This window comes from Diospyros lotus, chromosome 9 (assembly GCF_014633365.1).
Source record: "Diospyros lotus cultivar Yz01 chromosome 9, ASM1463336v1, whole genome shotgun sequence".
Lineage (NCBI taxonomy): Eukaryota > Viridiplantae > Streptophyta > Magnoliopsida > Ericales > Ebenaceae > Diospyros > Diospyros lotus.
Genome location: NC_068346.1, coordinates 34,374,100 through 34,476,095, shown reverse-complemented (window position 1 = coordinate 34,476,095; position 101,996 = coordinate 34,374,100). Strand labels below are relative to the sequence as shown.

Below are 101,996 nucleotides of genomic sequence, written 5' to 3'. Positions count from 1 at the left end.
CGTAAAATATTTCTATGACAACAAAACATTTTCAGAAGAAGTGGAGAAAGAAAAAAGAAGAAGAGGAAGCACGCATGCATGTAGGGAAAGAGAGTGAGAAAAACAGAGGCCTTGCCTCTATTCTTTTAAACAAACCCTCTTCCCCATTTTTCTTCTTCCTTCCCAAAATCAAATCCCCCTTCAATATGTCACCCCTTTTTAATAATGCATGTAAGCACCCCCACCCGGATATCCCAGCCGCCCGGACTACCCGAACGGGAGCGCCTACGGAAGGAGAAAAGAATGAGACACCAGACAAAGATCACCCCGGCATGCATACACAAAAAATAAGAACAGCGGAAGCAAAGGTCAAGACATGCATGCACTATGGGTACCCCGCTAACACAGCGGTCACAACATAAGTAAAAGAATACAAACTCCTGTGCCGACATACACAAGACTCGAGAAAACACCCGGCACAGTACGAAATAATAGAGTAAATTCTACTTAGACATCAGAGTGGATAGGGATTGACGAGACTGCCTGTACACCACACCGACTCTGCCGCAAAAGCTGACTCCCTTGCTCGGACCTACGCTGGCACTGCCTGGAATGATGGAAAGCAAAGTGAGTCGAGAGACTCAGCAAGCATAAAGAAGAAAAGGCTGAAGGCTACACAAAACCAGAAATCTCACCCCAGAATAAACCCCCAGGTACACACAAGCCATGAGACGCTACAACACAACAGCTCAACAGCATAACAAAATAAAAGCACATACCGGTCCTTGGGGCCCACATAAGACACTTGGCACCCAAGTCCCATACCAACCTGCCGCTGCCCTGAAAGGCAACAAATGTCTCCACAAACCTGCGCGCGCTGTCCCAGGCCGGTACTCCCGTCACCTGTATCCGTCGGTACTCCCGACAACCGAGCCATAGGCTCCCTCGGAACGGTACTCCCGTCCGAGAACTAAATACTACTAGTATCCATGCAATGCACATAGAAATGCAATGGCGTAATGAGCATCAACGTGATACAAGGCGCCCATACATCCAGGCATCAGGCCATGCTCCGCCCACATAGTAAACCACACGCCATGCATATGCTCGCGGTGGATGCAACCTAACCAAACTAGAATGTTCGTGTCCAAGCATACTCAATAAATGAATATCCCAGCATGCATCCCGTACCCATGTGCATATCAAATCATGAACAGTAATACAAGATATCTAATCATGCAGTAAATCACATACCGGTAGAGCTAGTCAGCAGTGCCCGGCACCGGTCAACGGCCAGTGACTAGGGGTGTCCACCCGACGGTCCACATCAGGGTCGTACCATAGTCTACCCCAACGTCACCAACAACCGACCCCTGCCCCACTGCTCAATAGCTCTAACCGAACCATAAATAAATCTGAGAAAAACTATAAGTAAACCCGCACGACTAGGAACCTAGTTCCCCAACTGGGTTCAGCATCATTCCGAAAGGAATGGGGGCGGTACAAACCCCCTTAGGCTCACAACGAATAAAATTATAGAAACCTCAGATTTAATTTAAATTAAAACAAATGAATAATAGTTCAACCAATAAGGCAATGTGCCGAATTAAAGTAAGGGAAGTGATAAAATATAGGAAATCACGGGGTCTTCCACGGGAATTAAAGATCAGGAAGAGAGGGTTAAGAGCTTGCCTTTACACGGCCGTTTCTTCTCTTTCTTGCACTCCCGCTGCGAAGTAAAACGTTCGCTGGCAATAAATAAAATCGCAGCTTAATTAAATAAATCTACCGTGTAATATAAATAATTTAACCGTCTAAAATCCCTCGTAAGCGCACCACAATTAATATCTCAACGAGTCTCATATTTATTTTAAATTAAATCACGCTAATAAAGCCAGCTTAATAAATTAAATTTAAATCAAACGACTCCAAATTCCATAATTAATAAACGAGTCGAAACAGACGAAGGGAGGGTATAAAATACGAGAAATCACAGGGTTTCTCACGGGAATTAAAGAATACGAGGAAAGCATTAGGAACTTGCCTGAAATCAGCTGATTTCGACCTCACTCGAGCTCCCGATGCAAATTAAATCATTTCCTAGCAACTAACACAACCGGGACTCAAATTAATTAATTTTAATCGCGTAAAATTTATAATTAAAACATAACATGCTCCTATTAATTTTTACCCACGTACCTGGTCACTTTCCATGCCGACAAAATCCCAAAATCGCCCCATTTATATTATTTTCTTTTCTTTCCTTTTTCTTTTCTTTTCTCTTCTTCTTCTCCTCTTCTTCTTCTTCTTCTTCTTCTTCTTCTTCTTCTTCTTCTCCACGCCCACTGCTCCTGCAACTTCTTCTTCTCCTTTCCTTTCCTTCTTCTTCTTCTTTTCTTCTTCTTTTTCCTTTCTTCTTCTTCTTCTTTCTCTTCTTCCTTTCTTCTTCTCCCTTCCTTCTTCTTCTTCCGCGCTGCCTCCCCTGCACCTGCGCGCGTTGCAGCCATGGCCGACGCTGCCCCAGCCGCTGCCTCGGCCAGCTCCGCCCTCGTCGCTCGCCTCTGGCCGGACACCGGCTGCCACCGCGCCTGGCTTCCTCCACCGCGCCTGCTGCAACCGCCATAGCCGTCGCTGCTGGTTGCTCGGCTGCCATGACCGAGCGAAGCTTGGCCAGCTTCCATGGCCGCCGCTCCCTCTCTCCCTCTCGGCTGAGCTCTCTTTCTCACTCTCTCGGTCTTGATCTCTCCCCCTCAATCTCTCCCTCAGCCGAGCCCTCTCACTTCCTGCTCACTCTCTGCTCCCCCTAATCTCTATCTCTCACTCTCTGCTCCTCTGTTCTTCTCTGTTTTCATTTGACAGAAAAGTGGCCACTTTGCTTAACCCCTACGCACACGCGCACAGCCACAAAATTTTAACAAATTAATTAATTTTAATTAATTAATTAAATTTAATTTCAGTAAATTTAGTTTACACTTTTATTATTTTTATTATTTTTTTTGGGATATTACAATTCTCCCCTCCTTAATAGAATTTCGTCCTCGAAATTTGTGCTCAATCCATATCCTCAAGATACGCTCACATCTCTCGTGATATTACCTAACATCATTTCCAGGACATTTCATATCATCATTTTTCAATTCTCACAAGTCAAGGTCTACGACGTGTCCTACGGGACTTAACACGCTAGCACATCTTCACAATCCATCACCTCAATCGGGCCACGATATGATCACTAATATCTTAACCAGCTTAAAGAACATCATTGATCATATTACTCATAACCACAAGGTTCTCCTATTACCACACCATAACTCAACCGTTCCCCAAAGCTATCTCGACCACATATCAACCTAAAGGCAACTCAAAATTCAGCGATATTCAATCCTAATGATAAACTGACTCGCAGCACCAGGCTCAATGCAGACGCAACTAATTCCGGATACAACCGGTAGTGACAGGAGTAGAGCCACCTCTTTGTATGTCAAGAAGCTAATACTCGATAACGTGACCGGAACCTGCCACATACTTACAATCCATGGGAACATGGAAACGATACGACATACTCAATCAAGGATTCAGCAACAATATCCTTTAGTCTGACTTTTGCCAACTGATTCTTAACCAGATACACATCATTTTCTCGGCAGTACTTTCTCTCATAATTTGCCGCGAATGCTCGGGGTCTCGTTCATAAATACGGGTAGCCGTTTAGTCAGGACTATCAAGGAATAAACACTCTCCACTCAATACATCTCGGAATCTAAAACGTCACCAGATCTCCCCTCCTTATAGGAATCAAGATACCCAATTGCGGTTTATTCAATGACCACCAATCCTAAGTCTTGTCCTTGCTACTGATCTTAACTCCCAATAGCTAATTGGACCGTACCTCTTCTTGACCGTTAATTACGAATCCTGAGCTCCTCGAAGACTCAATAGGCTAGCTAGAACACGAGCTCTAGAACTGGTGTTATCAACTCCGTAGCCTACTCGACTGATAGCACATCACCGTGTCAACAACTGTTCTAATTCCTAAGGCATCTCATAAGTCGCCTCAAAAACGAAAAGCAACTTAAAGATGTGGTTAAGCGTTCATCTGACTGGCATAACAAGTCATCTCATGTTTCTGCCGATGTACCACTTGACCAGCACCCAAAGGAGTCTCATCTCCTCTCTCGGTCAATAATCCGACCCTAGGGCATGTGGTCCGTGATTAGCACCGCACGTACTCATAGCAACTACTATCCTTGCAGCAGAACCCAACAGTTACTTAGACCTGTATCCAATTTCGGCCTTGGCCATACACCTGGGTATCTCCCACAACAATAATCTTAGAGGGAATTTTCTTATTCCTAATTCACTTTATCACCAATGTTCTACGGCAGTGCAAAACGTCTATTACCACATTTGCTTAATCATATTTATTATAGAACCTCACAACCTTAGTCATTTGCCACGCCAATCGCGGCGTCACCTGAACTCCGCTCCACCTGTGAGAACTAAACACCTACACCCTAGCCAAGTAGTGATGCCAAATCTCCAAGCAGCATAACTGCTGTAAACTCCAAGTTCACAAGTCCATAATAATCCCTCAATAAATTCCCATCGCAGATCTCTCTTGGGACTTTGTATTAGTGTTCTGAGTTATCCATCCAGATTCGATTAAAACTTAGGGTTGATGCCCTAAACCTCCAAGAAAATGCAAACCCCTCAGAACCTCAATTTACCTCCATACCTCATCAAATAACACGTCTCTCGACCAAATATGTACAGACAATTTAACTGTTACACACGAGCTACCGCATTATCCAACCTTCAGTTTCTCATCTCAGTACACCCTATACACATCTCGGTACCTACGGATCTACCATTTACCATCAGACTCCTATAGCACATTTTCCACCATGTGGGACCTTCCCGTACCACCCCTAGCAAAATCCAATCATGGACCTCCATCTCACATTTTACCATGACCTCATCTCTCATGACATTGACGCTAGCCTTAATAGGACGTCGACAACACCTAGCGAGACCAAGGAACTCCAGACCTCTTTAGAAAACACCTCAGAGTTAGCCCGGCAAATCATCTGCCAAGTAAGCTAAGTCCAACAAGTCCCTCCGGTGGTTATGACGACACCCTCACAGTGGCTCAGACTGACTGAGTGTCAGGTAGTGTTCCAATCCTGGGCACACTCTGTATCAATCCCTAGTAAGGCTCCCATCATTCATCACTACTTTAGTCAGTCGCCTCCACATGTCCTTCATGTGCTCACGGGAAAACAGGACTTGTCTCTCTGACAGTCCCCAAAAAGATCTCGTGGATCATCTCTTGAGACAACTCGTCAAGCCGATACACATAACCCACTAGGTACTCCTCTTCGTCTTGCCCGCCTCCCCATCCAGAAGCAAACTCCTGTTGCCACTGACACCATAAACAATGCAATTCTGGGAAGGCATCCAAATTGGGTAGGGGTACATCGAGATCTGGGCCTCCGGGTCCTATTGGGAATACTCAAAATCTGCACATAACATCAAATATCGGAAATTTTATTAAAGCTATGCCAACCTCTTACCCTAAACACCTAGAGCAGGCGCAAGTCCTAAATAAATTCCATTCATACCTCCTCAGTGTCCCATCCTTGCACTTATCACTCCTGCACGAATACAAATTGGGACACAATCTCCTACACGAATTAACAAAACTCAACGCAGCTTGACCCTATTCGATTCACCTAGACATCCCTAACTCTACCCGACAACCTTGGTGTACAGGAACTTGTATCAGAAAATGGACTCAAATTACGCTCTGATACCAACATTGTAAGCACCCCCACCCGGATATCCCAGCCGCCCGGACTACCCGAACGGGAGCGCCTACGGAAGGAGAAAAGAATGAGACACCAGACAAAGACCACCCCGGCATGCATACACAAAAAATAAGAACAGCGGAAGCAAAGGTCAAGACATGCATGCACTATGGGTACCCCGCTAACACAGCGGTCACAACATAAGTAAAAGAATACAAACTCCTGTGCCGACATACACAAGACTCGAGAAAACACCCGGCACAGTACGAAATAATAGAGTAAATTCTACTTAGACATCAGAGTGGATAGGGATTGACGAGACTGCCTGTACACCACACCGACTCTGCCGCAAAAGCTGACTCCCTTGCTCGGACCTACGCTGGCACTGCCTGGAATGATGGAAAGCAAAGTGAGTCGAGAGACTCAGCAAGCATAAAGAAGAAAAGGCTGAAGGCTACACAAAACCAGAAATCTCACCCCAGAATAAACCCCCAGGTACACACAAGCCATGAGACGCTACAACACAACAGCTCAACAGCATAACAAAATAAAAGCACATACCGGTCCTTGGGGCCCACATAAGACACTTGGCACCCAAGTCCCATACCAACCTGCCGCTGCCCTGAAAGGCAACAAATGTCTCCACAAACCTGCGCGCGCTGTCCCAGGCCGGTACTCCCGTCACCTGTATCCGTCGGTACTCCCGACAACCGAGCCATAGGCTCCCTCGGAACGGTACTCCCGTCCGAGAACTAAATACTACTAGTATCCATGCAATGCACATAGAAATGCAATGGCGTAATGAGCATCAACGTGATACAAGGCGCCCATACATCCAGGCATCAGGCCATGCTCCGCCCACATAGTAAACCACACGCCATGCATATGCTCGCGGTGGATGCAACCTAACCAAACTAGAATGTTCGTGTCCAAGCATACTCAATAAATGAATATCCCAGCATGCATCCCGTACCCATGTGCATATCAAATCATGAACAGTAATACAAGATATCTAATCATGCAGTAAATCACATACCGGTAGAGCTAGTCAGCAGTGCCCGGCACCGGTCAACGGCCAGTGACTAGGGGTGTCCACCCGACGGTCCACATCAGGGTCGTACCATAGTCTACCCCAACGTCACCAACAACCGACCCCTGCCCCACTGCTCAATAGCTCTAACCGAACCATAAATAAATCTGAGAAAAACTATAAGTAAACCCGCACGACTAGGAACCTAGTTCCCCAACTGGGTTCAGCATCATTCCGAAAGGAATGGGGGCGGTACAAACCCCCTTAGGCTCACAACGAATAAAATTATAGAAACCTCAGATTTAATTTAAATTAAAACAAATGAATAATAGTTCAACCAATAAGGCAATGTGCCGAATTAAAGTAAGGGAAGTGATAAAATACAGGAAATCACGGGGTCTTCCACGGGAATTAAAGATCAGGAAGAGAGGGTTAAGAGCTTGCCTTTACACGGCCGTTTCTTCTCTTTCTTGCACTCCCGCTGCGAAGTAAAACGTTCGCTGGCAATAAATAAAATCGCAGCTTAATTAAATAAATCTACCGTGTAATATAAATAATTTAACCGTCTAAAATCCCTCGTAAGCGCACCACAATTAATATCTCAACGAGTCTCATATTTATTTTAAATTAAATCACGCTAATAAAGCCAGCTTAATAAATTAAATTTAAATCAAACGACTCCAAATTCCATAATTAATAAACGAGTCGAAACAGACGAAGGGAGGGTATAAAATACGAGAAATCACAGGGTTTCTCACGGGAATTAAAGAATACGAGGAAAGCATTAGGAACTTGCCTGAAATCAGCTGATTTCGACCTCACTCGAGCTCCCGATGCAAATTAAATCATTTCCTAGCAACTAACACAACCGGGACTCAAATTAATTAATTTTAATCGCGTAAAATTTATAATTAAAACATAACATGCTCCTATTAATTTTTACCCACGTACCTGGTCACTTTCCATGCCGACAAAATCCCAAAATCGCCCCATTTATATTATTTTCTTTTCTTTCCTTTTTCTTTTCTTTTCTCTTCTTCTTCTCCTCTTCTTCTTCTTCTTCTTCTTCTTCTTCTTCTTCTTCTCCACGCCCACTGCTCCTGCAACTTCTTCTTCTCCTTTCCTTTCCTTCTTCTTCTTCTTTTCTTCTTCTTTTTCCTTTCTTCTTCTTCTTCTTTCTCTTCTTCCTTTCTTCTTCTCCCTTCCTTCTTCTTCTTCCGCGCTGCCTCCCCTGCACCTGCGCGCGTTGCAGCCATGGCCGACGCTGCCCCAGCCGCTGCCTCGGCCAGCTCCGCCCTCGCCGCTCGCCTCTGGCCGGACATCGGCTGCCACCGCGCTTGGCTTCCTCCACCGCGCCTGCTGCAACCGCCATAGCCGTCGCTGCTGGTTGCTCGGCTGCCATGACCGAGCGAAGCTTGGCCAGCTTCCATGGCTGCCGCTCCCTCTCTCCCTCTCGGCTGAGCTCTCTTTCTCACTCTCTCGGTCTTGATCTCTCCCCCTCAATCTCTCCCTCAGCCGAGCCCTCTCACTTCCTGCTCACTCTCTGCTCCCCCTAATCTCTATCTCTCACTCTCTGCTCCTCTGTTCTTCTCTGTTTTCATTTGACAGAAAAGTGGCCACTTTGCTTAACCCCTACGCACACGCGCACAGCCACAAAATTTTAACAAATTAATTAATTTTAATTAATTAATTAAATTTAATTTCAGTAAATTTAGTTTACACTTTTATTATTTTTATTATTTTTTTTGGGATATTACAGTATTATTGGATTGCATAGATCTCATCAAATGCTCAGTGGAATTAATTTTAATTTTATAAGTATCACGTTTTTCAAAAATTATGGTTTACAAAATCAAAGGTTGGATGAAAGTATACCGCTTGATGAAATCCGATTTCACCGTTAACTTCCTTGCCATATAATCCTCCAAGTGTAGAATACTAAATTAGTCCACCAAATCACTTAGATCCAAGAGATTCAAGATAAGAAGTAGAAATTTCTCAAAATTTCTAACTCTTAAAGATTCACACACCTCTCAAGTGAGCAAGAGTCTTGTGAGAAAGGTTTATGGTGTTATTTATAGAGCACCCTAGAGAACCCTATGTGCTATTGGATTGAATAAGTCCAATTTAACTAGTGGGCTTAATAAGCCCAATTCAATTAGTGTTATTAGGCCAAGCTTAATATGCTAGCAAAAACCCCACTACAGTTATTAATAATTAAATAATTATATTCACAATATAATCATTCTTATTTATTTAATAAATAAATGCACTATAATTAATAATTTCAAAATTACTAATTTATTCTTCTTCTCTTTGAAATGATTTCTTTTGGGTGGAACTTTCTGAATTCACAAATAAATTAGCAATGAGAATAATCAACTATTAATTGTCATAAATCATGAGTGACATCTAGTAATATGTTATGATTACCCAATTTATTATAAAGTGAGTATTGTGAACCTTTTTACTATGATACCATGCAATATGGTCATTATATTATTCTATATCCCGACAAAATATGAGATTATAGTCAGCAGGTCGAATCTCTTAATCTCGTTATATGACCAAATATAAATTCAATCTTGACTAATTATTACATAACCTCCTCACAAGATATGAGATCATGGTCACATTCCATTGTCATATTATCTCAGCCAATGATTTATCGTCAAGTGATTATTGGATCACATACGATATCCTCCTCAGAAATCTCAAGATGATAGATTTCATGTCTGATACACACATACCTCATATATCATTAAATTAGACACATAGATACGTATGATTATTTCTGATTAGAACAATCATATAATATCATTGATATCTTAATCCACCAATACATAGATATCTATGTCATCTCAGATCTAAGGATTAGCTACATATTCGCAACTAACATTGAATCATTGACTCGTGAGATATAACCCATGTGATTTAATGTTAACAGTCTCGTTTAATAAACTCATTCCTGTAATGAGCACTCGCTCATTTTCTTTCTATATCTTATACAGAATAACACTAGATTCAACAACTTTATTTTTTAGTATCTCATACTGAACAAGGAGGAATATGATGTGTTGGACTTTGCGAGTTGCTACTATCCTGGTTAGGAACTCTATGGCCAAGAACATGTTTATAGTATAACAAATTGTGAATTATCCGAAAGTCGTATTCTTAACACTTAAGAATGATATTCACTTCTTATTATACTAATGGATATATGTTTTCAATTTAAATCATATTGTAATTTAAATATAAACATAAACTTGTCATTTAAATAATATTTAAAGAATTACAAGATAGAGCCACTTTGTGTTACTAGCATTGGTCTTCATGGCTCATATTTAACAAATATAGGTGGCAGTGAAGTCTCACTTCAAGTGAACCTATTATAGTTAATGATTACCATGTGTTATAATTCTTCTATCACTTAACGTCCTAACTGAGCGAGAGCCATGGAGTGACAAATTTACAAACTCAGTAATTATGTGTCAGACCGCATTAATGTGACTATATGACTAGATGACACCTCAGGAAACACCTTTCCTGATTTTCAATATACCCTGACCAGGAATTGTCCTGTCACATTAATAATAGATCGCATAAGACGTTAACTCCTTCAAATACCAACGAGGGTGACAAATCATATTCTCAACACCTGTCTCCATATACCAATAATACAAAACTACATAAATGAACGTTCCCACCTCCAAATCAGATGGTTCAGCTCATTAGCAAATTCCGGACACCAATACACAAAACAACCTTGCTGGTTCAAGTTTAAGGATCAACACACCATCATAACCTAATGACACAACCATTATCCACTAGGCCATGTGGTTAGTCATCGATGTCACATTCGATTAATCGTTCCTCAACGACCACCCACAAGTTTACTAGCTACATCTCATGTCATATAGCGCGTGAGACACTATCCTCCTATCAGTATCCATATATCGAACGAGGTAATAACCCCTGTGCTAGTCTATACTCGATTAATCGGAGTCCTCATCTAAAGAATCTAAGGATTATGAATAATTTAAGAAGTTCTGTTACTAGAAAATCCTGTCACACAATCTCAACACCTTGAGAATAAGATTCTCACACATAAAATCTAAGAACTCATTCATATAATTGATTGGAGAAAATATGAATGAATAAAACCTTACATTTTATAGATTTATCCAAAAATAAAATTAATGCATTAAAACAAGTTCGCTAGATGTCATCCAAATCTAGCATAAGGGCACATAATACTAACAATTTCCTACTTGCACTAATGCTAATTTACATCTAGTGTTACACCATTGACAGAAATCAGATACCCATCTTCTCAAGATGTTTATCTAGCTATGACTGAGTCATAGTCTTGGTGAGTAGGTCAGCTACATTATCTACTAAGTCTATTCTCTGTAGCTGCGCATCCCCACTTGCTATAATCTCTCGAATCAAATGAAACTAGCGTTCAATGTGTTTGGACTTCTGATGAGACTTGAGATTCTTCGCTTGATAACTCCAATGTTGTTATAATACAAAGGTACTAGTGATAGAATGGCTGAAACTATATCAACCTCCGAAAGAAACTTTCGGATCCAAATAGCTTCCTTAGCAGCATTAAATGCCATAACATACTTGGCTTCAGTGGTTGAATCCGCTATGATTACTTGTACGAAACTTTTCCAGTTCGCAACACTACCATTCAAGAGATATATAAAATCAGATGTCGATTTGTGATCATCAACATCCGATTGAAAATCCAAATTAGTGAATCCATCTACATGGAAATCACCTCCTCCATAAATTAGTATCATATCTTTAGTTATTCGTAAGTACTTCAAAATATGCTTCACTGCGATCCAGTGACTATCACCAGGATCAAATTGATATCAATTTACAACACTTACAACATATGTAATATTTGGCCTTGTACATATCATTGCATACATAAGGCTCCCAACCGTAGAAGTATAAGTTACCTTACTCATACAATCTCTCTCTTCAAAAGTATTAGGGGACATATTCTTAGAGAGATGAACTCCAACCTGGACAGGCAACTGCCCCCTTTTGGAATTCAACATGCTAAACCTCTTTAGCATCTTCTCTATGTACAAGCTCTAGGAGACACCTATCAATTTCCTAACTCTATATCTATAAAGTTTAATCTCCAAAATATAGATAGCATCTCTTAGATCCTTCATGGAGAATACTCTAGACAATCAAGCTTTTGTAGACATCATTATGTCCACATTGTTACTCATAATTAAAATATCATCTACATATAAGACTAAGAACACAATGTTGCTCCCACTAACCTTCTTATATACACATGGTGTAATGCCCCACTTTTCCTAAGCGTGCATTAACTCAAGATTTCGAGAATATTTTTTTTTCAACATCATACACACAACATAAGTCTCTCGATATACATACCCTCAACATAATAATTTCCCGAGAATCCCGATTATACCTTCTCAACATATCAAATTTAATAATTAATAGAGTAAGACATGTAATATCAATCACATCAACAAAAACAAGATTGAAACCTCAATGATATGTAACCGACAAATTCCTTTTACAATCAAATAACCAAATCGATGTTTCACATGAAAATATCAAAATATTACATAATCTCTGAACATCGAAATCATAGATAAAGACCTACGAAAACTAAACATAGCGGCTACATCTCGACGACATCTTTTCCCTTGCCGCCATTGCTTTCACCTGGAACGTTTGAATATTCTAGGGATATAGTCTAAATTAGATATTGAATCATCTAAGTGAGAGCTCAAAATATTTTCATGATATATGCAAGACCATGAACAAAATCGACATATCTCGACACACCCCATCCCAAGAGACTCTCATACAGCGCTTAACCTATACCATGGGGAAAGAGCAAATCTCTCTAGAGGCAACCAGATCACACAGACATATTGGCATAACACAACCTTAGCTTAAGAGGGGCTACATCAATGCATGAACTCGGGAATCACCCCGTCATCATTACGTTCCCACTCAAAGGCATTTCGGGTCTCATCAACACAAACCCTGGCAACCAAATGATCAACACTATTCCTGGGAGTCAACGTTCACCTTGGAAACAATGTTGTCGCTCAAAGGAACCTGAGTGGTGTCCACTCTTAGTCTCACCACTTGGAGCTGACCCGAGGTGGTGTACACTCTCAGCCCCACCACTTTTGACTCGCAAGAGTAGTGTCCACTCTCAGTCCCCGTCATAGGTGGGCATTAATTCTTGGCACATTTCCCTAGTGCTATCACTCAAGTGCCGTAACACAGGTTGACATCCCACATGAATAACACAAAAGATATGCCAATGCCATAACCACAACATATATCAATAAATTAGGAACAACAACATTTCAATGCACATACAAAAACATTTTGGATGAATCTTCCACATGAAATCAACCTATCACGGGTCAATCATCTGTATGTAACAAAATCGAGTATAGGGTCGTACCACCCATAATAAATCAAGAGTAATCAAAACTAACAAGAATATGCATAAGAATTGGATTGAATAACTCACCTTGGGCTAAATTCAATATTCCTCGAAATGTGAGCCCGACCTCGATTCTCCTGCTAGGCGCACTATAGCTCAACCTCGAGCCTCAACGATACCCTAGACATCATATGAATTCAAAGGATAATCAATATCTATTTTCTCATAATTTTTCTCTAATTTCTTCATATTTTTCTCTCGATAATTTCAAGTAAATACCTATTCAAGAATTTTTCCAAATTTTTTATCCACAAAAATTCATAAAACAATATTTATAAGTCTCTGGAATTTTCTGGAAATTTTTCTGATTTTTCTCCTATTTTCTCCAATTTCCATAATTACTTTTTCTTGAGAAAATTTATTTATCCTTGATTTCCTTCAAATTTCCTCCATGAAAATCAAAAAAATTCAAAAATAAATTCCTTATCCTTTTGGAATTTTCTCAGAATTTTCTAAAAGTTCCTCATATTTATTTTTCATTTACATTTCCTTTCAAAAATCCAAAATAATTATCTCCTCAAGAAATTTCCAAGATAAAAATTCATCAAAATAAAATATTCCTTTTTCTTGAATTTTTGGATATTTTTCAGAATTTTATTTCCTTTAATTCTATTTTTTCTCAATTTTTTTATATTTTTATTATTTAAAAAATACAGAAATTACCTCCGATCATCTTCTTCGGCGCCGGCACACCGAAAAATTAAACTGAAGACACCGAGCTACTCTTCTCCCTTAGTCAATCCCAATGGTACCCCTCTTGGTCAGAAAACAACACTGAAAACCCTCTAATTTGGCCGAAAATAGTATGCCTAAGCCACCTACCACTGAACTCCAGCGAACCAAATTGGCATCTGATTAACACGAAACTTTCCAGACTAGTTACCCATAGCCTCACGACCAAAAGCTACTTATTAGATCCTTTGATCGTTCATTCTACAAACCAATTTAAACCCTCACTCAATATGTGTATATAAATAGGTGTGCGAATATATAACTGCGAAAACACCCCCAATACCACTCCAAAAACTCTCAAAATCTCTAGAATTGCTTCTCACAACCTGGGGAACAAAATCCCCTTATCAAAATGCTCCAATTCCTTCCCAAACTCTTGATCTAAGCCTATTAACTTTGATGGAAACCCTCGACCAAAACTCAGCTATTTATAGCCAAATCTGAGCCTCTCTCAACCAATCACAAGGGGTAAAATGAGCTAATGACCACCCCCACGTCCATGCCAGGCTCGGCCATGCCCTGGTCTCTAATTTGACAGCGACAGTGGTAGGTGTGGCGGTCATGCCTCACGCTGCAATTCTGATTTTTTTTTTAACCTGATAAAACATAATATCTTTTATTAAAAACAACTATAACCTATACCAGACATTCTTGGGATGCTCATCAATAATATATCCTTTCTTTTAAACATTTAAGTTCCGAGGCGCTCCTTGCTGACAATTCAGTTTTTCAGTCTAAATCAAAGCTATATCGAAAACCAACTCCAATCTGATTTCTTTCGATACTAAACATCCTATCTCAGGATGTTTATCAACGACATATCATTTTCCTTTGAAATCTCAGCATTGGGACATTCCCTGCAGTCGATTCGGTGACTTATTTTTACCATCAAGTCATTTTTCGGTATTTTAAACTCATCTAAATTACATGACAACTTTATGAAGATATAAGGGTATTACACATGGTTCATTCATATTTCTCAAGTAACCAAACTCTTTGATCACATGATTAAAACAAATGTTTCAACTCCTCGATGCTTACTTTAGACCATATATTGATCTTTTTAGTAAACACACCTGACATGGATCGACAGACTCAAATCCACTCGGTTGTTCTATATAGATCTCTTTTTCAAGAAATCCATTCAAAAAAATCGTCTTAACTTCCATTTGTCGGATCTCATAGTCGTAGTAAGCAACTATAGCTAGCATTACCCTGATGGACTTAAGCATTGCGACAAGAAAGAAAATCTCGTCATAGTCAATACTTTGACGCTGACGGTAGCCCTTTGCGACCAACCGAGCTTTATACGTTGAAACCTATTTATTTGAACCGATCTTTATCTTAAATATCCATTTACACCCAACAAGAACAATTCCCTCAGGTGGATCTAGCAAAACCTAAACCTAGTTAGAGTACATAGACACCATCTCAGATTCCATATTTATTTTCCACTTCAAGGCATCGATATAAGATATTGCCTCCTCATAGGTGATAGGGTCAACCAATTTGTCATTGTCCCCATATAAGAACAATTCATGTATCTCTTTCATCGATAAACTATACCATCAATCCGAATGATAGGGTACTCTACCAGACCTATGGGAAATCTGTGGATGATCTCCCTGACTTGATTCGTCATGCTCAATAATCTGATAAGGTATTTATGGAACATAAGACTCATCTTCTGTTAGATCTATTTTCTTTCCCATACCACCTTTCCAGATGAACTCTTCTTCCAAAAAAATGACATGTCTAGTGATCACAACTCTTGGGTTAGTTGGAAAATAGATATAATACTTTAAACTATCTTTAAGGTATCCCATAAAATAATTTTTTTTCAGATCTAGGATCTAAGTTTTCTATTCTCAACCTCTTCGCAAAAATCGAGCAACCCCAAATCCTAACATGCTCAAGACTCAGAGGTTTCCCAACCCATATCTCATATGGTATGGTTGAAAAATATTTAGTTGTTACTGGATTTATCAAATAAATCGTAGTAAGAATAGCATAACCACACAGAGAAATAGGCAACTTCGTGTAGCTTAGCATAGAACAAATCTTGTCCGACAGGGTCAGATTCCTACATTCATCTACACCATTCAACTGTAATGTATAAGGAGGAGTCAATTGTGAAATTATACCACAACCTTTGAGATAATCAATAAACTTAGTACTCAAGTATTCACCTCCTCGATCTGATCAAAGAATCTTGATACTCTTTTTTGTTTGGTTTTCTACTTCAACCTTAAACTTTTTGAACTTTTCAAATACTTCAGACTTGTACTTCATTAAGTACACATAACCATACCATGACAAATCATTAGTAAAATTTACAAAGTAGATATAACCAAATTGGGCCATAACATTTATGAGCCCGCATACATCTGAATGTATCAATCCTAACAATTTAGTAGTCTTTTCCCCTAGTTCAACAAAAGGAGACTTCGTCATTTTTTTGAGAATACATTACTCAAAAGTTGGCCTGATTTCAGCACACAAATTGTAACATCCATCATCGAGCGATAGGAAGGACTGAAACAACTTACCCTAATGGGCCTACGCAAACTTCTCAGGGGGTTACCCATCCTTGAGCTTCCTCAACTCAAGCACGCTTAACCCCAGATTTCTTTGCCAACATTCAGCCCAAAAGGTATCCAGCTAGTGTTGTTTCCTTCTTTACTTATCCTCGATATATACTCTCTGGGCTCTTGGGGTATTACATTCTCTCCCCTTGAATACATGACGTCCTCGTCATGCGACCTTACAACTGGTTCCAGATCTTCTCCCATTTGGAGGTTGCCATCCTAGAAGTCTACCAGAAGCCGCTTCTTGTACAGCCTCTCGAGCCCCGGCGCCACTCCTAGCCCTCATCGGACCACCTTTTTTAAGTGTCGGCTCTAATACCACTTGTAACATCCCGCATCGAGCAATAGGAAGGACTGGAATAACTTATCCTGATGGGCCTACGCGAACTTCCCAGAGGGTCACCCACCCTTAAGCTTCCTCAGTTCAAACACGCTTAACCCTAGAGTTCTTTGCCAACATTTAGCCCAAAAGGTATCCAGCTGGTCTTGTTTCATTCCTTACTTATTCTCGATATATACTACCATTCTCTGGGCTCTTGGGGTATTACACAAATCATAAATAAGACCCTGACAAGGTAACTTCATAAATCTACTCTTGCCGATATGATCGAGCCTAAGATCCACAAGTATTTACGATTAATTTGATTACCCCGAGAACGCTTCTCTTTTAATGTGATATTAGATTTAGCAACTATTTGCTGATTATATTCACATACATGTATTTCCAAGAAATATAGACCATTTATCATCACAGCTTTGCTCACATACACGTTATCAAACATAATTAATCAAACATTCATTACATGTAAAAAAAAAAATATAACTGTGACTTACAAGCTATGGAATAGAAATAACATTCTGAATCACATTCGATAAAACCAATACATGCCCAGAAGATAAAGATATAGAAGTAGTCCTTATGGTTAATACAACAACGCTTGCCCTATTACCAACTCGCAAAATCACTTTGGGCTTCCCAAGCACCCTACTTTGATTGAGATTCTATGCAAACAAACAGATATAAGAGTAGCGTCAGAATCCATAATCCAAGAAGTAGGGTATTGACCAATCGATAGATCAGTCTCAATAACACACATAGAATAAAAAATACCTTGACCCTCTAGATGCTTTCCCTTAAAGCTTCTCAGGTAGTTTGAGCAGTTACTCTTCCAATGTCCTTTATGACCGTAAAATTAACAATTATTGTTGTGTTTGAGTGTATGTGTTAAGTGTGTGGGAATGTTTGTTGTCCCACATTGCTTGGTGAGGAGATTTAAAGTGGGTATAAATAGCCCAATTCATGATATTCGGTTTGGGCCCTAAAGGGAACCCAAATTTTGTGAGCGGACGAACCCATACCCATATGCGCGCGTTGGCATTCGTTCGGTCGATCGGTTCGGTTCAGATCGGATCAATAAGAATAAAATAATATATTTTTTAGTAAAAATTTATCTAATATATTATTTAAATCTTAATTATCCGGACTCCATTCCGAATTTCCAGTGCGCGTGGATGGCCCAACAGCTTCTAGATTTCTTTCCCAATTTTATGAAATGCATGTCGAAGTCCGAGGTGCCGTTTACGGATTTCCCTCCAACATATCATGGTCCCAACACTCATTTTCTAGATTTCATGCAAGGTTTTCCGGCTCTATATTTATAGATACGAGCCTCTAGTTCCATGAAGTGTTTTAAAGCTCTACTCTATCTTTTCTTCTAATACGGAAATTCTGAAAAATGTTCTCCCCATCCCACTGTTCACCAGTGAGTTTAAGTTCATTTCCAATCTTTTTTTTTTTTATCCAAAATAGAGAGAAAAATACCCCTTTGAGTTCTATTAGCTCCGGCAGTTCTTGGTTGTTGTTCTGTCGGTGAGATTATTTCATCCTGCTAAGACTATCGTTGTAGTCTGTTAGCTGCCGGTGCAGGGCAATTTTGTCTTCAAGACAGCACACTTGCACGACTTGATATGTATTAAATTTCTTTGCTCTTTGTAGTGTTGTCTACTTCGGCCATTAATTACAGCTTTCTTGTACCGATTTATATTAATATTGTTGTTTACCCCAACAATTATTACCCTTGCCCAGAACCTCCAGTCGTTACCGCAGGAGCGTAACCCCAGTGGTGACAACTATGAGTGAGATTATATATATATATGTATGACTATAACCAAATATATGAGATAGGACCTATGGTCCCCATGAGATTACATCTTCTCTGGTTGTGGGTATCAACTACAGGACGATATGTGTTATAATATATTTTATATTGTTATATGAGGCCACTGGTTAGTTATGTGTTTACCGGCTTTTGTGTGTGCTATGCATGGCATTATCATCTGGGTGGGTGTGTGGTCCAAATTTTATGATCTATCATCCACATATATATGCTTATCAGATACCACCTACTATACCTGTATCACATTATTATTTGTCACATTTTTCTTTCCTATTTCTTATACTTGTTGAGATTTGTAGCTTACTTTGTACTCTCCACAATTCCAGGTAAAGGTAAAGAAATAGCTAGCGAGGAGTCGAGCAGGAAAGATGGGTAGAAGTGTGCGTGCACGGGTCTACTCTCACGTCGGAGATCTTGGGAGATGTTGTTTGTGATTGTTTAGAATGTATTTTGTATTACATAGCTTGATTGGAACTGTGCTTGTAACCTTTAAGGCTTTTGGTTTTAGTATGAACTTTGTGGGGAATATAAGATGTATGTGTGCATGTGGCTGGTTATTGACCATTTCATGATCCATAGCGCTCCCTCTTCTAGGTTGTCCTTAAAGATAGGGTAGCTTGCGGGGAAAGGGTTTTACAGCTCGCCAAAGAAGTCCTTGAGCTACTGTGTCATGCTCGCAACACTCATGAAGTGCTCAAGCTGATGCTGCAAATCATTTGACATCGATGTGAGAATGTACTTATGAGCTCTCATGTCATGTCCTTTCAAAATCTCTCAAGTGATAATCTCTTCCACAATCGCAGTTAGAGGAATTTTAGTAGGTGGTATATAGGACAAATTGTAATCTATTTTTTCCATATTGAGCACTATTTTTAGACTTTGAAACCAATTAGAAAAATTTAGTCCAGTGAGCCTATTGGTTTATAGAATACGAGTTAATAGATTTATACTTGCCATTTTTATATGCAAAAAATAAATAGATATATTAGCATGTATCTTTGTAAAACTCTATTTAATTAAAAACTTTTGATTAAATGGATACTCCTATTAAATTTTTTGAATCCTGCATTTTCCAGCAGAAAACGTGATCCTTATACAGAATGCAATAGCAGGTGGTCGATTTATCTTTCATAAGAATACCTCTTACATTTATAGTTTTTTGAAATACTCTTATAATTTAGTAGATTTAACAATAGTTTTTTGAAATATTCTTAAACCGCCGCTAAGACATTTAATAATAGCGGCGGTTTAAGAAACCGTTGCTAAATTCAAAAGAACCGTCGCTAGTTGTAGCGGTTTAGAAATCGCCGCTAAAAATATCACTTAGCGGCGGTTATACCAGCGGTTGCTAAAAACAGCCACTAAATGCCGCACGAGGCTGTATTAACGGCAGTTTTAAAAACTGTCGCTAAATCACTTAGCGGCGGTTAAAAACCGTTGCTAAATGCCAAAAAAACCGCCGCTAAAAACCATTTTTTTTGTAGTGCCACCACATCATATGTGGAGCTCAATCTTTGGTTTTTAATCTGTCATAAACCTTAAATTTATAGTTTTTTTGCCTAATAGACTAGTTACAATCCACCCATTATCTGGCTAAGTGCAATGAGTTGAACATCACCATCCCTTACATTTTAGTTACTTAGTTAGGTGAAACCCATTAAACATTGCCCTATCTCATGGTTAATAGGAGAAATCAAACAATCTTTCATGAAATACACCCCGACATTTACAATTTTTTTGGATACACAATTAGACTGATGAACCCCTACGATAATGGAAAGCCACAATAAATTAAATTTACTGTTTAGATTTAATATTAATTTTATGGGAAGATTTTTATTCTTTTTATTTTAAGGTCTCATTAGATTCCATCATTCATTTCATCACACAACCATTGTATAATAAAATAAATAATAAATTAACTGAGATGACCATGGACTTGCACACAGAATAAACTTGCGCCTCCTGGTTTAAACCATGTCACACATCAACTCCTTGATGAACTGTTACTTCATTGCTTCTGTTGCGATCAACTCCGTGATGTTGTCTTCAATTTATAACATTTGTAAAATAAAGACTAAAAGAAGCTACATGAGACTTATATCTAAGTACATAACTAAATAAATTAATTATTACAAATTTGAATTAAATCAAAGGAAGCCTTATAACATTCACTCATTTATACATGCTAAGCTCATGTTCATCCTGAACACACATTCGCTTCTGCTGTTTCAAAACAATTTTGAAAACATTTATCTTGCATATGTCAAATAATACAATCCGACATCCAAACAAACATATCTAAATTCCGTATTAATGTCCAATGCGAATTACCACACAACTATAAAAACAAAACAATTATAACATGTTATCTGGCTACCGGAACCAGCACCTCGATTAAATGTAATATTTAACATATACATCCACATATATGCATTAAATACCAAACTGAGGCTCTGATACCATTAAATGGAATCACTAATACGACAGTATGGGTAAAAATAAAATTTTTACTGTGTATTAGATACACGCAACGGAATATAATATATATCATACATAGTTTGAGTATTTAAGCAACACGCATATTTAACAATTGAATATAATTAAATACATACATGCTGCCCAATATAAGGATGGAGTATAGAAACAATTTTTATACTGAGTCTGAATCCATCTCTAGATGTGGTGGTTCTAGTCGATCCACCTAGTATACTGAATAGTGTCGTTCTGGTCACCTCTTCCCATGCTAGACGACACAGAGGTTCCACGTTTCAAAATTATACACATAACAATTACACGTACAATATTTATTTCGCAACAGAATATTTTCAGAAGAAGTAGAGGAAAAAGAAAAAAGAAGAGGAAGCACGCATGTGCGTAGAGAGAAAAAATGAGAAAAGCAGAGGCCCTGCATATGTTCTTTTAAACAAACCCCTCATCCTTTTTCTTCTTCCTTCCCAAAATCAAATCCCCCTTAAATTCCATCATCTGCATTATACTATGCATTATTGGCAAGAGACTAATGTCAACTTTTGACTAACCATTTCTAGAGACATTTTGGGTACACGATTTCGATACCAAACACAACACTATATGGTGTGTAACTTTCTAGTTCCACTACCCACTAGTAATTAGATAACACTAAAACATTTTTCAATATTGATCAACCCCTTGACCTAACACTGGAACTTTTCCAAATTCTGACGACGTTTTGAGAATTCCTAAATAATGCCTAGCAGCGGTTCAAGACAGTATATGTGGTAGTGAAGTCTCACTTCAAGTGAACTTATTATAGTTAACGATTAGCGTGTGACATAATCCTTCCATCACCTAACGTCCCGACTGAGCGAGAGTCATGGAGTGACAAACTTACAAACTCAGTAACTATGTGTCAGACCTCATTAATGTGACTAAATGACATCTCAGGAAACACATTTCCTAACTTTCAATCTGCCCTGACCAATAATTGTCCCGTCACATTAATAATAGATAACATAGAATGTTCACCCTATCAAATACCAATGAGAATGATAGATCATATTCTCAACACCTGTCTCCATATACCAGTAACACAGAACCACATAGATGAATGTTCCTGTCTCCCAATCAGATGGTTCGGCTCATTAGCAAATCCCGAACACTAATACACCAAACAATTGTGATGGTTTAAGTCTAAGGATCAACACACCATTGCAACTTGATGACATGACTATTATCCACCAGGCCATGTGGACAGTCATCGGCGTCACATTCGGTTGATCGTTCCCCAACGACCACTCACAGGTCTACTAACGAGTAGCAACATCTCATGTCATATGGCGCGTGACACACTATCATCCTATTAGTATCCCTATATCGAACAAGATAGTAACTCTTGTGCTAATCCATACTCGATTAATTAGAATCCCCATCCAAAGAATATAAGGATTAGGAATAGTTTAAGAAATTCTATTACCAGAAAATCCTGTCACATAGTCTCGACACCTTGAGAATAAGATTCTCACATTGAAGATTTAAGAACTCATTTATATAATTGATTGGAGAAAATATGAATAAATAAAATCTTACCTTTTATAGATTTATACAAAAATACAATTAATGCATTAAAACAAACCCGCTAGATGTCATTTAAATCCAGGCCCAACCCTAAACAGAGACAGTCAACGCAATTGCCTTGAGCCCATTATTTAGGGGGGCCCAAAATGTTTTTAGTAAGTATTATATTATATTATTATAACTATTAATTAATTTAATATTTTGAAAAAAGAACCTTGTTCCCCTCTTCAAGAAGAAGAACACCCAACAATGCTGAGTGGACTTCAAATCTGCTGATCTAAGATTCTAAGTTGATCCTTGTGAACTTTCTGTGGAGAGGGATTTCTCAAAGGGGGTTTCTCAAATTCCAGGTTGTGTTGTTCTTTGTTTATTCTTTGAAGTATTAAAATTGCATTGGCTTTCCTTGTATTGTTTATGTTTTCAAGTAACAATCCTTAGTAAGAAACACTCATCTGGAAGTCAAAAAAGAAAAAGAAAAAGACAGAGAGAAGAATTAACTCAATCTCAAAAGAGAGCTCTGGATAAATTTTTTCAAAACAAAACAAATAGTTCACTTGATAATTCAACTGAAGATTTAGTCAATGAATCTGAGCAGCAAAATCATGTTGAAGAATTTGTAGGAATTGATAATGATTTAGTTAATGAATCTGAATAACAAAATCATGTAGAAGAATTGGTATGAACTGAGAATGATTTTAATGCACAGGTAGGTGACTTAGGTGAAGATGAATATGTTGAGAATGAAGATTTTGATCATTTTTATAATAATGAAGACACTGAACCTGAGGGTGTAGAACTAAGTTTTCTTTTAAACATTTTTTATCCTAGAATTTGGGATAATCAAAATGGAAAATGAGAGCTTTATTTGTGGAAAAAGGTCTTGCAAGAGATAATAATATCAAATTTCCCAAGGATGAAAACTTTAGATATTTTTGCTTGACTTATTACATGAGAAAGTTACCAAATGGAGAGACTCATGACAGAAAATGGCTAGTATACTCAAAGAAATTAGATAAGGTATTTTGTTTTTGCTGTAAATTGTTTAAAACAATGTGTTGTAGAAGCTAATTAGAAAATGAAGGACTTATAAATTGGAAATATCTTAGTGAGAGGCTTAAACAATATGAAAACAACATTGAACACATAACTAACATGAGTTCTTGGATTGAATTACATAACAGATTGAAAAAAAAATGAAACAATTGATAAAGGCATACAAGAACAAATTAGGAGAGAGAAGGAATATTGGAAACATGTTTTGATAAGCATAATTTATGTTGTCAAATGTCTTACTAAAAATAATATTGCATTCTGTGGAACAAAAGAGAGAATTTATGAAGAAAATAATGGTAATTTTTAGGTATATTGGAAATGGTTGCAGAATTTGATCCAATAATGCGAGAACATTTTCGACGAATTCAAAATGATGAGATTCACTATCACTATCTAAGCCATAAGATTCAAAATGAGCTGATAGCTTTGCTGGCATAAAAAGTCAAAAGTGTAATCATTGAAAAAATCAAATAAGCAAAATATTTTTAAGTGATACTTGATTGCACTCCAGATCCAAGTCACAAGGAACAAAGGACTTTGATAATATGGTGTGTGGATGTATCAAGGAGTCCAATGAAAATAGAAGAGTACTTTTTAGAGTTTTTAATTGTGAAAGATACATCAGGATTATGACTTTTTAATGAATTGCAATTTGTCTTAGAGTCCATTGGTCTTAAAATTGATGATGTTAGAGGACAGAGTTATGATAATGGCTCTAATATGAAAGGAAAACATCAAGGTGTACAAAGAAGATTACTTGAAATAAATCCTAGAGGCTTTGTTCATGCCTTGTGGTTGTCATTCTCTTAATTTAATACTATGTGATGTGGCAAACTGTTGTGTGAAAGCGAAATCCTTTTTTGGGGTGGTTCAACACATTTATTGTGTTTTTGCTAATTCTACAAAGCATTAGAAGATTTTACAAAATCATGTAGATGGTTTAACTCTCAAAACACTGTTAACTATACGTTGGGAAAGTCGTGTAGAAAGTGTTAAAGCAATAAGATCCCAACCTACTCAAATAAAAGAAACTTTATTTAAAGTAGTAGAAACTAGTGAAGATGCTAAAACAAAAAGTGAAGTTGAAAGTTTAGCAACACATGAACTGGAAAATTTTGAATTTTTATTAGGCATGGTTATTTGGCATGATATTTTCTTGAAAATTAACTTAGTCAGCAAAAAATTACAATCTAAAGATATGTGCATTGATGCTGCTTTAAAAAATTTAGAAAGGCTCATTTATTTTTTTGAGAATTATAGAGAAAATGGATTTGCATATGATATGATTGAAGTTAAAACTATTTCTTGTGATATGGGGATTGAACCTGAATTTCCAAAAAAAGGTCAAAGTCATAGAAAAAAACAATTTGATGAGAATGCCAATGATGAGACAGTACAAACAGTTGAAGAATCATTTGGAGTCAATTATTTCATCTGTGTAATGGATATGACTCTTTCTTCATTAAGGAGTAGATTTGAACAAATGCAAACATATGATGGTATTTTTGGGTTCTTATTTAATTCAAAGAAGTTAACTTCATTGGGTGAAAAGGAATTGAAAAATTATTGTGTGAAATGGTGAGTTTTCTGATATTGATGCAAGTGATTTGTTTTCAGAGTTACAAGTGCTGCAATATCTTTTACCATCAGCAATAAACACAACACTTGAAATTGTAGAGTTTGTAAAAAATATGGATTGTTTTCCAAATATTTTGATTGCCTATAGAATACTATTGATTGTACTTGTGACTGTAGCATATGCAGAAAGAAGCTTTTTTAAATTAAAATTATTGAAATCTTACTTGAGGTCTACCATGTCATAAGAAAGGCTAAATGGGTTGGCAATATTATCCATTGAAAATGAGATGTTAGAAAAGCTTGAATTTGAAAACATCATTGAGGATTTTGCTTCTCAAAATGCAAGAAGAAAATCATTTAAATAATACTTTTTTAGTTGTGATTTTGTTGTTTTTCACCTTATCTTGCAAATGGTGATGATATTTCGCCGATTGCTAAGGATGCAAAGGGATTTCAAGTAGGCTGCTATTGTTTGCTTTGGCTATTGAGGAAGAAAATACATTTTTGTTTTGTTGGTTGTTGAGGATGCAAAGAGATTCAAGTAGGCTGCTATAGTTTGCTTTGACTATTGAGGATGTAAAGACATTTTTGTTTTGTTGGTTGCTAATGCTAAGGATACAAAGAGATTTCAAATAGATTGATGTTATTTTTCTTTAGCTATTCAACATGTAGAGATTTTTTTTTTTTTTGGCTGGATGAAAAAAAAATTAATTTGCTAGATGAAAAAGATCTTATTGAATTGTTATAAGTATTTATCATATTTATATATTGTAGCCTTTTATTCTAAATTTTAATATATTGAAGTTTGAATCAATATAATTTATTTGGCTCGAATGTTAAATTTTTAGTTAATTTGGACAAGTTAGATCTTGATTGAAAAATAAGAGTGAGTTCATCACTAAGTTTAAATATATATATGAGGGCCTAATTTTTACTTTTGCCATGGATCCTAAAAAATTCAGAACCAGCGCTATTTAAATCTAGTATAAGAGCACACAACACTAACAATGTATTCCTGAATTTCCTAAAAAATAAGTGAGGTAAAGAAACTCAATCCAAATAAATGATAAACATTGAAATATTCTTCAAAACAATGTAAGGACTGACTTTACAAGCACAATACAGATAAAAAAAGATCTCGAAGGATCTATCCGTTAAACCCTTACTATAAAACAATTCCTATCCAATAAATTCATAACTTGAAACAATCCTTAAGATTTAAGGAACACAAAGGCTAAATGAAATGTCATGGGATTAGGAATTGCAAGTCTCCTTAAATGCTACGAGCTCTAAAATTTATAAACTTAGGTCAACACAACTCACACACTCAACCAACAATTTCAATATAACTCAATATTGGACCAATAATTTCTTGAGAAATTAACTAATATTTTGCAACTTGAATGGGACCGTTTTGTTTTCATCGCAATCCTCTTCATTAAGCTCAACCTAAAAGGTATAAAAAGAGATCGAAGAGTGAGCCAAAGATATGACATACAACACTATTTTTATCAACCTTCAAGTTCTCTTGAATCTTTGTTTAACTTAAGTATTATGTAAGTATTATTGTGATATTATCTCAAGTGAGCTGCTAGACCGTCATTTTTGTTTGGTGTATGCAGACATTATAACTCCAAATTAGTTTAGTGCATGGTCAATATCTCAAATCTTATAAATTTAGTTGATGATTGATACTATTGTATCATAGGCAAAAACCTATTAAAAGCTCAAAATAACTTTTTGAGATAAAAATGTGTAAATTTTTCTGTACGTGATGGGGTCTTGTATAACAAGCAAACTAGATAACTCCAACATTTGAAATTTTTTTGGGGAAGATAAGTGTCATCAATAAGAGATAGACATTATTCGAAAGAATTCTAATTCCAACAGAATTAAGACTAGTCAAGATAGACGTTATCTAATCATAACAAAGTTAAGAAAAGTCAAGATAGACATTATATGTAAGAATTCTAATCCTAATGGGTTTCAGAATGTCAAAATAGACATTATTTGTAAGAACCCTAATCTCAGTCATTCATTCCATAAAATATATGTCTCTAATACTAGTTTCAATATGGTTTTCAACATCTCCAATATTTGACTTAAATATCGGAATATTTGTGAAGGGATCTCCTTGCACCCTCTAATTGTTTTTTTGTAGATTCAAGCGGTTTGACAACAATATTTTTAATCAAATAAATTTATTATTGTATTTAGACAACAATATATTCATACATCATCAGTAATTAAACTATAACCAAGAATGGTAAAATATTTGATCAAAAGAAAAATTAAAAAAGTAAAGAAAGTTTAGGTCTAACATACTTTTTTTTAAATCAACAATAGAAAATATTTTTGGAAGCTACCTCCTGTCTCTAATCAAAGAAACAAAACAATAGTATCACTCTTAGATCTTTCATTTGTAGCCTTAAGATGGCCATTCAGGGATATATGTATGCACATAAGTAGTTAATTATTTTCAATTTAAACTGCAGGTATTTTTTGTAGATCAGTTTATAAAATATTTTAAATATTTCTAACAACTCTTTGTTCTTATATATTTTATTAAGATATATTTAAAATATTTAATAATTCAAATTACAAAAAAAAAAAAACAAATGCAATATAAATTCATTGGTTCCATGGTTTATGGCTTTATTGATTAATGCTGCCCCCTCCACCTAATATCATAGCTTATGTGTTAATTTTTGAAGTATACTATAATTAACTCATGTACATGAGGTAACCTTGGTCTTAATTTATCTTAGGGAGTGCATGGCCTGCAACCCCAACTTTTTTGTTTTTAATTTTTGTAACCTATTTACTTATAATTTTGTCTTTTTTCATCCTAAACATTTTCAGATAATTTCACAATTTTGAATTAAGAGTGAGCAAAATTTCACTTTAATTAAAATAACTGAGCCGAATTAACTGAAATTATTGATTTGATTTGGTTTAAGCTAATAGTCGATTTGGTTAGGTTTTTAAGTTTGTCAATTTCGATTATTTCAATTCGATTTGAAAGAAACCAAAATAACTAAACTGGCCAAATTTGTCAAATGATGTCATTTTTTATCAACGGTTCGGCAAAAAACAGAAGATGAACAAAAGTTGTTTTTGTTGATTTTTCAATTTTTTCTTGTCTTTTTAGTTTTTTTGCTACAATTTTCTCGATTTTTTTATATTTATTCTTCTTATTTTTATTTTCTCTAATTTTCGTATTTATTTGATCGATCGATTAAATTTTATTTTTATCATAATTTTAATTATTTTAATTTTAATATTTTGATCGAATCAAATGGAATACTCACTTCTACTTTGAATATTCTTTATTTTTACATAATAATAAATCTTGGAACAAATAAATTAATTAAGGATAATGCTGATTATAGTCTTAAATAATAGTTAAATAATAATAACAATTATATTTTGTGTTTTTATTATATCTTATTTTTTATATTTAAATAATTTTACTAACCGATGATGTAATTTCAAATAAAAAAAATTTGAACTGCAGGGGGGCGCTTGGTATTCTTTTCCATTTATTTATTTCTTGAAGTTTCCAAACACGGCCGAATCAACTCCACGTGGACGGCCAATATCAAATCATGGACCTTTCAGTTACGTACTTCATAATTTGCATCGCCCTCTTCAAAAGTTCAAATTTCGATCTTGCGGCGAAAAATAATATTCGAATTTCGAACTTTGAATAATTATATAAAGGCCTATCATGTCCTAGAACGAGAATCACGCCGAGAGTGAGCGAGCGAGCGGCCGCCACGATCTCCGGAGCGAGAAGAGAAGAGAACTACGGGCGACAATGTCCTTCTGGAGGTGGACGACGACGGCGCTTCGGCTGTTCGACGTCAATTTGTCTCCGCCGGCCACGATCCTCAGGTTGCCGAGTCTCCTCTCAGGAGTGTCCTTGCGTTGGGCGCCGAGGAACCTCCTGGATTGGTGGCCGGACCTCAACTTCTCGTTTGTCGACGACGTCGTCTGGTCGCTCGTCACCGCCGTTGAGTCCGTGGCCTTGGTCTCCATGCTCTGCTTTTTCTTCGTTTTCTGTGGCTGCACTGTCTGATTTCGATCTCGCCGTCGACAGATCTAGGGTTACAGAGCTTGTTCTCGCCGGATGCCTGCCATCGGTGTTCTCCGATCGGGCGGATTTCTCAAGTCTTGGCGGTAGATGACGACGATTTGGTAGTCGAGCACGTGGTCCTGGTCACTGATTCTTTAATTTTTTAGTTTCAAGTAGTTTATTGCTTTTCCATGTTTTGTTAGTTGCAGAATCATGCGAATGGGGGCTCGCCACGTCGCCGGTCAAGGGTTTTTTTTTTTTGGGCAATGGATCGTAATGATATTCGAGTTGTAGAATGTGCCATTGTCGTCGGGTTTAAATTCGCTTTTCATTTTAGCTGTAATGGCAACTAATGAGTTTTTAACGCGGCTTTCCTAATTGATTGATTTTGCACATTATTTGTCCGCTTGTTTTACTTTTGTTCTCCTTTTCCCTTTTCTTTACTTCTCTTTGGTTTACCACTTTTGATTTTAACTCTATACTTTTTACCATTAAAAGGTGAGTTTGCCCAAAAGCAAGGGTAAAAACAAGGGCTTTTAAAATAGGATTCGACTAGTTTTTGATTGGTCAATTCGTGACTTGGAAGGGAGTCTGGTTGAGTTCGAATAAATAAAAGTTAATTTCAAAAATCGGTCAGGTCATAGTTGAACCGTCTAGTTCGATTGATTTACTTTTCAAGAGATGGCGGCTATTCAAATAATTGTCATTGATTGGAGTATAAATAGTCTAAATTATTACCTTCTCTGTACACTTTATTCTATTCAATAGTAGGCAACTTTTATGTTGCCCATAATATAACAGTTGTTCGACAGAAAGAGGGGTGGGCCCATACATGTGGAGCATGGCATGAGGCCCACCCCTTCTCTCTCAGTCGGACAACTGTTATATTATTCTATGGTAGACAACATTGCAGTGCCCTTCAATAGTATAAATAGTCTGTTATATTGATAATTTCAAAAAACTAATCATACTAGAATTACATTATAATGGTAGTCGAGCATGTATTCTCTTATCGTTTACTGATTCAAAACATCTATCTTTCACAAAGGCCATGAGGATTGGACTTTCCTTCGTAACATTTATCTCGAGGATTGAACTTTCTTGAGAGTAGGATCCTGCACAAAAATAAAAGTTGATCATGGATTATCAATAAATTAAAACCGGATTCTTTGATGCCCAAGAACTTAATAAGATGAATTGTAAATTTGTTGACAACTTATCTACACTAATTCCAATTTAGCTCGACTTGCGAGGTCAAAAGGAAATATCCAAATACATGTTCTATTCCTTTCAATAATATGTACTTGTAGCAATGAAATGGTATTCTTCATCCTCTGAGTGATAAATGATTGATTACAAATACTTATGATATATCTTTATATAAAGGATTAAAAATACCTTGTCTACATATTATTGAGAAGCATGTTAATATATATACGATAGTTAGAAGAGGCCCATTGAAGAGAAGCAAATAAAAAGCTTTCGTAAAAATTCTTGTAAAATTGAAAATAAAATTTTCATTCTATACATGCTATATTATGAATTCTGGTTGTCGTTTCTCTTTTTTTTTTTTTCTCCCCTCTTTGATCTTTTAATATTCTTTTTCTTCTCCATTCATCCTTGGCCATCGATCATTTATCTTTAGTCGCTCACCTCTAAGTATATAATTATATAATATATTATAATTAATTATGCATTTTATGGATTTACTTATTTATTAAAAAATTAAAATAGTCTAACCCTATTTCGACCATTGAACCATGAATCACTCATTTTCTTATTCGATGTATGGTTAGATTTTGAAAACATTTGTAAAACTAAAAAAACAATTTTATAGACAAGCAAAGTAATTAAAAAATATATAATGGTTTGTGGCTTGATATTTGCATGTTATTGTTTTGTGGGGTTTAAAAATTATAATAAACTTATTAAACATGTGTAATAATTCATAAAATTGTGTGTTAAGTAATATGTAAAAATTGTGTTTGTAAATATAAATATTATCCCAACAATGTTTAATTTTTTGGGGAATGAGCCAACGAGGGATTATTACAATTGAGTTTTAGATTTATAAATGGTAATTAATGTTAGATTTCATATTAGTTTTAACACTCACATAATTAATAATAATTATTTTTTAATAAATTAATATATATTTTAAATTATTAACTACTTTTTTAAAATTATAAACATTTTTTGCTATGTGCATCAAATTTAACGCCTTCGCTTTCAATGATTTATTGGCTAAAAACTAGAAAGCCTAGAAAGATTGAGAGTTATGGTTCTTGTTTATAAAAAGACAAAGTATGTTAATATGGATACTAGTATGGCGACACAAACACGACATACACAAATACGAGAAATGATAAAAATTAAAAAAAAATTAAAACATTTTAATAAATATATACACACACAAAATTATGTTTTTGTTATTCCTATATACTTGTAAAAAGGTCTAATTTATAAATTCAAAATTTACATAATTAGATAAAAAAATTAAAATAGATACAAAAGAGTTCGATTCAAGGAAAAGTCTTGAGAGTCAGAAAGGGTGACCGACAGGCTTACCGAATTGAGGTAAAAAGATGAAATTATCTCCGCTCATTTTGTAAATTTTCAAATCACTGTCATGTTCTCTTATTTTTCCTCCTATGGCTGTCGCTGCCGTGCCTTGCTGCTTCGTCTCCATCGCATCGCTGCCATTGCCGCGAGGAAGAAGACGATGACCATGAGAAGGGAGATGAGAGAGCAGGGCACTCACTTGCAAATTTGCAAAGTGAGAAGGGGCAATTTCATATTTTTGCCCCCATTTGATGAGCTCGTCAATCACCTTTTTTTGACTCTGTAGAAGAATCATTTGACGTCCTTATTTATCGTGTTGGATACATATATGTATAATTTTTTTAATAAAATCACATGTCAACACACGAGTATTGTCTCTATAAATGCATTTTTTTAAGTGCCTATAGGTTTGATTAATTTATTGAAAGAGATAAGAATATATATATATATATATTTTATGAAAGGATTAAAAACGACTGTATGAATTTATTTTTGATTAATTTATTAAGAATATATACTTTCTTAGAATGTGTTCGTTGCACTGAAGGCGGGCAATGGCGTCGAAGGTCACATAGAAAATGTCGGATCAGAGATCGGTGACGGCCAGATGTTCCTCGTCTCGGCTCTGTTAAGCAGAAGAAATTCATCGCCCCCTGCAAATACGTAACAGTTTCCATCCTCTTCAATTGGATCTTCTTTGGCTTTCTTTTCTTTTTCTCATTCAATTCGACCTTATGGTGGTGTAGTGTAGTGCAATTTCCGCAGGATTTAGGTTGTCTAATTTTTGAGATAAATGCGCGTGTTAACCATTATGCGGACACTATGAATTGGTTTGCTCTTCATAGTACTCTGGTAGATTAGTTTCTAATTGGACTGTATCTAAAAGGAAATTGGATATTGGCATTCCATGAACCTGTGTCTAGACCTGGATTTGATGAGTCTGTCTGTTAGAATTTTGTTTCGTTTTACTTTTAAATTTTCTATTTGGCTAATGGTCTTCCAAGGCCTGCTGCACAGCTGTTTCGTTGCTCGGTAAATAATGGGCTTCATTATACAGACAGATTTCCAGCTTTTCTGCTATTCTCTTTCATGATAATGTTAACTATGAGCTTTAACTGGCTTGATTTTACAAAAACACTTTGATAAAACATTATAGTAACAGCAACAACAATCACAAGCCTTAATCCCGCTGGGTTGGTTTGATTTAATGAATTATATAGCCCCCCTTGCCATCTCAACCCGTTTTCATATCTTCTATAAGACTGTTATATCCCATGTAATGTCTATGAGTTTTACCTCGAGTTCTCTTTGTTATTCATTTACCTCTTTTGTTACAAATTTATTCCATTGCATCCACTTGTGTTACAGGTTATTTTTCACATGCTCATTAGCCTCATAATTTTGATAAGAAATAGGTTATGTGGCAACTTAGGGCCCAAAACCCTGTATTTTTTTTTTTTCTTTGGCTCCCATGGCTTACTTTTAGCATTTTTTCTTGCATTTCTTCCATTGCATGCCTACATGACATAGATATCATTCTGTTGGATAGGTTGAGTCATGTAATTTTCATTTTGTATATTTCTTTTAAGACAGACGTGGAACTTCTTCTTGATTAGGGGTGGAGCAGGCAATATAGTTTCTGTGTAACAAGCATGAGGTTCAGTCCAAGAGCATAATCCTAGAATCCTTCTTGTGTGTGTTGGTTCCTCCAATCACAGCATCCCTTCTCTTTATGTGATATTGGTAGTTCATAATAATGTCAAGTACATTGGCTAGGAGCACATGGTTTAGTTTTGGACCTTTGGTCTGGAGCTCTAGTTGTAGGCTTGTAGTTCCTTCAATATTACTCACAAAACTTCTGGGGTTATGCATGGTTAGCCATGGTAGAGATTAGTTGTTTCCTTAAGGAAATGAGTTGTGTAATGACTTGTTTATCTATGAATTAATGTAAATTTGTGTGTGAGGTATTAGGTAGAAGAAATTAAAATTAATGTATTTTTGATTGAGGGGGGGGGGGGGTATTAGCAAATATTTGAAAATTTTGGGGTTTAAGTGTAAATTCAGAAACTGGTGGCTATATCATCTTAAATATAAAATATGTGTACTATTAATTGAGGGATGTGGTAGAGTGGATGGCATGCGCATGTAGGAGGCTGAGGATGGTCACGGGATCGAGTCCAGGGGTAGGTGTTGGGAGAGAAAAAAATCAGCATTTTTCCAACTAATAAGGATGCCAAAACGGAAATGTTTTGGGGTGGGGGCCACACAGGGCGCTGCGTGGCCCTGCCGCGCCACGTGGCTTGAGGAGGTTTGAGGGAAATGTGAGAATCTTGGAAAGAAATTGGAAAAATTTTGGTGGCGTGGACAGGCTTAATTTTGTTAAGAAGATGTTTAATTTGTGACGTTGGTGACCTTGGTACGTTGCGAGGGTTAAGGGAAAATATCTAAGGCAAGTTCCTACTCCTTTACTTCCTTTTGCAAGTTCTTCTTCCTCTTTTCCATTTAAGAGGCAAGTTCTTACTTCGCCGTTATTTTTCAAATGCAAGTTATTCTCTTCCTGATTTGCAAGTTCTCTTCTCTTTCCCATTATTGAGTCAAGCTCTTCTAGAGGGTCTATCTCACTCTATTTTCTAAAATGGAATGATGCTTTATTGCTTAGGATCAGAAAATGCGGGGTTTTGTATCACCTTGCAGGAGAAATAATTATGAGTATATGAACGGTGTGGGTATAAAGCTACTGGCTGTCGACCGTTGAGTCGTGGCAATTGATCGTCGGATGTATGAGCACCAGCCATCGACCATTGTGACTAGCCATAGACGAGCCAGGGAAGCTGGTACTATAGGCCACCCGTTTTTAGCATTGTGCATGATGTACTTGAGCATACATGAAAAAGATTTTGAAAATGCATGAATGGTGTTGAAAGGCATGTGGTATATGATGCGTGTGGTGGATAGAGTCTGCGGGATATATCTGCAGAGAGAGCTTTGGCTCAGAGATGGACTTCGGTCCCATGGTTATGTTATAGACTTCGGTCCCATGGTTTAAAAGTTTGCATATGAGCATGAATGCATGTTTCATCTTGTTGTCATTTAAAGTAATATGAAGAGGTGTGGCATGAGTGCCCTAAATGTTATTCATGATTCTCATTGCTTCTCGATACCCATGATTCTCATGCTTACTTTCTTTTAGTTATACTTGCTGGGTCTCGTGGTTCATTCTTATTTTACATAATTCTAGGTAAAGGTAAGGCCAAAGAAGTGGGCAAGTCAAGTGAAATTTGAGCCGTGAGGTAGAAGTATGTACAGAGCTGTCTCAACCGAAAGGTCCTTGAAGGTGTTTTGAGATGTGACGTATTAGGTTACATTTTGTGTATGGCCTAGGTTGTACCTAGAGATGTCAAAAGGGCTGGGCGGCCCATGACCGAGCTGGGCCCGGCCCAAAGAATTTGGGCCCACGGCCCCACCAGACCCATCTAAGGCCCCAGCCCAGCCCATGGCCCACTGGGCCTGGCCCATTGGGACCTTATGGGCCTGGCTGGTTAGGTCCATTGGGCCCGGCCCGTTGGGACCTTATGTTATTCCCAATGCCCCTTGCTCATTTATTTTTTTAACTATATTATTCTTTATTAATTATTGATATTGGATGCTAAAAAGTTTATATTTCGCATTATATATAAATAATAACCATCAATATATTTAAAATTTTCAAATTAATTTTTTATATATTTAAATTATAAATAAACATTCTCCTTTTTATATGTGTATTATTTTTCATATCAATTCACAAGAAAATTTACAAAGCATATAGAATTTTGAATTATAAAATGATGAAATAATATTTAAAACTTAAGATATAAAATTGTTTAAAAAAGAAAAAAGAAAAAAAATTAATTTTTATATATGCATTATTTTGATATTTATATATGTATTATTTTTTAAAAAAAATTATTTAAAAAAAGAAAAAAAGGGCCAAGCTCGGTGGGCTTGGCTTACCAAGGTCTGTGGGCTAGGCCCACTGAGCCCAGCCCGCTAAGCCCTGTGGGCTAAGGCCCATGAGCCCACTAGGCCCACGGGCAGGTCCGGCTCGGCCTGGCCCCCCTACAGGGGGGCCGTGGGTCGGGCCCTACCCACGGCAAAAAGGGTCGGACTGGGCCGGCTCTTTTGACATTTCTAGTTGTACCTTGTTGGGATATGGTGGGTGAGTTGGCCCTAATGTATATATATTTATGAGTGATGATTTATGAATATGACTTCCATTGTTAATAGTAGGGAATATGTATGATTCTTCTATTTGAGTCTTGTGAATGTGCCATCCTTAACGATGCTCCCTCTTGGTTTCCTCGGTTGCGGGGTCTCCGAGGGTGGGATCGCTATAGTTGATATAAGAGTTAGTATGTATAAAAAAAAAAAAATTGAGAAAATTTAGGGGCGTTACAAGTTGACTGTTTAGCCTAAAGCACCATATTAAGCACTTCTGGTCATTCAGGCATGATAATATTAGTGAAATTCTGATAGCAAGAAAGACCTTTTTTTTTTTTCCAGTTGTGGAAGAGGTATTTCTTGTCTAAAAGGGGCGTTTAATGTGTGTAATCAACAATATGTCCTCCAGCTTACCCTTAATTATGACTGCAAAGGCATTTCCTTTGGAGAGGTGTTGATCACTAGTTCAAGTGTCATCTTGGCAGGTGGGGGGAACTTATTCCGTGTATATGTGTGTGTGCACGTGTGTTTCGAGTACTTCGTAAAAAGGAATAAATCGTGCATGGCCCTTGACGGAGGTGAATTGGGTACCAGAAGGTCAAAGTCGAACCACTATGGAAAATGATTGTGGAGTTTGGAATTGGTAACAATAGCTTTGTATTGTATGGTGGAAGAATATAGGGAAGTAGTGGAATAGGTGGTTGGTTGGACTGCTGGTGCCTTAGAGAACTGTATGGGCTGGGAATTTGGTTATGCCTTAGGAGGATGGTGACATTTTGCAAGCCTTTTCATTGATGGTAGGCAATGGTAGTAGATGAGATTTTGGTGATAGTTCATGTAGGTTTAGGTACATATAAGTGTGGGGGCAACAAGTGTTCTTTCTAGCCCCTTTTTATCTTTTTAGGTTTGTTGAAATGCTTATTGCTTGGAAATTCCCATTACTTTAGAATTTTTTTTAAATCATAAATGGACTGCTGAACATAGACATTACTGATTATTTAGTTGGAGGATCTTCTTGACAGTGCCAAGTAGAGCATTAATTACATTAATAGTTGTGCTGAAGCCTGATCAGGTGGAGGAGCTCTTGAAATTTAAAAAGCTCGTATGGTGATTATTTTTTGCCTCTCTATTTGTGCTTTCAGCAAGGAAATTATGTGAATCTGCATGCCTGTGGCCAGTAACAAGGTAACACCTCAGGCAGTTCTCCCCACCCTTTTTTGTTTCTTCTGGCAAAATTGTGTGCCCTCTGCAGTTCTGGAGAAATCTGAAGGTTAGAAGATTAATTCTGTGGTAGACCTATTTGGGATTTTGCATGATTGCAAGTTAGTGAAGGAGTGGAAGTAGTAGTTGTGGAGAACATCCAAAAGTTGATCTTTAATTGTCCACTTACTTTATGGCACTCAGTGCAAGCAGGAGGACAGTTATTTCCCATGAATGGAAATGCAGGATTTCATGCCGTTTCCCACCTGGTAGTCACAGTGAAATGTATGAGTAAGAGGGGTAGAAGATCATAACTATTATATTGGTAAGAATAGTATATTTTTCTTCAATTATTAGTGGTTAGAGAGGTTACACTTGATGTTGCTTTTGTTTTGATTAGAACAAGTTTTGCCAGCTTCAGTTGCAGCTCTGATGGTCTTTTGGGGTTAATAGTGTCATAAAACAAGAGTTTTATTCATGTAGAAACCCCTTCTAAGTTATTTTCATATCCAACTAAAAACCTCATACTTGTATTGCATATCCTAGTCCTAGCATTAAGTGTCCCAACACTGGACCATTTAACATGTCTAAAAATATAGGTTTTGGAGAATTTTTGTACTTATTGTTTAGGGTTGCAGCCCTTCTTGGACATTCTTTCTTCATTACAATTATTGAAAAGATAGTCAAATTTCTTAACAGCAATATTGGGTGCATATTACTTATGGTATACATCCTGAATTACATTCAAATGGTTTGCACGGCAATCCTTAACATTTCAATTTTATAATATTGAAAAAATTGTAATCGTGATTTCTAACCTAAATACATATTTATATCGAGCATTCTTTTTACATAAAGGCTCTACTCTGTGTATCTTTGCTAAACGGCCCTCTGCCTTTGTGTTACCTTCCTCATTTTCTAATTACCGGTGATTTGATTTTGATTTCCTTTGCATGGGTCTAGAACTCAAATCTAGACCACAATTAGTGGCACTTGGACATAAATCTATTTGAGGAATGCAGCTTAGGCCACAAAGCTCTCTTCTTTCCATCGACACCGAACTGTGAGAATCTTTTTGGTGTTCTCGAACATGTCTTGATCTGTCTCATTTGTAAAGACTTAAAGTTGGACATACGTTTTCTCACTATGCAGAGATGCCGAATCGCTGATACTGAAATATGCACACAAGAATAGGGTGGGACTTTGGAGTCCTTGAGCTGAGCCTGTGCAATCATAAGGCTCTCCACAAGATTGCTGTTGTGTCGAGGAACATTTTCACATGTATTCCTCTTGAAGAGCTTGGGACCGGTATCTGTAGAAAGCTCTTGTTCTCTTCCCAACTCTGTCAGGTAAGCTTTTAGCGGAATAGGCTGAAGCATCAGATGCATAAAGTCTTTGTTTTATTATGCAAACAACTGGTTTGGTGATCTAATGCTGGTGCCATCTTTCTGTATCTCCTGCTTATTTTAAGCATAAGCCGAACAGAGTGCTTGTGCAACTAAATGACAAGTTTGGTGCCCATAATTTCTTGTTTCTACTCTATAAGCAATTTTGGGCCTTGGGAAAGTTACTTTTTGGGCCCTGCGATTGGTAGGCTTTAGCCCAATTTTAATTGCTATCCATGGTTGAATCAATGCTATAACTCAAAATGAGAAAAATAGAGGCATTTTTTTTCTTTTAAAAGTTCTCATGATTTTTGATTCTGAAAATGATGTAAACGAACAAAAGGTATAAACATTGTAGGTAAATGGGTCTGTAAATTGATGTCAAGACTCAAGACTCCAGCTTCCCTACATTTCCTTTTTCCTTTCTTCACTGTCAGTTTTAGTTTGTTCTTTTATATTCACTCTCACTCACACTCCCACTTATGTACTTGGGTGTCCGAAACCAACATTATTGGCCCCACGGAAAATAAAACATAGGGTGGGAAAGAGAAGTGAATAATGCTCAAGAAAAAGAGAGGTCATTCTCTCAGCCACCAAACAGCCCTCGTGTGACAGCGGGGACTGTTGGGCCACCCCCACCAAACAAAATCCAAGCACAGATCTTTCAAACAACTTCTCTTTTCCTTTCAAGACCTCTCTCACAGCCAAAGCCAAATCACTCATTTTTGAAATGGCACTAACTGCCAAAACCCACTATATAATATTATTTATTAGTACAGTTGGGCCATTGGCAAGGGTTGCCTTGCAACAGGTGCATTTGGATGAGACATATCTTGCAACTGTTCACAAATGGACATTGTGGTCTCTCTAGACACCCTTGTTATCAGTTTTTCTATTTCAGTCTTAGTATTATTACATGATATATCACGTGAAAAGTGTTAGTTAAAGTAATTTTTGGGTTCATAAGCTAAATAACATATTAAATATCATCACGAGAAACTATTAAAGTTAAATTAGATAATGTAAATTCTCTTCTTCAGGCTAGGCATCCGGAGTTTTGGGTTGATTTTTGTATCACTTGTAACATCTTGGGCTCTCGTCCAGGAATGCTAGTTGAAGGTGATTGTTGAGTTTATGAGATTAAATAATATATCAAAACCTTTTCTTATGCAGTATTGATGTGGGGTTAAGTCATGACATTTATTCCTAGTTTCCTTCTAGATGGCTTTCTTCCAGCGTGATAAACACCCTAACAAAGACTTTTTCTAGAATTAGCAAGAACATCACCTAAGAATGAAATACCACAAAAAAACATTTACACAAGTATAGCACAGTCGAAGGGATAGCTTAGAATTGATTAGAAAAGGGGGCTGAGCATAGAAAGGACATGAATATTGATTGAATGTCTCTTTGATAGGCTATTAGCTCTCTTTCTCCTTTCAAGCCAGGAGGAAAAGGGAAGGAAAGAGGGGCAGATGACTTTCTTTCATTTCCCCTTTAGCCCTTTTTGTTAGAGGAATAGTAAACAAAGGTCACATCCCTCAAAGCTCCAATTTGGTGCTTTGCAGTGGGCATTAAATTAATTTTACCCTTGACAGGAAAATCAACCCCAGTATCTCTTGTGGAGGTTGCCAGTTTTGACACAAGGACATGGTTGAGTAAATTTGGTAACTCATTCAAAAAGGATGGCTTTCTCAAAGGAAGTCACATGGGTGCATGTGAGCCTTTAATGTGCAAACACATGCAAGAATCAATGTCTAGCACACACATCATGTGTTTTGTTGGACTGAGAAGCCAACAAAAACAAAAAAGTGTGGTCCTCCCCTTCATCACCCATCATACCCATATTAGGTCCCAAAAAACACTTGTGACAGGGATGCCACTTGGCATGGGCATCTTAATCTGGGAGTTGACAGCGTGACAGTCGCAGCGGCACACGTGTTAATCCTTAATTAGGCGGAAACACTATTTGAAGATAACTGGTTTGACCTTTTCCCAGGAAAAATGAAAACAGAAACAAAAACAAAAACAAAAACAAAAACAAAAACCCAACAGACATTTGTGAACCCTAGAAATGTTAAAGAGAGAGCTTGTGCATAAAATAATTTTCTCGTTCTAAGACCGCAGAGACTTGTAGTCACATGAAGTGCACTCATTGGAACAATTTTTACATGCAATTGAAAAGGCAGAGTGTGTGTGTGGGTGAGTGTCATAATTAACAAGGCAATGTTTTGGATTATTTTCACATCTCACATGTGCAGTTACTTGGCTGGACGTCTAGTGTCTGCTGCCAAATGGACCAATTTGGTGGATTTCTGCCAACTCTAATATTCCCCACCACTCTTTCTACTTCATGTGTTTAGGAAAATATCCACAGCTTGCCTTTCCCCCTCTTTGACTCTCTCTACCTCCTCTGATATATTGTGTATGAACTGCTTAAATTGATGATCAACGATGAATCATATGACCAACAACAAGGCTTTAAGCTTCATATATATATGAACTCCTCATAGAAGAGAGCTGTCCTAGTCGCTCTTACCTGGTCTTCTTGTACAATTTTCTTGACCTTTCAAATAACTTCCACTGATTGTTTTAAAGTATATATAGACATTTTTCATGAATACTTGTCATATCTTTCCAGGAATTAGGAAGAAAATTCATATCCATGGAAGAAACTGAATCAGGAATCCAGCCAGGAACCCCAAGGCCTAGGCTGTAGCACAGGCATGAAACAATTTGGTCCAACAGGGTCCACCTTGCTCTTTGATCTCCATATCTTACCCAGCTTAAGCAAGATCTGTCGTACTTCGAGAGTGAATACACCCAAGTACAGGTAGATAGTAAAGGCGCCTGTTTGTTAGGCCAGAAAACCCATGCCTCTTTTCTGAGCTATATTGGTGGGAAAGTTTCCTGGCGATGGAAAATTTTCTCAGCACAAGGAAAATAGTTAATTGACATGTCCCTCACTTGCAGCAGAAGCAGGAGCAGCGGCAGAAGCAGAAGATATTAAAGAAAGAGCAGCCACTCGCTGCATATCAGCCATTGAATTGGCAACAAAACCCAGGCAAATGCATGTGTGGTGCGGCTGCCTAATAAATATAGAACTACTTTGAATTTTAGTCGGCTCTCAGCCATTAAAGAATTGAAGAATGAATAGAATCCCAAAAAGCCAAAGAAGTTGAGGATTGAAAGAGAAGACGGCATGTACACAAATAGAACACATTGAATTTAAAAGCTCAAAGAGAGAGGAAAGGGGGGGGGGGGGGGGGGGGGGGTTGGTTTGGAAGTTTAAAAAAAAAAAGGATTAATAATAATAATAATAATATGCTAAGGCTGGGACAGGTTGGAGCCGAGCAGATTTGGGGGACCAGAGAATGATTCGGCGCCGGTGAGAAGGCCGGCGAGGGCATCCATGGCCCGGACTTGCATCTCTAGAGCGGCGATGTAGTCACTCGCTTCTTCTAGAAGGTTCGGAAACGGAAGTTTCCGGCAGCCGGGGACCAGCCGGCCGAGGACACGGACTTTTCGCTGCAGAGGCGGTAACGTCCTCTTCAGTACCGGCAGCTTCTTCGACCGGATGTCGCCGGTTACCTTCAGCTTCTTGTGCTTCTTATGCTTGTTACTGTTGTTGAGTCTCGTTCTGAGTCGATTCGTGAGAATCGCTCGGCTCCAGCGGCTTCTCCCCTTGGCCGAGACGGCCAGGATGCGGTTGGCGGTATCTCGGACGGTGCGGCAGTTGGCGGCGGGGGCCGGAGGGGATGAATTACGGCGAGCTTGAGCTTCACGGAGGGCTTCGATCAGCTTCACAGAGTAGGACAGCTGCTCCGCCTCGGACCTCCATCTGATCTTCTCGGTCTTGACCTGTTGGACTTGGTTTTCGCCCCCGATCTTCCTTCGCTTTTTGCGCTTCGATTCTCGCGACCGGTTCCAGTCAACTTCGGGATTCGAGTTCGAAGACGACGCCATCAACGGACTGATCCGATTCAGAAAGAGAGAAGGATAATTCAACGTCGATATTCCCCGCAGGTATATACTAATATGTTTTCTCCTGTCCTCCCTGTTTGCGAATCCCCTCTTAAGAATGTCTCTCTGTTCACCTGCAAACGAAGACATGGCCGTTCAGATTCCAAAGAAAACAATAATGCAAATATTTCCGAGAGAATCCAAAGACACGAATCCATTACACGAAGCACAAACGCTCCATCAATCCACAAAACCTCACATCCCTATTCAAATCCATTAACAATCCTACGCCTCATGTAGTTTAGAAATCTAAGTCTTTGTTGCTGTTCTAAAACAATATCACAATATGAAAAGCAAAAGAACACAAACTTCAAATGATTCAAGAAAACAAATACAAATTAAGCTGCACAAAAACAAAAACAAAAGCGCAGACCTTCGATCCGAAATCTTGAAACTGGTTTCCCGGAGATTGAACGGAGGGTATGTATGTATATACACAACAGATACAAGAAAAGAAAAGAACTTTTCTTGGGACGGGGACGGAGACGGAGACGGAGAAGGAGATGGAGATGGAGATGGAGACTTTTATAATTTACAGAGAAATAGGAGAGATGCAAACGCGTCCTCTATTTATTGCCGTTAGCTCGCTCTCTCTCTCTCTCTCTCTCTTCTGGGTTTCGTGCGTGGAGGCTCTCTATCTGTTGATATTGAATTTATTTATACATATTTTAATATAATTAATGTTGTGCTTTTTTTTTTTTAAATAATATCTGGTTAATTACTATTATGTATGGATGAATGAAGGAGTGAATGAATGAATGAATGGCTGGATGACGAATTTGCCCTTAGAAAAGTTGAAATTTAGTGTCATGTCAGGGGGGGGGGGTGGGGGTTTCTTTCTCACTGCTATCCAATTTCGGGCACATGGGCATGGGCTGAAGCTTTTGCCTTTGTACCCAGCAGCCACCATAACAACATCATTAGTGAATGTGGGCTTTTGTTTTTTTCTCTGTTTTGTTTTTCTTATTATTATTTTCAATTATTTGCTCATACTGCTCTCTTATCCTTCTTCCTCACTCAATTTTCAACAAGTTTTTCCTTTTTATCTCTTTGATTACGTCAATTTATTTAAAATTTACTATATTTGATAGATTTGACGAGCTCTACGTTAATTATTGATTGTTTAATATATTTTTTATTTATTTAAATTTAAAAATAAATTATAAATAAAAATTTACATGTGAAATTGCGTCTTTGAAAAAATATTATGTTGTCGGTATCGGACAACATAACATTTGCTTAATAAGCGAACGGGTGTGGCTCCACTCCTATTAGTTTGCGTCGGACAAACTTAACACGGACAACCGAACATAATTTTGTGTCTTTTAACTATCAAATTTTAAAATGTTATCGATTTATGAAGACTCTCATATATATATTTTTTTTTTTTTTTTTTTGTTCCCAGCTGCTTGGTTTGGCTGATGCTTTCGCAACCTGCAATTCCAAACGGGGTCTTGACTCCTCCAGGTTCGATTGTGGTGTGGAAGCAGGGGAAAACGTGGAGGAAATAAGACGATAGGGATGGGGACTTAACTGACATCATGTTCCCTTGTTTTGGTTGTAGGTGTCCTTTCATCCCTATTCACGTCCAAGATTTAAGGGATTCGATGCTCTTGTTCATTGCATCATGTGGTGAGTCCTGTTGGCTGTAAATTCACGCACCCAGCCAGCACCCTCCTCCTCCCAATCCTTTTCCTTTTTCTTCATTCCCTTTCATCTACCTCTGTTTCACTTTTACTTTTACTATTTTATACAAAAAAAAAAAAACCATTTTAATATTCTGTCGATCCACGTAATGGAATTAAGATATTATTATAGATTGACTGATTCTAATAAGAAGGTCAATTTTGCAGTCTCAACGGCAGCCTCTAGCGCGCCGCCGGCATTTTGATGGAGGAGGCATGCCGGCACAATCATCTTGTCTTGGATTGAAAGGTACTCTCTCTCTCTCTCTCTCCTGTTGTATGTAGATATTACATGGAAAACTAAGTAATTAGGTCAACTAAACCCTCATTTGATGGCTGGTAATGATTTGTTTAGGGGAACAAGTGGATTGGCTTGGTGGGTGTTAAATGTTTGTGTCGCACGTCACTTGCCCATTACACAAAATTCCTTTTTAGCATGCATCACAGCCTAGTTAGGATCATTTAAAATGTGCCCTAATAGTAAATTCCTCAATCCTTAGTTCAAGTTAGTATTTTCTTCTTCCTCCTTTTTTTTTTTTTGGTTTTTCCTTTAAAATCGGATCTAAAAAGAGGATGAATTTATGACAATAACGGTATAATTATTCCTCTGAAATTAAAATTCAATTATGAAAAACTTCCTTCCTAAGATAAAATTAAAATCTCACATTATAAAAATAATTTTGTATAATATCCTTGTAAAATAAAGGGTCTCTCCCAAATTGAATGACGTGGAAATGGGTTATTGGATAAATGGAGTAGAGTTGGCATCCACCAATTGGTATGACTGTGGGGACAGTCCCAACTTGTTTTTATTCTGATCAATGATTAGTACGTAATGCTAATGCACACAAACAAACGAGAGAGAGAGAGAGACATACATACATACATATATATATATATATATAATATGTTATGTGGTGGTTTCCATGGCACTTTTCTATCAATTGCTGGCCTTTGTTTTGTCTTCTTGCGAGGGATTTCGGACCCAGCTTCTGTGGAGAAGCTCTATGACACGTTCCATTTGTCAATGCACACCACCTCTCCCTCTCCATGTTCTCCATTCCGTCCTCTCTCTCTCTCTCTCTCTCAAACACATGACCTTTAAAACGACCACACACTACCATTAGGTGATAATTTAAGTAAGGAGAGTTCATCTTTAGTCTCTCGGAAGTGGTGTTGTTTTTTCGTTCTTAGGAGCCTAACTATTCTCTCATCATAAAATAATTATTCAAAATAAAACGGGTAATGACTTTGTCTATTAAAATTTGAGAGACATATTGACTAAATATGCTATTTCTACACTGTCAATTCAGATTTGTCTTTCTTGTTTAAGTAAAAAAACAAAACGATTACATTCACAATGAAGCCATTGTAAGAGTGAAGTTTGGTATGGGTTAGGCAGAATAGCAGACTGAACTTCCCTCCATAGCCTGAACCCATCTCAAATATAATTTACATGACAATTATTTACTTCAAGTTGCCACAAACAGCAGGTGAGGCACTGTCTGGAACATTTGAAAATATCAACTCTAAGAGAGGTTGATTGATTTTCTTGTTAGAGAAAGGGAACAAGAAAAACAATTAAAAATCAGACTGAGAACCAGCTAGCTAGCTAGCTAGCCATTAGGCAGTGTGGCATGCCGGAGAGCTACATGTGTCCCCTTCTTTCGGACAAACCATTGTGTCACAGCGACACAGCTTGTCCAACACTAAACTTAAATTCTGAAATCACACCCAGGCCATGCTTGCACTGCACACTACACCACCTCCCAATGGCCAATAGAATGAATTCTGGTTGGGAAATGTATTGACAATAGAAGTGGGTTTTTATCTCTGTCTGCATTTTTATAGATTATCTTGGTCAGAAATTGGGATATTTTTCTAAATTATCTTTGATCAGCAATTGAGATTTACGGGCCAAATATAAAAATCATAGCTAAAAACTTCAACCCACCCGACCACTGCAGTCTTGTGTTGTTGTGGCCTTCCCTTATTTAAGGTTATCTTCTTATTTAGGAAAATGAGAATTATTTTCTTGTAACCCATAATCTCTTTTTCTTTTTGCATAAAAAAATTCTTACTAAAAGATACCATGATCGTATTCTTATAATTATAAATATATATATTTTTATTTTACAAATGTAATATAAAGTATTAGTTAATTATGTTATTTTTTATGACATTATTGATGGGGAATACCCTCTTGTGTACTCGAACCACTCTACAGAGAAGACTATATCGATCGGGATCTTGTTTTGGATTCTTAAGCAATTTAATTAGATATGGAAAACGGGGAAATAATTGATTAATTGACCAGATTCAAAAGAAGGATAAGAGAGATTAGGTTGTTAATCTCAAGACCCGTGACTAAACCACCGGAGAATGAGCCAAAACTAATTATGATCATTTGTTGGGTCTTGAATTAGGTGATAGACATGTTAATCCAAATCAACAAGATCCTCTCGTTATTAATTTATCTTTATAAATGCTTGAATTTGATGGATCAGCAAACCATCAGTCAGCTCGTCACATTTGTCACGGACGGCTGATTCCTTCCTCGGTAGTTATAGTCATTTGGTTCTGCATTTGAAGTTTTCTTAGGCTATTCCCACTCACTCCTTTGCCAATCTAACAATTTTTTTTTTTTTTTTAGTTCTCCTTTGTGGGTTTGGTTACATGTAGTTTTGGTTTTGGGCCAATGTTGGTCAACAAGAGAGATTAGGGGGGGGGGGGGGGGGGGGGGGGGGGGGGGAAACAAGAAATAAATAAATAAGTTGCATCTTTTGGACTTAAACACGTACAATCTGTTCCAAAATTACAGGAATCTCCTTTCATTTCTAAAGCCGAGCATGAAACAAATTTGTATTAATAACAATCTTAAACCTTCATCTCACTAAACAACGTATGAAATGAAACCATCCCTTGAATAATACTTGGAAGTATGAATATGGCCTCATTTAATGTATATTCATAACTCTCTCTCTCTCATGCCACTTCAGGTTATCACCTCACAGGTGTCAATTATCTACCACCGGAAATCCATTGATATTTCTTCACCCTGATCCCACCATTAATAATTTGAAGGTACAAATTAATGCAAAGGATTCAAGTCACTAGAAGAAGAAGGAAGACTAGAGCAAGTCTAGTTTCATTCATTAATTAATTCACCTTTGCTTGATGTCAACCAGCTGGCCAAGGTAATGGAATTTTTTTTCAATTCCTCTGGCAGGACACCCTCCCCCTCGAAATCCAATCGCTGAAGCAAGCGTAAAAGAAAGAAACCCGCCAGCAGCGGATGCTTATCCATAACCATAACTAGGTCATGACTATAAAAACCCACCCACTTGCATGGTTTGGTAGTCTGTTGGGGATAAGAGATAAACATGGGGGATTTGGTAGAACTAAGTGCTCTTTACGCTGTCATCATAGTCTTATTATAATGTGTCTTTATCTTAAAGTTGTGCTTAGTAATATATATGCTTCCTTCCCTCTCACAATTCACAAAAATAATGTGGGATTCGTTTTTTTTTTGTTTTTTTTAATAAAAGATTGTTCCCATCTAATCACACATCCCTTTTTGCCTGGTTTACAGGGGGCCAACCTGGTCCTCCCTCCCACATTTCTTATTAATTACTCCAACTAATTAAACATTATGTTACATAAAATTAGCATTTTTTTTTTTTAGCAATGATTTTGATGTTTGCATCTTCCATCATCCATCGTTCCACCAATAAAAGAAAAGATAAGTGCACACGAGTGGGTACCTAATTAATTAGCTGGCAATCCATCCCTTGCTTGCTTATCTTTTAAAGACCCAACGATTATTATGATCCTCCGTTCAAATTGTAATTTCCAGACCAATATACTCTCTTGGTGTAGAATCCAGAGTTCATTTATTCAACCAAGTCCTCTAGTCTGTTCCAAATGATTTCCTGATAACATGAAATCAGGCACTTAAATGAAAAATCTTGCTCCACGGATTCATCAGATATGAAAGTCTATCGCTTGAAGCAACAACTTTCATGAAGATTTCTTTCTTTCTTCTCCTGGCATTTTTCAAAGTTTGTTCATTTGAAGCCTACCAAATTGTTCTGCCAAAAATGTCAAATACTAATTTCCTGTCAATTAAGTATCATGCCAGAAATATTTAACATAAAGGAAAGTGATTACTCTATATGATAACTGTTGTTAAAATCATAAAATCATTTCTTTAAACACAAAGAAGATCTGGCCTTTTGGATCCCACTTGGAATAAGGCCACAAAGAAGGAAAGACAAGAATGTTTGCTTCATTGCTGTAATTACAGTAATTCCATCTACCTATTATATAAATGTTTCTGATACAAATGAAAAATCAACTGTCGAGGAGATTTACCTCAATATATATCTTCATAGTCAGCGAGCAACTGGTAACAGTGAGCTGCCCGCTGATGTTTTGGGCTTCACAAGATATGCCAGTGTCACTTCTGCTGGAGAAGAGTCCGGGGTTACCTCTCGGAAAGGTACTTCAAAGGCAAGAGATTGGTACAAGCAGACTTCATCCTCCTTACAATAGTAAACCTGGAAACAAAAAAAAAAAGAGCATCAATTCCAAATATTTTTATGTTCCCATGGACAACTTCTGAGCCTCTTTCCGTCATTTCCAAAGCAGCTTGTATGACGTGTTAATAGTTTTCCTACTATGATCTATGAATCACACAAGTTTCCTTCCTTTTCCAAAATTAGAGATCTTACATGAGATGCAAATACCAACAGGTAAATATTTCTTCTCGTCTTCTTCTATTTTGTTTGTAGTCAATGATTTTTTTTTTTTTTTTACTAGTATCATAACATTTTTTCTATGTAACTAGAACCAGCACTTTAATTCATATAGTACTATTAATGATTACAGGTAATTACAGTAAATTTTATGCACATTGATTTGTTTTTCTCCTTTCTACAACTAAGTGTGCTTGCAAGCAAGAAGGGATATGACAAAATGTGAAATCAACCAGGGACGGATTTAAATGTGAGCTGCCCTGGGCTTCCCACAACAAAAATTAAATTTTTAAGATAAAAGTCCAGCCCAAATCCAGTTCAACCCACCCTCAGCCCAGCCCACCCCACCTTAAATTGCTGGATCCGCCCCTTAAATCAACACAACTGTTTTGACTTGTCTTGAGCTTAGGCCACACAGAAGTAAATGGTGGCCCAAGTCATCTATAACTCTGACCTTTAGAACTCTTGCTGTTACCATGTCTCTTTCGTTTGACTTTAACTGGGACAAACAAGGCCATCAATAGATGAAAGCATTAGAACACCAGCATAAGCCCCGGGGATTTCCATGAATGAATGCACACGGTTCTTTCTGTTTAGGTCATCATAACAGGCCTATGATGCTCCACTCGTGGTATAATCAGTGAGTAGAAGGCATGGCAGGAGGTTATAAGGTAATAACCAACCAATATGATTTGTTGGTGTCGTACACAACAAATCTAGGGCATTGTCAGAGATCAAGTTATATACTTAAAAACTGATTTATGCTAATGGTCATACCTTGCAGTTAATTCGCCCTGTGATAGCTGAATCAGACATTCTTCTAAAATGAAGAGATGCAGATCCTTCTGGGCTGAGATATCCTTCCCGAGGGTCAATAACAACTTGATTCTCTTGCTCAATTTCTACACTGAACTTGCTACGTGCTTCCTGCATTTTCAATTTGATGACATGTATAATATATCAAGGATGAAAGACTCATACCACACACGTGCGTGCAGAGAGAGAGAGAGGACCTTTGAGAAATGGTACCCTTCAGGCACTGATACTTTAAGGAATAAGTTGCCCTCACTAGATGAACCACCATCAATTGTAACAATCTCCGTGTCTGCTGCTCGCCTTCTAAGGCGCTTTAAAGACTTGGATTTTCGTGTAGGAGGAGTAACTCCTTTCAGCTCCAAAGTAAGAAGTTTAGCTTCTTCCTTGTCAAGATCTAGATATCTAATTAGACTATTGTTTGTATCAGCTATGAACAGTCTTCCTGCAAAATATCAGGGAACTGTTAAGATGCTAGAACTTTAGAACTGCATTGCAAAATTTTCCAAATGTTAATTGAATTAATTTCAACACAAAAAAGTGTCAGAAGGTAGGTTCCTCATTAGTAGGTGAAGACAATCTCGAATTGATTAATTGGTTTCATATTCATACTGAATTTTTCATAGACTTCTCCAACAGTCTGCATTTGAGAAGGGAATTCGTGTCCCTTGGACCAACCGGATTATGGATACCATAGCACAATCTCATAACGTCTATAATCTCAGTAGAGCCAAAACCTATAGTTGTGGATTTGAGAAAGGAACTAGTGTCCTTCGGACCTACCTGTAGTGTTTAGAGCTAGCTACAGTTTTTGCAGTGACACTAAATGCATCTATTTCATTCTTTGCAAGAATGTCTTACAAGATAAACTAAAATCCACAAGTTTGTGACTTTGTTTGCAGTGCTAGGAGACACAACAGAAACTTAAAATGTCTACAATTTAATATGAATTAGCGAAATGTACCCTATGACAGAACTAAGAATTTTCTTATAAAATTAGATAGAAAAGATCATCACCATTTTGTGCCTCAATGATTCCTGCTGGCTCCGAAAGCTGTCAAAAGAAATAACAAAATTTTCAAATTGGAAAATCATGCTTAAAGCCAAAGACAGGAAAACTGAAAATCTTTTTTGAGAAAATGGGGACGTAATATATCAATCCCTGTCATTATTCTTTTAGAGGACTAATCTGAATAGCATATCAGAAGCGTGCACACACACACTGCTGCAGCTTCACCATATCTACTAGGAGTGCATCAAATAACATGTTAATGTCATTAAAACAGCGGCCATTTACGTTTAATCAAGTATTATGCATAGCAATAGAGATAAGAAAAGTGCAATCAAGTATTTTTTTTTCACCTGAGCTTCCAAGGCCTTCCCATCCTTGAAACCAGCTTTGCCAGTACCGGCTAAAGTGTACACTCTCTTAGTAGCTGGATCTAATTTCTTGATCTGAAATTGGAAACACAACCCTGAGCTGCCATTCCAATATCACTATTACATATTACTAGAATCCACAGAGAATTCACCTATAGAGCAAAAATATAATATCTCCCAAAAGAAAATTTTATTTATTTTAAACAGAAAGTAGTCTCCCAAGTGAATGCCCATAACTTAAGCCCAAAGAAGCCCCTTTAAATGATATTTGCGAAATATCTATGGTTAAATGTCTCACTACTTGAGCAAGTGGGAAACATCATATATATTGAAACATTAATTTGAGAACTTAGATGAATGGAAAATGTAACTTAGTTGAGCAGTAGTAGTATTAATCAACTTGAAGTCAACCAATACCGAAGGAAGAAAATAAAACAGGACAGTGAATACTCAATTGAGAAAACCCTAATTTGAAACAGAAATTGTGTAGGAAAGCTCTTAGATGTACAGATACTATGATAAGTTTTAATGATGAAAGCTAAATCTGTCCATCTAGAAAGATTTTTAATCCATTTTTTTATACATTTTCCTAATTTTTAATCGGTTAAAAAGTATTTTGTATGAAAGCATATTTGTATTGAAGCAAGCTGACATAATATTTTTCAGCAGAGGTGTCTTCAGAGGTACATGATACATGTTACGGCAGCAAGCATCTTTACAGTTTCTTTAGTCAAATAATCACTAATCAGCACCTTGTGATTGTAAGAGTCTGCTATATAAATTTGACCATCCTTCCCACTAAGCACGCCCAGTGGATGTTGAAGAAGTACTTCAGACCCTGTTCCATCATGATCTCCAAACTGCCAAAGTTAACCAGAGCATGAACTGAAGAAAATACATAATGCCTGTATAATCTGTAGTACATTAGTCTAAGAAGAAACTGGATTTCTTAAATAAAAAAATAAAAAAAGGGCATACCCTAAACAAATTATCTGAGAACACAGGATCCCCGCCAGCTAGTAATCTTGATCCTCCTGTTTTCAGATTAACTGCTCGTATGGAGCTACTTTCACTATCAGCAATATATGCCTCCTTCAAATCTGGAAAACATGTTTGGATATCATCCATCGTAATACTTGAGAAGAAATTATGTAACAGTAGCTAAAAGATGTGCAGAGTGCCTCGTATTACCAGGTGCTAAGGAAATTCCAGAAGGTTGCGCAAATGACGTGCTTGTAGCGCTATATTGACAGAAAAGAAACAAGAAAAAAATAAAATAAGCAATTGTCAAAACTATGGATGTTTTGTTCAAATACATCTGTGATGGGATATAACAAAGAATAATTTGACACACAGTAAATTGTTAAATGTGAAATGCACGATACTGTACAGATAACTTTGGATTTTATGCGTAAATTAGATGACTTGTAAATCAACTATAAGTTTCTGACTGGCTTTGTAGTCGAAGGAGACCAATTTATTTCAAGCATGCATGCATGCATGTATTACCCAAACATGAACGTAAGAGGCATGCAGAGCGAGAAATGGGCAATGACAGATATGTGATGTGTTAGGGAGGGGTAATATAAGCACGAGGGTCATAAAGCCTGGAACCAACTGAATAATCGACAGAGTAGTTTGGAAGAATCAGTCTGTCGCGGCTGGGGCTTTTGTACAAGTATTATGGAGTTAAAACACTCAATGATAATTGATGGCTGGGATATATGAGGATTTTATTTTTTGGTCAGGTGTCAGAAAGAAATTGAATGAAGTTAAAGTTGCCCAAGAGATATTTGTGTAAATGCTCAGGGGCATCGGTGAGAAAAGAGAATAAGATAAAAGCTCTAAGTGCATTATTTGAAATTACTTACGGGCTTAAGTGAACAAGTGCAGTAAAACAAGAAGAATTTTGTTAACAGAACTTACTGAAAAGAAAAAGTGAAGTAAAACAATAGACCCACTGGAAATAAGTGAAAGACAGTGGGGGTCTAGGTGTTAAATTGCAGAAAACACATAAAATGTGCAGTGTGTAGAATTTCACCCTTTGAACGTGCAAGGATTGTGGGTTTTTCATTTGGACAGATTTCAAGCTTCACTTTTTCTCTTGAAGGTCTCGGTTTAGAGAGAGAAAGGAGAAAGAGTAAACTTTGCTGAAATCCTCATTACATTTGTTGATTTCTCACATTTTGTACTTTCCTTGCTTGGGTGAGTGAAAGAACGAAGGGTTTCTGGTGTTCTTGCTTTGAATCATCAAATCAATTAATTTCAGTGTGTTTTGCATCCACCTAACAGATTTGCTACTTTATTGTAATAGTAGTGGCAGATTTTTAGATTTTTCTGTTCGTCATACGTGATTACATCACATGCATGGCAAGGTCTCTTTATGTACACACACATCTTGAGAGGAATAAAGAAATATATGCACAGATACAACATTAATTGGATGCTGAGTGAGATACATCAGCTTTGTTGCTAATGGGTAATAAATTCAATAGATGAGCTTCAGTAATAGTGGAAATATAGTTTTAGGGTAAAAAAAATAGTGATTGTTTCAAAGCATCCTTTTCATTCCATTGCTAGAACGAGTATGGTTAGAATATCCACGATAACTTGTTCCTAATGAAACTATAGAGGGTCAATTTGAAACATATGTCGAGCTGAGGGTTCGAATGTAATTCAAAAGGACAAAAAACTAGGTCACTGAAATTCGATGTTACTATTATAGTCCCGGGCCTGTGATTGAGTTATAGGGCAATCTACTTGAACTTCAAGGAAAGCATTAATCAAAAGATTGTGTTTGTGTTTTCCTACCCTTATAACTTTTTTTTTTTTTTTTTTAATTTATAGATAACTACAAACAAGAGCTCATTTGAGAGAACTCTTCAATTTCTGAGTTTAAAGAACTCAATCTTTAAGGAATTTCTGCTTAATACTTTTATCAACTTCCCCTCCTATCTAAATACAACTGAATAAAAAAACTAAAACTAAATAACCAACCATCTAAACTACCTCCATGTTCATAGTTGGACATGGTGATTTCATAAGAAATTGAAACTGATATAAAAAACTGAAACTAAAAAAGAAGCTGCCATAAAAAACTGAAAACTAAACTGCCATAACTTCACTTTTTCCCTCGACCAAGCGCTTGTCCTCAAATGCAAAGGTGGGATAATGGGTAGCAATAGTAGCAAAGGTGGGATAATGGGTAGCAATAGTAGCAACATCCTCCCGCCGGAGATAAACCGACCCCATGAAGAAGAGACTTCTTGTCGCCCCCCTCTAACACGAAAATCCAATACAGCTTGGGGAGTTGGATGTAGTTCACATTTGTGAATCGTAGGTAAACTAGGCTCCACGTGATCTTGGCAGGATTTTAGAATCAGGGCACAACTCTAATTTGTAGGCAACAGTACTCTAGGTTACTGTTCACGTTTGTACTTTTCAGGTAACAGCCTATAAATAGGCTAGATGAGTTAGAGAATTTATACAGTTGAATGATAATTGATTTTCAGATTTCTCTCTCAAGTCTGATTTCTCTCGTTGCTCTATAATTTTCTCTCTTAGTTCTGTTCTGTCTGCATTCTCCCTCAACAATTTCCTATTAAAACCCTAGCTAAACCCTAGATCCTGACAGGTACCATTCAATTTAACAATTGTGTTTTGCAAACCAAAAGTATCTTATATTAAAGTCGCAGTTGATAGGCGCCAATGTCTCCAGCCAATGCACAATCAAAATTGGGCCAAAACGACTAAGATTCAACAAGAATAAATCTAATTGAAAGGATTTTCGAATTGCAATTGTATTGCTCTACACAACCCTGGACTACGCACTCGTTCTCCATTAGCCACTATTACTCTTAATTCCTCTCGATTTTCCACATGCAACCCAAATTGACCACCAACTCGCATCCATTAAACTACGAGTACATCCAGAATCAATCAGTTGTCTTAGATGCTTGCCCCGGATGCTTCCCTGCACCTGCATTGTTTATAGAGATTGATCCTCAGTCATGGCATGGATGGAAATTGATGGGTCTTGAAATTTTTCCGGAACCGCTTATACTGCTTCGTTCGGTGGCTTTTCATCAATCCCTCCCAACCAGAAGAGCTTTTTACATTGGTGACCAGGAGTGTACAACTCATCTCAATTATAATAAAGGCCCTTTGCCTATTGTTCCTCCATCTCCGGCCTTGTTAACCGTTTAACAAATTGTGCTTATGAAGAACTACTTCCAGCCTATCGCCTTGGAGTACGAAAATCAGGTTGATGCCTCTCCCCGCATGTTCATATAGTCGAGTGAGACTCATTACACTGGTTAAATCATTATGGGTAGCGCAATTCAATCGCAACGACAATGTAATCCTGAAGCCCACTAAAAAAAATCTGCACTTCTTGCTCTTGGTTCGGTGAACTTGCACGTGTCGATAATTGTTCAAATTTTCGTTGGTACTCTTGCACCGTTCTCTCTTGTCGAAGCTTGGAAAGTTCCCCTAACTTATGATTCGAATAGGCCCAGAAGGTAGATTGCACTGCTGCTTAAAATGCTCCCAAGATAACTCCTGTTTGTCACATTCAAATTTGAGGAACCAAAGTTGTGCATCTCCTTCCAAGTGGAAAGAAATGTTCTTCTCTTCTTCCAGCGTTCTTTGATGGCGAAAGAAATGTCCATGGCACCATCAAAACGTGGGAAATCAAGTTTGGAGTATTTGGGAACGTAAGTACCATTGTCCTTATTGGTTTTTCCAATTCCTCCCTCTTTCTGCCTGCGACGGCCTCTGCTCATACTGCTGCCTTCATCTTCATCATGAATCTCCAACCAGCAGCAGTAAATCCCTTAGAGAGCTCTTCTAACTGGGCTACTAACACTAGTGTCGCTGCATTTGCTGTGCGATCTCGTTCTCATTCCCTTCTCTCTCGTGTCCGATCCTCCTGGTACATCTTCAAAAAAGCCTCAAACTACTGCTGAAAGGTATAAAAGTCACCCATAACTTCCTGCTCTGATATCAATTTGTTACGGTCCAGAGTCTGTGATTGAGTTATAGGGCAATGTAGTTTAGATTATCGCCGCCCTTGCGTGGTCACTCGCCGCTAGTATAGGACAATGTACTTGAACTTCAAGGAAAGGGTTAATCGAAAGATTGTGTTTATGTGTTTTGCTACCCTTGCAACCTATTTTTCCTATTAATCGATAACTGCAAACAGGAGCTTATTGGAGAACTATTTGATCTCTGAGTTTAAGGTACTTAACGTTGAAGGAATATCTTCTTAATACGTTCGTCAACTTCCCTTCCTATTAAAAAAAAAACTAAAATTAAATAACCACCTATCTAAAACTACCCCCATTTTTATGGTTGGAAATGGAGATAACATAGGAAAGTGAGACTGACATAAAAAACTGGAACTAAAAAAGAAACTGCCATAAGAAACTGAAAACTAAACCGCTGCCTCAAAAACTGAAAAATAAACTGCCATAAAAGTTACAATCAAGATAAACAACATTCAGTATAGATGCTTTCACTCCCGTCCCCACCCAAGGAATATATGAAATAAAAAGATGAAAATATCTTCATCTCTGTATGAATTGATCTTGTGAAAATCTATATGCCCATGCATGGTCTGATATTTATGGAACGGAAAGCTATCATCCAAAATGAATTATGAAACATTAAATATTAGCAACAAAAGGTTTTAAACATGGATAAAACTGAACTGATGAAAGTTTAACACAGTCATAGCAATAACGATATTCACTGGTTAGATCTTTCAAATCATAAAGCAATTTTTTTGCAAGAAACTCTGGAAATATATCAAGATCTCATATGAAAAAGTAGAGAAGCAAATAAAGCTAAATCAGAACTGGAGATCATCACACTCCATATATTACCTTGAACCATTCAAGTTTCTTTCATAACCATCACCACTAAAAGCTCTTGTAATCCCATTTGGTGTACTATGTTCCCAAATCTGATGCTGTCCAGCCATTGCAATGTAAACAATCTCTTTGACTGGATCATAGCAGATATCCCATGGAGAATTAAGAAGCTGAAAGAATGATATAGAAGTTTCTGATTAGAAAGATGCCTATCTGGGCACCTGGCATGCAATTTGAATTTTACATTGAGATTACACTAGGGCATCCTGTTAGCAGGCATCTACTAAATAAAAAACAAGCGGCCTTTGTTCATATTTATTGCAATCTAAGAGACATCAGAAGATTCAAAATTCATGTTGTTTATTCTTGCCTGAGCAGTGCCTTTCCCTCCCCCTCTGTAGTCAGATCCTTTGATTCCGTTTCCAGCAACAGTCTTCACCATCTCTTTGACAAAATCAATCACCCTACAAAGACAAGTTAAGAAAATATAAATGCATGTTACACCATAGGAAACCATGGTAAACAGTACAATCCACTCCCCCCACCCAAAAAAAGGAATATGGCTCCCTTGTATGCAAACGTGAAAAACAACCTTGGAAATATTTTTAAAAAAAATTATCCTTCAAGACCTTAAAGTATGCAGAGAACAAGGAGAGGAAATAAAAAACTCAATTGTGTCACTTAGTTTATTTATCAATAAGATTGCCATTTTGTACATTTTTGAATATCTTGCTTTGTGATCATTTCTTTTTTCCACCATGAGACTGTCTAACTCATCACATCTTTTTTTGGAACATATGTTGATCAGGATTTGTTATGCACTTACAGAAGCATCAATCAGGCATTACATACCATGTTGTCAATTTCTGCATTACTTCCTTAAATACACATTTTAACAAGTGCCAACCATAACCAAAATGTCGTTTCCAAAAAATTTATCTTCCATTTTCTTTTTTGTTTGCTTTTCCAGTATTTCAAAACAATTTTTGAATGTCTCTTACATCAATTAAAATGATCATGCCCATGGACCCATATTTGAGGGAAATAATATCAGCAGCTGAAGAAAATAAAGCTGAGAAAAATGCATTACCTTTCTATGATAGTGCTAGTGTAGAGAAAACTAAAACCCAAATCAATTGAATACAAAATTAATTGGCTCAACTACCTTAAAGCATGGTTTTCAGTATCCGCTACATAAAGAAGATTTTTCTTTGCATCATAAGCAAGACCCTGAAACCATAAAAATGTTATATTACTGCACCATACAAACAATTTTTCCTCATGATGAAACAAAGAATGGGAGGCCTTGAAAAGCTCTATAGGCTCTGTTTGTAACTACAAAGAAAACAAAATAACTTATATACATGTAAAAGTACCCAAGGGTTAGAGAAGAGTCATTTTTGCATGTAGTCTTACCCTTGCTTCACAAAAAGTGTTTCCACAATTTAAACCCATGACCATCTAGTCAAAAAGGACAACCTTACCGCTATCACCAAGACTTAACCTCATACATGTAAAATACATGCACATAAATTTTTGTTTTCCTCTCATTTATTTTACCTCATCAATTCCCAGTTCCAAACTTCCCTTAAATGTAAAACAAACTTCAACAAAAGCGAAAATGCAATATTTTAAAGAATAGAAAGCTACGAAAAATCACACAATCTTATAAATTAAACCAGACTCTTACCTGTGGCCGATTGAAAGCAGCATCGTCAAAGTTACCATCTTGGAAACCTTCCTCTCCTGTGCTCCCAACTTGGACAATAAAATTCCCATCCAAGTCGGTTACCACCTAAGGTCAAGATGAACAAGATGATAAAATCCCAAATCCGGGTATTCTTGAATGAAACTGACCTTGTGCACAACTAGACATCGTAAAGAAGAAGAAAGAAAGAAAAAAATTCTGCATGTCACAAATTCTTGGCAGATTCTAAAGCTTAAACTGTTTAGAAAAGATAGCTTCAAATCTAAAAACCATCGAGGGTTAACCAGCCTCTAAGAAAATCCTAACACGGAGAGGATTTTGGAAGCCAAGAATTCATGTTTGGTCAAATTGGGACAACACAATTTTTGTTTTTTTTTTTTTTTTTTTCTATTTTTTGTTTCCTCCTCAAATGTTAAATTTTCCTATATCACAGGTTCTGAATGCCATGGACCTAGAGAAGTGGTATTTTTTTTTCACCTTGTTGGGTTGCATTGGGTCATCCCAACGTCAGTTTTGGACTTCTGGTCTGCTTGGGGCACTGACTTTCCTCTCCTGAAGCATTGCACTCCTGTAATCTTCTTCTTCTATTATGTGGAACTTGTGCAGGGAGAAGAATAGTACAGCCTTTCAAGGCATGGAGCTTTCCGTACATTTCCTTAAGGGCACTATTCTCCACTTTGTTTCCTCAGGTTCAGCTTACTTTTTTAGTTCTTTCTTCTGCTGATTGTCTAGATGAGATATTTTAGCTTCAGGATCCTTTTTTTCTTTTTTTTTTTTTCCTGAGCTTGAGGGTTTGTACAAGTTTACTTCTTTGGCATCCCTTTTAAACCTATGTTCCCTTAGCAGAAACAAATAGATATGTTCACTTGGGAAATTGGAATGAAAGTTTGTCGAAAAAGAGGTAGAAAGGGACCAAAAAAAAAAACTTGGTGGGAAATCCTTAGAAATGACACGTGATATAATAGCCTTACAAAAGATATGACCATGAATAAAAATGATTGGAGAGCTAGCTTGTGATGAAGATAATGACTTATGAAATTGGTATGTATGAAAATATGTCATTTTCCCTTGAAAGGTGAATGTTTTAGCATAAAATATAATCATTCCCAAGAAAAAAAAAATATTAATTTCCTTTATGTGGAAAAGGTTTATTAGTTCAAAATGCTTACCAAGAAAAGTGAGTTGCATAGAAAGACTTGCACTCTTGTAAAATTAGCAGAATTTAGACCACTACACCCACAATGTGAAACAGAAAAGTAATAAAAATCCACTGCAAATTAGAACAACTTTAAATGTTAAGGATTCTTTAAAGGAACTAAACATATATACTCTAGACTTGAGAGGTAAAGTTCAGTAGCAAATATCCTACAAGGGAGGTTGCAAAGCTTAAAAAAATGTAGAATTGCAAGACAGGCATGACAAGATAAGGATTTTATGATGTTAGATTGGACTGGTATATTGTCCGCATAGGAATTGGAGGAAAAGGTAACCTCATAAAATTGCAAGGAAATACATGATAGAATATAAATGAATCTAAATGATATAAGGGCCATTAATAGAGATGGTGAAATGGGATTCACAGTGAATGACAAGTAATTGGGACATGCCTACATCAAGTTGACGTGATCTTAGGCAGATAACAATCTAGAAAGGAGAAAGAAAGATAATATGAAAAGAAAAAACTTACCAGTGACAGTATGCAATTCGAAGAATTATGGAATAGGGAACAGTTGTGCATTAGCCTAAATTGAATCTTTCAAAATTGCAATATTAAATAAAGTACAACATATGATAATGACATTTTTGCCGTCAGATTTTGACAAATGTTGATGTAAACACTGATAAGATGAGAACATCCTATAAAAGGAGACTGCAGCTAGAGGTTACAGGGAATTTTATGTGACTGCATGTCACAGCTGGTGACTCGGGCTGGCTAGTTGATTTAGAATTAATCAGCGATGGCAGTAATGAAGTGGGTAGAAAGAAAGGAAGAGAGAAAGAGCAAGGGAAAACAGAGGAATTTAGAGAGAAAGAGAGTGAGGGAGAGATTCTGATTACTATTGATATTCTCGTTAACGGACCCAAAGGGTCTAGGAAGGATATATAGGCCTCTTAACATGGACGTAGCCATAGAGGATTCCTTCCCCTAAGCGGTTATAACAACCATTTTGTCCTATTCTAGCCCTTACACGTGGACCTCTTCTGGAATATTCTCTATAACAAACTATTACAGCTGGAAATTAAACAATAGTCATAATAAGCAGTAACATAATCTAAAGCAAGCAATTTCAGTATGCAAATGAAAGAAAATCAGGGAGTAATATCGCCGTGTGTGACACTGCACTTCATTCAAAACAAAACTGACTAGTAAGGTCAGCAATATACAAGTGTTAGTAACAATAGAAGCTGTATTTCAAGTTATAGCAAGTATATAATTTTCAAACAAGGAATCAAACATGCACTAAAAATGTATTTTACTCTAGTGAACTTCTGAGAGAGAGAGAGAGATAGAGAGAGATTACTATTCTGTTATGGTTACTGTCAGAAATGAAGAGTCGGTTATTGAGGACATCAACTGCCAGCTTGCCAGGAAACTTCAAGGGAGAGGTCAATAAAAGGGGATTATTATCCTTCTCCAAACTCAAGGGAATGGGGTTGTTGTTCAACATCTTCTTTTCACCATAGAACAGAAGAGCTGCTTCCACTAAATCATCAAGATCCTAGGGCAGAGAGAGATGGAGAAGGAGAACAACAATTAATTCCATCCATATTTTCAATCAATAACAATACGAGAATTTGTTCTATTAATAAATATGGTGAACAGAAACAAAATGTGAGAAACCATTTACAATGAACAACACCATGGAACTTAAATAAGCAGATCACACCAAAATAAAGGTTAAGAAAACTGATTCAACCAAACTAAGACATTACTATCCAATGTTCACAGAACAGAGACAGACACACCAACTGAAGAATAGATTCAGAAAAGCTCAATGAAAAAATGTTTGATGGTTGCTTGCTTGGATGCTGTAGCACTGCCAGGCTCCCAAACTGCAACTATAGAAAAAGCTTTTACATCTAAAAGAATAGTTGGGTTTCACTCTTCAGATCATGGACTTCGTGAATTCAGAAAGAAGGGGCTATTTGGTCCCCAGAAGACATGCATAAAACAGAATATAGTATCCGATTCTATATTGCCAACTCAAAATTGTTTTATGCTTCTTGATTGAAACAAAGAAAGGTTTAAATGTAATTCAAGCTTCAGGTTTTAATTTTCCAAAACCGTTACTCATCGTCAAACAGTTTCTGATCAAATTGTTGTTTATCATGGTAAAATTATAACTATCCTAACACATAAGATAGCTTCACCCTCATTCATAAATCTTCCTATAATAGGAAAAGTATATATGATGAAAACAAAACACCTTCATTCATAAATATTCCATAACAGGAGAAGTATAAATGATGAAAATAAAAAAAATAATAATGAGTCAGTTACTTTTACATTTTCTCTCAGGCTATAAAAACAAGAGAAAATCAAACAAGAAATGAGAAAAAGAGAATCACTGGATCAAGATTATTGAAACAACTATCTTGTATTATTTCATATTTGTCATCTAGAAAGCAGATATCGGTTTCATCCACAATAGTCAAGTGCACCACTTTCAGAATTTGAATAGTTTTATGTACATATCTTGTGATTAATGTTATTTACTTAGCTTTATGAACTTACAAGTCATAACCTTGTCAACATCACAAATTACTTTTGGGCCTTTCATATGCGTCACAGTTGCATAAATCACAGTTATTAATTTTTATTAGCCTCATCTCAGTTGCTTGGACTGTTTTGTGATATCATGTGTTTAGATTAAGAAAAATCTAATATGATGTTTGACAACTAAATCAATTGCCCAAGTGATCAAGAATATGAACACTTAAAGAGTAACTAAGTGTACCTGGTTTGTATTTAGGTTGGTGATTCAAACAAGTCACTTCCACCTGAACTCAGACAGTCAAACATCCTGTCTCTTTTGTGGCCAAATCAATTGCCCATGTGATTAAGAATATAAACACTTAAAAGAGTAACCAGGTGTACTTAGTCTGTATTTAGGTTGGTGATTCAAACAAAAGTCACTTCCACCTGAACTCAGACAGTCAAAGTCTCTTTCATGGCCTCAAATGTTGGCATATTTTCATCTTTTTCAACTAGTAGTCTCAATTATAGGATTTTTCAAAGGAAAAGAAAATAATATTTCATCTTGGTACAAAAATCTTAACTAAAAACCTAAGCAAATATATATATATATATATATACACACACAACAAAATAAGTAATTCTAGTTTCAATTCCTCCCTTTTCCTTACCAATCATCTCCATCTTTCCTTTTCTTTCCTCTTGATTATTCTAAGTTCCAGAAATAGGCTTAGCATTCCCACCATTTTATTAGATGCCCTTGAACAGAGCAACAAGAAGAAGATAGCAAATAGTAACCACATTATAGAAATGAAGCATCATCAGCATTACAATAAGATATTATTGCATAAATACTTTTAAACATAACTCAAAGATCTGATCATAACAAACCTATCTCCTATTTAACACTAGTTACAGAATGATAAAAGTACCTTCCGACGACCTTCACCTGATATTTGTGCAAGGAGCTTACCACTGGGCCCAACAATAGCAAATGTAGGCCAGGAATTAATCCCTAGCTCCCGCCACAAGTACATATCCCCATCATTGACAACCTAGAGTTTGAAATAGTAAAAATTACCCCCCATTTGGTATTTTTAAAGGAGAAACCCTCATAATAAAGCACCGGAATACAAAATAAACAAGGGTTTTTGACCCCAAAAAATTTTGATGCAAAAAGAAACTCATGCTATTAAAATTCATGCACAGAAGAAGTCTAGATAACGACTTCCACAATGTCCTCCTTTTGACTACAGTTAGTTTATTGTTTCTTTCTCATGGTAAGGGAATGCTAGTCTACAAACATGGCGACTAATTAATCACTACAAAAACCTTCTCAAAAATTAAAACACTTTCCATATTCATTCATTGGAAGATCCAATGTATGCTATTTTTGAATGCCACCACAAGAACCCCATACTGCACCAATTGTCTACAATGGCAAATATACAAATAGCTTACATTTTAATGTATTATGTACCCTACCAGATGAACAAATAGAAAACCAGAAAGGGGGCAAACCTGTGCTTCTGTACCATAGGAATATGGGATAAATCAATGCAAGTAAAATGAAAAAAACTATCTTCTATGCATGGACAAAAAGACAGGAATAGGATACACTGCACCAGAGCACATATTTTATGGGTAGAAAATTGCCTGGTCTACCTGGAAAATTAACTTCATTATGGTCAAAGGTTAGGAAAATTAGTTTACGCTTTAATGTACTACACATACCAGCAGATGAACTAGAATATCAGCAAATCTGTGCTTCTGTACCATGGGAATATGAGAAAACTTAATGCAGGTAGCATAAACAACAAATCCCCTATGTATTGACAGAAAACAGGAATAAGAAATAAACTGCATCAGAGCACATATGTTTATAGGTAGAACCATAGAAAATATACTGATAGATGGTCAAAATGTCATTGAAAGTCACATGAGACAGAGAATATGCCAACATCAAACTAGGTTATTAATAATTAGACAGCCCAATGGTGGGCCATATATACAAAGCCCCTGGAGGAATATATGAACTAATAGGAGAATAATTGTTGCCAGAAAAAGAGAAAAACCGCACCTGGCTACATAACACCAAAAATAATTTAGAAAACTTCAAGATACTACTGGTATATCACTCAAAGTGCATAGCTTACTGGGTGAGTGATTCCATAGCGCAGGACAGCATTCCTGATGGCTTCTAAATCTTTCTCATTATCAAACTTTGCAGAATGCACTCCAACAACCATGAACTGCATACATAATCATATGGTCACCTACATGCAGAAAAAATATGAAACAATGAAAATTGAAGAAAATAATTGAAATGTGCATACTCCATGGGAATATTTTACTGCAGCTTGCTGTGGACATGATCAGTTTTCTCCTGCATGTAATCTTTTGACCAAAACTTGACAATTCTCACCCCATTATTTCTTTAATTGATTATGTAGTTTTCACCATTGAAAAACATTGATACTTGGAGCAATGGTAAAAGACTGCTCCATGTTCAAACCACAGGAACACTCAGGGCTAGACTGCATATACCTCACCCTCCTGGACCCACATTGGCAGGAGTTTTGTGCAATCTGCCTTTTGAATTTTTACTCTTTTGAGACAACACTTATTATGCAAAAGGTTGGAAAATGAGTCACACATTGCCTACCTAACAAAAGCTATGTAGCTCCTCTCTTTCTTTTAAATCAAAAGCTACTTGGTACTTTGTTCATAATTGTTTGCTTCTTGCATGATTCATAACTCAAACAAGTAAAATTGTAGAACACTCAGTTACGTACAAAGCAATAGGATTTTAAACGTGCCATGGGAATAATCAGGTGACATACATAGGAAATAAAGCATTCAAGAACATGAAACTCTATACACCTTCTGCAGAAAAAATAGGGAGAAGAACTCATTGAACTTTATTGAATCCGAGTAGGGTATTTATACAAGTACAAAATGCTATCTCCTAGAAATCAGGAATAAATTCAAATTTAGATAACCATAACTGATATTTAAACTGCTGTAACTAATATTTGAAATGCTGAATTATCCTCCTTTTCAAGCTGTGCTTTATCATTTCCTTGAATTTTGGAGCTTATCTTATCTTCTAGGCTGCTTCATTTAAATCTTGAATTCTTTCAACCACCCTATCTTTTCCTTTTCAAACTTCAATATCCAATTTGCCATTTCCGATAATCTTCTCAAAATCTCTACACTCCCCCTCAAGCTGGGCTGAATATATTATTTAGACCAAACTTGTAGCTTAAATCTTCACATATTTTTCTCGGCAAGGCTTTAGTGAGAATATTTGCAACTTGATTGTTGGTAGGTGTATAGGTAAGCTGGAATACCCCTTCTTCCAACTTCTTCTTAATGAAATGCCTGTCAATTTCCACATGTTTTGTTCGGTCATGATGAACAAGATTCTTAGCAATGCTAATAGTAGATTGATTGTCACACAATACCTTTACTGGTCTAGCAACATTTGTTTTCAAGTCTTGTAGTAATCTTCTCAGCCATATTCCTTCACAAAATCCTTGAGCCATAGCTCTAAACTCAACCTCAACACTGATTCTAGAGACCACATACTGTTTTTTGCTACGCCAAGTAACCAGATTTCCCCACACAAGTGAGTAATATCCGAGGGTTGACCTCCTGTTGAGAATTGAGTAAGCCCAATCAACATTACTATATACTTCCACCTCTCTGTTTGTTGTTTTCCTGAACATCAAACCTTTACCTGGAGTTAACTTTAGATACCTTAGAATGCGATACACTGCTTCCATGTATTCTTCTTTAGGATCATTCATGAATTGACTCACAATACTAACAAAAAATCCTATATCTGATCTAGTGTGTGACAGGTATATAAGTTTTCCCACCAGTCGTTGATATCTCCCTTTATTAACTGGAATACTTTCCTTGCCAATATCTAACTTTGTAGTAGATTCCATGGGAGTGTTCGCCAGTTTGCAACCCAACATACCTATCTCATTTAGGAGATCTAAGATATACTTCCTCTGAGAGACTGAAATTCCATCTTTTGACCTTGCAACTTCCATACCTAAGAAATATCTTAGGTTTCCCAAATCTTTAATCTCAAACTACTTTGCAAGAACTTCTTTGAGGCATCTTATTTCAAAAATACCATTTTCTGTGACAATGATATCGTCCACATAAACTATAAGAATAAAAATTTTACCTCCTGAAGAATGTTTGACGAAGAGGCTGTGATATGCTTGGCATTGACCATATCCATGCTTCTTAACTGCCTTTGTGAATCTTTCGAACCAGGCTCTAGGAGACTATTTGAGTCCATAAAGTGATCTCTTTAGTCTACATACCTTGTTTTTTGTAATGTTAGTTTTGAATCCAGGAGGAATGTCCATGTAAACCTCTTCTCTTCTAGGTCTCCATTTAGAAATGCATTCTTCACATCTACTTGGTGGAGAGGCCAATCCAAATTTGCAACTAGGGAAAGCAATATTCTGATGGTATTTAGCTTAGCCACTGGGGTAAATGTCTCTTTGTAATCAATACCATAAGATTGCGTGAAGCCTTTCGCCACAAGTCGGGCCTTATATCTTTCAATTTGCCCATCTTCTCTATATTTCATTGTAAACACTCATTTGCAGCCCACAAGATATTTTCCAAATGGTAAGTTTGTAATATCCCAAGTCTTGTTCTTCTCCAAGGCTTGAATTTCCTCAAAAACAACTTTCTTCCACCTTGGGTGTTGAAAGGCTTCCTGAATATTGTTAGGAACTTGCACCTTGTTCATACTTGAAACAAATGCACTGAAGCTAGGTGAGAGACCCTTATGTGATATATAGTTTTGAATTGGGTGTTGTGTGCATGATCTAACACCCTTTCTCAATGCTATGAGCCAATTAAGTTCATCATCAATAGGTTTATCATTGGAATTACCTTCACTTACCCTCAGATTCGAGTCAGTGTCTTGGTTAGTCCTAAGACATGTTCGTTGTTCAATCCCTTCTTGATTAGGCTTCCTCCGAGAGTAAACTTGAAGTTCATTCGTATGGGGATGAGAAGGATGGTGATTGGTGGAAGGATTTGGATCAGGTTGTGATGGCTGTGAACTTGAATTGGATGGATCGGGTTGTTGCTGCTGCTGTTGTTGGCTAGAAATGGAAAGGATGTGCCAAAACTGATATTCTTGAGAATTATTTAGAGTGTTCTCCCCTGAATAGCAGTTTTGGGATAATAGGGCTGATTTTCTAAAAAGGTTACATCCATTGAAGTGAAAAACTGCTTATATTCGAGGGAATAACATTTGTAACCTTTTTTATGAGGAGAGTAGCCAAGGAAAATGCATTGATGGATTTAGGGTCAAGCTTGCTACGAAATTGGTGATGGACATGGACAAAGGCAAAACAACCAAAGACCTTTAGAGGAATGTGTGAGAGAACCCGAGAGTGTGGGAAAGATTGAAGAAGGAATTGACTTGGTGTTTGGGGGTTGAGAGTCCGTGAGGGCAATCTATTGATGAGATAGGTGGCCGTAGGAATGGCTTCACCCCAAAAGTGTTTAGGGACATTAGAAGAAAACAAGAGTGATCTGACCACTTCTAAAAGATGTCGGTTCTTACATTCAGCAACCCCGTTTTGTTGGGGTGTATCAACACAAGAGCTCTGATGAATAATGCCCTTATTTGAGAGATAGTCTCCAAGGATTGAATTGAAGTATTCCTTGGCATTATCGGTTCTCAAGATTTGAATCTTGGCATGAAATTGACTTTGAATCAACAACAACAACATATCCAGCTTTTATACCATTATGTGGGGTCGGCTATATGAATTCTAGACTTCTATGTGGGTTACGCCCCAACAGATAGTTTGTCTAAAATTCATAGTTGGATCTGACTAGGTTTTATGCTGGTTATTGGCTACCTAACGCAACCCTCCTCCTTTATCCGGACTTAGGACCGACAGTGGATAACATCCCCTGGCGGAGTAATGGTGAAATGAAGTTTCAACACCATCTTCATATGGAGAAATTTCATGAGATGGTGGTCAATAAAGATAATTGATATAGTTGTGTTCCATCACTTTGAATCATTGAATTAAAATTCTGGAAAATTTGATTGGCTTCAAATTTTTCTTTCATAAGAAATACCAAAGCAAGACGCGTATGATTATCAATAAAAGATATAAACCAACGAGAACCAGTAACATTTTTGACTTGAGAGGGCGCCCACACATCACTATGAATCAAAGAAAAAGGATAGGATGTTGTGTGAATTTGGCTAGGATAGCTGTTCTGAATATGTTTAGAATATTGGCAGATTTCACATTGAAACAAATGTGAATCTTTATTCTTAAACAATGAAGGAAACAATTTCTTAAGATAGACAAAATTGGGGTGTCCTAACCTATAGTGCCACAACATAATTGCACCATTATTATCATAATGAAAATTAGAGGGACAAACAGAACATTCTATGGAGAAGCAATTGTTATGATGAATTTGTTTGCTCTAGAGGTCATTCTTTTTTAGGAGATAAGAGTCCCGAACATGCCTTAGCACTACCAATCGTCATCCCCGAAGTCCGATCCTGAAATTTACACAAATTAGTTGAGAATTTGGCCACACAATTATGATCAGTAGTGAGTTTACTGATTGACAATAGATTACAATCTAAATTAGGAACCAAGAGAACATATTTTAGGACAAGATCCTTGGATAGAGCTATAGAACCTGTCCCTACTACCCTTGACAGGGAACCATCTGCAATCTTTACAGTCCAATTTTCATCACAAGGTTTAAAGCTTGTTAATAGCTTGATATTTCCAGTCATGTGTTTAGATGCTCCTGAGTCAATAATCCACAGCTGATAATTCACTTTTAGCAGTGAAAACACTTAGGAAATTACCTCTGTGGGCTACTAGAGGCAACTACTGAAGGCTGAGTGGTTTGTGACTACCCAAACATTTATTTCAGCCATTCCATCTATTCCTTGCTGAAAAAAATTGGTTTTGAGGCTGTAGTGGTCTCCTCCATAGAGGCTGCATTGCCTCGATTTTTCCTTTCATGAGTTGGCTTCTAATCTACTGGTTTGTCGTGTATTTCCTAGCAGGTGTCCCTTGTATGACCTGTTTTATGACAGTGATCACACCAAGGACGCCCCTTTTTTTTGTTTGATTGGTTGTTGAGTTCCCTGAGTGGTTAGGGCTGAATTTTCCAGACTTGGGGTGGCCGTTTTCAGCATTGTCTTCATCTTGCTTTGCTCTTGACGTCCTTCAGAAAAAGCCTCCTGAATGCTTGGTTAGGGGTTTTGTACCTAGAATTCTCCCTCTCACTCCATCTAGGTTTTTGTTCAAAACCTATAAGGAACTTGTATAATCTCTTTTTTTCAACAATCTGTTTGTATTTGGCTAAATCTTATGAACACTTCCACTAGATTGTATCAAACTTATCCAATTGAAGCCAGTACTTGTTGAGTGAATTAAAGTACTAGGTAACATGGGATTCTCCCTGCCGCAGATCATCAAGCATGCTTTCAATCTCAAACAACTCCGAAGTATTTTCAACATGTGAGTAAGCCTCCTTAACAACTGCCCAGATATCTTGTGCAATGTCATATAACAAAAAAATCTCACCAATTTCATTAATCATGGAGTTAATAAGCCAAGATATTACCATGTTATTTTCAGATTTCCATATCCGGAACTTTGGGTCTTCCTACCCTGGTTTGCCTGTAGCTCCAGTTAGGTAGTAATCCTTCCCCTTTCCGCAAATGAACATCATGACAAATTGGGACCATTGAAGGTATTTATGCCCGTTCAACTTGTGACTAGTGATAGTTAACATATTGTTGTCAACGGCTCCCGTGCTATTGGTTGGACAGGGGATGATCTCCAAAGACAGATTTCTTTTCCTGGCCGTGTTGTGATTCGCAGATCTTAAGGTTGCAGGAGTGAAGGATTGAAACGTGGATAGCGTGGCAGTCACTGCCTAGGTGTGGCAGTTGCTGCCCTGGGTTTAACAAAAGAGAAGGGTTTTTTTCTGCTCTGATACCATGCAGAAAATATTAGGGAGAAGAACTCATTGAACTTTATTGAATCCAAGTAGGGTATTTATACAAGTACAAAATGCTATCTCCTAAAAATTAGGAATAAATTCAAATTTAGATAACCATAACTGATATTTGAACTGTTGTAACTAATATTTGAAATGCTGAATTATCTTCCTTTTTCAAGCTTTATCATTTCCTTGAATTTTGGAGCTCATCTTATCTTCTAGGCTCTTTCATTTAAATCTTGAATTCTTTCAACCACCCTATCTTTTCTTTTTCAAACTTAAACATCCAATCTTCCATTTCCGATAATCTTCTCAAAATCTCTACACCTTCTCACCATCAATTTGATGAAAACAGAATCCAGCTTGAAAGAAAAATAACAAACAGATGAACATGCTTAAAATAAAAGATTTCGATCTTACTGGCATATCTTTGTATTTTTTCTCCAAAAACTCTAGATCTGGCAGGACATGCATGCAATTTATACAACAGTAGGTCCAAAAGTCCAGAAGAACAACTTTTCCTTTCAAATCCTGTTCAAACAAAGAAATGGTTTTAAACAAGGAGTATAGCGTAATGCTTGTTGCAATATGTATAGCTGCATCCTGAAGAACATTGGAGAAAATGAGAATACTACAATCAATATGTAACAACAATGATTTTTCATGACAGGGAAATGTACATTTATGAAAATTGTTTCATGTCTTAACTAATTTGCTGTCATCATGTAAAATAGAGGTGAAAATGAATGAGAAGAAAATATGTCAGGATGTTATTTTCAGGTAAGGGTATATACTTGATCCATGAAGCTTAAATCCATCATCTTATGATGCATCCAGAAGTCAATAATACTATAAGTTCATCAAAATTCAAAAGTCCAAGAAACATTTCAACTCATAACCTAAGATGAATGAGCACAAATAAGTAGACAAAACTAGAGAATAGAGAATCAAGGGAGACAACACAGGGAACCTAAAGTATTCCACACAACAAAAATCACTGCTCAGAAATCCAAAACTAAGTAACTGATTTACCCTGCCTAGCTTAAGGGGAGGTGTATTTAGCCAATCAAGTTTTGATGGAAACTCTGGCACAATACGAGCAGTCCCCCTTGCCAACAAAAAGAAAAAGAAAAAGAAAAAAAAAACAAATCAACAACAAATTAGCCAAAAGAAGAAAAACTCAATTATGAAATCTAATTTTCAAATATAAGAACAGGAACAAGGGAACTCACTGACCCGGTTTCCAATTCAGATATATAGTTCACAAATTGTTGAACTCTAGCAGAATGGGGTAAACCTGTAACCGGTATACATAGGAATACATCAAATTTTTTTACAAGTCCATGAAGATTTCAAATGGCTAATACATAACGAAAGAACTGGAATATTTCATTTGAATATTTGTCTAGACAAACAATTGTCCATATAGAATGTTACCAGGCAAGAAAACATTTGTGGAACTGAAAGCAAAGATAGAATTACAAGCAGAAGTAGAGGGAAAAAAAGCAATGAGAATATAACTCAAGAAAATGTCATCAGGATCATCAGTACCTTTATTCTGTACAAAAGAGGGTTTGACTACTCCAAATAGCAAGTTCCAAATGGCCTTTGGAGATGCATATTGCATTGCCTGCAAAGTAGTAGCACTCCAAGGAATATTAAGGATTTAGAAATCAATAAAAAAAGATATCTTATTAAACTAACTCAACAAGGGAAAAAGAGGATATGAGTCTCAAGACAAAATCGAAATACTTAGACCCTCCATATTTCTTTCCATTTGCATACTCATACCTTCCAGTTAGTAATCGTGAAAATGAAACAAGAGATAGCAACCCCCAGACTTCCATATCTTAAAATATCTCGACGAGAACCCTGCAATCTGTCAATAAATTATGTCTGCAACTGAAAACTACTTGTTCTGAACTACATATCCCATATAATTTCCTCAAAAGTTCCACACTGCTACCTCATGTATTTATGAACTCTAAATAAACACCACAATTAGTAGAAGCAGATATTTTTTGTTAAATTGTTGGAGACAGCTTATAAGAGTGAAAGTCATCATCAATTTGCTGCAATGTTAAGCCTAATAGGTCATGAAAAAGAGCATGGATTCATATTCATTCCTGGACAGAAAGATAAAAGGAAAAGCTATAGGATAAGAATTGGTCTTAAGTCCATATTCATAGAACCATAGACGAGGTTCATGAGTTTAGATACGAATATGGAAAACGGAAAGAACCAATAACGAGAAACAGTAAACATAATTACAAACCCTAGAAAATGGAAGGTTTCGAAGACATGAAATTTAAGCAAGCAATGAAGGAAAAACCCTTAAAATTCATAATAATTGGAAATTCCAACCAAGAAGAGAATTGTCAAAAAAAAAAAAAAAAGAAGAAAGAAAGCAAAAGCTCCAACCAAGAATCATAAATCAAGAAAATGTATCATGATACACTAGCTTGGATGCTAGCAATTAAAATATGTATTTAAGGAATGACTACAAAGTTAACTTTTTTTTTTTGAGAGGGCGGGGGGGGGAGGGGAGAAGCCATCTCCAAAGACTGGGATTGGCTATCCAAGTTCGCTGCAACTTGAACTCACCAACAAAATTCAGTCGTGATAATTTCAGATGTTAAAATATACATACAGTACCAAGTGTTGGGAACTCTAAAGTAGGTAACATGTGCAAAAAAATGTTTCAGCATCTGAAGTACGCAAGTAAAAAGCTTTGATATCTTACTAAACTAAAAGATGAAACTAATTTGATATCTGAATTCTATGAACACTTATAAATTCTGTAAAGTTTTGCTTAGTTTCTCCATCTAATGCACCAGATTCACCAAGTGTTCACTCTCAAGTTTAAGATTGTATTTCTGGTTAAAGACTCAAACATGTGAACCTGATGCAATTACTTCTTTGCTTTTGAGGGAAAAAGAGACTATATTCATAGACAATAAAAGGTTAACAACATACATATACAAATAAGAGGTTCAAGAGGGATAAACTACAGGCAGCCAATTAATCAAAAGATGAATTGATCAATCATTCGAGATACAGAATCTCTCTTACTCTCCAATTGAGAAGGCCGCATTATTTGAAGAATTTATATCCGGGAATGGCCCACTCTCTCTTCTATCCTTGAGAGGTGGTGGAGACATTTGAGCAGAGGAATTGCCAAGTTGGGGTCCCTGCATCTTCTCGTCTGCAATGGCCACCATCATCATACCTCATTTTTCCACATAATACATAATCCTAACAATTACCAAGCTAATACTGCAAAGAGAATAATAAAGTCAGAGTGAAATGTAGCCTTCCAATCACAAAAGAAAAAAACTACAAACTAAGAAATAGAGACACAATTAATTAATAGTAAAGAATACACTTCAGCATTAATGAGATGAACATTCAAACAATTAGAATGCACATTATAAAAGAAAAAGATCTTACTCATAGTTCTTTAGAAGTGACACATAGCTTCACTATTCCGATTATTGATGGTACATAAAGACATTTGAAATATACATTAGGGAACTACATACTATTTGAAACAGAGCCACCACTAAGTATGTCATCAAGTGAAATACTTCCTATCTCCTGTCTGATAAGTGATGGACCAGCCTTTTTTAGAGTGTCTTCTGACAATGTTGTTGTCACGGCTATACATCTGCAAGAAGAACTTGTTACTGCCACACTTGAAAAAAATATGTTATTGCTACATAAGAAACATAATTTTGGAGCTAAAAAGGCTCGATACATAAAGAATAAATAGATAAATATCTGTGCTGTATCCATAATGATGAGTGGCAACATATCGACATCCACCCACATATCAAGATATTTAAGTAAAATGTGCCTCCAAAGACATATTCTACCTCATCTGCGCAGCTTTAGCAGCCTGCACTCCAGCTAATGCATCTTCAATAACAATACACTGAGCAAATAAGTGCACAAAATTAATGCTTTGATATCACTAAAATTGCAGATAATACAGAAACAAAACTGATCAATGGACCAGAGATCATAATGTTGGGAGTTTAAAGCTATAAAAACAATCACTAGGCTTAATCCCACTAGGTGGGGTAGGCTTAGTCCCATTAGCACACACCCCCAAATTTTTGTCCACAGTAAACCAATATATGGAGAAAATTTTCAGAAACTTTTTTGATTGGAAAATTAACAGTCTTAATCTGTTTTCTGCTTGCAGTTTGACAAAGAAAGAATTTCTCAACTAATAAAGGTAATAATATTGGATGGAGAAATATGCAACTGTAATATCAGTCATATCAATAACTCTTTCAAGAGAGTGAAATGCTCTTGGCATGGATGTCTAGATACATCCACAAATATACCTCACTAGTTGGCACATCCAAAATTTTAGATGCAGATAGAAAAATATCAGGGGCAGGCTTTAGATTCTCAAATGCATCTGCAGACACAATAGCATCAAACCTGTAAAAGACATCAGAATGTGTGTATTATTAGTAAATTTAAGGAGAATAACTGTAACACCATGATTCCTCACCCACACCTGCTAGTTGAAGGTGACTCTTAGGTAAATGGGACCAAGTAATATATCCAAAACCTCCAAGGTAGACTATCGATGCGGAATTTGGGTTGTGACAATAACTAATCCAATGCCATTGTAAATAAGCATATGAGAAAGAACTATTAAGGAAGCACATCAATCTGAGTCATGTCCTCCCCTTAATTTTTTTTTTTTTAAATCTAAAATTACCATATTAACTTGTCCTTATTGTGAAATATCCATGTCTTACGTCTATTTTATGCTTCTTACTCCACCTTGCATCCCACATAACACAAAATATACTTTCATCTTTCAGGCAACAATGACATTGCAAGAATACAAGCTTATAAATGAACTAAACCAGATACATATGCAAAAACTGAGACAAGAACACAAACAACAAGAAAAACAATCACAAACTTTTAATTATCAATTAAAATTAAAAAAAAAAGGTCAAAATATTCAGATGCATTCTTAATCAGGACTTAGAGAAATACTCTCCCTGCAGATAGGCATCAAAATATTTCATTGCTCGTGAGAGTTGAGTTAAACATGATGTTCTCTGAATCAAAAAGGGAATTCTATGTGTTCTAGATAGTGCCACTAAGTTAAGTAGTATGAACTATTACACAATTTGTGAGAACTTGTAAACATTATGCCTTCAAAACCAACAAATTTTTAATTATCAATTAGAATTGATATTGAACAATTTTTATTTTATGTAAGATAGAATTGACTTACAAATTGAAAACATAACAGCAATGGTTTTTGAATATAGCAATAAGAAAATTAGTTCTAAAATAAAGATGGTCTTGCTTTGAAATGATCAACTCTAAGCAATGCTGAAGTTTAAGTGGAAATTATGGAAACAGAGTACTTGGAGTAAAAAGATTTCTCAGTAGTCATCGCAGCAACATATCAAGAACTATTAATCAGACTATTGTATTTAAATTAATATATAATTTGTGAACCAAGGCAAGGTGATTGTATCAGCTTACATTGACACCGGTAAACCTGCAGCGGCTAAATTTGCATCAACCTTGATGCGATCTGCACTAGATGCAACAGCAGCTTTGAGCCCCTTGCTTTTGCACTGTTGCACAACAGCATCATATTGTTAAACCACTTAATGCAGCAGGAAAGTAGAATCATCAGCAAACTTAAAATATCAGACTCCATAATACCTGAGTAATGAGTTCGAGGGCACCAGGGAATCCTATTCCAGAATCTGGTTTTGCATACTACAACAAATGAAGCAACTTTAGGGGTCAACTCCGAGCAGAGAACTGGAAGAGAGCAGGGGAAAAAAAACTACTTTGAAAATATTTTTGGTCTCTGTATTTGTAAGAGTGCTGAGAGGAAAAACAAAGTCAAGCCTGACACTTTAATAACCTTATCTAGATATATCTCAAAAAACCTTTTCTTTGCTGCCTCAGCATTGAATCCTTTGATACCCTTCACAGAAGCTACACCTCCTAAGAAGTTTACTTCGCCTGGGTCATTGTAAGAAAGTTAGATTAAACTACATAACCCATAACATGAAAAGGTAGGAAAGAAAGTTGTGTGTGAGAGAGAGAGAGAACAAAAAGAAAATCCCCAAAGTTCTTGTTATTACTTATACACAGAATTACATGTGAGCTGTGTGCTGTGACGTCAAAAGGCAGCCAAACTCAAAAGAAAAAAACTAGCAAGTGGATTAAGATAATGTGCCACACTAGTGAGAGGATTACGATAATGTATATTTCTTTGCTTATTCGAGAAACATGCTTCATTTAAAAGAAGCGCTTCTCTTTTCTAGATAAAAGATCTAAATGTCTCTAACCCCTTTCTAGTTACTGTTATTGTGTCAATTAACTAGATCAATCAACTGTACCAACAGTTAGGTGCAATAACAACAACAATCACAAGTCTTAATCCCAAAAAAGGAAGTCAATTTTCAGGTACTTCATCTGTCAACTGCATGGTGTCAAGAGAGTGTGAAGTTTCCTTCCACAGCTAACAAATATAAAAGGTAAGAGTGGATCATTCCACGCTATTAATTTAAATCTCGGCTCCGTCAGAAGTTCTTATCAATCAGGAAAATCACAAAGTCAATTCAAAAGCAGTAGAAATTCATTGGATCCAGCATCTCAAGTTTTCAGTATTCTCCTCTGTAGCCCGTGTGTAATGTTCATTATCCAGTAACGACTAATGCAAAGACAGACATTAATTACATATTATTTAATAGGCTCCTCGCCAGAAGATTGATCAAATTGTAAAAAAATTGTTGTTGATGAAATTGCAAGTAAGATTATTATTGCATAGTCCATACCAATAAGAAAAATACAAGCCCTAGGGTACAAATACTTAAACCTGATGCAGCATCCAAACAAATGGTGTAGCTCTGAGGAATCCTAAAGGATTCATTCCAATTAGCATACAGCAGCACCTTAGTGTGGGCGGTAGGGGAGCGAAGGGGTTATGGAGGGTCCCAACCCCATTTAGGCTCCAAAAACATAGACTACGACTAGAACTTAATTAAATTAGCATGGTAATGGATTTTCCTCAAACCTACAACACAATTTAGAAAGATTAATGATGGAACTTCCAGAAGGAAAAAAAAAGAAAGAAAAAGAAAATTCTAGTTTCACGCCTGGTATGAGCCGCATTTTGCAACTGGTGATCAATCTCTTGGTTGGCAAATATTTACTTGAAATTCAAGTTGAGATAGAGAATCGTACATACCAGTGCCCATGAAAGGCACGAAGTCATCAACGGTAACTTCGACCCCCATTTCAGCGAAGACATCGACTGCCGCTCTCCTGGAAAGATCTTCGCTGTTGCAGAGGACCCCGTCCATGTCGAACAACACCGCCGACACCTTCCCCCACTCGCTTCCTGTCTCCGGCACATTCTTCTCCTCCAACTTCACGCACGCCCTAGGGGTCGCAACCGCCGGTCTCCGCCGACGCGGGAGCTGCACCGTCCTCTGCCGCCGCCGAACCAGACAGTTCGGTCTGGAAACCAAGCTCGAGCAGTAGAACAAGGCGGTGAGCTTCGATTCTGAACAACACGGATTCGGAGACAACAGTCTAACCGCCATTCTCTCCCCCTCCCTCTCTCCCTCTAACCTGGCTGTTTCCCTCTCTAAATGTGAGTGGCGGGGAAGGGTTTGCGGTTATATTGAATATTTTTGGACGAAATTGCCCTTTATCTTGTCCCCTATTTGCGTTTGTACCGCCGTTCGGTCACCGTCTTTTCGATATTGTTTAGTCGGGAGAAATATTCGAGGGGTAATCTGGAACGCAATTAATTATTTTAGATGTGCAAAATGAAAATAGTCACAATTAAATCCCAAGTATTCGGTCGAGACCGACCCGAAATGATTAACAGAATGTAGATTTCTAAGCGTTACATTTAGGTTTGGACCCGTTTGGTATAGGTGGAGGGATTTGGATCCGTTTGGTTGAGATCAGAAGGTGGATTGCGTGGTCCACAAGAAAGAAAGCCACATATAATCAAAATTGGGACTTGAAAATTGAAATTTCATGTGGTTTTCTCTCATTCTGTTATTTTGTTTCTTTCCGGAAGCTGACGTGTATTCTTGGAGTCCCGCCAGCCCAGCAAGCTCAACCTTGGAATATACCCCCCCCCCCCCCAACACTAGGCGTGAGCATTCCAAACATATCCGATTACTTAAATTGGATAGCTCAAAACTTATTTAAAAATCGAACTAAACAGATTGATTAAATGGTTAAACCAAATAAACTGAAAAATAAAAAAAAATATCAAAAAAAACTGAAAGAAATGAAAATACCAAGAAAAATAAAAAAAATAACACCATTTTTTATATTTCGATCAATTAAATTATTTTATATATATTTTTTTTAATACAAAGACCGAGCTAAACTGAAATAAGTAAAACACTCAAACTTAGAAACATAATCAAATTGACCTACACTTTGAATCGAATCGAACCAAACTAGCTAATTCGGTTCGATTATTTCAATTTAACTGAGTATACAAAATCAAAATGTTACGTCGAAAAAATGATAGCACTTGCTTAAAATAGGGACAATCGAAGATCAAATGGCTATATCTTTCCGCATCTATCCTACAAATAAAAAATTTATTTAGAAAAAACAAAAATAAGTTAATACGACCAAGAATATATAATCACTCTCTAATCGCTAACCAAAAAATAAAGAAAGGAGCAGGAATACTATACCCAAACCATACCAACTGATGCCAAGAAACACAGACACGTTGGCCCAATAAACCTTGTAAGGTAGAGTGAATAGAAAAAACCTTATTTGAAGCTGAAAGCCACCTCAACTCATCCATACAACCAACCTAAGGAGGATCAGTCTACCTCAACTCATCTAGCTCTAAATCAAGTCCAAACTGGGCAAAGAACTAGACATAAGCCATACCTAACCACAATCCACAATGATTTCAAAAACACAAACAGAAATCAATATGCCCAATTGCAGAGGTAATTGGTAAGAAAACTAGCCAACCAGAACCCCAAGAGATGCCACTGATCATACCACAAAAAGATTCGATTACCATCACCAACTCTCCAAACTAAAGGAACATTAGATATGCATTGGAACTATATACAGGAACTAAAATATTTATTCCACCATCATTTTAATCTTAAGGCCTCAAACTAAAGGAATTATATACAAGAGGGACTGTACAGTATTACATACAATATATACATACGCACAATAAGGAGAGAGAAAGAAGGGATGAGAGAGAATGAGAGATACATACACACACAGTAAATCTTATTTATTATCTTTGCTCTCATTGTCTCTCATCCCTTATATTAAACACAGTGAATCTTAAGCAAATGGATACATACACACACCATGAATCTTTAAAGGTTTTTTTGTACATACTTTGAGCAGAATCTGAAACTACTCTGACCCTGCAGATCAAATCACACACCCACTTTTTATATACACACCCATATTCACACACTCATTTTTACCGTCACACAGAACACACACATATACATAATATAAACACACACATGGTAAAGAAACACACACGCGCGTGCACACACACACATGCACACACAGTTAAATAATCACACACATAGTTAAAAAATATTATTAATCCAACCATAAATCAGCTTACGGGTAATTTTTTTTACATATTTCTTAATAATAATTGTTAAAAAAGAAAAAATTATTTCACAATAATCAAACCCCATGGGCAGGCAGAAAAGGTAAATAAAATAAAGCCTCTGTAATCTGTTTCACGATTGTCTCTCTCTACTCTCTTCTATCTATATAATTATGCATATAATATATATATGTGCATATGTGCAGTAAGGCCGTTTCTGTCAGTGCTGAGAGGCCTCAAATTTGGACGCTAAGGGCGCTATTATTCTCTCATTATGCAGTTTTAAATAATGTACAGAAGCAGCAGAGGCGCATAAACACTTAGAGAAAGAGATAAGCAACATACAATTCGTGGGGGCGATGGAGGGGCGCAAGTCTTGTCGGAGCGCTGGCGATGTCGGGGGTGGTTGAGTTCCTCCTGATCTTGGCGTTCTTTGAAGAGCCCAGACGTCATAGCAAGCCACGACAAAAGCTCTATTAAATACATAAATACATAAGCTCTGCCTTAAAGTTTATTCCCCTTGAGAGGGGCTAGAAAGGGGGATGGGTGGGTGGGAAGGAGAGAGAGAAAGACAGAGAGAGATGGAGAAAGACAATGAGATGGTTGCTGTGGGCGGAAAAATTTTTAATCCCAATCATAAAATGTATTAGAAATAATCCCAACCATTGAAATGTCTATCTTTTGAGACATTTTCAAAAATCATCCTGTTTTATTATATAGATATATATATATACATATATGATCATGCTAATTAATTAAAAGGCTCCCAATTTTTTTCTTTAAGGGCCAATTAGTGCCCCTTTTTCATTATAGATCGAGAGCTTCTTTCTAGTCATTTGATACATGGTTTATTATTATTTAGTTTTGGGTTAACTATATAAATGATAATTTTATTATTCAATTTATTTTCTTGAGAAACATGGTTCATTTGAGCCCATCTATTATAGAATGATACTGGGTTTTAGTTTGGTTCATTGAAGCATGGTTCATTATAGGTGATTCTCTTTTTTTTTTTTTTTTTTTGTTCACTGAAAATGGTTCAGAAGTAACAAGTATTTTGATGGTTGATATTCCTTTAATTGAGGATGATATTGGGATTCTTTTTCCTAATATTGGAATAACATGTGAAAAGCATGCAGGGGAGTGGATTGCTAGATATATACTAAAGTTTTTGTTTTTTAACTACTTTTTTTTTTTCATTTTATTTGTGCATATTAATAATATTGTTTCTTTAACTAATATTTTTTCCTTTATGGTTTGCAAAAGTTTAATTGTTTTGTTTGCTGATTTTTAGTAATAGTCTTAAGCTTAGGAAGCCAAATTGATGCCTTTCCCTAACTATGCTTGTTGTTTTGTAAACATTTAGGACTTTGCTATAAATCTTGCATGTTAAAGGTAATTCTTATGCTTTTATAGGTTTAGTCAATCATGGCATATGGGTTATTTTATGGCAAGTCCAATAAGTCTACTTCTAGTAAACTTACATTTTCAAACCCTAAACCTCAAGGGATATCTAGATTGTCAAATTCTTCAAGGTCATCTGCTACATTTATCTCTCCACTTAGCCTAAACAAAGTCATTCCATCAGCTAAAGACGCATTACATAAATCATCTAGATTTGTCCTCTCCTAAATATTGTCTTATCATGTAATGGTAAGCCAAATGAATTATCACAATTACCCCATACTACAAAGTCGTATTGCATTAGATAGAAAAAAGTGATTCATAAATCTAATGGCATGTCTCAAAAGATACATAGACATTAGATAGAAAAAAGTGATTCATAAATCTAATGGCATGTCTCAAAAGATACATAGACCACTTTTTTTAACTACTTCAATTAGGCCATCTCAGCCTACAATACCTCAAATGACTCATTCCACAAGTATAGTTAAGAAGTGTTGTTGAAATTAGATTTGGCGTAATGAATGACACCACACACCTAAGATGGGGAGTGAATTGGGTGATTGAGAAATTAAAAAAACTTTTTAGAAAGTTTTCAAAGATAAAAGTGGAAATAGTGAAATGCAAATAAAAACACAATCAAAGTAAATGCAAGAGGAACACAACAATAAATAGTGGTTCGACTAAACCAAGCCTAATCCATTATCTTAACTTCTTACTAAAGATTTTAAACAATCCATTAATATCTCTTACCACACTTGGTAGGTCCCTTAGCATAAACCGCTAAGAATTATAAACATTCTACTTAGACAAGTAGACCCTTTAGCAACAAACTAGGAAATTCAAACCTCCTACTTATATACAAATATGCCCTCTAGCTATACAAGCTAAAAAATACAAGAATGATACAATGAATAATGAATCTAGTAGATAACTCTCTTAGTTATAATAATCTCTCAAATAAAAACACAAATGCTTTAACAAATGATACAAATAATAATAAAGCCTTTTGAGAGAAAAATGGAAACAGAAGCACTATTAAGAAGATGAATATATTTTGTAAGCTCAACTCAACTCATTCCCATCTATTTCTTTTTCTTAAGTTCTCCCTTTGGCTGTACTTATAGGCTACACAAAAGCTTGAAGCAAAACTAGCCGTTTGTGATCATTGGAGCCTGCAAAACTAGCTATTAGAGACAAAAACGATCGACAACATATAGGAAATGATTGACTGGGTAGATTAAAAACTAAAGGATCAGTCGACAGGGAGCACAAAATAGTCAATAGGTTATAAACCAGTTAACTGGTTTTGATGCAGCAACAATCAACCACACACAACTAAGAGATGCATTTGAACTGGTCGATTGGCTTTCAAAGTCAGTTGACAACAAGCTAAAAATGATCAATTGAAAATCCAAATTGGTTGACAACTTGGCTTGGCATTTTAAAAACATTGCTTTATTTTTCAAACTCTTCAAAATCATTTTTGATACATCAAAAGTAAATGATTATTTTGACACACAAAAATTATTTTCCAAATGCCATCAAGATATTTGAGAACAAGATTTTTGGCATTGGATGAAATTAATTTTTATAATTGGTGCTTATAAAATTTATAAATTGATTTAGGGAGCACCAAGAGAAAATATTTTCATCATAAAAACACAATTGTTTTTCATCATCAAAACAACATAACATGCAAAATAACAAGAAGTTCATATACTAACCCAGCAAACGATGATCCCACTCCATGTAGTAAGATGCCTCAAGAGCCATGTAGACCATCTCTTGCTTCAATAACAGATGGTTCTCAACCTGGTAGCACTTTACTGACTCTATCAAACAATACTGGTAATTCTAAAACATGAAGTTGTGGTTGTAATATGTAACGCATTATATTTACCCAAATAATGATGTCTATTATAGGTTTCAATTCTAATGCAATTAGTACAAGATGAGGTCCAACAAAAAGCAAAGGCTTACAAAAAGATTAACAAAATAATTAAGAAAAAATTGTCTATGCATATTTCTATACATAAAGGACAGTCAGTTGATAGGATGAAATCTGGAAAGCTATTGAATGAGCTTGGTATTATAGACCGAGATTTTTTTCCCATGCCAACAAAGTGGAAGGATATAAAAAAAAAAAATCATGATCATTTGATTTCTGAATTTGATCAACTTAATGTAAGTAAATTTATACTCAATTATTATTGTATTCTTAACGATAGCCATTTTTTTTTTTTAATTTCAATTTGGATTATTTCAATTATGTGAGTAACAACTTAAATTATTTTACCTTTTTTTTTAGATGAGGTTGGATATCATTAATACAGGAGAAGAAGAGGTAAGAAAAAAAAGTTGAGGATATATTGAAGAACTAAAGTAGGGATCAAATATATCAACTTCATAAGCATTTTCAAAATTTTAAGACTTTAGAAAATGCAAGACAAAACAAATCTGCTAAACTTACTCAAGAGAATTGGGATGATTTTTGTAAATATTGGTCAAGCCCCAAAGTTCATGTGTAAATCACCTTTATATTCAAATATAATTCTCCACCTACCTTTTGATATTTCATGTGATTTTGTTTATGTATAGCAAATATGTCAGAAGAATAAGAAGAATAGAAAAAATAATAATAATTACATCTCACAACCAATGTTTACGAGTATTTGTCACTTTTCGTAATGAAATCGTAAAAATTAAATTATTATTATTATTATTCAATATATATCCTTTGTACAACAAACTTTTCTTATTGACATAAAAAAATATAGAGTTTGAAGGAGCTCGATGGTGAGAATTGTGATAGAATAACATTCTATAAACACACTTATTATAGTGAAGGAAAATGATGAACAAGTCCAACAACAAAAGCATACTATGTAAGTTACTTATTTAGATAACAATTTTATCTTTTACATTCTAATTTGGATAATTGATACATAAGTTTTGAGATTATAGCTTTCAAATTCTTATATTTGTTCATAATGAAATGCAATGACTTTTTAGTCAATCAGTCACTGATGATACTTCATTAAGTCTATCTAAAATTTGTGATATGGTTCTCAACACAAAATCAGCATACATCAAAGGACTTGGATATGGACCAAAACCGATAAGAACAACAAAACCAAATACACAAAAAATGTTAAAAGATGCCCTTGGACAATTTGAAGCAGAATGTGAATAATTGAAAGAACAATTGAACATTGTTATGGGTGAAGCGAAAAGTATAAAGACAAAGTTAGAACAACATGATTTCTTGTATGAGAAGATATTTTGATCTCATTTTGACTTTACTAAATAATTCTCATGGTAAGTGGTTTGAATGCAATTTTATTTATTTTTCTCTTCTTAATATAATTCTTCAATTGCGGAGTATATTGGAACTGGCGGTGTTGTTGTGGTGGTTATGACATCTAAGTTGAATTATTAGAAATTATCCAAACTAAGTCTAGGATGACTAAGAATCTTGCAAACTTAGAACCATACAACACACTTATATTGAATTAGGAATTGGGAGAAATGCTAAGAAAATTCTTGAAATTTTAATTTCCTTCCTACATTTATATTTTTGGAGGTAAGATTAATTAATTGTCTTTTTTTTTTTTTTAGTTGTTTCATTCACAAAGCCTAAATTTGTTATCATTTTGGAAAAATCTATTTCTACTTACTATTGTTTTTTTTTTAAGTTAATATACTTTCTGCTAACTGTTGTTACTCGTGGATGTGTGTATTTGAATGGCAAACAATTTGATTCAAGTGCTTTGTAGTTGGTGGGTTTAGCTAGGTAGAGTCATCATTGGACTGATTTGTTACAACTAATTCTAAGCTATGAGTGTGGCTAGTGCTATCTGTTTCTTTTCTTGGTTTAGGGTGAAGTAAAACTATAATATAAAATTATAAAATTTTGAAATGAGCAACAAATGCAAGACTTGGATTATCAAATGATTAGATAGGAAAGGTTCATGATAAATTTCTTACAAAGTAGTTGAGGCTTTCCAAACTGAACGTAGGGTTGATAAGAATATGAAAAGGGAAAATACTAGAAAATTTTGTTGGAGATTATCCAAATTAAAGCTAGGAGGACTAAGAACCCTATAAATTAAGAACCATACAACACATTTACAATTAATAGGGAGTTGGGGGAAATGCCAGGAAAATTTCTCAAAATTTGCTTTTCTTCTTATATTTATATTTTTTTTTAGGAAAGACTAATTTATTGCTTTCATTGGTTACTTTTGATTTTAGTTGGCTCATCTATAAAACCTAAACTTGTTATCCTTTTGAAAAAAAATTCTACTACTTACTGATATTTTTCTTAATTAATATACTTTCTCCTATTACTTGTGGATATGTGTATTTGAGTGACAAATGATTGATTCAAATTCTTTGTAGTTGGTGGGAATGTTTAGGTTGAGAGAGTTATCACTAGGGATGACAATTGCAACCGAAATTGTGGGGAATCAAACTGAAATCGAACCGATCAACGCGATTAAAAATCGTTTGACTGGGTAATGGTTTGGTTTGGGAAAAAATTGAATATTGTTTCAATGGGTATAGTTTGGTTATGGTTTTTACTAAAACTAAACCAAAACCCGAACCGAATCAAACCGTTATGTGGGTAACCGAACCAAACCAAATCAAACTGAATATATAAATATATATAATATATTATATATTAAAGGGGCGACTACGAAACCCAGCCCCAAACCCATCCCACTTGCAAACCCTTCTCTTTTCCTTCCTCTTTCGATCTCGCTCTCTCTCACCCTCGCTGCCTCTCGCTCTTTGCATCTTCTTTCTTGCTTGTCCACTAGCGCTCGCCCTCGCTCTCTGCCCTCTTTCTTGCAGTCTTGCTTTCGCTCTCCCTCCCGCTCGTCCTTACTGGCTCTCTCTTTCTCTCGCTAGGGCTTGGCCCCTCTTTCTCGCGCTTGCCCTTGCTCTCTGCCTCTATTGCTCTCGCTCGCCCTTGTTCTCGGCCCCTCTCGCTCTCGCCCTTGCTCTCTGCCTCTTTCTTGGTCTCGCTCTGCCCTCTCCTACAAACAGCAACAAACCCTTCTTCCTCTCCCATTCTCTCTCGATTCGTTCTATTACTCACCCTCGGCCGCTCACCCTCGCTCTTACTCGCTACCTATCTCGCCTTCTCTGTAATACAAATACATTTTTTAGAGCAATAATCGAAACACAAGAAACGTCGACTAGGCGAGTCAAGAGTCGTGGACCTTCGCTTTCTGAGCATCACACTTGAATTGCCTTATGCAATTTATCTTTGTACGCCGACAGCAAGGTCTCCCCCTCTCTTTCTCTCTTTCTCCAACTTACAAATTAGGGTTTCTGACTTGATTTATTATTTTGGTCTGATTGATGCGCAAATGCCTAAATCTAAATCTAACTTCCATTCTATATTTTTATGTAAATCTGTAATGTTTAAGAATGTGTTTGTGTTTGTTATTTCTTTCTTTACTCTTCTGTTTTGGTTCTTTTTCCCCTTACTGCAATGAATTGGAAGGTCGAACTTTTTGTTTCCTCTCTCCGCGCTTGCATCAATTTTTTTGATCAAATGTTAATATATATTGTGGGTGTGTTTGTGTTTGTCACTTAGATGTATAAATAAATTAAATTATTGCAATTTAGGAGGCACTGTCAATTTGAAGCCAAAAGCATGGGGTTAATGTTAGGATTTTCATCTAATAGTTAGATATATGTTTGCAAAATGTTATTGTTAGTTGCCACAACCGTGAAAGGCATAATGTAGTGCATGCAGATCAACAAGTTTTTATGAATACTATTTGCAAGAATTTGTCTTTATTTGTCAGTATGGATCAAACTAAAAAAAATCATGATTAAAATCGAAACCGAATAGTTTGGTTATGGTTTTTAATTTTTAAAACTAATGGGTTAATAGTTTGGTTTTGGTTTTAGTATTTTAAGTTTGGTTTGGTTATGGTTTAAGCAAAAATCGAAACCAAATCAAACCATTGCCAACCCTAGTCATCACTGAACTAATTTGATATAATTATTTATAAGCTATGAGTGGTTAGTTTAACATAAAAAATGTGAAATTGAAGCATATTTATAGTTTGACATGAAAAAATATAAACTAATTAATTTTGTTTATAATAAACCAATTATTATCGATATTAATTTTAAAAGACCAGAATTAAATAGTATTCAAAAAATGCAATTAAAAATACAGTTTTATATCTCAAACTATATAAGTTTTAGTCAAAGATGATAGAAAATTGATTATCAAAGCATGAATAAAGATATAACTTAGGTTGCATAGAAACAAAAACAAAAAATAGATATATATGAAAAAATGGGAAAATAATATTTTTTTAAAAAAATAAGAAATAAAAATATAAGGGAAATACGTAAATAAAAAATAAAGGTATTTTTGTAAATATAATTTTAATATAAAAAATTATTTATTCAATTAAACATAACACATAAATTCTGTCATTCATTTAAGCAAACATAAACACGAGTTGTTCTTATCTGTAACATGATCGCTAAAGACATAATTGCTTACGTTTTTAATGTAATGATGGAATAGAAACATGTTTATAAATTGAAAACGTGTTTATAATATTTTTTTAAAATTATGAAAATAATCCAAAAATATTTTTTAGTGTTTCTTAACATTTTGGGGTAGAAAATGTTTTAAAAACGTCAAAATAACACCATTTCGATGTTTATGTGTATCAGAGGGTATAACTATTCATTCCAACAATTGTGCAATTACTTGACAATTATTTATTTAAAAGCATATTAAATTGTTTTGTTTCTATAATTCTAAGAATATAAACAATATTTCCAATAATATGAAAATTTAATATAGATTAGAGGAAGAAAAACATTTTGAGAAAATTTAGAAAAACTTCATTTGATGGTAATGCCAAAAGAATAGATTAAAAAGTAAATTTCATATACTACCCATAAAGTTTATTTAAATTACACTAATTACTTATGTATTTATGAAAATAGCACAAATCTCTCTTAATTTTTATAAAAAATGGATCACTCTTCCTTTATTAGTTAATACCTATTAAGTTTTTATAAATTCTCAAACACCTATCCATTATTATAGAAAAATAAAATAATTAAACAAAAGTTACAATTTATTAGCAATTGTCACTAATGATCATCGTTAATCAATTGGTAATTGTCGCTAGTGATTGACAATTGTTATTGGGTTTATTTGAGTTTAATATAAGATTTTCTGTTAGTTTTATTTTGAACGAACCTATATTTAATATAGGTTCGTGTTTTTTACTGGGCTCATTTTGAATAAACCTAGATTGAATCTAATGTTTGAGTTGTAGAAGAAAAGTTGTATTTAAACCAATTTAAATTGATATTAACGTTTAAGTTTGAAGACGAATTGCCTTTAAATAAACTTGGATTAAATTTGGGTTTGAAGATTAAGAACCCTAACCCTTCATTAAATTGAATTTCGATTATTGATTTTTTGGATTTGAAAATAAAAAATCCAAATTTGACCTAGGTTTGTACTCACAATAAAAAAATTAAAAAAATTAAATAAGGGTTTTCGATTAGAACCCACATATAGATTTTTATCTGTATTAGTAAATTTTAATTAGAACTCAAAAAAATGATCGAGAGAGAGGTATTTGAGGTAGAGAAGAATGACGTGAAGATGAGAGATCGAGGAGAAAAAAAAGGAAAAGAAGAGAAACATTTAAGAGATGTTTAAGGAAGTGACATTTTTTTAAAGATATAAGAATAATTGGTGCAATTCGTCTAAATTGTCCAACTAAAAAGGAGGCATTGCCATAGTAAGAGGGCTAAAGTGAAATTTCACCGTTTTCCTGGCGGATGATCCAGCCACCAGATAAGGATGTGTCATTGATGCTTCCCCCAAACTAACCCCTGCTCCAGAACCCACAAATCTGTTCATTTTAGAACCCTAATTTGCATACAGATGTGACAGATGTATATATATATAATTTATACATATACATGTATATATACTCGCGGGACGATTTAACTATTCTTCTGGAACTTGAGGGAAGGATTCTGCAAACTGAATCATCATCCGCATCTGCATCTCCATCCTCCTAGGGCTGCATGAGAAGTCCGGTTGCGAAGCGGTGCTTCAAGAAGAAGTTGTTGAAGCAGCAGCAGTACAAGGAGCAATCATGGGCCTCGATGTCGTTTCTCGCCCGCCACTCGGCCCTCTACTGCTTTCTCAATCCTGTTCGTCTTCGTCGCCATCGTCGTGGTCGCCACCGTTCCCACTGCGGCATCGCTTCCCCGGTCGTCGACGGTTGAATTCCCAGTTTGCCCCTCGCAGGTGCCGCAAATTTACTTCCAGCACGTCCTTCTGTTCTTTCTGCGTTTAGACTTTAGAAAGTTTCTTTCCTGCAGTAGGGGAGGAAGTTAGTGTTCGTTAACTTGTGTTGGCAACTTTTTGACTGTGTAATGTGTTTAGACTTGTGGTTGTGTTCAATGGCGGAGTTTTACTGCAGGGCTCGACGTGGGAACAATACGGAGTTCCTCAAGTAATTAGAGCACTGCCTGATTTAATTGAAATTGATTCCTGCAAAAATGTACAAGAAAAATAATTTCCCTACGCTTCAATTTTTTTTATGGTTGCAACCATTTTTTGGGAATTTTTTTGGTACTATAGTTCAACATTTGGGTTAAATTGGAGTTTCTTGTCATAGAAAAACACAAAAACCAAGAATGAGATTGAAGAATATTTTGAGGAGGTAATCCAAGATTGGTAATTTATCAAATTGCTACTTGCTTGCGGGTGGCCTGATATGGAGCTCTTTCTTATTTTCCTCAAAGAGGGAGAACCAGAAAAAGCCTGGATAAAGGAGGAGGGTTACGTTAGGTAGCCGACAGTCAGCGTAAAACCTAGTCGGATCCAAATATGAATTCTAGACAAACTATCTATTGGGATGTAACTCACATAGAAGTCTAGAGTTCATGTAGCCAACCCCACATGGTGGGATAACGGCTGGATATGTTGTTGTTGTTGTTTTAGGGAGAACCAGAAAAAAGAAGGAAAATTTTAAAGCTTAATAAGAATAAGGAGTGGTCTGCCTTAATATTAGCAGACTGGTTCTGAATGTTGTCTGGGATGCTTAATAACTGAATGGTCTCTCAAATGATAGTAGCTGCGCAATATGTATACATATATATATGTAAAAGAGTCGCTGCTGTTTTTAAGTCCACCCCTGCATTTGGATTGCTGAGTGAGAGACCTTTGTTCACCCCCCTTGCCCCCCCTCCCCCCCAACAAAACACACATACGCAATATATATATATATATATATATATATATTGCTCTTCTCTTAGAGCACAGTGCCAAATTGCTGCTAGACTTCTGGTGAAACATATAGAAGTTGGTGATCACATTTAAACCCTGCCCACCCCCATTTTCCCTTTTCTGGCCTTTTTTAAAGGAAATATCTAAATCTAACTCAAATCACTTACATTTCAGAATTCAGGGGATCAGGAATGAACTGTATGATCAGTTTACTAGACCTATCATTTTCTCATTGCAGCATGCAGTAAACAAGATTTAATTTATTACTGGGAGTAAACTTGTGATAAACAGGGTCCATCTCTAGGCTATGTGGCATGTTGCAAATAACTTAGACCCCATTGTTTTCATTTAAAAAAATTGAGAGCTTTTGGAAAAAATGGAAACCCTGAAAAGATGTTTTCACAATTTTCATTCTGCTTTCATTTTCTTCCCCTCTCTTTCTCTCCCCAACTCACCAACTGGCGACTTTCATTACTGGAGGGAGTTGGCGGTGACTCTAGAATTGACAACTCCCATAGGCGGTGGAAGGAGGAACGAAGAAAAAAATAAAAATAAAAATTGAAAACAAACTCAAGTTGTCAAACAACATATGGGGCTGTTATTTTCATGTTTTAGTTTTTAGTTTTGAGTTTTGAATTCATTTTCAGTTTTGTGTTTTGAGTGTATTTTGAGATTGCTGAAAACGCGTTTTTTTGTTTGTAGTGTTTTCTGCGTTTTAGAAATTTTGAGTGTGTTTGTGATGAAAACAAGCAAAATGACTTTTTGTTGTTTTGAGTTTTCTTTACAAAATTTTTTCTTGTTTTCAAAAATACATTTTTGAAAATATGAAAGTAAACACGTTTTTATTATTTTGGAAAACTGAAAACTGAAAATGTTCTGAAAACAGCAAAGAGAATAGGAAGATCTATCAAAAAAGGGGAAAAAAAATTGGAACCCCCCCCCAAAAAAAAGGGAAAAAAGAAAACCAAAATTGAAAACTGGAAGATCTATCAAATGCCCTTTACTTATGTATACTTTTTTCTTGTGACTAATCTCAATTTTTGGGTTTACTTAGGTCTTCAGGCTTCTTCAGCATTAGATAACTATTGGAGATGGTAGATTTCAAAAACCAACTACACTTTATCACCTGGAAGATGGAATTGATGAAATTATATGTATAATAGGTTAAAATGTTATCTAACATATGGATTGACTTTGGAAATTCTGATGAACTCACGTTTGGGTTAAATTTTACATTTCTTAAAACTAATCTGAGGAGAAAAAGTGGTTTTTCTTGAAAGCTTGTTTCTGTTCATGGTTAATGAGAATCCTAAAGGTCACAAAACTGATTTTTAAGTGAAGAATTAATAATTTTGACCATGCTCAATTATTTCTCATGGACGAATTAGATTTGAGAATTTGGCATCTTTTCAATTGACTATGCTATTTTGTTTACAGGTTGGAAGTTTTTTATGCTAGATGTTCAATAACAGAAACTGAAGTACCCAATCATGTTCACACTGACAAAGAAGTCCAGAATGAATTTTCATCCGCTGCATCTAATTGTTCAGTCCCAATTGTTCATATAAAATCTGATATCCTTGAGGTTGAATCTTCAAATTTGCTGGTTGAAGATACTTATTTTGACAATCTGTTGACAACATTGCCAGTATGATCTCAAGTGGCCTACAACACTTTTCCTTTGCAAATATTGAATTAGTAAGATGAAAGTGTTGGGGTGTTGTTGTCTCATCATCTCATTCTTTTGTTGTTTCATTTTAAGGTCTTATCGGAGGAGGAGCAGAATGTCCTTGCTGCAACCCCTGCACATCCAGCAGGATTGTATGGTAGTGGCAAACTCCCTTTTGTGTAATTCACTGCAGGCATATGTTATTCCATGATAAACAAAGAATGAATTTTGTGCAAATATATTCACTTAACTGAAGTGCATGCGCAAGTGAACAAAAATTGTTTCATAGTGGGTCCATTATTCCCATGGCCCTCATGTTGTGACCCTTTCCCGTGGGATGGGGCTTGTGGGTGAATTTTTGTTCTCAATATCAGAACTCAGTTTGATGACTCTATATTGGTAGATGTAGTCTGTTATGGTTTACATAAAGAATGAGCACATTGAACAGCTAGGCTAGAGACATCCAACTCAGGTAGAGCGTTTGATTCAACGGGTTTGTGTTTTGTGAAGCTATCAAACTATTGGCAGCATTTCATAGATTCCCCCCCCCCTCCTTCTTTTTCCTAAAGTAGGATACTTAGATTTTATGTTTGCTAATCATATTCAGTTTGCATCTCGTAGTTTCTTATCCTATTTTGCACTGACATATTCTGCCTCAATTACTAATGTTTCAGCTCCAACATACATGCTTCATCTTATGATTTTGGTGGTTAATTTTTTTGAGGCACAGAAGTGACTAATAACCTCTCTCCAGCTTTCTTTCTTTCTTTCCTTCTTTTAGCTCATAAAGTTTTGCGTGTGTTCACTGCTGCTGTGGCAATGGCTGTCAACTTTTCCTTCCTTCTAGTCGTGACATTTTATAAAAGAGAAACCCTGTCCCAAGCATCCCACCAAACAACCTGTTCCCATTTTAGAATACAGTAATCTATTTTTCATGGTATCATACAGCATATTGTACTGATGCTGGATCATTTGAACATAACAATCTGTTTTTAATGGTATCATACAGCACATTGTGCTGATTTTGGATCATTGAGAAGTTTCTAACTCAATCATATTTTATTTGAACAGCCTTGTATGCTAGTTGTGTAGCTGGAAATTTGGTGGAACAGCTCTGGAATTTTGCATGGCCTGCTGTTATTGCATTGCTTCATCCAAGCCTTCTCCCAATTGCAATAATGGGTTTCTTTGCTAAGGTTTCAATGTGTTCAAAGAAATAGACAATGCATATAAATAAAAGGAAAAAGAATGCTTTCTAATGAGGTCCATGTTGGTCAGCTTGCAGTAATTGTTGGGGGCCCTTTTGTTGGTAAACTTTTGGATCATTTCCCTAGAGTACCTGCATATATGTTTTTGTCAACTGTCCAGGTAATTAGTTCATGCACGACCAGCATTAGAGCTAGTTTCTGTACTATCTCTTCCTGTGTAGTTGTATCCTAATACTTTGCTTTCTGTCAGGTAGCTGCTCAGCTTTTATCCGTTGCTATGATAGTCCATGCCCATATGGTTCACCCATCTGTGTCATCCATGGTTTCCCGCCCTTGGTTTGTTGTTTTAGTATTAGCTGGGGCTGTCGAGAGGCTGTCTGGGTTGGCTCTGGGGGTTGCAGTGGAACGTGACTGGGTTGTGCTGGTAGTGCTTATCAATACCCATTTATTTCTTATATCTGTTGGCAGTTACCTTTTTCCCTTCTCTGGTCCTTGTATTGGATGTCAGGATTTTCTAATTGTAAGCATTCTCATCATGCAGTTAGCAGGAGCAAATCGGCCTGTTGCTCTTGCACAGGCAAATGCTACTCTTAGTCGAATTGATCTTCTCTGCGAGGTACTTGTAATTTCTATGACCATTTCATTATGACTTGGCTAATTACATGCCGACTCATAATATTTGAGTGGTGATATTCTTATATTTGTGTCTTGTAATTGAAATTATCACAGTATTCTCTCGGTCAAATTCTTGAGTCCACATTAGTATGGAGTCCAATGGATAAGTCCTATATCAACAACTAACCCAAATATTCAAACTGCTTAAAATTGTTGCAATTTGGAACTTATAATGGTGCATTCTCAAAGAAGAGGTTGACATCTATTGCTATTGTAGATTGCTGGAGCATCTCTATTTGGCATTCTCCTGTCTAAATACAACCCTGTGACCTGCTTGAAGCTTGTTGCTGGTTTAATGATATGGACACTTCCTGTTGCAGTAAACCTCTCGTTCTTGCTCTTTCCTAATATCTCTTTCCCAATATTTCTTTTTTCTTCTGCTTGCTCTGGCATATGTTGCTTTGCCAGAACTACTACTTGTTATTCTGAGATTCACACTCTGTCTCAAGGTTGGTCTCATGTGGTTAACCAACAAACTTTCTAAAGGGGTTCTTGATCGTCCTAAATCTCCACAAGCATGTTGCAGAAATTCTACAGAAAGACCTTTGCTGGATACTGAGAATATAGGTTTGTCTTCAGCGTATCTTCAAATTATTATTTTGATGTGGACCACCCAACTAACTACAATCTTGATAAACAGTGAAGATGAGTGTGGAGGCTACCAAGCATGGGTGGGTTGAATACTTGCAGCAGCCTGTGCTCCCAGCAAGCCTAGCATATGTTCTTCTTTACTTCAATGTTGTTCTTGCTCCTGGTGGAGTGATGACAGCATTCTTAACGCAGCATGGTATTATCCAAATTTCTAAACTTTTTACCTGCATTGTCTTGGGGAGGCTTCTTCTGGTTGACTAAAGCTAATTTCTACTTATGTAGAAGTGTTTAATTTGTTATTAGCAAGCCTCTGCTTATTTGGAGTTGGCTATAAAGTGTGGCACAGTAAAGAGATTTTTGTACTTAGCATCCCATCATTTGCCTCCAATCCATCATATTAATGGTTGAAGCTTGACTCTTCTTATATTCATGTTTCAAAGATTTTGTACTTAGCAATTGTTTGTACTCTAATGTCTTACTTCTTGTTTGCAATATGTAAATTTTGGTTGAAATTCTAAGTGAATCAATAGTGCTGAATAGGTTGGCCAAAAAAAAAAAGTGCTGAAGCTCTTTACAAATCCTGCTTGAACTTTTTTTTGGCTTTAGACCCTCAGATCTACCATTCTGATTATTACAGGTCTAACTCCATCAATAATTGGGGGGTTTAGTGGATTATGTGCTTTCATGGGTGTTGCAGCAACATATCTATCCGCAAACATGGTCAAACAGTTCGGAGTTTTAAAGGTCTCTTTCTAGATATTATTCCTGTTAATTTACTAGCGATGCCTATTTTTGTTTATACTTAAGTATCAATGAATTTGGCTTTCTAGGCTGGAGCAGTTGGACTGATATCACAGGCTATACTTCTTACGATTGCTGTTGCTGTTTATTGGAGTGGATCTCTTTCTGAGCGGACTCCACTCCTATTCTTCTTGTGTTTGATTGTAAGTTCTTTCTCTGCCTCTTCTGGCTCGGTCTCTCTACCCTCCTGGTGTAAGTTGGCTCCTATTTTCCTGCATGTCTGATGCATGCATTCACAGCATTAACAAATTGCCAGTCTGGAAATATTTTTTTAAATAAAAAATAAAAAAGAAGAAATAAATAAATAATTTTGGTTGAACCACTTAAGTGAAGAGGAGGCAAACTTGTTATAAGGATAATATGTGATAAGAGGATGATCTATTTTCTTTTCTTTTCTTCTTTTTTTTTGGGGGGGGGGGGGGGGGGGGGGTGTGGGGGGGGGGGGTTGGATATGGGGCTGGATCAACCTGTTGAAAGTAAGAAGGACCAATAAAAAATGTTTGGTTGTTGTGGTTTTTAGCCCAAAATGAGTTGGGGGAATGTATCCCAAAAGAGCATCAATCCTTGCTTCCCAAGTAAGTAGTTGTGAAAGTTTAATCTGACTTCTCTGCAGAGAGTTATACATTACATTTGTTTAGTCTTCAGTTTTTGCTGCACAAACCCATCAGAATTTTTTTACAGTTTTGTTTATGATTTTCCTCCAATCTGAGTTTGGGGAATATATCTAGAAAGTATCAATCCTTGCTTTCTGAAATCATGGTTATGAGAACAGTAATCTAACTTCCTTGTAGTAATACATTACATTAGTTAGTCTTACAATTTTTCCTGCTCTAATACATCACAAGTTTAGTGGACAATGGTTGTTCAATGCTTGATTCGGAACAAAGCTGACCTGGTTCGGCCTTTCTTTTTAACTATTAACTGATTTGCTATATAATTGCCAAGTTAGCTCAGAAGAATTAAAAAGAAAGGAAAAAACCAGAGAAAATTGTTAAATTAATTATAGACCATAAATTTATTTAAAAGCTCAAGCTGTTAGAGAGAAGTGAACTTTATCTTTCATAAGCTTTTAGAGAGAAGTGAATTTTATCTTTCATTTTATTAAAAGATAAATAAAGTGCATCTTCAGTAAACATATACAAGCATAAGCAAGCAAAATATCTTCTGGGTATACTATAAATTCTAAGATACATCAGAATGTATTAGTAGTTGAACCCATATTGGAAGCTAATTAACAAAGAAAGTGGAAATGCATTGCTTCTACCTAGCCAAAAAAAAAAAATGCATTGCCTTCACATGTAATTGTATTTTTACATTTTAACATGCACTACTGCTTGCCATAAGTAATTAATCAAATGGTAAATACAAGGTTAATGCAGAAAACAACAGTAAGTTATTCTCCACTAGGATGCCAATCAACAGGAAAGAAAGGTAGGTGAGGCTATACAAATAGAAAACGTTTATCTCCTACTCTTATCAAATATATGAGATCAAAGTGTTTGATGGTACTTAGTGTTTCGTCCTCAGCAGCATCATGCTCCTTGTTTTTTGGTTTAAGCATGTACATGAGCTGAGCATACAGAGTCTTTCCTTCATAGGGCAACATTTTGACCACTTTTGTGATATGGTCTTCCCACTTACCACTGCTATCTTAATCTGTCTCTATGGCTATTATGTCACCACTTAAAAATACGCACTCATAACTAGTAGCTTCTATTGGCTCAATTCAGCTGAAAATTAAGAAAAACTGATATACTCTTTTTGCAGGTATTGTCAAGGTTGGGACACATGTCATATGATGTCATCGGGGTGCAGATTCTTCAAACTGGGATCCCAGCATCTAAAGCAAATCTTATTGCAGCAACAGAGGTTTCTGTTGCTAGCTTGGCAGAGTCTGCAATGCTGGGAGTTGCAATAATTGCAAATGATGCTTCACATTTTGGATTCCTAGCAATGTTATCACTCCTATCGGTAGTTGGAGCAGCATGGTTATTCTGCCGATGGTTGGTGAATCCTACAGATGCACAAAGAAGACTTCTTCTCTTTTGATCCACAATTTTGATTTCTTACGTAAGTGTTCTATACTGCAATTCTTTCATTTTGTAGCTTGGAGGCTTGGGGTTCCAACATCATAGGCGCTGATGTTTATAACCTGACATTTATTCTCTTTTAATATTTTTAGAGATCTTATAATCTGTTTTCAACTATGTTTCCCCCCCCCCCCCCCCCCCCCCACCGTATTAATGTCTTGTGTTCAAATTACTACTAAAATTTTGAAAAATTAAATAATGCAAAAAATGTACACCAAATGGTTGGATCTAGAGGATTGGCATGGTTAATAATAGATTTTAGTATTTGAGAATAGTTGTCCTATATATAAATTGTTTCCTTTGGATTGTTTATACAGTTGAGCTGGTGGTGAGCAAAAGACATTTCTTGCCTCTCCCCTTGGGCTGCCAGTGCATTTATTTTAGGAGACACCTATCACTCTTTTCTCAGCTCGCTTAATCACTTATTATTTTTGTAATAGTGAAAGACTCGTCATAAATTTTAATGAAAATATTTTTTCACGCCAAATGTACTGAAATTTGAATTTGTGAATCTTTATATAGAGGGTTGTCACTCTCCAAAGAATATAGAAGTAATTGTCTCATATATCAATCATCACTTCTAGTATTAATTATTTTTTTATACATACATATTATTTAATTTATTAGCTTTGCAAGCCATACTGCTCATTATATATAAATCTTCATTGGTTATTTGATAAAAATTTAATAAAATCTCTTGATTGGCCACAGTAGTAGAAAAGAAATTGGCAGGTGCAAGTAACTTCTCTGAGAAAGGGTTCATCTTAGGGCCTGTTTGGCTAAGTTTTTTTTTAGGAAGCTTTTAAGCTGCTCAATTTTTAAGTTATTTAAAATTTTTAAGTTGGGTAGCGTTTAAATTGATAACATATTTAGGTAAATGTATTTTTAAGTTATCAATTAATAGTTATGTTTGGTTTGTAAAAATTAATACAATACTTTATGTTTAAATTTGGATTTAATTCATAAAAATCTTTAATATATATGTTGAGACATTATACAATTTTTTTTATATTTTATCAATACATATCAAGTATATATAAATAAACAAATAAATATCAATACTTAAATATATATTTGATTTTCCTACAAATTTGATATATATTATAAAATTACAAGATTAGATAAGACACAATAATTGATAATCAAATAAATTTGATAATTACAAAATCTAAAATTAAATAACTGAACAACAATGAAGGCGATGACAATAGCAACGGTGACAGGTGATGCGATGACAACAACAACATGAGGCGATATGAGACTCAACTAAGGGGGAGACCCAAGCGACGACAATGGTAATAGGCAATTTGGAAGTAGGAGGCGGTAGGAGATGCGACGGTTAAGGAGATTCGACGATGGTGCTAGGCGACTTGTTGCAAATTTGACGACGGTGGAGGACTCGAGAAGTTGCAGATCCTGCCACAGAAAGCGACGATGGAGGACTCGACAAGTTGCTAGTAGGAGGCAGTGATGGAAAACTTGACAAGTTGCAGATTCGATGATGATGATCGCTTATGGAGGAGGTTCAGTGATGACAATAATGGAGGAGGCGCAGATGTGAGAGAAATGAAGATGGAAGAATATAAGGGCAGTAAAGGAAAATGTGAGAGATGGGAGAGAATAATATTATAATAGGGATAAGAGGTGTAAATATTAGAAATATAGGAAGGTAAAATTGTAATACACTCGGTCAACGCAAGAAGTTATTGTCAGCATTTTTGCAAAAAGGGGGATGAGCTTCTTACAAACGCTATTGCATTAGTGTTTAAGCTATATAACTTTTAAACTGTTGGTGATGCCAAACACTTAACAAAAGAAATTTGATAACTTATAAGGGGTCAAACTGCTTAGCCAAACATGCCCTTAATCGGCTCTATCTTCTCCTCTTTGTCTGTGGAATTTCCCACGAATTGAGTTCCGTTGCCCATTGGAAGGAAAGAAATGAAACTACGATTAACACAACAAAATCAAAACCTCCCATCCCTATCCAAGCTAGACCTAGTTGTTCATACAATGATTTGCCTTCAAGCTTCTATAGAAGAAGAAAAAGTATCAAATGCGAGGATTATCTCAAAAGAATGACGAAGGATGGTTTCCCTAGGGTTTTGTTCGGTGAATCCACTGAATCATCGGCAACAAAGTCGAGGTGACAATCTTTTGAAAACCTCCCTTAGTCTTCAACAATTTTTGTTATCGACTTTCAGCACTTATTTCTTTTTGTTTCTTGATAAAATTTCTTATTGAGATTTGGTTGGTCCATATGAATTGCGAGACGTTGGTGGCGTACTGAATTTTTCTTAAATTGTGCACTATATTTTGAATTTCTATCATGGGTGATTGATTGGATGATGATCATTACATTAGGGTTTGATTTTTGAAGGTTCTCTCTTATTTTCTCGTTGCATACTATTTCGATTGTTTACGGTCCGTATTTACTTGCCAGACGAGTTTTGGGTTCATTTATTTTAATTTTCATCTTCAGTCTAGATAAATAGCATTACTCAATTAAATTGGAGTTGGAGTGTTTGATCGTCTGGTCAAGCCCTAAATATGATGTGTCCATTTTACTAATTTTAAGTTAGATACTTTAACTATATTTTGTATTAATTTTTTATATATTTATTTTGATACAAAATATCATTGCAAATATTAAATTTAAGTGTTTAAATAATATTTTTATTTTTTTTCAAATTTGATAAAAGAATGGATTATGTGAGTAATGCCTATCATGTTGGAATTACAAATTAATAAAGTGAAATTTCAAACAAAAAAGAGTTTAAACTTTTATCTTCTTGTAATGTAAGACTTTAGCTATCTTTTGAACCTCCAAACATGGAGTGTCGAGCAACCAATCCACTATCATCGGCACCCATCAATAATGGCGTCTCGTCATCATCATCAACCAATTCTTTTTGCTCATCAAGAACAAATGGATGTCGCATAAGCATTTCAACCGTCCATTTGTAACTTGATCGATGATCTAGGCACTTCATCACAAAATCCTAGCCTTCATAAGATACATTCTCGAGCACCTTGCTTCTTAAGTCACTGTACTCCCATGTAGATTGTCCACTCATCATGTCTACCACCATGCACCCTAAATCCCATATATTCACCACCTATTCCCTCAAACCACACTTATTGTTGTGGCTACGCAACTCATCCCATACTTTCTTTGCTCCAAAATTGGCTATCTTCATGCTGGTGCCACCATCTTTGGTTAGAAAAACAAGAATGTTGCTCGACTTAATGTCATTGTGGACGTAGTCTTTCTCATGCACATATTTAAGAGCTTCAAGAATCATGCAGGAGTATTGTTTCACGTCTGATTCAGGCAACTTAACTCCTCATATCTACACATCAAACTCTTCAGGCTATTGCCAGGAACCCATTCTAGCACCATTAAGTAATGGTTCGTCAGCTGGTCGACAATCTGATCTCTTAGAGAATGTTGATATAGATGGCGAATGAAAGAAATTAATATTGGCTTTGTTGTTAATTAACGAGCAATTTGATTCCATATTTATTTATAAGCATGGGTGGCTGAGTCTTAGTTCTAGGAAATTATGGATTCAGATTGGATATATATATATATATATATATAAGTTGTCAATTAATTAATCTAATTATTTTTTTTCCAAATGTTGAGCTAATTATAATAGTTTACATAAT

At 36.2% G+C, this 101,996-nt stretch overlaps 3 protein-coding genes and 2 long non-coding RNA genes across 10 annotated transcripts; 3 read left to right on the top strand and 2 right to left on the bottom strand.

Moving 5' to 3' along the window:
* Positions 1–32,710: 32,710 nt before the first annotated feature.
* LOC127810559 (uncharacterized) lies at positions 32,711–44,400 on the top strand. Of its 2 annotated transcripts, XR_008025489.1 has the most exons (4): positions 32,711–32,832; positions 38,533–38,632; positions 38,722–38,918; positions 44,383–44,400. It is a non-coding gene; the product is annotated as an uncharacterized LOC127810559 (long non-coding RNA). The 2 variants fall into 2 exon arrangements; XR_008025488.1 differs by lacking the exon at positions 44,383–44,400 and having other exon boundaries at positions 38,722–39,092.
* On the bottom strand, positions 41,030–43,592 carry LOC127810558 (transcription factor bHLH149). The gene is made up of 2 exons (XM_052350099.1): positions 43,351–43,592; positions 41,030–43,051 (listed from the first exon to the last, which is right to left on the bottom strand). The coding sequence occupies exon 2, from the start codon at positions 42,918–42,920 to the stop codon at positions 42,282–42,284; it is 639 nt and encodes a 212-aa protein (XP_052206059.1). The 5' UTR covers positions 42,921–43,051; positions 43,351–43,592; the 3' UTR covers positions 41,030–42,281.
* A 19-nt stretch (positions 44,401–44,419) lies between the features above and the next one.
* Positions 44,420–81,109, top strand: LOC127810560 (uncharacterized). 2 transcript variants are annotated; one of them, XR_008025491.1, is made up of 3 exons: positions 44,420–44,609; positions 44,831–44,912; positions 80,857–81,109. It is a non-coding gene; the product is annotated as an uncharacterized LOC127810560 (long non-coding RNA). The 2 variants fall into 2 exon arrangements; XR_008025490.1 differs by lacking the exon at positions 80,857–81,109 and adding an exon at positions 47,662–48,367.
* On the bottom strand, positions 48,601–78,601 carry LOC127810557 (protein SUPPRESSOR OF QUENCHING 1, chloroplastic). Of its 4 annotated transcripts, XM_052350095.1 has the most exons (29): positions 78,186–78,601; positions 76,854–76,954; positions 76,646–76,702; positions 76,460–76,554; positions 75,286–75,385; positions 74,809–74,867; positions 74,476–74,600; positions 74,006–74,138; positions 72,725–72,812; positions 72,485–72,563; positions 72,170–72,230; positions 71,966–72,041; positions 71,354–71,464; positions 65,047–65,142; positions 63,823–63,945; positions 61,716–61,913; positions 59,176–59,280; positions 58,651–58,715; positions 57,856–57,949; positions 57,498–57,655; positions 52,804–52,853; positions 52,591–52,712; positions 52,365–52,472; positions 51,595–51,687; positions 51,250–51,286; positions 50,433–50,677; positions 50,197–50,346; positions 49,037–49,221; positions 48,601–48,753 (listed from the first exon to the last, which is right to left on the bottom strand). In XM_052350095.1, the coding sequence occupies exons 1-28, from the start codon at positions 78,541–78,543 to the stop codon at positions 49,057–49,059; spliced, it is 3,252 nt and encodes a 1,083-aa protein (XP_052206055.1). In that variant the 5' UTR covers positions 78,544–78,601; the 3' UTR covers positions 48,601–48,753; positions 49,037–49,056. The 4 variants fall into 4 exon arrangements, with proteins under 4 accessions (XP_052206055.1, XP_052206054.1, XP_052206058.1 ...); XM_052350094.1 differs by lacking the exon at positions 48,601–48,753 and having other exon boundaries at positions 48,835–49,221; XM_052350098.1 differs by lacking the exon at positions 48,601–48,753 and having other exon boundaries at positions 48,835–49,221; positions 76,879–76,954; positions 78,186–78,258.
* An 8,752-nt stretch (positions 81,110–89,861) lies between the features above and the next one.
* On the top strand, positions 89,862–98,438 carry LOC127810532 (solute carrier family 40 member 3, chloroplastic-like). The gene is given in 14 exon segments (XM_052350067.1): positions 89,862–90,306; positions 92,728–92,938; positions 93,053–93,116; positions 94,031–94,155; positions 94,238–94,327; positions 94,418–94,591; positions 94,709–94,783; positions 95,060–95,161; positions 95,292–95,409; positions 95,483–95,629; positions 96,071–96,177; positions 96,264–96,377; positions 98,002–98,271; positions 98,273–98,438. Coding segments are annotated over 14 exon segments (1,776 nt in total). The 5' UTR covers positions 89,862–90,151; the 3' UTR covers positions 98,297–98,438.
* The last annotated feature ends 3,558 nt before the right edge of the window (positions 98,439–101,996 follow it).

Coding starts and splice junctions, on each gene's coding strand:
- LOC127810558 (XM_052350099.1), bottom strand. CDS start 42,920: ATGGCGTCGTCTTCGAACTCGAATCCCGAAGTTGACTGGAACCGGTCG.
- LOC127810557 (XM_052350095.1), bottom strand. CDS start 78,543: ATGGCGGTTAGACTGTTGTCTCCGAATCCGTGTTGTTCAGAATCGAAG. Junction 72,042..72,169: donor ATATCTGAATTGGAAACCGG/GTCAGTGAGTTC, acceptor TTTGTTGGCAAG/GGGGACTGCTCGTATTGTGC. Junction 52,473..52,590: donor TCTCAGATAATTTGTTTAGG/GTATGCCCTTTT, acceptor TAACTTTGGCAG/TTTGGAGATCATGATGGAAC.